This window comes from Misgurnus anguillicaudatus, chromosome 7 (assembly GCF_027580225.2).
Source record: "Misgurnus anguillicaudatus chromosome 7, ASM2758022v2, whole genome shotgun sequence".
Taxonomy (NCBI): Eukaryota; Metazoa; Chordata; class Actinopteri; order Cypriniformes; family Cobitidae; genus Misgurnus; species Misgurnus anguillicaudatus.
The window spans coordinates 3,982,543-4,122,500 of record NC_073343.2 but is presented as its reverse complement, the minus strand read 5'-3'; the positions used below and the strand labels follow the sequence as shown (position 1 = coordinate 4,122,500).

General features: G+C 38.2%; 3 protein-coding genes and 1 non-coding gene across 4 annotated transcripts; 2 read left to right on the top strand and 2 right to left on the bottom strand.

Moving 5' to 3' along the window:
- Positions 1 to 18,841: 18,841 nt before the first annotated feature.
- setd3 (SET domain containing 3, actin histidine methyltransferase) lies at positions 18,842 to 50,121 on the bottom strand. Its single transcript, XM_055172555.2, has 13 exons — positions 49,974 to 50,121; positions 48,547 to 48,674; positions 44,696 to 44,788; positions 41,827 to 41,975; positions 40,219 to 40,291; positions 37,214 to 37,470; positions 32,176 to 32,234; positions 31,190 to 31,304; positions 27,619 to 27,693; positions 26,672 to 26,838; positions 25,180 to 25,265; positions 24,024 to 24,184; positions 18,842 to 20,594 (listed from the first exon to the last, which is right to left on the bottom strand). Exons 2-13 carry the CDS (start codon positions 48,647 to 48,649, stop codon positions 20,139 to 20,141), a joined length of 1,794 nt encoding a protein of 597 aa, XP_055028530.2. The 5' UTR covers positions 48,650 to 48,674; positions 49,974 to 50,121; the 3' UTR covers positions 18,842 to 20,138.
- Positions 50,122 to 51,704: 1,583 nt separating this feature from the next.
- ccdc85ca (coiled-coil domain containing 85C, a) lies at positions 51,705 to 105,406 on the bottom strand. Its single transcript, XM_055172554.2, has 6 exons — positions 102,827 to 105,406; positions 74,807 to 74,886; positions 67,077 to 67,181; positions 62,063 to 62,158; positions 58,790 to 58,888; positions 51,705 to 54,397 (listed from the first exon to the last, which is right to left on the bottom strand). The coding sequence occupies exons 1-6, from the start codon at positions 103,530 to 103,532 to the stop codon at positions 54,308 to 54,310; spliced, it is 1,176 nt and encodes a 391-aa protein (XP_055028529.2). The 5' UTR covers positions 103,533 to 105,406; the 3' UTR covers positions 51,705 to 54,307.
- Positions 105,407 to 105,434: 28 nt separating this feature from the next.
- hhipl1 (HHIP-like 1) lies at positions 105,435 to 116,383 on the top strand. The gene is made up of 9 exons (XM_055172553.2): positions 105,435 to 106,012; positions 107,925 to 108,571; positions 108,720 to 108,863; positions 109,187 to 109,515; positions 110,659 to 110,785; positions 110,886 to 111,031; positions 114,945 to 115,026; positions 115,377 to 115,459; positions 115,586 to 116,383. The coding sequence occupies exons 1-9, from the start codon at positions 105,722 to 105,724 to the stop codon at positions 116,131 to 116,133; spliced, it is 2,397 nt and encodes a 798-aa protein (XP_055028528.2). The 5' UTR covers positions 105,435 to 105,721; the 3' UTR covers positions 116,134 to 116,383.
- A 426-nt stretch (positions 116,384 to 116,809) lies between these two features.
- trnat-ugu (transfer RNA threonine (anticodon UGU)) lies at positions 116,810 to 116,882 on the top strand. Its single transcript has one exon. It is a non-coding gene; the product is annotated as a tRNA-Thr (tRNA).
- Positions 116,883 to 139,958: the final 23,076 nt, after the last annotated feature.

Here is a 139,958-nt window from a genome sequence, read left to right as displayed (position 1 = left end):
TGTCTGTCTGTCTGTCTGTCTACAGTATCTGTCTGTCTGTCTACAGTATCTGTCTTGTCTGTCTATTTGTCTACAGTATCTGACTCTCTCTCTCTTCTCTCTCTCTGTCTCTCTCTCTCTCTCTCTCCAGTATCTGTCTGTCTGTCTGTCTGTCTGTCTTTCTACAGTGCTTGTTTGTCTTTCTGTTCATGGTGTCTGTCTGTCTGTCTGTCTGTCTGTCTGTCTCTCTGTATGTCTACAGTATATGTCTGTCTATAGTATAGTATAGTATATAGTATCTCTGTGTATGTGTGTGTGTGTGTGTCTGTCTGTCTGTCTGTCTGTCTGTCTGTCTGTCAATCTTTCTGTCTGTCTATATTTCTGTCAGTCTGTCTGTCTATCCATCAGGTTGGCATTTGTACCCTGATCTCCCGTCATGATAGAGATCAACTATACCATGTTTTATTTCCCCCTCTGGATATATCGTATTTGACTTTCCTGTGTCAAATTTATTTAGTACAATGAAGAGGATATACACAACCTTTTTTTCTGCCTTTGCAAATAAGTTGAGCTGGACGACAGAAATGGGAGTTATATGACAGTAAATTACTAAAGATTTAACTCATTAACTACCCACTACTGCCCTCCGCTGGTTAAATGCTCCACAGAAAATTCAAAGCAACTGTACTCTAACTCTATCCAATATTAAAAAATACAAAAGATGTACAAATCTAAACCCATCACATTGATATAAAATACTCGAACATGCAAACAAATGTATTTTAAGTCATTCAAAACCTATTGCACAGCCAATAACCAAAAATACTAAAGGTGTTGACCTATCGGTACATTACTGCAGAGCTTAACAAGCCCATTGTATGATTTCGGCAGACCAGGCTCTGTTCATAACTCCTGCTGGTGTGTGTGCTTAGCAGCACTCACTTTAATTAACAACAGTCGAGGTAGCACAGTCACATTTAAAAGGTTGCCATTCCACCAATATGAAAGCACAATTAAATATTAATTGCCTACTGAATAATAGATGAAGAGTATCTGTGTACAGTTCAGGAGCCTAATTCCTGTTAAAGTACAAGTCTTTAATCAAGCGGTAATGAGCACTGCTATGTCAACAGGCGTTGTGCCCTATCAGCAAAGAATAGAGAGAATTACCATCGAAGGCTCGCGCCGCCGAGAGCCTGTATCAATTTTAATGTAATTATGCTTTACTAATAACAATTCAACTCATTATAGCGAGCGCTCGCAGAAATTGATTCTGTAAACACCAGACACGCACGATTCTATTGCGATTACTCTCCAGAGGTTTCTTCCTGCTGTGTGGTAGGCCAACTTCACTGTGAGAACTTCGGAGAAGACACTAACTAGAGATCTCTCCAGTTTTCTTAAGTTTGATTGAACTGTTAAGCCCATTTCACACTACCACCACCAAATGACAAAATTCTGTTCATTTTTAGGTGACCTAATTCTTTACAGTAAGTCTTATTGTGAAATGATGAAACCTTGTGTTCTACCCCACTTCTTTTCTTTGAACAAGAGAGACAGATAAAGACAAGACGAGAAGAAAGTAGAGATGAGCTGATGCCACATTCACCTCTGATCAAGTAAGATTTTTCACACCGTACCAGAGAACTGCACTTTTCACAGCCAGCCAATGAAAAAACACTTTAGTGTCCGACCATATCTGCATCAGAGCCACTTCGTCGCCCTGACCTAGAAACAGAAGACCCGGTGAGCCGGCTGGCCGGCAAAGGGGGCGAGGGGACTTCGGCAGACAGGAGCTGGACGCTCAGGTGGACGCACCGAGCAAAGGAAGACGAGATGGCTTGTGGCACTCTGGCTTTCCAGCTGGCCAACTCGTTCCACTGTCAGGACGAATGTCTGTGGAGGACAAGAGCGAATATAAAAGAGGAGAGAGAGTTCATTGTACAGGCAGGACTGATGAGGAGAGGCCGAGTCACATCTCTCCTCTACAGGGTCAAAGTATTTGAGTATGGAGGGTCTTGAAAAGGTGAAGGAGAGTTTAATATTCCAGCTGTAGTCTCATATAGCTATGTTTTTAGGTATCAGTATCAAGTCTGGTCCACATTGCATCAAGCATTTAATCATTTAGCAGAGGCTTTTATCCAAAGCGATGTACAACATTCAGGAAACAATAAAGCGATTTGTCGTATGGGAGCAATAATGCAAAAAGTGCTACCAAGTTTTCCCTATTCCCAAACCTGTTGAGAGAGAAAGAGAGTTAGTAAATTTTTTAAAGATAGAAGATATGTCTGCAGTCAACATCAATTTGTCAAGTATTTTAGGAAAAGATGAGTTTTGGTTGCACTTTATTTTACAGTACGTGTACTTACCTTGTACATATATGGTAAATAAATTGTACTTAACGACAAATGTGTGGTACTTACTTTTAGGTATCTACATGGTAATTAATCAGTATCATTACTGTTCTTACCAGTAGTGCATACTTGGTAGTTATTATGTAACTCTAGGTAAGTACTGGGTAATAACAGATACATACTTATAGTGTAGGTATACTGTAACTAACGAGAAACATTACTGTACTTACAAATAAATGTACAATTTAAGTATTTAGTATTTACAGGCAAGTTAGGGTAAATGACAGGTATTTATAGTGTACATATATGATAACTAATATCAAACACTACTGTACTTACAAATTGTATATACATGATAAGTGTGTCGTACCTGTAGGCCAGTGTAAGTTAATGACCGGCACATATGGTGTATGAATACTGTAACTAATAAGAAACACTAGTGTACTTACAAATTGTATATACACAATAAGTGTGTGGTACCTGCAGGCAAGTGTAAGTTATACTTATACCATACGTATATGATAACTAAGAACAAACATTACTGATGTGCCATTTTGGTACTCAGACTCAGTATCTTTGTCCTTTAAACCAAGCATTAAATAACCGTATGCATTAACTAGTGGGTACATTCCCTAGTACGTCCATGGTAACTGTATGGAAACAGGACTGTAAAATAAAGTGATGCTTTATACACAGTTATTACATAGGACCTACCACCTAAGATATAGCATAATTTACATGTCACTGTCCGGAAAACCCAACCATTGACTATCATTCGCATTAACTACTGGGTACATTCACTAGTACACACTTATTGTGTATATACAATTTGTAAGTACAGAAGTGTTTGATATTAGTTATCATATATGTACACTATAAATACCTGTCATTTACCCTAACTTGCCTGTAAATACTAAATACTTAAATTGTACATTTATTTGTAAGTACAGTAATGTTTCTCGTTGGTTACAGTATACCTACACTATAAGTATGTATCTGTTATTACCCAGTACTTATCTAGAGTTACATAATAACTACCAAGTATGTACCACTGGTAAGTACAGTAATGATACCAATTAATTACCATGTAGATACTTAAAAGTAAGTACAACACATTTGTCGGTAAGTACAACTTATTTACCATATATGTACAAGGTAAGTACACGTACTGTAAAATAAAGTGCAACCAAAACTCATCTTTTCCTAAAATACGCATGAGATTATACGAGTATCTGGCAAAAGCAAGCGTCTCTTTTGTCATAAACCTTTGGACGCGTCTGCAGCAGGCACTTGTTTTGACGGGACACGTGATGCACATAGGATCTCTCGATGCGCAGAACACATATTTTGAAATTACGAACCACACACATGACGGACTAGATACATGTTGTGATGAAAAAATCACTGGCCATCACTGCCATTGGTGCAACCTATATGCACAGCTATAGAAAAGTGTGAAACAAAGGAGAAAGGAAGTGCTGTCAAGACAAAGAGTGAGCACTTGACCCATTTTAAAAGGAAATAACCAGCCCTAAATGGTGTAACACAACATCTCACCTCTCTGTCTATACAATTTCTACAGACTGTGACATGGGTCTCTTGAGGTTCTTTAACTGGACTGTATGTTGTTAGGTCTCAAAGGGCATGCTGGTCTAGCTGTTCCTGTAAGGTTCAATGGAAAAAAGGTTTGGTATGTGTATAGAGATCCAGTAAAGAACCAGAGTTTGTAAGACAATTGAAGCTCTTCAAAGCCACACTCGTTGCTTCTGTCGCTTTTCTTTATGTTATTTTCCGCAGCTATGTATTATCGATCCCACAACAGACAAAATTTGTTTTCCCCAGTACAGTACAAGTGAAGAAATTGCAATTCTTTCATTACAAAAACATACAGAGTAAAAACACAACACGCTCTCTATCACTTTCCGTGCGACACAAGTCTGAATTCTATTACGGGAAAGCGGCGGCAGATACAATGAAATATTTTCAAGGGATCTCGAGGCAACAAAGTATATAAAATGCCATAAATAAATTATGAAAGACAATTTTAAGAGCATTAAAAGTTTGATCTCCTTCAGGAGAGGCCGCCGGGGACTTTTTGAAGCAGTAATTATTCATAAAAATGAAATGTCATATTAGTTTGTCCCAGCTTAATTTGATTTCACGTTGATGAATTTTTTCCCCTTCGACAGGATTCGGTTGGACAAATGTGGTGCTCTCCTCACATCATTCTCTCTAATAAAGACACATTTGTTTGAATATACAGACAGGGAGTTCCTGATAATGATAGTAATGATAGTAATCAGATGTTTAATGATTATGTCTGTTACTGTATCTGATATCAAAGTGATATACTGATAAAACACGTATACCTTGAATGCATTTTAAACTTTATCAACTTACATTTTTCACTTAAAGATTTTTGGATTCAAGATTTTTTTAGGTTTTATTAATTGAAGTCATTTTTTAAATTAATCTAACTTTCACTTTTACAGTGTATTCTTAGCGTAATCTTCAGTGTTAAAGCTAAACCTGTGGCGAACAGCAACTTATTTTTCGAGGGGTATGAATTCAAAATATGTGTTTAGCCCGTCATGTCTGTGGCTCGTCATATCAAAATATGTGTTCGGTGCGTCATGTTAATCTATGTGCATCTCGCGTCATGTCAAAATACGTGCCTGCTGCAGAAGCATTGAAAGGGTTTATGATAAAAGAGACGCTCAGGTTCACAAAATACTCGCAAGACACTAACACTAAATTGTGATTACACATGAGATCAAGCAAGTATCTGACAAACGCGAGCATCTCTTTTATTATAAACCCCTTCGAAGTGTCTGCAGCATGCACATATTTTGACATGACGCGTGATGCCCATTGGTTCACATGACGCGCAAACACATATTTTGACGAGGCACACACATGACGGGCTAAATAAATGTTTTGAAGAGCTTCACATCGTGCCCCCTTAAAAGTCACCGGACGCCTCTGGGTTAAGAATATTATGATTCAAATATACTATGAAAAGGATTGCTTTGTGAAACGTTGATACAGAGTAATTGGGATTCTAATCCTCATTTAATATAACTTACTGACACCCAAATTTAACACTTGAGGGTTGTTCAAATTCAATACCCTTTCGGGTTTGTTCGTGTACAAAAAAGCAACTAAATTAAATGGCAGTAAAATGTATCAAATAATTTTTTTGTATAAATCTGTTAATCACCCTCAGTACTGATCAAAACTACCAAATGTTTACACAAATTCCGTGATTTTAACTCTTTAATTCGCAAGTTCGTAAGTGATGTCACTGATTTGGGAAAAAACACAAAATGACTGATTTTCAATACAAATTGTGATTGTGGTCTTGGGCACGTCAAAGATTAGTAAAAACATTGGCTTTGATGCATTTTAAGTTTTTGTGCAGCATCAGATTTTTTTTTCTCCCTAATTAGTTTGTGGCTTTTTTGCCCCATTGACTTCCATTATAACGACAATTTTTGATTGCAAAGCAATGACATCTAATAAACATGCATTCTTGATTGTTGGTGGTTTTCCTTTTGCTAAGAGGTAACATTTTTCATGTTTACTGTTGATCACCATGTTAACCCTTTAGTATCCCTGTGCAAAAAACAGAGCTTAATTTCTGGCTTGTACATTGAGTTATATGGAGTATAACAGCGCGCGCGCGCGCGCGTGTGTGTGTGTGTGTGTAGGGTTAGTATTGAGGAGCACCTCCCTTGTGCACCAGTTGCTGCTGCATTGAGAACTAATCAGGGAGAAAAAAATTAATCAGATGCTGCACAAAAACTTAAAATGAATCAAATCCAATCTTTTTACTAATCTTTGACAAGCCCAAGACTGTGAAAAAGGTAACAACTCAGTCCACATCCACAATCACTTTTTATAATGAAAATCTGTCATTTTGTGTTTTTTCCCCCAAGTGAGTGACATCACTTATGAACTTGGCAATTAAAGAGTTAAAACATGGAAATTGTGTAAACATTTGGTAGTTTTGATTAGTACTGAGAGTGATTAACAGATTTATACCAAAAAATTGGTAGCACTTTATTTTTCAGTACATGTACTTACCTTGTGCCTATATGGTAAATAAGTTGTACTTATCGACAAATGTGTGGTACTTACTTTTAAGTATCTACATGGTAATTAATTGGTATCATTACTGTCCTTACCAGTAGTACATACTTGGTAGTTATTATGTAACTCTAGATAAGTACTGGGTAATAACAGATACATACTTATAGTGTAGGTATACTGTAACTAACGAGAAACATTACTGTACTAAAAAATAAATGTAAAATATAAGTATTTAGTATTTACAGGCAAGTCGGGGTAAATTACAGGTATTTATAGTGTACATATATGATAACTAATATCAAACACTAGTGTACTTACAAATTGTATATACACAATAAGTGTGTACTAGTGAATGTACCCAGTAGTTAATGCATATGATAGTCAATGGTTGGGTTTGCCTCACAGTGACATGTATATGATGCTATATCCTACGTGGTAGGTCCTGTATAATAACTGTGTAAAAAGCAACACTTTATTTTACAGTCCTGTTTCCATGCAGTCATCACAGACGTACTAGTGAATGTACCCAGTAGTTAATGCATACGGTTATTTAATGCTTGGTTTAAAGGACAAAGATACTGAGTACCAAAATAGCACATCAGTAATGTTTGTTCTTAGTTATCATATACGTATGGTTTAAGTATAACTTATAGTTACAGTATACATACACCATATGTGCCTTTCATTAACTTACACTGGCCTATAGGTACCACACACTTATCGTGTATATACAATTTGTAAGTACAGTAGTGTTTCTTGTTACAGTATACATACACCATATGTGCCGGTCATTAACTGTATCTGTTATCTGTTATTACCCAGTACTTACCTAGAGTTACATAATAACTACCAAGTATGTACCACTGGTAAGTACAGTAATGATACCAATTAATTACCATGTAGATACCTAAAAGTAAGTACCACACATTTGTCTGTAAGGACAACTTATTTACCATATATGTACAAGGTAAGTACATGTACTGTAAAATAAAGTGATTTTTTTTTTATTTGATAAATTTTTACAGCCTTTAATTTAGTGGCTTTTTTGTACACAAACAACCCTAAAGGGTAGTAAATTTGTCCCCGGTATATTGTTGAGTTTTTGAAAAATGTCAAAGCATTTTCTCAAAATATGTGTCAATATAAGATTTATGACCAAAAATTTGCTAAAACACAGAGAAAGTTGTGGTTAAATTAAGACCAAAAAAAGGCCCTTAACAATCCATAAGTGTTAAAGTGCACACCCCAAGTTTGGATAGTGCTCACCTAACATCAGCATTATCCAAAGCAGATAACCAGGTGAACATATATGCTCACTTCTGTGAAAGGACACAAAGAGATATTGTAGTGGGCTGACATGTCCTTTGAATCCCAGACACACCTTGTTAAGGGTATTAGGATCAACACTGTGATTGATCTACATGTCAGATTGGTAAGTGAAGGCGTGGATTCAGCTGTCCACAGCTCATTTTCCACCTGGAGGTCAATTAAGACACGAAGAGGTTAGAAATCCTAGGACAAGCGCCTTGCAGATCAGACGCACAAAGCTAGCCTCATTTGACTGTCCAATGTCAATGTTTGGTCATCTATATGCATGGGGGATGGTTTTGACATGATATACAGAGTGCTGAGCCCCAGACTCTTTAATATGAAGGTATAGCGAGAGAAAATGGAGGTGTGGTTGGTGATAGACAGAATAGAGATTCATCTTTGACTGTGCTGAACTCTGTAGTTATTTAACACTGCCTTATTTCATTGTAACGCACAGGCCTTATCTTTTTCATTAGCAAAGCTCGGAGTCAACCGTGTGGATCTTCTGACGCCCATACGACACTCCATTTAGCTTAGCTCCTCAGCCATGTATCAAGGGGAACGTCTTTCTGGCATTAAATATAGATGCAGTCGGATTAACATATCAGGTGAAAGCATGATTAATGTAAGATTACACTGGATAGCACCGCAGCATTTCCATCACTGTTAGGGTAATGGACTTGATTTGATTCAAATCATCCTATCAACGTAAGCAGCAGTGCTTTAGAGAGACATGCAGTTGCTTTGACTGAAGTGCATGCAATGCAACTAACAAACAAAAGAGAAATTGAATTAAAGATGCTGCTGTTTCTTTTCTAAATATTTAAAGGAAAACACCACCATTTTTTAATATTTTACTATGTTCTTACCTCAACTTAGACAAATAAATACATACCCATCTTTTTTCAATGCGTACACTTAATCTTTGTACAGCATGTCATGTTAGCATTTAGCCTAGCCCCATTCATTCCTTAGGATCCAAACAGGGATAAATTTAGAAGCCACCAAACACTTCCATGTTTTCCCTATTTAAAGACTGTTACATTAGTAGTTACATGAGTAAGTATGGTGGCACAAAATAAAACGTGTCGATTTTTTAAGCGGATAAAAAATGAACTATATTGTGGTGTTTTCCTTTAAAGTTTCTAAATGATCAAGGTCAATTTCACCTAGAGCAAAACTACAAAAATGACACACCTAGGGACCAGAATTTCGTTAAGAACTGAGCTTGCATGCAACCACCCAACAATGAAACATCATAGCAGCGAGGTTACTCCAAAGACTTTTTTACACTAATGCAACAATGGAGTTTTGGTTCATTGCCATGGTCATGTCGCTTGCTTTCATAATATTGCTATGAATACAGACTATGGGGCCCTATATTAACGATCTGAAACGCAAGTGTGAAGCGCAAAGCGCAAGTGACTTTGTGGGCGGATCTTGGGCGCTGTTGCTATTTTCCTGGCGGGAGAAATAACTCTTGCGCCAGGCGCGTTGGTCTGAAGTAGGTTCATTATTCATAGGTGTGGTTTGGGCGTAACATCAAATAAACCAATCACAACGTCATCCAACATTCCCTTTAAACGCAAGTGCGCATGTTCCATTGCGGGTTGCTATTATATGATGGATTTACCAGGCGCACGCCAGGAGCGGTTCACAGCTGAGGAGACCGACGTTCTTGTAAGAGCAGTCAAAGACAGAGAAGTTGTTTTGTATGGGGATAGGAGAAACCCGCCCAAATCAGCGTCGGTTAAACAGGAGTGGGAAGAAATAGCCACAATTGTCTCATCAGCTGGCATCCCCAGGACGTTGCGCCGCAAGTGCTACAATGATGTCAGGAGATGGGGGAATCCCAAGCTTTACAGCATAAATCGGGCACGTCGTGTAACGGGATGTGGATCTGCCTCTACACAGGACCTGACGCCAGCAGAGGACATCGCTGCGTCCACCCTCACTGCTGAAAGCCAAGAAACGCAAGCAGTCCAACCCCAAAGTACACTTACAAATCAAGTTCACATACATTACGATTTCTTATGAAAACATTTTAATTATTATTTACATAAAATAAACGTAATACAGCCACACAACAAACTTGCAAAATGAACAACGCGCCACTGACTTTAGACTAGTTTTTTCTAGTCAGTGGCGCAATTGTTTTTTGACACTGCGAAATAGCATCAGGGATGGTTTGCGCCGGAACATGCCTCCTTTTTTGCGCTGAACCGCCCAGGGAGCGCAAGTTCATTCCCTAGTTTGCCGACGTGCGTCTGTGGAGGGAAAACCCCGCTGTGCGCCGGTGCAAAATACGAATGATTCATGCGTCACTTACAAAGTCAATTGTGCTAAGTGCAAGATAGGGCCCTATAACTGTTAGTTTATAAATAAACCTATATTGGGTTGTTTCAACCCATAGGGGCGGTTCACCTTTCGCATCTAGAGCCACGCGGAAAATGTGATCGCACCGCTTTCCTCCATCTTTAAGACGTTCTTTCGACGAGGAATTTTGAAAAGTTTAAGTATTTTAAACTTGCTGCGAAATTTTTTTTATTTTATTTTTTTAGCGCGATTGCAGCACATCTACATTAGAAATAAAGTATTGTTTATACTCTGCGTCCGCATGAGCGCTTTGGTGTGCACGGCAAAAAGGACGTCAACGCGGGGTGGGCGGTCGTGCGCGTTGTGTGCGTGACACCTCATTTGTGCACAGCCAATTTTTGTAAACGTACGCGCGGCTCTGCAGCCAAACCTTTAAACACAAATTCTTTTACATATGATTGAGAATTACTGGCTTATATTTGTATTGAATGTACCACTGGATGAGCAATATAATAAAACCTTGAGATTTCTGTATTGTTTGTTTAGTAAAAACGTTGATGAAATTATGATTTTTAATGAAGACATATTTAAGAGATTGTTGTTTTATTCATATTCTCATTTTTATATCAAGCCTTGATGTGTCCAGTAAACAACTTCTTTTTTTTACTTTATGTTGGTTTTGGACTCGTTTGCCCCCGTGTCGTTTAAAAGAATAGTACAAACGCGTCAACTATAACCGCTATGTGAATCAGCGGATTCGCGAGCGCAATAGCGCGAAATGTGAACCGTCCCATAGTTGGGTAACAACTATGAGTGTAGGCGTCTTGTAAACATCTCATTTATTTCACTCCCTCTCTCTCTTTTTTTACAGTCCATATTCTACACCCTCAATGAATCGTCGGGCGGACATATTGATATTTTTGGCCCGGTCATGTTTTGCCTCCTTTCTCCTTGAGAAAGTGACCGGCAAAGGGTTAAACCCTCCCCCTGTTCTGCCCCGTGCCACTGCGTTTCTCTCGCTCTCTCACTGTGTCTCCCTGCATCCATTTGCAAATGATCTCGCTTGTCTGCATATTGTCACTTGCAGCCTGCCCACACATTCATCAACTGTCGGCCGGCTCGCCGCGCGCTCCCCGCGCCCTCTACACTTAATTGTTCCCACTCTGACCTGGGAGAATAGAGAATGATGTTTCTCTCATTCGTGCTGGTGCACGGCGTGAAGAATTAACAGCTCTGTGGGGATGGCCGGGCTGCGGCGAGGTCGGTCAGGCTCTCCCCTCTCCCCCTTCTGGGTTTCTGGGCCACAGTCCTTCCTTATTACCACATGCAGGTGAGGATTCACTGAGAGACACAGGATAGATTGGTGTACACCTTATATGGTCCGCAAATTGGGGATCTAGCACAGAAATGTATCTAGGTAGCCAATAAAGGACGTTACTTTCCTACATAAAGATTTTAGGTTAATCTTTATGAAGTTTATCTTAGAAGTTTTAGACACTTTCATCCAGTGGGGCTATGCACTTTATCAATACGTGATTTTTACTTTTGGGCTGCTAAGTTGAGGTACAGGAACATCTGCCCACCTATACAGTACATGACCATCTCCCCGCAAGCTCCCACAATATGTGAGGTTTGGCCACATCTCCGTGTGATCAGCTGGCGGGCGAGAGGTCAGCCTACGAATGCGTGTGTCACAGTCGAGCGCTCCAGCAATGCAGAAATGCAGGGAACGTCACATACAATGGATTTATGGCTTCTTATCAGCATGTCATTTGCATTTGTGAGCAGACCCGGAGCAAAGGCCCATTTTCCCTGTCTGGATAAGGGGCCGTCCTCCGAAGGTGCCCAGGGGCTTCACCATGCATCACTCGCTCCCGCCCTCCGTTGCTAAACATTCCCACTGCATTAGCTAAGACAAGACATCAATTATACATGCCGTGGTTTCACTGTTGCAAAATACTATTTCCAGTTGGCTTAAATAGGATTAAAAATTTAATATTGCTTGCTGAAAAGGAATATAAAATCAAGTTGAACTTCCGCTATACTTTTAAGCAGGACTTTTGGGGCCGGCGCAGAGCAAAGGGCTTGATGCCGTCCATGTGATCGTAGAAAGGGAAACATTTTTAATTGGATGTTTTTTGGTGTACATCTAGCAAATATTTACCCAAGCTTCTCACAAACAAGTGCTTTCAAAAGTTAGATTTAAAGCGGCACTAGCAGATGGTGAAGCAGGCGCTGGCGCATAACTCAAGTTTCAGCTTGACTTGTGTGTGACCGCAGGGTACCATTTCATATTTTAACTCGGAGGAAGAGAGACTGATATTGCTATCAATTCAGCTATTTAAATGTTACACAGCAACTCCAAATATGCTGTTTAAGGTTTTAAAACAACTTCACATTAATGTAAAAAAAAGTGCATATACACGCCATCTTTGGTGAAATCATGAATCTTTTTGCCCCATTTTCTATTCTATTTTCAGTGTTGGTTCCATAAAATGCAAAAGTGGTCCGGTCAAGCTAGTCCAGGCCTGATCACTTAACTTAAAACCTTTGGTCCTGCATCGTATATAATAAATAGCAATCTCCATTATAAGAGCCACATCTTTTTTATAGGAACACTCCACTTTTTTTGAAAATATGCTTATTTTCCAGCTCCCCTAGAGTTAAAAATGTGATTCTTACCATTTTGGAATCCATTCAGCTGATCTTCGGTTCTGGTGGTACTTTAGCATAGCTTAGCACAATCCATTGAATCTGATTAGACCATTAGCATCGCGCTCAAAAATAGCCAAAGAGTTTCGATATTTTTCCTATTTAAAACTCGACTATTATGTAATTACATTGTGTACTAAGACCGACTGAAAATTGGAGGTTGCGATTTTCTGGGCGGATGTGGCTGTGAACTATACTCTCATTCTTGCATAATAGTCAGGGACTTTGCTGCTGTGGCATGGCTGCAGGAGGCGCAGTGATGTTGCGCAGTGCCCAAAAATAGTCCCCTGCCATTGAAAGATACTAAGGGGACTATTTTCTTTGCTCCAGGTCTGCTCACAAATGCAAATGACATGCTGGTAAGAAACCATAAATCCATTGAATGTGACGTTTCCTGTATTTCTGCATTGTTGGAGCGCTCGGCTGTGACACGTGCATTCGCAGGCTGACCTGTAGTAATGATATTACGCAGCGCCCGAAAATAGTCCCTTTAGTATCTTTCAATAGCAGGGGACTATTTTCAGGCACTACGTGATGGCAGCCATGTTACGGCAGCAAAGTCCTTGATTATTACGCATTTTTATTAAGTATAGTCCTAACCATATCGGCCTAGAAAATCGCAACTTTTTATTTTCCATCGCTCTTAGTACACGATGTAACTACAGAAGAGTCAAGTTTTAAATAGGAAAAATATCAAAACTCTTTGGTTATTTTTTTTAAGCGCGATGCTAATGGTCTAATCAGATTCAATGGATTATGCTAAGCAATGCTAAAAGTGTTACCGCCAGACCCGGAGATCAGCTGAATGGATTCCAAAACGGTAAGGGGTTTTGCACACCAAAACTTTTAAACGCGGCTGAAAACGCCTGGAGGACACCGATTGCCAGCTGTTTTTTTTTCCAGCTGAGCGCCAGCTTTCCTCAGCCGAGTGCTTTGGTAGTTGTGATAGTTGAGCTGTGAGCGGTTGGTTGTTGTGATACTTGTCCCGCCCCTCCTCCACTGTGATTGGACAGCTGTGTGAGATCTGACATTGACGAGCAGAGCTTTACACCCAAATTTGAATCTCTTTCAACTCTCGACGCTCAGCGCAGAGCGCGGAAAAAACGCAGAGCGTGGGTTTTCAGCGCGAAAAAAAACGCTAGCTGCTGGCTTATTTGAAAACACAGAGCTACCATTGGAAAAAATTGAAAACATGCACCGGCCGTAGGCGTAAAAGCTTTGGTGTGCACGCCCCCTAAGAATCAAATGTTTAACTCTAGGGGAGCTGCAAATGAGCATATTTTCAAAAAAAAGTGGAGTGTCCCTTTAAGAACATTGAGGAGCGCTTTAATAGTCCTCTCAAACATTCAAGTCTTTTTCAGCAATGCTTGCTAAGGAAAGACTCACTTTGAATAAGAAAATAAAATTTTAAGGATTAAAGTGACTGTAAATGTAATACTACGGTAAGGGACTTAACCACAGTATTAAACGTTTTTTAACACATACAAGAATAATGACTTAAAGGGCACATATTGTTCAAAATACACTTTTACAAGGTGTTTAAACATAAATGTGTGTTGGCAGTGTGTGAACAGAACAACCAAATGAAAAAAAAACCCACTTCTTTTTTAAAACGCTTTAAACCAGAGCACACTCTAAAATGGCTGGGTTTTTTAACCCATAATGGGTAAATATTGGACAAAACATATGCTGGGTTAAAATTACTCCATGTTGGGTTGTTGTTATGCAACCATATACTAACCCAGCAGTTGGATTAAAACAACCCAGCATTGGGACAATTTTAACCCAGGTGTGTGTTTGGTCCAATATTTACCCAACATGGCTTAAAAATAACCCAGCCATTTTAGAATGCAGTCTCATTAGTCATGCTGTTTTAATTCTCTTGTTAATGTGATGTCACACTAACAAAGCCCCGCCTACAGCCACTGACAGACTGGTTATTAAAATTCATTATATGATTTTGGACATGCTATTATAAATGATCCGTGGGGTATTTTTGAGCTGAAACTTCACGGACACATTCTAGGCACACCTGAGATATATATTTCATCTTGTAAAAATGAGCATATATGTGCCCTTTAAATCCCGTAACTAAAAAGCAGATGCAATATAGATTTTTCAGTTAACATTTTTGGGGTGAAAATCTCCTTACCTTACCCTGATTCACAGCAGTAAACTTAAATAATGATTTATAATTTCAGCTGTCGGGTCTTATTTCACAGGTAATGTCAGTTTAATGTCATTTGACTTTACAGTCTACAAATAGTTTTGTATTGGGTTCAATGACCTACACAAGGGTGAAGACTTCACAGCCTTCAAGGTCTTGGTTTACTTACTGTATGTCATAATGTCCTTTCAGCTATTTTAATATGTAGCTGTATCTATTAGAATTACTTCTAAATGTAAACGGCACACTCATGAAAGCATCTTTCATACTGGGTTAACATTCAAGGGTGCTGTGGTCAGAAACAGCCACAGCTATTACATAATAAAGTCACACTTCATCTCACAGGACGAAGAAAGTAAACGTAGCGGTAACCACTTCAAAGGGCTGGAGAAGACAATGCAGTTTCCCTGTGATTGTTCAAGGGCTCTTTCTAAATATGACCGTTAACATTTCCAGCCGTCTGTCATGCTGAATGGCCACATTAACTAAGCCAGCGCTAAAAACCACACAGAAGCCATGCTGAAGTATTCTCACACAAATTACCATGCTTTCATGTGTGCGGTGTGAGAATAGCCTCAACTGGAGACTTGTTTCCAACCACCTAGTGTCTCGTGTACCAAACTGTTCAGCCTTATGCTCAAAATACAAGTAAAGACGTTTCCCACAGGTAAAGATGTACAAGATAATCCTCTATTCAAGGAAAGCGGTACATGAAGTAACTGTAGAGATGCTCTTTGCGAGAAACGCTGTAGCTGACAAACATTTGGCAGGTGCTTGTATCCAAGCTATACATTTGATCAGTATGCGTGTTCCCTGAGAATCAAACACACAAACTTTGCGCTGCTAATGCAATGCTATACCAGTCAAGCTACAGGAACACTTATAGGATAACTTAAGTCAGTAGTTCAGCATTGGGGAACTGTAATAATATAAGAGATAGATAACATTGGATGCTGGAATTTAATGATTTTTTTAAGCTTTTTCCATACTCCCTCAATGTTCTTACCTCAATTTAGACAAATGAATACATCCCTATCTGTTTTCAATGCGTGCACTTAACCTTTGTACAGTGTTACAAGTGTTAGCATTTAGCCTAGCCCCATTCATTCCTTAGGATCCATACAGGGATGAATTTAGAAGCCACCAAACACTTCCATGTTTTTCCTATTTAAAGACTGTTACATGAGTAGTTACATGAGTAAGTATGGTGGCACAAAATAAAAGTGGCGATTTTTAAGCGGATAAAAAAAATGAGAACTATATTGTATGGCAGAAGAGCACTTCGTTTGTAGCGTTTCGACCTCGGGTGCAGTAATATTGACGGAGTTTGAGCGAAAGGGAGAGTATTCAGGAGTGATGATGCTACTACACGCCGAAGTCAAAGTGCTGCCAACTAAGTGCTCTTCCGCCACACAATTTCTCATTTTTATCCGCTTAAAAAATCACCACGCTTTATTTTGTGCTACCATACTTACTTGTGTAACTATGTAACAGTCTTTAAATAGGGAAAACATGAAAGTGTTTGGTGGCTTTTAAATTAATCCCTATTTGGATCCTAAGGAATGAATAGGGCTAGGCTAAATGCTAACACATTCACGACGCACTGAAAAAAGATACAGATGTATTAATTTGTCTAAGTTGAGGTAAGAACATAGTGAAATATTGAAAAACTGTGGTGTTTTTATTACGTTTCATCAAAACATCACATTTTATTATCTATTTGTGAACTTGCAAAGAAACTTTTGTAGCACCTTTATATTTAAGAGTGCAAAAGTCTAAACAAAAAAATACTAAATTCCTAAACTCGTGAAAATTATATTCATACTCATAATTGTATACTTGTATAGTACACAATGGGGTGGTTTCCCGGACAGCGATTAGACAAGTCCTAGATTAAAATAAATATAAGAGGTTTCCAAACTGCAGACAACTTGCACTGATCTTAAAATACATCATTGCCCTTTTTTTTGCCTCAAAATGCACACCAGTAATGTTTTTAGTAAGGCATGTTTGTTAAAACTAGTTGGGTGATTCTCGCGAAATTAGACTTATGAGGTGTCATGAAACATTTTGATAAAAAAGTAAATGCAAAGTAAGAGTATCAAAATAAGAAGCATACGGTTACAAACATCTTTTCATGTAGCATTTTGCACATGATTTCAAATGACATCATACAAACCAATTTTGTTGTTTTTTCCATATTTTCCCACAATTTTCATTACCGCAACGTGTCCATGACTGGATTTGGGTTGTTTGACATGAAAATATTTATAATAAAAAAATCTAAAAAATAAAAAGCTTCAGTGCATGTTATACTATAAACATTAACCATAAAGAAACATGTGGTATTTGGTGATCATTGATAAATGTAGATACAATAATAAGGAATATAAATTTGTCCAAGAAAAATGTTCTCATCCTCCGCAACAATTTTTAATCATTGTTTAAGCCAGTGGTTCCCAAACTTTTTCAGCATGTGGCCCCCCTCGTGTACGGTGCATTCCTTTGCTGCCCCTAAAAGAAAATTTGTGACAAAAAACTTCTAAAACTCAATATTTTAATAAAAAAAACTATTAACAAAAAAGTAGTGCTTTTGGTTATTGTTTTAGGTTTAATTACACAGAATTCATGATAAATCAATGTATTTCATAAAATGTCATAAAACTGGGGCCGCCCTGGCACCATCTCGCGGCCCCCAGTTTGAAAACTACTGACTTAAACCATAATGAACTAACATTTTCAAAAAAAAAATTGTTGGAAGGGACATAATTGACTGTGACACTCAAGATGGCTACCAGGTAAGCAGTTCTTATTTTTTCTCTCCAAATAAAAGTTGAAATTTTGTTTGTCATAGTACCCAGAAAACTTTTTAGTTCTCATTACCGAAAAACATGAGTTTGTAAATGCATATATTTAATGTAATATCATGTTGCGGTAATGATATATTTTTATAATGATCTAAAAATGTAAATAATTCTATAGGAAATATTTTTTAAATCCTCTAAAAATAATGGTTATAGTAAGTTCAGACCTTAATCTTATACGTGCAAAAAAAAATTGGCTTCAAGTTTTTTTTTAATCAGTCTGAATTTTGTGAGAATCACCCAGTTATATTTTCTAATTAAACAAGGCCTAGTCCTGGCTTAAGATAATCCCTGTCCAGGAAGCCACCCCTAGTAGTCTCAAACATCACTGAAAATCCTTTTTTATAGAACCATATTAAAATGGTTATTTTATGGCATCATGCCGTATAATCCTTTAGAAACATTTATTTATGAAAGTGCATTCTTCAACTTACAACGTCAACCATACACATCTAAAACAGACAGTGCTGGTTAAGACCTCACAACTTAACATACGGACACCTGAACTCCCCACCTTATACCCACCTCGTCTATTTGGCACAAGTGGCAAATATTTGTATATAGTTGCATGACAATGGGCCCTCCGTTCAAAGCTTGGCAACATTCTATATTAATAGAAGCTGTGTGTATTATTCATAAGCAGAATTACTTTGGTGCCATGGTCCCAGGCCAAAGGGAGCTCGGTGCACTCCTGCTCTCAGCCCTGACAAGAAGAATACTAACAATACCGGACATGTGCGGGGCTGCCCGAGTTTACCACTGCCCACACTATCGCCATTATAATAATCTATTCAAGGATTAAAGGAGTTTTATCTTTGAGCCCATGAATAATGAAAGTGGAATTTCAAAATTTAATTGCCCCGAATTAAATGATTCAAGATAATGTTTCTTTTATAAATTTGTAATGGGGCTTGGGGGGCAAAGAATGAAAAAATACATGAAATAAAACCTTTCTTTCCCCCTCCAAGCGAAACCACAAGGAAAGGACAATGGGCCGATACCCTACATCTCTTAATGGGAAGTAAAATAAAGACTTCCCAAAATGACAGGTGAAAATGCACAGAACTTTAATCTTGGACTTTGTCAGTTTTGACAGATTCGAAGAAGTCTATACAGTTTTCTGGCATATACAGTTTCAGTGCAATCCACTGTAGGTCTCATGGCTAGACCACTTTTAAAAGGTTTGAGAATACGCGTATTAAAGCTGTAAGACTTTCAAGCTATAAATCTATATACAGAAGCAGCAAGAACAAATCTTAAATCTACTTTGAACAGTAACAGTTTAGCCAAAATACCATAACAGAAATACAGGCATTAACAACAAACTGTATTACTTTTTCAATGCCTCATACTGAAGACAGCTCATGTGACTGAATAAAGCTACACAGTGCTTTATATAGAGGCAAACTCATTGCGTAAAAGATCAAATCTTAATCCCGTATCAGTGTTTCACATCTAGAGAACAATAAAAATAACTTCTTTAAGGCTTTAAAGACGATTGGAATATAGATTTTGGTGTTGCGATGAATAATGACATCAAAATTGGCAAATATCTCTATATTTACTGCAAAGTTATCTTAAATGTATTAAAACTAGTGTATATAAAGGACAAGAGTTGAATCCTTTACATCGAATGGCAACCGTATCTGTATGGTCACCAGCAGCTTCTTATCCTCTGGATTTGCGTTACAACATCAATGTTCAAATACGAAACGAAAATATAACAAAAACTGAAAAAAAAAATTAGATTCTTCGAAATGCACAAAAAATAAGATCGTTCGGGGGGTTAAATTTGTTCAGAAACGTTACTTTTTATCTGGGTAACCGTAAGCAAGCAGCGTTAATGGCATTGATGATCTTTCAGATCAATGTCAAAACATAAAGAATGATTGTCTAGCGACACGACAATGTTACTGGAATGATCTACAGTAACGGCTGGTTAGAGAAGTAAACTCCCTACGTCAGCATTTTAGATGACTAAACAGAAACATCCTTGGCAGCGTCACCACAGCGAAGTCCTTCAATATATATACATTTACTTTCATTATGCGAGGTCCATGCAAGCTTTCGTTTCGACAGGAGTCCGGTCATTTCCACCTTTTCTGGTACTCGTATAAAACGCAAATGAAACAAAATAAAACAGGCTTCTTAGTTTAAGCGAGCTCATACTCCAACTGTAAGCTGCATTTATTAAAAAAACAAAACTGTGACTTATTAAACTGAAATGCACTGCCTTTTTGCTTAAAAAGCTTTGCTCCTATTTGTGCAAGTCTCTCTAAAGAAAATAAATAAATATCAAGAACTATGATTGCCACCATGCTCCGGTCAAAATGATTCACTGCCTTATGGTTCGTCTTCAGTTCGTTTGGTGCATGGGGCATCTTGGTGTTCGGGTGTCTTCTCAACCTCATCTCCTATCTCCTTAACCTCTGGATCTTCTTCAGTACCGTCAAGATCTTTACATCGCCCATTAAGAACAGTTTTCTTGTATGCGTCCAGACTGGCTTCATCCGGCTTCATTTCGACTAAGCTCATCTCCTCCTCAAGACGCTCGTCTTCCTCCTCTAGCTTGCGTAGGATAATGGGAAGTTTGGCGTCTGCGTTCTCCAAAAGAGCGATGTCGCTTTCTTCATAGAGTGGCAGGGGGGTTCCCTCATCAAGCTGTTTTTGGAAGTGCTGGCGTTTGGTGCGACCGCTGGACACGGCACGCTCCAGAATCTCTTTCTCGGCCAGGCGCAGTTTTATAGCTATGCGGGAATGCAGAGACAGGTCGGGCTTTTCTAGCATGGACCGATCCTCCTGAACAAAAAAAAAATCACAGACATTTCAGATCAATGACTATTTGGCTACTGTTAAAATTATATTTTACTACGTTCTTACGTCAACTTAGACGAATTAATACATACCTATCTTTTTTAATGTGTACACTTAATCTTTGTACAGCGTGTTGTGAAAGTGTTAGCATTTAGCCTAGCCCCATTCATTCATTAGGATATAAACAGGGATGAATTTAGAAGCCACCAAACACTTCCATGTTTTCCTATTTAAAGATGGTTACATGAGTAGTTACACGAGTAAGTATGGTGGCACAAAATATTACGTGGCGATTTTTAAGCGGATTTAAAATGAGAACTATATTGTATGGCGGAAGAGCACTTAGTTTGCAGCACTTCGAACTCGGGCGCAGTAACATCACCACTCATGTGGGGTTACTCCCCCTCTCAAACTCAGTGAGAGGGGAGTAACGCCACGTTTTATTTTGTGCCACCATACTTACTCGTGTAACTTCTCATGTAACAGTCTTTAAATAGGAAAAACATGGAAGTGTTTGGTGGCTTCTAAATTCATCCCTGTTTGGATCCTAAGGAAAGAATGGGGCTAGGCTAAATGCTAACACATTCACAACACGCTGTACAAAGATTAAGTGTACGCATTAAAAAAGACAGATATGTATGAATTTGTCTAAGTTTAAAGGAATAGTCTACTCATTTTCAATATTAAAATATGTTATTACCTTAACTAAGAATTGTTGATACATCCCTCTTTCATCTGTGTGCGTCATTTAGAGATAAAGTTAGAAGTGACCAAACACATCAACGTTTCTCCCACCCAAGACGAGCAGCCACACGAGCAAGTTTGGTGGCACCAAATAAAACGTAGCGCTTTTCTAAGCGGATTCAAAAGAGGAACTATATTTTATGGCGTAATAGCACTTTTGGGAGGACTTCGACTCGCCTGAAAAGTCCGCTCCCCCTCTCACTCTCATAATGGGAGAGGGAGGGTGTAACTGCGCCGAGTCGAAGCACTCCCAAAAGTGCTATTACGCCATACAATATAGTTCCTCTTTTAAATCCGCTTAGAAAAGCGCTACGTTTTATTTTGTACCACCAAACTTGCTCGTATAACTACTCGTCTTAAATAGGAAAAACGTTGATGTGTTTGGTCACTTCTAACTTTATCTCTAAATGGTACCATTGAATGAATGGGGCTAAGCTAAATGCTATCGAAGTGTCGCAGCGTGCTCCAGCGCTTACGTGCACGCACACAGATGATAGAGGGATGTATCAACAATTCCTAGTTAAGGTAATAACATATCCCAATACCGAAAATGAGTAGACCATTCCCTTAAAGTTTTTTTTTCAAACATGAAAGATTCATACATAACAATCTTGCTTTATTTCTCTTATGAAAAATTTCAGTGCAGGAAGTACAGTGGAAGTCCTTATATGGGCACTTTAACCAGAATAACGTACGCACACCAACCAAGAGCTGAGACAAAATAAATGTCACTGAATAAGTGTGTTGTTGTTTGTGAATGATATATTAGCTTGTTCAGCTTCCCAAAGATTCCAGCCTTATGGAAACAATGGATATAGTAGCGGCGGAGTTGTGCGTGCGTTTGTTTAACATTGGATTTTGTGTTTTGTTGGCAATTGGCACATAAGTGCATATAATGTAAACAACACAAAACATGTAGTGAAGCATAAGTTATCCAAAGATAATGTTTTGTGCGTGTTGCTTGCTCGTGACTCACTCCGCCTGCGGTATGCCTCGAGGGGGGCGGGTTTATTCGGAAAGAATCGGTAAAGCTGATCTGTCTTTTATAAATCTGATAAAACTAAAGACTCTTTGGATACATATAGGATGTAATACTACTCTATAGGTACTCAAGATTAACATGAGATAAGCCAAAACAACATGTGTTATGTGAGCTTTAACTCTTTTCCCACCAACATTTTTTTTTAGTTGCCAGCCAGCGCCAGCATTTTTCATGATTTTCACAAAAAAGTTTAATGCCTTCAAGAAAATGTTCTTCTCAAAATATATAAACATACAATATATCATATGAAAGAACAGACCTTCTGCTTTCAAACAAACAAAAAATTTGTTCTCTTTATATGACCTCTCAAATATGGGTAGGTTTCTTCAGAAACACAAATTTTTGAGCAAAAAGGACTTTTGACAGAGATCAGATGCAGAGCGATCCTCAAACTTACACAGACATACAGCTGTTTTTCCTAGGGGGATACTTCCAGGGTTTATAAGTTGCGAAAAAGTGCCTAGTGGATAATAGTGGTAGTGCGGAAAGCCGGAAATGCTCGTCATTGGCAGGGAAGCATTTTTTCTTAATTGACGAGTTGTCAATGGCGGAGAAAGAGTTAAATAAAAAACAATAAAACATATCAGTCATACAAAGTTCAGCTGGTCAAAAGTAATTGGTTTGGATGTAACATCTCACGCTAAATGAGCACTATGCATCAAATGTTGACGACTTCGATATTGTTGTTGCCACCATTTTAATCCATTATTAAAGGACAATTTTGGTATTTTACACTTAAAGCCCTCTTTTCAGATTGTTTATGATGAAATAGAATGGTTTTGACTGAAATTTGGACATATGATGCTGGCCCGAGAATTTTCGGGTGTTTCTTGTATCAGCCTCCACCTCTATAATGGCTGTATAGGTGCACAGGAACAATCCTTCCTAAAATGCATTAAACTTTCGTTTACAAAGACGTGAAACTCACCGAGTGGTCAGGGGTGTTCACTGATATGCTCACACAAAAATCGCAGCAAAAGATGCATTCCAACAGGTGTTTTATGGTTGTTTTTGTCCAACTCCATTGACTTGTAGTAGATGTGCTGTGAGGTACAGTATTACTCCGCGCCGGGAACATTGTTTGTATTCTTGCAATTGGCAAAGGTGGATTATCGCCACCAACTGGGCTGGAGTGTTTATTATTCATGTTCTCAACGGAATAATATATGGGTGTGAGGCGTTTGGGGAAAAAAAGGTCCACAAGTTTACAACGAATGCTAAAACACCTGTTGAAAAGCATCTTTTGCAGCGATTTTTGTGTGAGCATATCAGTGAACACCCCTGACCACTCGTTGAGTTTCACGTCTTTGTAAACAAAAGTTTAATGCATTTTAGGAAGGATTGTTCCTGTGCACCTATACACCCATTATAGAGGTGGGGGCCGATACAACAGAAACTGAAAATTCTCGGGCCAGCATTATATGTCCAAATTTCAGTCAAAACCGTTCTATTTCATCATAAACAATCTGAAAACAGGGCTTTAAGTGTAAAATACCGAACTTGTCCTTTAAGGTTTAGGGCACACCTTACATGGTAAAATCATGGGACAATGGCTATTACGTTGCACTATTTCACAATCTTTATAACATTTGGGGAAGATTGCCTTTCCCAAGGTTAAGCTCCAGCACCTCTGAGGTCGTCTTGTACGTCTTGAGAAGCAGCGCAGCCCGCGTCTCCAGGAACGTCCACAGCTTGATCTCATTTTCCCAGCTGACGGGGAATTCAGTGTTGCCCAGGGTGAAGATCTTGTTGATGGCGTGATCGCCCACCAGGTAGTCCTTGAGTTCCTCTGCAATCAGAAACGAACACCTCTCTGGTTAAGCGTGTAATTTCTCGCGCTATTGCGCCGGCAGGTCTGATTCGCCGTGATTACGTAAGGTACGATTACACGGCTACTAATGAGATGAAAGGGCTTGGCAAGCGAATGCTTCGTCCGTGCACGGCACCGATTCATGTCAGACCGGTAAAACAGAAGCCCCCAGCACAGGGGCTTGGCTTCGTTTAAAAATTAACATAAAAATTCTGAATAATGTATAGACTCAGACTTTAAGAGGTCTTGCCAGAGGACACGGCCTGGCTTTATGGGATTTATGACAAAAACTTCTCCTACATAGATGCTTATAAATATTTCACTGTGACTGTGAATCAGTGCTTGCACAAATCTGCTGGACTGTCTTAATTACTTAAACACCTGAAGGGCACTTGTTCACGAATATATACCAAATATGCATACTTTCCTTCTTTATATAATGCATAAAGTAATATATCAAATGAGTACTATGTCCGAATATACAGTATCATCTACTGCCCGTGCCAAGATTGTGAAAAGCACAGCCATCCACTGTACCAAAATGGTTGTTATGTTTAAACTAAACTTGAGTAAAAAACATCCAGTACATTAAATTACGGTAACACGGTTGTATTTGTTAACATTAAAAAGGGTTAATAGATTTTCAGCATTTACTTAAGGGAAAGTACTCCCGAAAATAAAAAAATTGTCATCGTTTGCTCACCCTCATGTTGTTTTAAACCTGTATGAGTTTAAACACAAATAGAGGTTTGAATAATGAAGGTTGATGGAACCTCCATAGTAGGAAAAACGAAAACTATGGAAGTCAATGGGTACCGTCAACTGTGTGCATACCATCATTTTAATCAAGCAAATGCAGGTAGGCAAATTCAGAAACAGCTCATTTCTTTTGTCTAGATTTGTGTAGGGCCGTGATGCCTCTCACTTGCCGTTTCATATGCCTCAGGTGAGACCCTGCCAGTGGATTCTCTTACCTTCAGTCATGCAGAAGACACGCAAGAAGGCCAAAAGCTGAGCGGAAATGGGCGGCTCGTTGCAGTGCAGGGCAAAAATACTGGACCTGTGGAAGCAAAAGATCAGAGAAGGTTCAAAGCAGGGTATTCCACTAACAGACTTCCTCCCGTCCCTCGAATTAAACCCCAATTAACTCCATCAGAACGGGCAGGTGCTAATGGAAGCCTCCCGCTTGCACGAGACCGTGGCGATGCTCCCCGTCGCATGACAACTGATTGATCTGAAGCGATGAGAGGCCACTGAACTTGATGCATTTTTAAAAACACGCTCAATCATTTATAATTTACTGTTTAATTACTGAAGCAAATCTATGGCCTCTTCCTGTCTGACTTACACTGGGATGAAAAGGAGCATTTAGGCTCTGACCTGAACCTTACATGGGCTTGTGTAGATTATTTATGCGAGACCCTGGTCCACAAAACCAATTATAATGGTCAATATTTTGAAATTGAGATTTATACATCATCTGAAAGTTGAATATAAGCTTTCTATGGATGTATGGTTTGTTAGGAGAAGACAATATTTGGCCGAGATACAACAAATCTGGAATCTGAGGGTGCAAAAAAATCAAAATAAGGAGAAAATCGCCTTTAAAGGGACACTCCACCGTTTTTGAAAATAGGCTAATTTTCCAGCTCCCCTAGAGTTAAACATTTGATTTTTACTGTTTTGGAATCCATTCAGCTGATTTCTGGGTCTGGCTGTACCACTTTTAGCATAGCTTAGCACAATCTATTGAATCCGATTAGACCATTAGCATCATGCTAAAGAATGACCATAGTTCCTAGCCATATCAGCCTAGAAAATCGCAACTTTTAATTTTCTGTCAGTCTTAGTACACGATGTAACTACAGAAGAGTTAAGTTTTAAATAGGAAAAAAATCGAAACTCTTTGGTTATTTTTGAGCGCGATGCTAATGGTCTAATCAGATTCAATGGATTATGCTAAGCTATGCTAAAAGTGGTACAGCCAGACACGGAGTTCTGCTGAATGGATTCCAAAACGGTAAAAATCAAATGTTTAACTCTAGAGGAGCTGGAAAATGAAATTAGAGGAGATGGAAAATGAAATTAGCATATTTTAAAAAAAAAGGTGGAGTGTCCCTTTAAAGTTGTTCAAATGAAGTCCTTAGCAACACATATTACTAATGACAAATAAAGTTTTGATATATTTAGCACAGGAAATTTACAAAATATCTTAATGAAACATGATCTTTACTTAATATCATCATAACTTTTGGCATAAAAACAATAATTTTGACCCATACAATGTATTGTTGGCTATTGCTACAAATATACCCAACTTATTACTGGATTTGTGGTCCAGGGTCACATATATATCTTTACCAAAAATGCTAATAATTCTAAAGTATACTACTTTATAAAGTATACTACTTAATCTTCCTAAGGAAAATTATAATAATTATAACAAGTGTGAATTGCAATACTCACGCAGGTATGCCTGCACGTGCCAGAACCTCGGCCTTCATCGCATACAAACGCTCACTCTTGCTCACACCAAGCTTAATCTTCACACGGTCGTGTGCGTTACCCTCGAAGAAGAAACCGTTGTGGATGACAAACTCTGCATTGGATCTTGTACCGTAGAATATATAGATCTAGGGAGGAAAAAACAAGAATGACCCCTTTGGGCACATTTATGACAACAAACCAACTATGGGATCACATGCAATACTATTCCCCACTGACGATTTAGCCCCAAAAACATATTTTTACTCTCTACACAAACATGCCTTTACACACCTCTCACGTTTCCCCTACTACAGTACATCCGCAATATTTACAGATAGCACAGAGAGAGTGTGAAGAAGAGAGATAAAGCACAATGCAATAGAAAAAGAGAGAGAGGACGGGCAAGCGAAGCACAGTTCAATCTTGTCTTCGGTCTCTTCACATCGAGTTCCGGCCCGGTGCGAAATCAGCAGTACAAATCAGGGATCAAATGGCTCTGTACGGAGAGACGAGCCCCAACCCTCGCCCGAGTCCCATGCGCCGGCCCCTGCACTTGCCTTCTTTCGCTAGCTGTCTTTCTGAATCTTATCAAATAATTCACATTCTGGGGTGCGGGGGATGTATACCTGCCCTGTCACTGTGGGCCGTGTGCATCTGCTCTTCCCATGGCTGAATCTGAATGCCTCTGCTCTGATATTACCCTCAAGCTTCCATAATGGCCACTGGCTGATAAATGCATCACAAAGTCGCACAGGTGAGAATGAAAATCGAAAACATACAAGCGAATTAGGCGGCTTACAGCGCGAAATTCGCTCTGCCCCATCATTTGGAGAGATGGGAGATACTGGGAGAAATTTTGGCTGTAGAGATGATTGGTCATTGTGACCTTACAATGGTGAAGCTGTTGTACGGGTTACACTACTCACCTGTTCACCCTCTTTGTAATCTCTGAGAGCTACGCATTCACATCGGTCATCCTCTAGATTGTAGCCGGTCGTAATCTAAAACAGAACACAAAGAACGGCTTTTTCACTTTGGAGAAACCTCATATACTTCTGAAGCACATTTTACAAGATACAGCAGACCAATTACAGAGTAAAGTGATTTTTCATTATTTTCAACAGATTTACAGAGATAAATGTGTGTAAAATATTATGTGTAATTAAAGGGACACTTTTTTCAAAAATATGCTTATTTTCCAGCTCCCCTAGAGATAAACATTTGATTTTTACCGTTCCATTCAGACGATCTCTGGGTCTGATGGTACCACTTTTAGCATAGTTTAGTATAATTCATTGAATCTGATTAGACCATTAGCATCGCACTCAAAAATGACCAAAGAGTTTCAATATTTTGCCTATTTAAAACTTGACTCTTCTGTAGTTACATTGTGTACTAAGACCAACGAAAAATTTAAAGTTGCGATTTTCTACATAAAATCATCCTACATAATATTAAGAAAATTTTGTGAATATGGATTGCCTTAAAAACTCGTCATTGGCAGGGAAATGTTTTTTCTTAATTGACGAGACAACTCGTCAATGGCGGGGAAATAGTTATATACGGCACGGTATGTTTGATTGGAGGACAAGACAGAAGAGGTGTGGTCAACTTCATGTGCCATCACAAGAATCGGCAAGTGCATGACATTAAAATACAACATCAAAATATTCGGGGGTCAACTGCTCGGGGGTATATGCTTCCATTCCAAGTAGCTCTCACTGTATTTTAATATTATCAGCATGTCAGTCTGCATGAAACCGTATGTAGTCAAACACACCTGGCGCCATGGATTTACAGTAGGAATTACTTATGGTGAGACAACAAAATTATGTTTTTGTCGCATTATATCGCTTAATGTAAACACGGTCATTTTGCAATAGTTTTTTTTGTCGACATTTAATAAATAACGCTAAAGTTTTTCACAAATCTTTAATGGAAACGCACCTACTGACGTGATCACATTAATTTTATTTGCATTATCAAATTAAATTTTGCTAATCATTTGCAAATCAAATAAAAAATGTAATTTTATCAGCTATAAATGTACTGCTGACAAATAGGGCTGTAAATCGGACAGTTCATTACGATTCGATACAAAACCGTTTTTCTCTGCCAGCGATCCGATTTTTGCCGATACATCAAACTCTTCTACGATTCTATTAATTTATCGATATTTTTATATTATGTGCCTAGTTAAGCAGTTCCATTTTTACTTACAAATGCAACCAAATAACACGAACATTTAATTAAACTCTTTGAAAATGGCACAATCTCTGTCCCAATTGGAACATTTACAACAACAAACTAACAAAAATACACCTTTTTAAATACAGAAAAATGAATAATGAGGGGAAAAATGTCACATAAAATCAAGCTTATGATGGCAGTCAAAGTCAGTCTTTCAGTATTTTGTGCCAAAATGTGCAATAGTGACAATCACTGAGGTAGTTTAAAAAATAAATAAATTGAAAAATAAATTAATATAATAAATATTAAAATAATTAATAAAATAAAACTGTTAAACTTAAGCATTTGATCTGTCCCACATCATCAGATCTAACAGTCAAAAAAGTGCTGCAGTGGTCTCTTTTGAGAGATTTTTCTTAAAAACAAAATCAACTGATCATGTCAGGAGAGAGGACACTGCGTCTTCTGTCTCTTTCGCTGTGTTTTCGCTGCTACAACTGCTTTGTTGCTGCATCGCATTCACTTGCTGATGCTAGCAGATAAAAATAAATAGAAATGCGCCATTTTGCGTAGATGAACGTTACGTCAAGGAATAAAGACGTGGAGAGTGTCAAAATAAAGGTACCTCAAATCGATTTTCTATGTGTAGCATCAATGCATCAGATCGTTAGAAATAAAATCGATGTATCAATCCATATCGATGTATTGTTACACCCCTACTGACAAAATACACTTGTAGCATATACAGCACACTCAAAATAGAAAGTCCCTCTGATTAGTAATGACAAGAAACAATAAAGTGAGTGAACAAAGTTCTTTACTTTTCTGCTTATTGTTTCTTAAATGTGTATAATAGCTTTATAACGTTGGCTTTAAAGCTCACGTAACACATGCTGTTGTTAATCTGGAGTACCTATAGAGTAGTATGACATCCTTTATATCTCTGAAGAGTCTTTAGTTTAATCAGATTTATAAAAGAAAGATTAGCTTTACCGAATCTTTCCGATAACGTACGAAAAAATGAAGGAGGAGTTATACCGCGGGAGGAGCGAGTACGAGTCGTGCAACACTATACAACACAGTTTTAACTTATGATTCACTACATGATCATGTCATTTATATAATATGCACGCGACTATTTCCAACATAAGACAGAAGTCTTACTTACCGCGTGTAACTCGTCATGACCCGGTTGGAAAATCCAGCGCATCAAACACGCATGCCAAACTCCGCTGCTACCCCGGATAATAAACTATATCCATTGTTTTCATAAGGCTGGATGTCTTCTCCTTACATCCAAAAACACACTTCTTCTTTCGTGCCATTGTTGACTTTTGAAATTAAACAAAGCTGAGTGGCGTGATAAGCTGTTAGCAAGCTCTAGCGGCTCCCGCTGATTGACGGGTGGGCGGGGTTTTCCGGGGGAAGTTTTCTGGGGGAAGCCCATATAAAGAAGTGATACGTATCAAAAACCCCTGAAACGTCAGTTAGAACTGTAATCGAAAAAAACTTGCCGAAACTTGTACGAACCATGGCGAAGTGCATTCGGCACAGAAATACTCTGTAACACGTCCAACTGCTGTTTTGTCACTTTGCCTACGTTAAGCATGAGGAAACAACTCTATAACTGTGTTAATAAGTCAGAATGCTTGAAATACCATTGAACCACCCCTTTAAAACATTTAATTTGATAACTTAGAAGCAGCAAAACAACAGGTCAAGACAATTAAATAAGTGATGATTATAGAGCTAACCCATTAAAAAAACACACAAACTAACAAAATCTTTTGCTATTAAACCTGTGAACATATTTGGAGTGCAACTAAATCAAATAAACACAGTAAATTGTAAGAAAAACACTGCTAAGACTAAAATATGGTTTTATTAAACATTAAACCAGAGAAATACACATTTTAATGACTGTGATTTTCAATGCATATCATAAGTTGAAAAAAAACTTCATTTTAGTACATAAGCGCATTACAGTTACATAAACACAAGCGCTATATTGCTCTGTGGCAAAAGCCACCGAGCGCAATCAAAGACAAATTATCCAAATAAATATAAAAGATCCCCCGAGATCAAAGCATAATCTGCCGAATCGCATTGCGTTCTGCATCTCTTTGAAAGTAAATGATTTGTGCAAGATTGCAAAACAATTGAAAGCACTGTAAACATTCATAACATGCATGAATATGTTCATATGGCAGAATTTCTCATTTTAAAGTCTTTCCAAAACAACGGCCATATATGATTTTGGATGTGAAATGTTTGTTGTGTGCGGTGGAGACAATGTTGCAGACTCACCAGGCCGTTTGTGTGGTTGCACATATCCCACAGTGGGATGAGGGCCAGTGTGACACGACTACCGTCTGCTGTGGGAATCTGGTTCTGTCGGGTCATCACAGAGGACACTGCCCACCTGAGACACACACAACATTACATCACTATAGATACCAAACTAGGTTATATGATAGTAATTATACCATAGTATAAATATTGTAATAATGGTTACAACAGCTGTGTGCTTACCATTATTTATCAAAATATATTTTTGTGTAAAAAAAAAAAGAAATGCATACAATGCATATAAGGATGAGGAAATGTATGGTGGCACAAAATAAAACTTTTGTTTGGAGCCATAGGAATGAATGGGGCTAGGCTAAATGCTAACACATTCAAGAAACGCTGCACAAAGATTAAAAGTGCACGCATTGAATAAAGATGGGTATGTATTAATTCATCTAAGTTGAGGTAAGAACATAGTAAAATATTAAAAACGGTGGTGTTTGCCTTTAAAGGTACAATAGCAGAAATAATGTGGGTTTAAATCAAAAGACCAGGAAGAGGTTAAAAGTTGTCACGTATACTAAATTATTACTGTTTTGGTGAAACTAAAATTTTAAGTGGACTACACAAAATGCTTTAAAACTACAGAATATGCCTCCTATAGTCTTTAACTAATCTGGACATAATTTATTTAAAGGAACTCCATGAAATCATGAGTCCACTGAAGACAACATTAACAGTGACAAGATGCTATTTCATTCCCTTCACATAGCGCCCAACGGGAACATAGACTTGCATCATACCCAACAATCTAAAGATGAAAGGGGACCAATGATAAATTATTCCTTCACAGATAATTTGGTGCTAATGAAAGAACAATGAGAACAACCACCTTGTTTTTAGAGGCCAAGCTTAGACCTAAACCAACCTAGACTCCATGTTTTTTAATCTCAGCAGGGACGAGAAGTTCCACTTTTTTAACATAGTAGGACATTTCAACCAACCTGTAGTCGTCAAAGCTAAAGGCGTCCTTCAAGGGCAGCTTACTGGCATTCGGATGAGTCTGGGAATTGAAGAACAGAAACAGTGGAGGGAAGGACAAGGAGAAGAGAGAAAATATAGAGGTAGAGGAGGAAAGAAAGAAAGAAGAGGGGAAGAAAAAAGAAAAACACAAATCAGTCAGTTGAATTTCATTATGTGGCTGCCTAACAGATCCTAACAAGAGTGTAGCCAGGCAGAGAGCGTCCAGTGGTGCTATGCAAGGATCATGGTGGCATTAGCCCGCCATACATCACTGTCAACTTAATTTGTTGTGCCCAGCAGCCGTCATAAATCTGCTTCATCAATTTGGGTGACAGAGAGCCACTGGTGCCACAGAAATCTACATTTAAAGCCACAGACTCGCTCCCTCCAAGGGCTCATTTGCAGCGGGTGTCATGGAGAGGAAAAAAGCTACGATCCTGTAAAAAAGGAAAAAACACGGAGGGAGAAAAGAATGCCGGGGTCTAATTCAGCCGGCCCGTGGCACCCTCCTGAACATGCAAAATGAGCCATAAAAATAGACGTAGGTATGAAGCTGAGAGTGAAGGATATTCTTCTTTTCCCCCCACAGGTACTCTCGTGGCTACGTGTGTGGCGCTTGTCCTGCGAAATGAAGCACGGTGCTCCACAATGAGGTACTGCGCAAACCGTAATGGCGTTGATATGTATATAACGCAATACATCAGAGAGCTTGCGCTCGAAAATAGTAATCACGACTTGGGTGATCAGTCCATCATGGAGAACGAGTGATAAAACTGCCCTGCAGACAACAGAACGAAACCAAAGGACTGAAAGAAAAGTAAACTTTCAAAATGACGAATTATTTGCGGACCTGTATAAAAAAATAACAAGTATGGCGCAGAAATTTACTTAACGTGAAAACATTCCAATTTTTGTATATAATTCTGCTAATTACAAGAAGTTTGCGCATAAATACAATGAAGACCAGACAATAAATTACAGAATATTTATTTTGGGTGAACGATTCCCTTAAGTGTTCTCCAGATAATCCGCTCTTGCAGATACACAATCCCAAGACATACATGCACTTATTAAAAGAGAGCGCAAACTCCTGTGAATCAAACTGCATCATTAGGCGCTCAAACTGAGAAATAGAAGCATAAAATGGACGTACTCTGAAGTAGTAGCTAACTTTTGCCTTCCTTGTCTCTCCCCATTAATCAATTTCCTTAACACTAATTGAGCCCTGTATTCCCCCTTGCTTGGGAAACCCACAGACACTTAGCGAAGACTGTGATACCAAAAGGAAAGTGTGTGATCACATATATTTGCAGGTTTGTTTAAAGGAAAAAGGGTTTTTATCACATTCAGCTCTACAGCTGAGAAAAAGATCTCTGGTACAATTGACACAGCCGCAAGCTCAGGCAAAGGTGTAGCGCACGCAGGTAGATGAAGGTCGAAGAGGAAGCTGTAAATTCTGAAAGCAGGTTATAATAACAGAGCTAAAGCTGTCCACTCCACTCATTTAAGCCTGAATTTGGTGAGCGGCTTGACTCGGAAGCGGCGCTCGCGTACGATGACGGACAACCATTAAAAGATAAGCCTCCTGTAAAGCCAGCGAGTCAGAATTCAGTGTCTTGGGTTTGAGCCTTGGGTTTGCAGCTGAAGGTAAGGATGAAAATACACATTACGGGTTTGACGGAAGTAATAGCGCAAATCTCCAGAGAGTGTCGAGCGATGTTCTCCGCAGATTTCCTTAAGCGAAGTAGTGCTGAATACGGCTAAATAAAAAAGGAAAAACATTTAGGAGAGCATCTGTATCCATTATAGGCCACCTGAAAAGAGTTAAAGTGCCATTAATGATATTTTTAGCCCTTTGAGAGACGAATACTCAGATTGCCCGAGTACCATAATAGATTCAATTAAGGCAATAATTAGTTGAACCGAGTGATAAACCTCTAGGGGGTGCAAGCCTGGTGCCAGGAAGGCCATGGAGAGGTCTGTCCGGCACTTGGGGTAAGGCCACTTGTCCGTAAAAAAAGAAATTGTGCACATGTAAAACACTAGGGTAAGATGAAACAGAGGGAGTTTTAGACGGCACGTTTGATGAGGTGTAGTTTTCAGAGATAAAGGGCAGCTGCACTGCTGCAGGTTCAGCTTGTGATACATTAGCATCACCAGAGAGAGGTAATTCATCATGTGGCACAATGGCACGGTGGCTCAGAGACGTAAGGGGGGGACAGCCCTGTAAATCAATTAGAAAACAAAAGCTCCCACCACGAGCGCCTGCTCCGCTTAACAAGGACGACGGGAAACGCGGCTAATTGGCCGGTGGCCTCCAGGAGGTCTTTCTGGTTCCGAGATCCCCGAGCACCCCGAGTCTCTTCCGCCGCACCGGTCGGCATTAGCGAGCTCTTCATTCCGGTGCATGCTGAGGATCAAACGGAATTGATTTTACCTTCTCCTACGTTGACCGTTCCAGCCGTCTTTTGGGTTCGGCTGAGCATTGATCTTTTGCGAATAACATACATGCACCTCGTCATTCGGTGCCACAAAACTCCCGTTTTCCGAGCTGCATCGGGAAGGTCAGACAGATATCTTCCCAGGTGCAAGGAGGGAGGGGGCTGCGACTGTACCATTGGGACGCGGTTCATTTCTCATCAACAGCAGCAGATGCATCGCACCAAGGTTCTTTTGCATTCGCTGCATACCGGGGTCACCTTATGAGGTTCACCTCCCCCACACACGCATCCGGCTCCGGCGAGGAAGGCGCAGCTATCATTGGTCCCCCGCAGACACGGGAGGCGCACAGATACTCCTCAGAGGGAGCATGGCGCTGACAACAGCCTATCCCTCTTCACACAGACAAATATATATATAAAAAGCTCCACAATTCCTGCAGATGAAGGGCCTGGCTATCCTAGTTCTTCTCCGAGAGATGCCGGGAGGGGGGTGAGCAGGAACCAGATAAAGCGGCGGGGAGAGGAGGCAGAAGAAGGGGGCTGGGGTTGTCAGTCATGTGTGGAAGGTACAATCAGGTCAATTCAATTCAAAGCCAATGCGACAAGCTAATTTTCCAGCCCGGTCATCTGCGGACGCTTCAGAAGAGAGGCTGACATTGACAGTAGTCATTACAGTGACACTGGCTTCCAACCTGAAGAGCCGAGAGGAGAGGAGCCGCAAAAGGGACAGGACACTCACCGAAGGGCCGGCAAGACAACCCTCCCCCTTAACCCAATCTCTGTGCACATAAAAAAACACAGCAAGGAGTTCGTTTCAATGCGAACTCCTACTTGAATACACACAGAGTAAATCTTGTCGTTATCGAAAAAGTTTACATGATCAGTATGTAATTTTACTACGTCGCGAGGTTCCCCAAGCTTTGTTTTACTGTACTGCTACATGGTTTTTACCAACATGCAACATGAAAAAGTCTTCCAATTCATATAGACCGGATCATTGGAAAATTCACTTCTGCCACCTAATGGACACAAACATCTTGACAAAATTTAAATATAAGAATTTATTAACTTTTTGATGCCAAAGGCCTAAGGAAGCAAATGCATACATTTCAGCTTATTGTGTTTCCTGTTATTTGTCACAATCACTGTACAGAAAACAGCATAAATACATTTTTAATTTAAACAGTTATTAACAGAGTATGAAAAACAATAATATTGTTTCTAATTACCCACCCACCTCCTTTTATGAACTAGAAAACATTTAATAAGGAGAATGTCAACGGACTTACAGACAAAGTGACAAATACATTATCAATTTGCATGAATATTTGATGCCTTATCTTGACAATGTGAAATATTACTTTCTTTTCTCTAATTGACAGTCATCTAATGAAAGAAACTAAACCAGCGGATATTTTGAATGGAAATTGGGAGAAACACAGCACATTATTGCTTCCTTAATAGCTCAAGAACCAGAATGAAATGTATTTGTTTAATCAAAAGCCAATTTGAATTAATTGATCTTACTTTAACTCCCACTTAATAATTGTGCATTACATATTATTGAAATGGCATTTTATTGTTATATCACGTAACTACAGTGAAAAAAGCCTAAGATGCCCATTGAGACGAGAGCTGACCAGGTTAGGTTTCCAAGGCAATCCAATATCTTTATATCTGAATTTAAAATCAATCAGCAAGTCCCAAACATCTATCAAGTAGTTTCATACCCCCAAAATGTAAAACTGCAATGGACATTCAATCACATTTGCATAACAACTGTGTTGTGTTTGGTTTGTATCAGACCGGATAAATAAAATGCTTGAAGGCTTCTTCAAAACACTTAAATAAGAGGTCAAAAAACTAAAAGCGCATCTGTCCGTTCATGACTCGAAAAGCATTTTGAGGGGTAAACATCTCCCCCTGTTGGCCAAAGAACACCACTGCAGCGCCATCTCTGAGCCATGTCAATGGCAGCTTATCAGGGGCCCTGAAATTGGGTGCAAGAGGGCATTATAAAGCTCCTTTTACCCATCTCCAATGTGCCTCCAATGGCAGGGATCCTTTTAAAACTGGATTTCCTCACCTTCGCAGACAGCAGAGTAAAGGACAGCTATTCATGTGGCAACAGAGTCTGAATAACTTCAGGTGTGATTGCTTAAAAAGCCCAGTACTCGGATGGCTAGCAGTCCATGTATGAGGCACAGATAGGGCTATCAGTCACCTCGCTCTGCAGGACTGCCATACCTAGGGGACAACTCTATAGACTTGCTGAAGAAAGTAAAAAAGGTTTATTTATTGTGAATTCGGTGACATCGATGGCTAAAATTTGTGATGGTGCTTTCAGATTAATCTGTATTAACCACTGCTGAGATTTTCCTCTCCAGAAAAATAAATGGCAATTCTTCAATGGGTATAATGTTATTAGTCACAAGACAAAGCATGTAAAAAGCAAATACAACATCTTGATTTATAATTTATAATTGAATATAAATATAATCGTAGCCATAAGAATCTGCAAATACAAAAGTGATTTGCAATATATGCACACAACTCAAAGGAAAGATGTGTAACTTACATGGATCACTTTGTAGAAGTAGGCGTACTGTCGCGCTGTGTTTTTGTATTGACTGAGCACATCCTGTATGGCTTGTGTGGACAGCAGGTTGCCCACCTCCTCGTCTTCAAAATACATGGGCGTGTCATACTCAGCAGGCAGGGTCTTGATATAGGGCAGCCAGTTTGAGCTGGGATTGGCCCGTTCACACAGCAAGTGTAGCGCTAGAGTCACATTGCCCATGGCCTGGAGGATCCGGTCTTGGTTGTACAGAGGGCCTGATAATAAAAATCAAGTTAGGGATTATATGCAAATATCTGTTTACTAGATGTTAAAATCACATCTCTTTCATTGAAACCATCAAAAGGTCACTTTAGGGTTGCTTTCACACCAAGTTTTCATTTAAATGACCAAAAGCCTGGTTTGACCTTCTTTGTACATACAACACAAAATCTGAGACCAACCATGACAACTATGTGTGACCTAGACCACAAAACCAGTCATATGGGTCAATTTAGAAATTGAGATTTATACGTATTCTGAAAGCTAAATCTAAGCTATCTATTGATGTATGGTTTGTTAGGATATGACAATATTTGGCATAGATACAACTTATTTGAAAATCTGGAATCTGAAGGTGAATACAGTTGAATATAGCACCTTTCAAAACTTTATAAACACTAAACCTTTAAAACACAATGGGGTGGTTTCCCGGACAGGGATTAGCTTATGAAAGGACTAGGCCTTAGTTTAAAGGTAGGGTGCATGATTTTTGAAAAACATTTTGGAAAAGGGAGTCGGGCAGAGTATCAAAACACACTTGTAGCCAATCAGCAGTATGTGCTAAAAAACTTTTAGAATGGGAAACTTGTGGCAGTGATACAAAGGTATTTCCTTGCCTTTTTTAGAATCAATATTGTCGCGTAGTCAATCTCACAATCGCCACCAAGATTTTCTGCAGTGGAGCTTATTTTTTCTCTTTTTTTATGTCAAAATTGCCGCTCCAAATCCACAAAGTAAACCGACTATGTGTTTAGGTCTGCCGCCTTGTTACACATCACGTGAGTGACAGCGGAGCACCGCAAATGAGGAAGAGAAAAAAACGATCAGGTCTGATTGGTCAATGAATGGGGTTTGGTTTTACACTTTGTGAGTGTAACCAAGTTTGACTGATATAGCATCTATTGGCGCTTTTCCATTGCATAGTACCCCACGGGTTAGGTCGAGTCAGCTTACTTTTGGGGGCTTTTCCACTGGGTGCAGTACGTAGTACACCTAGGTTGGGGTTCCAAGCGACCCGAGCTGATAGCAAAACTTGACGCGTAAAAACTGTAGATCACTGTTTGGTCTGAGAATATCGTCATTACCAGCGTCATCACTATAATGTCAAAGATTAGCTTTACCTTCATGCTACCTTGTGCTGTTTTGATTAAACCTGTTGTCATCTGAGCTTTGCTGTAAGTTCTCAAACTTCCTTTTAGCGATGAAAAACATGCACAGGTTGAGAATCAGGAACACCAGACTTACAGTTTATGGCGGCACATTCGCCACGCGCACGTCTGTATATCCTTAAATGCAACTTAAATGAGGCTCAGCAGAGCGTGTTCACTGACGCCACTGGTGTTTGTACAGAAACTGTCATGTGAGACAGAGGTAGTGATAAATGCAAACATCTATTTGTGGTGGCCAATTGAAATTGTGTGGCGGACTGAAAAATAAATGAATGTATGGGAATGTACAACGACGCTCTTACTTGTATGATGTCACAGCAGTAGGCAGTGCAAATATAACGACACGCCTATAATCCCTCCCACTCTGAAGTGTTACTTAAAGGAATAGTCTACTCATTTTCAATATTAAACTATGTTATTACCTTAACTAAGAATTGTTGATACATCCCTCTATCATCTGTGTGCGTGCACGTAAGCGCTGGAGCGCTCTGCGACACTTCGATAGCATTTAGCTTAGCCCCATTCATTCAATGGTACCAATCAGAGATAAAGTTAGAAGTGACCAAACACATCAACGTTTTTCCTATTTAAGACGAGTAGTTATACGAGCAAGTTTGGTGGTACAAAATAAAACGTAGCGCTTTTCTAAGCGGATTTAAAAGAGGAACTATATTTTATGGCGTAATAGCACTTTTGGGAGTACTTCGACTCGCCTGAAAAGTCCGCTCCCCTTCTCCCTCTCATAATGGGAGAGGGAGGGTGTAACTGCGCCGAGTCAAAGTACTCCCAAAAGTTCTATTAAGCCATAAAATATAGTTCCTCTTTTGAATCTGCTTAGAGAAGTGTTACGTTTTGTTTTGTGCCACCAAACTTGCTCGTGTGGCTACTCGTCTTGGATAGGAAAAACATTGTTTGGTCGCTTCTAACTTTGTCTCTGATTGGTACCATTGAATGAATGGGGCTAAGCTAAATGCTATCGAAGTGTCGCAGCGCGTTCCAGCGCTTACGTGCATGCACACAGATGATAGAGGGATGTATCAACAATTCTTCTTAGTTAAGGTAATAACAGAGTTTAATTTTGAAAATGAGTAGACTATTCCTTTAACTCAAGGGAAAAGTTAACCAAGCCAAAGTGAGGTGAGCTGACCCAACCTGATCCAAACCAAACTGTGGGGTACTATGCAATAGAAAAGCGACATATGATTGTTGTTTAATATATACGTAAATGCGTGAATGCAGCATCTGAATACAAGGAATACTGTACATGTAAATAAATCCACGTCATTTAGAAAGATCGCATTTATGTATGAATCGAGATTGTGATTCTTTTTTTCGATTAATCTTGCTTCCATTGAAACACACAAGAAAGTCTTTGTGATATTCTCAGATTGTGCTAACAATCTTGTGTATTATTGTGGACAACATGGATCATCAGGTTTTGCTTGAATTTGTGAAGTCTATGCTAGCTCAAATGCATATTGTCATAATTTTATGCATATTTTTCATCATCAAAATTATTTTTTTAACTTTCTGTAGTATTTAGTGGTGGTGGGAAAATGCTATGAGTGAACTCACCGAGAACAGAGTTCTTTGCAGACTCCACAGTCATGAGCATTTTTCTGGGGATCCACAGGAACAGTTCCTCTGCCTGAAACAGACAAAAACCCATAGAAAAACTGAAACGGCACATAAAATTAAAAATTTAATTAAATCACCAATATACAAATATATCATGACCCCCCCTTCAGCTTCCATTGCTTAAATACAAATCTTTGAAAATATTTGTGTCAAAACTGCATTTTCTATACTTTTTATCATTTAAGCTAACAAAATCAATCACCTACAACGTCAATAGGAACAACTGTAGCAGACCATTCAAATACTGACTGCAATCGAGTGAGAAGTAAAATGCAACCTGTCGGGATCAATAACCTCGAAAATCAATCAGCGCTTCAATACCCATGAGACAAGGCAATAACAAACCCATGAAAACTACATACAGTCATGTAATTAACGCTCATTTGCTGACCATTGTAAGCAAGAATTATACTGATTTCATCTACCGCCAATATACATCACAACAGCATGATATGTAGGTGGTGGAGCAACCTGCCAACATACCACACATGTAATTTCCATTTGCAGTGGATTGAATCTTATTACCGTGTGTGCACCTGGAAACATGTGATGTCAGGATGATACTGCATTATGGCGCTTTTCCATTGCATAGTACCCCACGGTTTGGTTTAGTTTGGGTCGGGTCAGATTACTTTTGGGAGCTTTTCCATTAGGTGCAGTACGTGGTACCCGATACTTTTTTTCGTACCACCTCGGTTGGGGTTCCAAGCGACCCGAGCTGATACCAAACGTGACACGAAAACACTGTAGATCACTGATTGGTCTGAAAGAAACGTCACTAACAGCGTCATCGCTAGCTTTACCTGTGCTAGCCTAGGCTAGCTTGCGCTGTCTCGAGCAAACATGTTGTCATCTGTGCTCTGCTATAAGTTCCCAAACACCCTTTTAGCGACGAAAAACATCCACATGTTGAGAATCAGGGACACCATAACAGTTTTTTCCAGGGGTGCAGTTTGTGGCGGAGCATTCGCGACGAGCACGTCAGCATTAACGTTATATGCTTATTTAAATGCAACTTCAGTGAGGCTCAGCGGAGCGCCGTCGGCTGACGCCGCGGGTGTTTGAAACTGTCATGTGATAAACGCGATGTGCAAACATCTATTTGTGGTGGCCAATTTTAATTTTGTAGCGGACTGAGAAATAAATAAATGTATGGGAATGTACAACAAGGCTCTCCTCTCACTTGTATGATGTCACAGCTGTGGGCAGCGCAAATATAACGACACGCCTAAATCCCTCCCACTGCGAAGTGATACTAAACTCGATGGAAAAGCTAACTACGCCAAAGTGAGGTGAGCTGACCCGACCCAAACTAAACTAAACCGTGGGGTACTATGCAATGGAAAAGCGCCATTAGTCTCGCAAGCCAGGCTTTTGACAAAATATTGTTGTTTTTTATTCAGGCTAAGAGCAACCAAATTAAATGTTAAAATTATAAGTGTTGCCTGACCAACTACAGCTCGCTCAAATCGACGACCGATAAGCCAGTCAGGATTCGACCAGCTCATAGCCATCATAGCCATCCTGGAGGAGAAATATACCAACCTTGATATCTTTGGTGGCCTTCAGGCCATATCCTTCATCAGCAAAGCTAGAGATCTCGAAACCATCGCACGAAGCTCCACACTCTGCAGCCCATCCCATCAGTTCGGAGAAATAGTCCTCTCTGCACCCCTCGAACATGACCGACATCCCTTAGGAAATAATACAATCATTTCCATTACTCTACGGCATTATGTTGCTCTAACTCGCATTAGTGAAACTACTATAAGTGGTTCTACCTATTACTTATGCATTTCACTGCTTATGTTGTTAAATGTGCATGGATATTTATATGCTTCCCTTGTGCATCTCTTGAGACTCTATTATATGATAGGATTTCTTAAAGTCTTGCAGCAGTGCTTTATTAAAACACAAGTTATTCTAAATGAAGCTAATACTTTATATCTGTGTCCATTACATCAATTTACTTCATGTGTGTAGTACAGTACATTAAGACAACCAATCAGACTACCAAATAATGTACATATAACTACATACCACTGCTTATGAAAGTGAGACTCTATTATGGGTCTTAAAGCCGCTCTATGCAATTCGGCGTTTTTGTCAAACAGCGACCCCTAGAGTTGCTGGAGAATACTTGCAACTGTCGTAATTTCCCACTCTAGTACTCCGAAGATAATGACCAGGTAATGTTTCACAATTTCATACAAATATTAGGCTACTGCATAGTCTACTAAACTACAGATGATGGTAATACGATAATAAGAAGTTTATTCCAAGTGTAGAGTGCATATAATAATAAAGTACCGCGTTTGCTAGCTTATAATGTTTTTGCATGATTGCAGCTAAATCACAAGTAAACATTACAAAATGCCATGACAAAGTTAATTGTGTACGTTGCATTATCTCATAACATTGTTCGTTATAATGTCACTATACATGATTATTGCTATTTATCATAATAGTTAGCAAATTGTGCATGTTTACACTATTTACAACCTCTAGGCTTATTTATGTCCTGATAATTATGTGAGATATTGACAACTGTTGTCATGATAATCGCACGACATACTACAAGCAAGCGCAACAACATACAACATAGACCGCAAACAAGTTTACAAATGAGAGATTTACTTACTAGTTTATCAACAAGATCGCCAGATCAGCATCCTTCAAGTGCTGTCTTTTAGTTCAAGCCAACGAGTAAAAACCTGACAGAGTGGGACTCTTGTCCGGTTCCTAACGCGGTCAGATTCTCTTTTCCTACTCTCTTCCGAATGCGCTTTCTTAACTTTTAAATCGTTTAGTTTCACGTCTCAAATTCGCGCGTGCAGTTGTTGTTATAGGCTTGATCGACTACATGCAGCGCTGCAAGAACCGACAGCCGGACGACGCCAAAGCGCCGTCTCGGATCATTCTCGCGGCACCTTGACGTCATCCGGCGGTCGGCTCCCGCAGCGCCACACGAAGTCGAACAAGCCCATCGTGTGTGACGTCGTTGCCGTAAAGCAAGTCGTGATTCTCGCGAGATTTGTCAGGGGCGGTTCTCTCAAGCTTGCATTGCTGGTTTTGGTAGCGGCGTCCTCCCCGAGCTTCAACAGGAGGATGATTCGCCTTACTATGACTTTGTTTACAACCGAAATAACTTTGAAGCTGTTATATTAAGGTAAAATAACTGCATAGTGTGTCTTTAAAGAAGTTTTTCACCCAAAAAATTATATTCATATTCTGTCATCATTTACAAATCCTCATGTATTCAATAGCGCACAAATGGCACTAGATGCCAAGTGAAAGATATTTTTTTCTAAATCCATTTAATAGCTTTGCATCCATATTTGAATATAAAGAGAGCATGAACGCAGTGATAAAGATACTTTCAACAAATTAAATTGTTCCTCCCAGATATGTTTGGCTTTAGTGTTTACACATTATAGGTGTGATTAGTAATATCAAACATTTAAGATGCATTTGAGTTCATCTGTCCCTGTTCACTTTCATTGTTAGGACACATAGGAAATTCCCTACAGCGGAAAGTAATATGTTTTGAAATGACATGAGTAAATGTGATTAAATCCATTATTGCAAAATCACATTCATGTAATTTATAATCATATTGAAGTCTTCTTGTAGCTCAACTGGTGGAGCATTTCGTTAGCAGCACAAAATGTCATGGGTTCGCTCCAAGGGAACACACATACTATATCCGTGCATTTATTACTACACGCCTTGCTTATTGCAATTCACTCTATTATGGAGCAAATCAATCACTGATATGACGTCTTCAAATGGTAAAAAATCCTGCAGCCAGACTCTTTAACTGGAAATTGAAAATTTTATCATATTTCTCCAATTTTAATTTGGTTACCAGTGAAACTGCAAATAGAATTTAAAATTCTAGTCTTTGTCTTTAAAGCTTTACATGGCTCTGCACCAATGTCTCTTTCTGATATTTTACATTGCCATAATCCTCTTAGGTCCCTTAGATCAGGCACTCTTGAATTGCTCTCTGTTCGTAGGTAGAGGTTAAAGCATTGTGGAGACCAATAGTTTTGCAATAGTAGGCCCTAAACTTTGGAATAGCCTCCCAGTATCGATACGAATGGTGTCATCACTCTCTTCTTTTAAATCAAAACTTAAAACAGGTTTTCTTAGTCTGAGTTCTTAACTTAATATTTTACTGTTTAATCTGTAATGTTTGTAATGTTCCTTTTTTCTTGATCATACGAATTTGTACAGCACTCTGGTCAAACCTGTTTTTTTGTAAATGTGCTTTTATAAATAAATGAATGAATAAAAATGAATATATAAATACTGATAAAAGGTGTACCTTGTAATATCTGCCAAATTGCATACATGAAAATGTCCCTTTTCAGTATTAAAAACCCTATTTGTGTGAACTGAACTACAGTACCTTTCTGTTTCTTACGGATCTTCTCTACCAGACCTCGGATCTGAATGTATTCCTCCCACTCCTTCCCAGGAGAGGGAGCTGTACTGCTACACTCTAAACAAGAGAAAAGAAAACGTTTTAGTAAGTTTATTTGTAACAGACATTTATGCTTGGATCAGCAGAACCCAAGCAAAACGAGCAAAGGTTTAGTACAGTAAGCAGAAATCCTGAAGTAACCAAAACATTTATATTTTACAAAGAATTACTATTGCTGCATCCCAGTGTCCTTAACTCCATCAACCCGTACCTTGCAAAAGAGCTCAAAAGTACACTGTCCAAGTAACATTAATAAGTGACTAGTACCTTATTATGCCAATTTAAGGGTGTTTAAGCCACACAATTCAAGCCACACAATAATCCTGCAAAGCTGCCGTCTGACAATTCTGACAGACAACTTTAAAAGGGAACATATCATGAAAATCTGACTTTTTCCATGTTTAAGTTCTATAATTGGGTCCCTGATGCTTCTATCAACCTAGACAATGTGAAAAACAATGACCCAGTAACTTAGTTTTGGTAAACCATTCTCTAAAAAGCATGTGGAAAAAATAGGTCATTGAAATTTGGCTCCCCCTGTGATGTCAGAAGGGGATGATACCGCCCCTTAATCTGCACCATCCAACCACAGCACTGCCATTTAGTGCAGAGATCAACTCATTTGCACTTTAAAGGACACACCCAAAAACGGCACATTTTGCTCACACTTACAAACTGTCAATTTTAACATGCTATAACAAATTATCGATATGGTATTTTGAGCTAAAACATCACATACGTACTCTGGGGACACCAAAGACTTATTTGACATCTTAAAAAAGTCTTGTGAAATGTCCCCTTAAAGCAAATTCACGAGAAAAAAAAAACAGATGCACTCTGACCAATTAAATTAGAGTTTACTCGCACGTGACTTATATTAATAAAGTCTGGGTCGTTTGGAAATATTGCCTTTTCAATGCAAACCGAACCATTAGGAAATTGCAACATTGTAGCCATTTAACCCCTGGCTTTGGAACAAAGCAATCGATCTACAGGTCTGAAAACATCCTAAGAGGGACAGTTTGAAGCAACAATTAAAGATGTGGGATTTTAAATGAAAGGTTGCAGGTTCAAAGCTCACACTGGGATTTAAGAGCTACCACTATTGTAATCCTTAGCAATGAAAAGGGGTGGGATAGTTTGGCCAAAAATAAAAATTCTGTCACTTAACCCCCATGACTTTCTTTAAATGGACACAAAAGCCTAGAAATAGATTGACAGCCTCAGGCACTACTCACTTCTATTGCTTCATTCCCTATAGACCCCTTCAAGGTTTGTAAACATTGAATGACTATCGGGTGCGCGCGCAGCACGGGGTCGAACTGTTCATACCATTTAGGCTTTATAATTTAATCTAACAGTGCTGAAAAATGATGACTTACCTCAAATGAAGTGAGCACTACAAACACAAGCCTCTTTGATCTTTGCATTGTCCCAGTCTGCACGTTAATTGCTTGCAGACGCAGATGTTGTATTTTTTTGTTTTTGGGATTCTGCATGACTCGCGAAAACTTAACGGAAGACCTGGTGCGATTTTCACAGCCCACGACGTAAGTAGGCATTTTTGACGATACCGAATAATACGCAACTGAATCTGCTGTAATGACTTTTCTGACCCCGACATGCGCAGTGGGAACAGCCTGTGACGTGAACCGTGAAGGGGTCTATAGAAAGTGAATGGTGACTAAAGTCCAAATTATAGTCGTGCGTAAGGTCTACGCTAGGGATGCACCGATATGGAAATTTTGGCCGATACTGATAACCGATAACTCTTTATATCTGGGGGCCGATAACCGATATGTATATATATATAGGCCGATAAATATTCATATTATTTTCATAATGAAAAACTCCCAGACCGCGGACATCTTGTCTTTGCACTAGACTAGCATACTCTTCTTAAGCCCGCAACACGTGTCATCTTCGTGCTATTTCACAGAAAGCACCAATCAAAACTCCACATGGCCAACAATGAGCAAGTGAAGTGGTTCAACAAACCAAAATAATCCATTTATCGGCTTTCATTTATCGGCCTAATTTTGCTACCAGACCGATAACCGATAATATTAAAAATAAGCAGTTATCGGCCGATAACTATATGTCGGCCGATATATCGTGCATCCCTAGTCTACGCCATAGGTTATCCGTAGCTTTGGAGTAGCCTGACGTGCACCTCGTCAAATTTTTAACAGCGCGTCAGTTCTACGTGGACCGCAAGCACTGCGATTGGTCCACTAGAACCCCTCCCGTAAGGTAAAAAAAATGTGTCATAGGCATTTCTGTTTGCGACGGTGAGGAGAAATTTACCTGAAGCTGCAACAAAAGTCTCTGTTTATTTACTTCCATCACTGCTGGTCTTCTCAAATCATACACAACAAGCTGCGGTTTCTTCTTCATTTGTGGGTTAAACTGACAAAGCTGCTTCTTCATTCACGGTCGCGCTGCTACTGTGGTTACACGCGTGAATACTGCCTAAGGGCGCAGTCACACCAAAAGTGCACAAACACGCAGGAGAGAGTGAGCGAGTGGAGTCCGGTTCTTCAAAGCAACTGTAAACTTCCCTCACCACAACGTAAGGCCCGCCTCTCCCCTCATTCGATTGGACAATGGAAGACGCGAATGACGTCAGGCGCTTCTCCGCTCTCAGCGCTCCTTCAAAAACGCGTGCGCGGCATCCAAAAAGGGCAGATTGTCTCCGTTTCATCTACCACAGTGGTCATTTCTGAAGCACGATGCTTTTCAGAAAGTTTTGCTTTTGCGTCGTCTTTCTCCGTTTGTGCAAAAAGAGAGATGTTTATGGACAGGGTCAGAGGCCATCAGCGAACGTCTGTCCGGATGTGCGTGAGACGGACCGCGTCATCTTGCGCGGACACGCGCGCGTCTCCGTTCAGCTTCCAAACACGCATACAAATGATTTCTCATACAAATGATTACTTTATCAGACCATCAGGGCAGCAATAATTTGTGTCATTTACAGGAGATTCACAAATTAAAGATAGAAAAAGTGGCGAAATGTCTGTCGGCTCATGACGACACGCACCATGTATTAACACATTTTTTTTATTTTAACTGATAATGTTAATCGGTCATAAATTCTTACCTTGGGTTAACAGTTAAACGGTCAATGTGAGCATCCCTACGTAGGATGTACGCACAACTATAATGACCCCTTAAGGCTGTCGTTGTGTCTAAGCATCAATGTTACAAAAGTCATGTTTTTTAACAACACAAGGGTAAATAAATAATGACAGAGTTTCTCTGTACCAACTGTGGGTTTACACCAAACGCGAAGCGTGCAATCGCATCGCGTTGCTCGCTCTAGATTACTCACGGGATTTAACTTCGTGTCATGCTAATTTTTCCCTCGAGTTGAATATTTTCAACTTGGGCGAAAACGCGTTTGAGGCGAATAGTGGTGTTTTCACGGCAAACGCACCACCCATATCGCGTCATTCGCATCGCCCCACGCGAGGACGCGTCTGATCGCGTCTTTGCATTGACTTTGTATGTAATCTACTCGCGCAAATCGTTGAACTCGCATCTGGTGTAAACCCACAGTAAGTGCTCCTTTCCGTTAAATCATTTACCTTAACAATTCTAGAAAATGTCTTACTCAAGGGATTTTTTTAAGGATCCATCTGGATTTTTTTCATTAGAAAATCATTATAACTATCATGTAAAGTTATACGCACATGTTATAACATGCTAAAAATGGGAGTAATTCATTGTAACATTATTTCAGAGCAAGAATGCAGCTATGAATGGTTTATACTCACTCTGCAGCAGTTCAGAGATTAAATTCATCATCTCTTTTGGAGAAACCACAGCTGTGGCCCCGGTCCCCGATTTCTGGGTCTTCACTCGACTCTTTTTGCCCATCTTGCTGTTGTAGGAGAGGGGATAGCTGGCAAAAAATAGGGGCAAAATTAAAAGAAAACGAGCTTGTATATAATAATATAAAATAACTTAAAAGTAACAATACAACTAAGCCGTGTTTCCACCACCCTGAAAGGCTTCAAAAGAGCAAAAGCAAGAAAAGTACTTGGCTCTGCACTCTTTATACTGTAAACATAGCCGAACCTCCACAGGTAAACAATAACCATAAGTGGTAAATAGCAGAAACGTGAATGTTTTACATCCAAATCAATCTTGGACCTGCCAAAAAAGGTTCATGGTCTCTGTGAGGAATTACAAACACTACCCATAGACACGAAAACGAGTACCTTTGTATACCTGCCAAAGGCTCATACTGTAAACATTCAGTATACAGTATAGTTTACATGAAACTAGAATTTATTGTGTATTTTACATATAACTTCCCTGCACGCCAGTTAAATTCAATAAATGGCTTCTGCTGACAACACATGTCTACAGTTAAGCTGAAAGTGCACTTTTTGTGACTTATCCTAGAGATGCCACCATTTGGATAAAGCTAACAAATGTTACTGAACCCATGATGTCTACTATTTACAAAATAATGACAGGCCCAATTATATTACTGACACTAAACCACCAAGGACCCAGCAACACTGCAAACAGTAGTTGACAGTAGACAGCAGATACATTCAGTTAAGTTTATTTTAGTTAACAAGATCAAACATCACACATGATCTCAACAGAGAGTATACAAAAACATTCACACAACAAAAGAAACACGGGAGATAATCTCAACAGCCAGATGCCTTAAAATAACTCCGCCTGGCCCAGTGAATCCATTCAAACCCACAAGCAGCTGATTATTTACTTGACACTACTGCACTGCTTTTCAGTCTTTTCTTCAAACGGCGATTCGTCAATTGAATGCATGAATTAAACTCTCCACAAATCAAAGATTAAGTTACATAAATAAATACTACACCTATTACTCAATGGGCGTGTTAAAATTAAACAGACAAATGACTGCCCAGGCAACATTCATGGGTATCAAATGTTTAGCAGCATATTTGGACATCACATACGCATCTTATTAATCGGCGCTTTTGATGTGAAAAATAACTCTTTTGTTTAGATAACGTTAGCTCTTTTGGTTTTAAGACACAACCAGCAAGCTTCTGTTTCGCAACACTTTTTGCATTAGACACTTTCTACATCGTATTTTTGCGAAGCAATTTCAGACATGAGGCTTATTATGTGTTTGTAGTTACAATAACTCATCCACGTACGACTGCAAACATCATTTAAAGCATATTTACACTAAAACTACCTTCCAATTGATTGCAAGGGCTGCTCCTGTCAACCTGGAACTCAATCCTCTTCAGAGCGGTCTGCTGGCACAACCAAACATTCGTGTGAACGGCAAACGTCACGCCCCCGATTCAATTTTCTAATTGTTGATTGGGTCGCGAAGGTGTTTGCCCCGCCTATGTGTCTACCATACGCAATTTTGATTAGTTGAGGAAATATACGGACCATCATGGTCGTTACATAATTGGTTGGAATCGTACATATTTTTAATCGAGTCAAATTGTAAGCAATGATTGGTTTAATCCAAGGCGGTACCTTTTGCAGTTGTTTTATTGGTGGAGAAATGAGAGGATTGGTGCGGTCACATATACAAGGTTGGTTTGACTACACAAACAGACATGGCTTGCGTGTCTTGTGATTGGTAGTTTACTTTAGAACTATAAATTGACCATAAAAGGATACAGTTCGAGCAACGTGATTCGCGGAGGGAAACGTCAATCAGAGCTACAAAACACTGTAAAAGCATTGCAAAATGTATTTATTATTCCAGTGAGATAATAATAACTTTTATTATGTTTTCTTGTACAACTTTTAAGAATTTTGTAAAAATTCGACATAATTTTTTTATTAATTTTCTTCCGGAAAATAAAGACTACTGCACCAGTTTAGAGAACCTAATATTTTTCAAGATTATACGGTTTATGGTTTATACATTTTTGACATGTTTTTGTATTATTTGTGTAATATTGCATACTTATTGGTTAATAATAAACTGTCTGAATTGTTTACTAAATAGTACTATTTATGATCAAATAAATCAATTTAATCAATACACTATTTGCTACAGTTTTGTAATAAGCTTTCAAATAAATTGAAACAAAAACAATTACTTTACTTCATTAAAACCACATGTGCTAAAATTGTTAATGCTTTTAGAAATGTCATATTGAAGAAACCTGGCACATTTTTTATGAATTTACCATTTTTGGTTTGTTCACTCTTAACATGTTTTGTGTAGGCCTACATGATTTGTTTATTTGTTGTGTACTTATTTTGGTTAATAGAACATGTAAATGTCTATATTATTTACTATATATAGTACCATTTATGATCATGTAAATCAATATATTATTTGCAACAGTTTTGCAACAAGCTTTCAAATAAATTGAAAAATAAATAAAATGTTAATTTTTTATTTTCATTTGTAAGCATGTGAGATAACCCTTTAAATTTTTAACAATATGTATATTGTATGTAAAAATAAAACTTGGCTTTGCAGAAATTAAATGTGAGGGTTAGGTTTGCATATATATATACAATTTTTAATATATATATTAAAAAAAACATTTAAGGAAAATGCATGCCCAAGCAATTTTTGCTATCACTGTAAAAAAACGCATCATGAAGTTAATTAAATTAAATTGGCTTTTAAACTAACTATTTTAGGTTTTCGCTTGTGACAAGTTGACATAATTTATAAAATCAAGTTGAAATTGTTTAACTTTATTTTTAATTTAAAGTAACATAAAATATATGTTGATTTGGCAAAAATGCTGCATTTTTAATCCTTAAATCCGTGATTCATAAAAGAATAAAGTGTAAACATGCATGTTGCATAATTATGTTAGATTTGTTCATGGTGATGTTTGCAGGATTGGCATCTATTGCAGTAAAAATCCAGTAGATGGCAGACTTGCCTCTTTTTCTGCTATGCACTACAAACCCAAAGTACAAATTTAAAACACACAGATTTTCTTTTGAACCTACAAGAGGGTTATTGCAATTTATTTATCTGCTAAAATACATGTCCATTCTCGGCTACATACAGCTTATTAAAATATATAAACATGCTAGTTACAGGTATTCTACAGTAAGTTATTTACATAGCACTGAATTGTATGTCCTAGAATACAGTTTTATATTTAACATACAGACAAGCTAAACCGAACATTGAATTTAAAAACAATTTAAACATATCAAATCCTTTTTCACAAAAGAAGCAGTGCATTTGAAAAAAAAAGAAAATAACAGCATTTCAGATTCTTTTGTGCTTTAAAATGAACAAATAAAATAAAAAATCAGTAGATGTGTAGACAATATCTGTTTATAAATGACACTTAAAAAACAAAATCAAAAATAAAATAGTTTTTAGAAATGGGTGTACCTATTTTTTTAGGTACTGTTGAGACAATTTATACTGTTTTGATCACACATCTTAATTATCAAAAAACCTCCATACGCAAATACATAATTATAAAAGGTCTATACGTAAATGCGTAATAATATTCTTTCCTTTTTTTAAATGTTTGCTGCTCATTTTGTCCACTTAAATGTAGAACAAACAAGTTAACGCACTGCCAAAAGCCACCTGCTGCATCTAAGGTGAACAAAACCATCCAATACGAATGTTAATTCAATTTAGCACTGTGAAAGTGCTCTTATAAATATACAAATGAATGAAACTTTCAAACAATCGCAGATTTAATACAAAAATAACTTGATCGTTTGACGGATTTCTGCAAAGCTCAAAATAGCTTTGATTTAAACGAACAATACAAAATTATGGCTTATTGGGTCACTGGTTTTCAAAAAAAGATCATTTGTGTGAATGCAGCAAGTATCTTTTGAGGCAGATCTCATTTACAAACTCAAAATCATTTACTGCATCCCTTATTTAACTAAAATCGTCCATTCATAAGATTTCTATAGAGATCAAATACACACAAAACTGTGCTATCTCATATACATATTGCGTGGTGGTCTCATGAACTAAGTCTATGGAACAGAAATAAAACTCAGCGAAACCTTATTATTAACAATAAAACCGCATAGCGTGTTTTTAACACCTAGGGCTCGATTGTATAATGTTTTTACTATGTGCAGAAATGTTAAGCTATGTGTAAGGGACAGTGTGATTGGCTGAGGTATTTTACATGCTCCAATCACAACCTACTGTACTTCATTAAAACCGCACGTGCTAAAGTTTCATCATACGACTGCTTTTAAAGATATTGTATTGAAGATACCCAGAACTGTAAACTTGAATCAGTTACGCTATTCCAGACTGAAATGAAAGCACATAATACTCCCACAGCCAATACAGTATCTTCTCGGTTTGACTATTGCACCTATTAAGTATCTAGAAGTTAAAATTGTACAAAAAGGACAACAGTAATCTGTAGACCTCATATAGATTGAATAGTACTTTAAAGGAAGGGGTGTATACATGTCACCACAAAGCCATAAAGTCTCATATGCATCGTTTAGAGGGCTCGGCCATATTTGCTTTCATTTGACAACAAAACTGAAAGCAGCTTCAATGAATCATGATTGTCAATACATTACATATTCCTTGCAACTTTGTGACTTCAATTTGTTTAGCTTTATAACATTTATTACAAAATTAATTTAATAGTAACTGAAATTTAAAGGTCCACTGTGTAGATTATTAGCGGCATCTAGTGGTGAGACTGTGAATTGCAACCAACAGCTCAGTCCACAGCTCACCCCTCCCTTTCGAAACGCATAGAGAAGCTACGTTAGCCGCCACAGAACAAACGTCATCGTCTGTGACAAAACGTAGCATCCTAATGAACAGTTTGTCCATATAGGGCTACTGTAGAAACATGGCAGCGACTTCCATGTAAGGGGACCCGCAGTGTATGTAGATAAAAACGGCTCATTCTAAGGTAATAAAAACAATACAGTTTATTTTGTAAGGTCTTTATACACCACTGATAATATAGTTATGTGGATTATATTGCATTTCTGTAAAGAGATCCTTCTAAAATGTACACAATGCACCTTTAAGTTTTTAGAATTAAGTTTTTACTGACTTATTAAATGTAAAGTATTATGGGAACCTGAGCTAATAGGTTGCAAATGAACTTCCAGTGGCTTTGGTGATTCAATATATTTTTTTTCAAGGAAGAAACTGGAATTTTATTGCCTGCCATAACCATGAATAATATGTAGTGGTCAAAATCTAGGAGTTTTTAGGAGTGAAATAGTTAAATTATGTTGGAGTGGTTTTAAGAGATGTAATCTAAGCCCTGTGCTTTTTTCTATAGCTGGAATAAAACACGAATATATTAAGCTGCCTTTTCTGAATACTGGTATGGTATGCAGATAAATCTATCTATTATTTTGCTTGTGCTTGTAGTGAAACCTTTAAATATTACTGTATATTCTACCAGCTGCAATAGGACTGAAATGTCAGCTGAATGCAATGGGCAGAGAGAAGAGAAGCTGGCAGTAGATGCAAAGTTGCCTAGTTTTGAGACTGTCTGTTCCTCTTGTCATATTCACAGATTTATTTGTTTGTTCAAAGCTCTGCTGGTCATTGACACGGAGCTACAAAGGGCCTTTGAACTGATTCCCAGAGAGATGTTGGCGGATGGAGGGTTTCGATCCCGTCGCGTCACCGAGCTTACGCCACACCACCTAAACACACAGAGAAAGACACACAGTTATGCAACGACTTATCACACAGATCTACCAAGAGAGAGGTAAGGGGGTGGTATTAGGGAATAACTTTGATGTAAAAAGAAAGAAGCCCTTGTTTTATTAGAGGTTCTTCTTGGATGCTGTTAAGAGAGAGACGGATCTGGAAGCTATAGCTCGCGATAACAATGAATCAAATTCCTAAAATTATAAAACTTGCAGGACTTCAGCCACTTTGGTTGAATTTGTCTGTCTAAAATTAAAATATACCATATCATTTACAAATATGTAGGTGTAAACTGATTGCTATGATTTTTTTCGCTATAAATTTGATCTGTTTCCCCGCCTTTTCACAAAAGTGTAATGCTTTCCAGAAAATGTTATTCTATAAATATATAAACATACAATATAAAGTTTCATCCCACCTTCATTTGTTCTCTTTTTATAACCTCTTAAATATGGGTAAGTTTCTTTAAAAATAAAAACATTTGTGCAAAAAGCGGAGATACTTGCATTTTTGTAAAGAACTTTTGTTAAAGGCAAATCATCAAAACATTCACAGAGTTTTTACTGTTGATATTTTGGATTTGTGAATGTTTCAGTGTCTTGTAAGTTGTGTAAAAGCGGCATCTAGTGCATAATAGTGGAAATATGGATTGCCATAAAAACTCCCCATTGGCAGGTAAGCGTTTTCTCTTAATTGACGAGATAACTCATCAATGGCAAGGAAAGAGTTAAAGGGACATTCCACTTTTTTAAAAAAGAGGCTGATTTTCCAGTTCCCCAAGAGTTAAACATTTTTTTAAATTGTTTTGAAATCCATTTAGCCGATCTCTGCAATGATATTATGCAGTGCCCGAAAATAGTCCCCTTGGAAACTTTCAATAGCTGGGGACTATTTTCGGGTGCTGTGTAATATCATTGCGCTTCCTGCAGCCATGTTACGGCAGCAAAGTCCTTGATTATTGCGCCAGAATGAGAGTATAGTTCTAGCCATATCTGCCTAGAAAATCGCAACTTTTAATTTTCGGTTGGTCTTAGTACACGATGTAACTACAGAAGAGTCAAGTTTTAAATAGGAAAAATATTGAAACTCTTTGATTATTTTTTAGCACGATGCTAATGGTCTAATCAGATTCAATGGATTATGCTAAGCTATGCTAAAAGTGGAGACAAGGAGATCAGCTGAATGAATTCAAAAATGGTAAAAATCAAATGTTTTACTATAGGGAAGCTAAACAAAAAAGTGGAGTGTCCCGTCTACCTTTCAGGGTACGGTTAACTGTTTTGTACCCCTAACATTAAATTGGTACAAAAATTTTCCTTATGATATACAATAGGCCCTTAGGGTACAGTTGTGTTCAAAATTATTCAACCCCAACTGAAATTGATTGTTTTGGCCGGTTTGACATTGATTTTGATCATTCAGTCATCCTGCTTACAATTACATCAAAGAGGCATGTGTAGGTCAGACAAATATAACATAACATTTATAATGAAATAACCACAAATGTCTTTTCTGTGCTCACATCATTATCAGTTTTATTCAACCCCCAAGTGACATTCAATCTTAGTACTTAGTACAACATCCTTTTACAGTTAAAACAGCTTTTAAACGTGAAGCATAGCTTGACACAAGTGTCTTGCAGCGATCTACGGGTATCTTCGCCCATTCATCATGGGCAAAAGCCTCCAGTTCAGTCACATTCTTAGGCTTGCGCACTGCAACTGCTTTCTTTAAGTCCCACCAGAGGTTCTCAATTGGATTTAAGTCTGGTGACTGCGATGGCCACTTCAAAATGTTCCAGCCTTTTTTCTGCAACCATGCTCTAGTGGATTTGGAGGTATGCTTGGGATCATTGTCCTGTTGAAAGGTCCAACGTCTCCCAAGCCTCAGGTTTGTGACAGACTGCAACACATTGTCATCCAATATCTCCTGGTACTGAAGAGAATTCATGGTACCTTGCACACGCTGAAGTTTCCCTGTACCTGCAGAAGCAAAATAGCCCCAAAGCATGATTGACCCCCCACCATGCTTCACAGTAGGCAAGGTGTTCTTTTCTTCATAGGCCTTGTTTTTCCTCCTCCAAACATAGCGTTGATCCATGGGCCCAAACAGTTCTAATTTTGTTTCATCAGTCCACAGAACACTATCCCAAAACTTCTGTGGTTTGTCCACATGACTTTTGGCATACTGCAGTCGACTCTTCTTATTCTTTGGAGACAGCAAGGGGGTGCGCCTGGGAGTTCTGGCATGGAGGCCTTCAGTACGCAGGGTGCGCCGTATTGTCTGAGCAGAAACTTCAGTACCCACATATGACAAATCTTTTCTCAGTTCCTCAGCAGTCACACGGGGACTTTTTTCCACTCTACGCTTCAGATAGCGCACAGCAGTCGCAGTTAGCATCTTTTTTCTGCCACGACCAGGAAGCGTTTCAACAGTGCCCTTTGCCTTGAATTTGCGAATGATGCTTCCTATGGTGTCTCTTGGTATGTTTAACATCTTTGCAATCTTCTTATAGCCATTGCCCTTCCTGTGAAGATTAATCACCTCTTCTCTTGTCTTCCTGGACCATTCTTTTGACTTCACCATGTTTGTAACCACACCAGTAAATGTTTAGAAGGAGTTGAGTATCACAGTCATTTTAAAGCTGCCTAATTGGTGCTTATTAGGCTTTATTGCTGTTCCCTGACATCCACAGGTGTTTTCAATACCTGATTGAAAACACTTCAACGAACCTCTGTTCTTCAGAGTGGTAGTTCTTTAAGGGGTTGAATAATTGTGTCAATGAAGAATTCACAAAAGAAACATTTACTACTATTTTACAAAACCAATTGATGTCATTTTAGTTGCATATGGTTCTTTAAGAAGTCATTGTAGGATTTCATTCTGAATACAATTACAAATGTACACTAAATTCCCTAAAACCCTTAACAGCATTGGGGGGTTGAATAATTTTGAACACAACTGTAAGTGTAGTTGTGGGTAAAAAACATTAATTCATACTCCAGACAGTGCAGCTTACAAAGCAAACATTTATATAAAGTACACAAAGTACAGTACACCTAATACAAAATGTACACAATTCAAATACAGAATTGTATAATACAGTATATAGAAAAATCATACCAATATACACACGATACAAGATGTACACCAAGCCTGACACTAGCTGCCATTTCTAAAACACTGATAAACAGTAGGGGACTGTACTTTTATGCTCTCTTCCTTTGTGTTTGTTTGCTTGTCAATTTGTGTAATTAACATGGCTTTGATGGAGGACAGCGTTTTATTGTTTCACAACAGAGACCCACTTTCAGACCATTTTAATGAGAGGCCTTGGCGAAAGACCTGAACATGTTTACCGCACACTTGTCTATGCAATTAAAATAACTATCAGTGAATACAGTGCAGGTCCTTGAATGGCCCCCAGAAATGGGGACCTGTGCTCTGTTCCCGCACGTACTCCCCTTTTCAACAAAATGCTACTGGCTGTAAGCAACTTGGGAGGTTGAGGTTACCAACAATGTTATGACATTGTCTTGCAAGGTTTGAAAACATCCAAAGTCATTTAATTCAGCATTTAGATATAACTAGCACAGCTCTTGGTACAACTGTTAAAAGTGAGGATGCACCGATGTATCGGCCTATTCAGTTTTGGCAACATTTTGTATTTCAATCATTTGAAACAAGGAGTAAAAAGCAAAACTTTCAGTATCTATCGGTACACTGCCAGAAAAAAATTACAAAAAAGTTACAAAACTCTACTTTTTTGTTGGTTGGGTTCATTTTTTTTTTACCTTTATGGGAATACAACACATTGAAATTAAACCTTTCTGGCTACAATATTATACTGTAGGTGTTTTAGTAATGTGACAGTAAAGGAGATTACCTTTGCTAACTGCCTGCATATTGTATAGAATGCGAGCTGGCAAGCTGTACTTTGATTGGTTGACTTCAAGCAACTTAAGAGTACACAAAAATATACAAAAAGAATATACAAAACTAAATATGATATTTAATTACTTACAATGACATCTATCAATACTGATAAATACTGAAAGATTTGCTTTTTACTCTGCATTTCAAATTATTATGTCATAAAATCCTAGTAGTATAAAAACTGCAATTGTTGTCAATGTCACCCAATTCAAAATAACCACACAGCATAACTTCTGATGCATCTTTTGATTTCCAGAATACAAGAAAATCTGCCCTGATCATAAGCTGTTAAAAAACAAATTTTAATATGCCGATACAGATTATAGATGATATACTGGTGCATCCCTACTGAAATGATACAGGTCAGTCAGAGGACTCATCCTGTTTAAGTATGGGTTGAGGGAGGAAAGAACCAGATGGAAGATGTTACTAAGGTCGACTCGACTTACATTACACATCTGTCTAACAATTGCTTTCTCTTTCTCACTAAGGTCCTCCTCATAGTCCTCTGAGATTTTCCTATCCAGGTTTTCATGCACCTCCAATACCTGAAAAAAAAAACACACAAACAGAAAGCTTAGTGATATTCGGGTAGTGAACAGTTCACCCTGCTCCCCCCTATTTACATTTTTGTCTGATTTCAAAGAATAGAGGTGGTCACACAACTAAAAAGTAGGGCTGTCATGCAATGAATTCATCATTAATGAATTAAAGTTCCCAGCAGGGGCGCCGTAAGGGGGGTTGGGTTAGGACGATTCTAAGGGCCCATACATTTTTTGGGGCCCCATCCAAGGACAGTGCCGCACACGCAACCTCCTTAAGCTGAGCCCTCTTTGCTCCGCCCCGTCTTTACTCTGCGTTAGCGATTTCTTTAATCCACGGTCTCACAGTGCGTAGTGAACTTCACAAGAGAGCCAGGTGTGAGTATTTATTGCTATTTGCTATGATATCTGCATATGTGCGCTTCCTTACTATAAATGCAGTTTACACAATGTGACGCTGGAGCAATACAATGCAGTTTTCTTTCCACTGTAAAGTCTTCGCATTGTTCACCCCAGTTTAAAAAAACACAATGCGATTTACTTTCCCTGTTTTATGTTATGATTCTAACAAGAAGTCAGCCTTTATAAGCTGTTTTAAATAACATAGCCCGTATAAGCTAATTAATGTAAACTAGAAATGCGATCGATTACACACTCTTATGTTTTGTAACGCATTATGCCGGATTTTTATGCAGTCGTGAATCGAGTTGGTTGTGATAAAACAGAAATGCAACGAAGGCTAAACTAGTCCAGTTATGTATATTAAAGCTTCTCACCATGCAACAGCTTTAAGAAATCAATAGAAATCTGTCGTAATCTGCTATAGTTGTCATTCATTTCATTTTAGAGTCCCGTTGATTAATAAACAGTCTGAAGAATCATTTAAGAGTATAGCTGTTTTCTCGAGTTCACGGTTTCAAGGATCTGTCATTATTTTTGCTTTAGTGTAGCTGCTCGTGTGTGAAACCTGTTACTCACCTTATAAATAATGCTAATAATTTTAATACAAGCTTTGGTCAAGCATTTTTGACCCAGCCTAATTTTAGGCATAAGGTAACTGTATAGAAAAGATGCATTGTTGTTGTTCGCCATTTTAAAATGTTACAATGTCATTGGTGTGTGTAACAGCTCAAGTATACAGTATGTCACTGTGACTGACCTCTGAAAATCCTACCCAGTCTCCTGAGGATGCGCACAAACAGCACGAAGTGCAAAACTCGCGCAACACATACGCCAAATTCCACCCCGGCGCGCACACGATACGCAAGTCCCTCCCATTCACCCAAATCTTTTTTTGTCATTTTATTTATTGGTTTCTAATTTTTCTCTGTTTTTAAACCATTTTCGCTTGGGTTTAGGGTTAGATTTTAGATTTGCTTAATGAGGTTATTTAATATGCAGGTTTCTCCATGTTTCTGCCCATATTTAAGCCATGATCGCTTGGAGTGGGGGTTAGAGTTGGGGTTTGGGTTAGTATGTCATTTTTATATAACAAAAAGTTGTTCTAACCCTAAACCCAAGCGAAAATGGTAAAAAAAAGCAAAAAAACTGAGAAACCAATAAACAAAACGACAAAAAAAGATGCCCCGTTCAAGTGAATGGGAAGGACTTGCCTATCATATGCACGCCAAAGTGGAATTTGGCGTATGTATTGCACGAGTTTTACACTTCGTGCTATTTATACGCATTTTCAGGAGACTGGGCTGGAAAATCAGACTAAAGCCTCAAATCTTATTATGAGATAAAAAGCATCACAGTTTGATTTCAAGCATTAATTTCACTATGATTTCAATCGCTGACATGACATTACTCGGTCAACATTAAAGATATTAAGTTTATATATTCACAAAATGTTCTTTACATTATCTAGTATGATTTTATGTGGAAAACAGTAAATCACAAATAAATACTTCATCTGGGTTTACAGGCATGGTCACAATTATCTTTAATCTATGTTTAATAATGTTGCATTTTCTCTGATTATTTGATTACTGTACTGTATTTTTCAATTAAATTTACATTGCACAATAAATTATCTTAGCTGCAGACATTGTAAGTCTCTATAAATACTGTTAATTGTGATCAAAACAATAGCAAAAGAAATAGTTCTGTATTATTAAATTGCATGTTGTATGTTTGGTGCGAAATGGGTGTGGTGAGGGGCCCGGCCTCCTATTCTTTCATAGGGCCCAAAATTGCTAGCGACGCCCCTGGTTCCCAGTAGTGAAAATCTATTTTTTATTGTTGTTTTTATGTCTATGTGGTGTTTGTAATATGCTTTAAGACCAACCATTCATCATTCAACACCATTGCTGAGTATTTTCTCCAAAAAAATCTGGAGTCTCATTGATATCTGTATTAAATGTCCCCAGTAATCTTTCTATAAAAATTAAACTGCTTTGACCAATGGTGAATCTCATGTACTGTTATGTGCTGTGGCTTGTGTGCTTTATTTTCACCATTCATATGCAACTTATAAAGCACAGAATTTGCAAAAACATAAAAAGTGGCTTATTTTTACTTTCAAAATGCAACACATTGATGTATTTACCGACAAATACACTTGTAGCCAATTAGCAGTAGTAAGGTGCGTGTCTACTAAACTACATCGTTGCCTGGGTTGTGTATGTGGGGGCGGGTCTATAAAAAAAAGATCCAGATTCTATTGGGGTAGGGGCGTGTTTGTTAAGGTGATTTCAAATGTCAACATTGGCTTTTAGAGATCATGGACCCTGCCTTTAAGTCTGATGGTTTACATTGTGGCATATAGTAAATGATGACAAAATAATGGTATATTCTTAATTTTCATGATAAGCATGCGATTAATCACAAGTAATCACACAAAAGGGTGTGATTCATAAAATAAAAATTTTGTATAGATGACAGCCTTACTAAAAAGTTAACCATATGCAGGTCACAAAGAATCCTCTAGGTGGCAGTCTTATTATCATCCGTACATAAATTCCTAAACACATATGATTGTGAGTCAGAAACTAAATAGAAATATTGGTAAAGTATGTTTAACCATCAAATGTTCAGTGTAATGTTGATGACTTGAAGTATTAAAGGGTTGGTTAAAGTTATAGAAAGTTACAACTTTAAACTATTTAAGAATCTAAAGCCTAATTTAAAGTACTGCCTTCTGTAAATGCAAACATTACACATGCATCAGAATCTTACTTTCATGGCATGTACTACAGCTTCAGGTTTCTGTGCTGCTGGTAAGTATCCTGTGACAGGGGATGGCAGATCCCCTCCAGACATCCGTGTAGAACCCTGTAGACAAAGACATACAAACTTTAAGTGAGAAGGAAGCATTTATACACAGCTTAACTCATAGTTTTTGTATAAATTGTATAGATTTATACAAAGTTTAATGTAACTTAACTGTAATATATCTGTAATATATCTTAAAGGGGACATTTCACAAGACTTAATTTAAATCTTTGGTGTCCCCAGAGTACGTATGTGAAGTTTTAGTTTAAAAAAAAAACGATAATTTATTATAGCATGTTAAAATGTCCACTTTGTGGGTGTGAGTAAAAATGTGCTATTTTGGGTGTGTCCTTTAAAATGCAAATGAGCTGATCTCTTCACTAAATGGGAATGTCGTGGTTGGATAGTACAGATTAAGGGGCGGTAATATCCCCTTCTGACATCACAGGGGGAGCTAAATTTTAATGAGCTATTTTTCACTTGCTTGCAGAGAATGGTTTACAAAAACTAAGTTACTGGGTTGATCTTTTTCACATTTTCTGGGTTGATAGAAGCACTAGGGACCCAATTATAGCACTTAAACATGAAAAAAGTACGTATTACGTAATCACGTAGAAAGGTCAGGCATCAAACTGCATTAAATATGTAAACCGCACACTTGCTTACCATTTTAAACAATAAACTGACAGAAAGACGTTATTTCGTGTCATACCACATACAACAATGTTGGAACGGTCCGTTTTCTCCACACTTGTAAACACTGGAGTGGTCGTTTCGCATACATCATGCGTGACCTTTCAATGTGATTACGTAATAATCATGCTGGCGCATCACACGATTAGTGCAAGACGAGAAGTTGTGGTTAAAAAGTACTTTTCTTTATTTTTTGCCGAAAACGGTGTTCGTTTTGCTAGATACGACCCTTATGCCTCGTTTGGGATCGTTAAGAGCGCTTTAAAGCTGCATTGAAACTGCAAACCACTGATGTCCACTAAAGTATATATGGAAAAAAATCTAAGAATGTTTTCCTAAAAAAAAACTTAATTTCTTTTAGACTGAACAAAGACAGACATAAACATTTTGTATGACATTGGGGTGAGTAAATTATCCAACAAAAATTTATAAAAAGTTTTTAATAAGATGTGAAGAGCAGAACATTCAAAACATTTATCAGTACTACAAAGATTTCAAATTTCCTGAAAAAATTGAGAGTGTGAGTGATACACACACAACCACAAAGCCATTCGTCACAAAGATTAACATTGCTCATGCCACTATCTCAGATTTCAGAACAGATCTGAATGCTGGGAAAAAACATGAGTCAACCCAGGCTCAAAATGGGTTAAAGCATCTCATTATAACTCATCTCTGCTGGTACCCCTTCATGGGTACACATCAACAAAGAGCTTTTTCAGTGCACAGGGTCTCCCGAGCCCCCTGTTTAGAAACAGCCTTTTGAGTCCCGCTCTACCGTTAAATCCACAACAATTGAGCCGGCATTTCAACACTGGGGTTGGTAGAAGACCCCTGGTTAGAAGCTACAGCTCGCTTTTGGCCTGGGAGAACAGGACTACGATGTCCACTTGCAGTTGCCAGCAAGCTTATTGAGCACTGGAGCTGTGGGGACTTCACCCAGGACTGACCCGAGTACACACTGGCTGGTCATGCATTTGCCTGGAAACTGTTTTGAGGAGGCCAAGAGTCCCATAACATTTTTTCTGCGTGGTCTATTGTGCCATTTTATGAAGCTAATATAGGTTTTGATGCCAATATCTAGAGAGGAAAGAAGCAGGTGGTCCATACAATGCTGTTTACATTTATGCTTTTGGCAGATGCTTGTATCCAGACTTTCAGTGCATTTAAGCTATACCAAAAGTAGTCTGATTTAGTAAAAGGTCATTGGTTTGATCCCACACTGTCAAAAAATGGTTGACAGAAATTTAAAAGTTGCGATTTTCTAGGCCGATATGGCTAGGAACTATTCTCTCATTCTGGCGTAATAATCAAGGGCTTTGCTGCCGTAAAATGGTTACAGCAGGCGTAGTTATATTACGCACTGCCCGAAAATAGTCCCCTGCCATTGAAAGTAACCAAGGGGACTACTTTCAGGCAGTGCGTAATATCACTACGCCTGCTGCAGCCATGTTACATCAGCAAAGTCACTGATTACTACGCCAGTTTGAGAGTTTAGTTCCTAGCCATATCTGCTTAGAAAATCCCAACTTTAAATTTTACGTTGGTCTTAGTACACAATGTAACTACAGAAGAGTCAAGTTTTAAAAAGGAAACATATCCAAACTCTTTGGTTATATTTTAGTGTGATGCTAATGGTCTAATCAGATTCAATGGATTGTGCTAAGCTATGCTAAAAGTGCTAGCGCCAGACCCGGAGATCAGCTGAATAGATTCCAAAACGGTAAAAATCAAATGTTTAACTCTAGGGGAGCTGGAAAATGAACATATATTTTAAAAAATAAAGTGGAATGTCCCTTTAAGGGAGACAAAAAGGCCCTCAGCCCTAATCCATTGAGACCGTTTGAGCTGACTGTGGTGATAAATAAAACCAATGTCACACACAATCCGTTGCAGTCAACAAACAGAGAAAAGAGATCTTTGCAGTGTTAATCTGCACTGCTACAAACCAATGCAGCCAAGTTTCCTTAAAAATCCCTAAAATTCCAGGATCAATAAGGGATTTTCTGAATAGGCTTACTAATGCCTTTCTAAACCTCTTTTGTAAATCTAACATCTGTTATAAATGCACATTGATCACTTTTTAAAACGCATGAGAATCAGAATTGTGTAGATGCCCGAGATGAAAAAATCTTATGATCAGGCTTCCTGCCACACAAAACTAAAACGTCTGCAATGCTATTAATGCTATTTCTGCAATGCACCCAATAAAAATAAATTGATGTTAGTGCAAAATGCTGTTCTTTTTAGTAGTATTAAGCAACAATTGCAAAACTATTTTGATTACCTCTACCTTTCCTTCCAGGATTCGAACCCACAATCCTTGATGCAATGCCCTACCAACTGAGCTACAATAACTTCTCCTCAGGTAACAACTGCCAACCGATGCGTCCAATCTATTCTATTGCCTCTACGAACCCCATTATTGTTTCAGATGCTCACTGATGCATTATTTAGCGCCACGGTGAAAGTTCAAAGCCATGCTAATGAGCTCGAACCTTCTTTCTTACAAGCCTTTCTGTCTCACAATATGAGGAGAGTTAAAATAAGCCCTGCATAGCCTCTGAGGAAGAGACCCGTGCCACTCTCTAATTGATTTCTCTTTCCTGTGGAGGCTCCTTCTCATATTAAGTGGAACAGCCGTGCTGTTTTCACTGTCGTGGCTGATGAGAGCACCGATTAGCTAAAACGGAACGCTGCCAACTGCCAGGTTGCAGATGACCTTTCCTGAGGAGATGTGGTGGATGATGATGATGATGATGGAGATGATGATGTTAGAAGAAAAGAAAATAGAGAAGAAAGGAAGCTCACAGATAATGATGCACACTTTGAATATATTTAAAAGATAACTTAAGGGGAACATTCACACAAAAATTCGGTCATCATTTATTCACCCTCATCTCATTCAAAATCTGCATACGACTCATTCTTCTGTGGATTCTTCTGTTCAGGTTTTGTGACTGTATAGTGGAAATCAATGAGGGTGAATGTTGTTTGATCACCAACATCACAGGCAGAGTTTCGTCCCTTCTGCTTGGGGGTGGCATGTACCAGCAAACAAGGGTACTGCATGCTTTGAGATTAGCGAATGAGAGTGCTTTATAGTTTTAAAATATGGTTTACTCAGTCTACCAATTAAAATATTAAAGGGCACATATTATGCAAAATCCACTTTTACAAGGTGTTTGGACATAATGTGTGTTGGCAGTGTGTGAACACAACCACCATCTGATGAAAACAATCCACCTGTTCCTTGATTTTTAATCCCCATTAAATCAAAGCAGTCTAAGCCCCGCCCACTTACAGTCCTGCATTACTATAGTTTCCACCCTCAGCAAGTTGTACTCTGTTCACTAGATACTATTGTCTCAGACTGTATTAATCTATTTTAACTGAAAGTGCTCACTGTCTGTTTGTTAGGAAGTGAGGAGCTATAGCTCATTTGCATTTAAAGGTACAGACGTTGCTCCCACCCAAATAGGGGCATTTTGGACATGCCATAATAAATGACCTGTGGGGTATTTTGAGCTGAAACCTCACAGACACATTCTGGGCACACCTGAGACTTATATTACATCTTGTAAAAAGGCCATAATATGTGCCCTTTAAGATTAGACCAATAAAATTTGTATTTCATTAATAGCTTAGACATTTGTACCCCCCCAGACTCCACCTATGACCAACATCCTTAAGAATCGGGGGGAACAATTCTATTGTGTTCTGCAGAAGAAAGTCATATGATCGGTAAGGTATAAGGGTAAGTATAGGATTAAAGACATTTTTTGGGGGGTGAATTTCATTTTTTTAAGGATTTGAAAGAGCAGGTAAACTGAGAGAAAGATTGCCAAATCAATGACAAATAGACAAACTGAGAGACAAACACAGAAAAACACAGTGGATTGATTGGATTTTGGGGTACATGATATTTATTTGATGATTTATATTTGCTAAATATGTGCATGTGTCGTTGTTACCAATTCTCTAAAACACAAGTCACTATCCCTAACCAGATTTAAACCTGGTTATTGGAGCTGTTGGTGTATTAAGCTTTTTGGCTCTGGTTTGCTCTAGTAGTCAAATCTCATTTGGCAGCGGTTTGAACACACACCAGTTTAGCAAAGCTGGAACTGCAATGGCTAATTGTTGTTCAATTGAAATCCCCCCAAATCTGCTTAATCTAAAAAAAATCTTTGCTTAATCTGGAAAAGCTCAGTCGTGATTTTGGGCTTCACAGCAAAATAAAGAGGTCGGGTCAGGCCAGGAACAGAAGGCATGGGATACGTACGTTCGGTAATGTGTCCTGATACTGAGAAAGCGAGGTGAGCTGGGACTCTGAGTGATACAGGGACAACCCTTTCCGAAGCGTCTTCAGATCTCCAACGTTCCCCTGCTGTGAAGGAAAGCATAAATTCAGTCAAACATAAATTGGACTAAAAGTTTATGGCACGTTTTGTCCAACAAGATAATCTTCACAGATGAAGGTGACTTTTATGAAGTCTAAATTTGTTTTTGTTTAATTTCTAGTAAACGCATTTAGACTTCAAAAATCATAAAAGTTGTGTTCATCTGTGAATATTAAACTGTTCAACAAAACCAGACTGATCTCATGGAAAGTCGTGTTATAGTCACGCAGAATTTGATTAATTTATTCGTGTCCATGGCACGAAATTCAGCTTTTTTCATGCCTTAAGCACAAATGTCTTTTTTGTGACACTCTTCTATAAATAGTTTCTAAATCTCTATAAATAGCTTCCCGTGCCCGCGGCACAACCCCCTATCGTGTCATTCTATGTAATGTTTTTTTCCTATTTTCTTACCATTGTCGCTTGGGGTTGGGGTTACAATCACTTTTTTTTTAGTTATCCTAACCCCAACTCCAGGCAAGAATAGTTTTAAAAGCAGAAGAAAAACATGTAGAAACCAATACATAAAAATACATCCTAACCCAAACCCCAAGCAACAATGATTTAAAAATAGGAAAAAACAATGAGAAAACAATAAAATGACATGAAAAATAGAGTTGTGCCACGGACACGAGAAACTATTTATAGAAATTTGTGCGAGTGTCACGAAAAAAAAACTGCATTTTGTGACATGGACACAAATAAATTGATCAAATTTTGCATGACTATAACACGACTTTCTGTGAGATAAAAACATGTAAGTGTCATAAACTTTTGTTAAACACATAGCTTAGTTTTTGTGTTAATCCAAAAGTCTATGGGAAAAATGAATGGGCCTTCTGTCGAGGGAACCAGTATCCCAACTTCCGGGTTGGCCTACACTGAAAAAAAAATATTCATTCAATTTACTCAATTTTTTAACCTCTTGAAAAGCACCCCCACTCTGGCCCGAACCATCAAAAGATCTACTTTCACTAAAAGGGTTGTTTTTACTAAACCATTTACAGTATAAGCATAACTGTGGTATCATTAAAGAAAGAAGACACTTTGAGCTTCATTTTCCAGGTTTCAAAATTATTTTAAGATAAAAATTAAAAAAGTTAGAGAGGCTAAAGTACATTGTAATAAAAAAATTAATATACTTTTTAATACTAAAAATCTTAATGATAAATATGTGTGTGAAACCTAGAAATGCAATGATGTCAAAGCCACAAGTCTGAAGAAGTTATATTTCACGTTTGATGTCAATTGGCACAAAAATGAGATTCTTGTAAGACTACTGCCTTTTCTAAGTGCCAGTCAGACCCAAAATAAAAGTCTATTGTTTACATGCATACACGTTCGTTCTTATTATTATTTATCCTTATGTAAGCGTATAAAATGCCGTTTCCACACCAGGAAATAAAACGTCACACAAAGATCGTTGGATTCATTATCTAACTGGCTACACGTTCTGTCTATCAATATTTTCCATGAAGTCATTGGAGGTACGGGCGAGCCAGATGACGTCACGATATTTGACAGCGCTGTGTGGATATTATGTATTATACTCCCGCCTACTTTTAGAAACAATGTTTGACCGCGGGTTAGAACGTGAGTGTAATCTCATATACAAGTGTTACGACGTACATAATCCTCAGATTCTATATTATATTCTATTACAAGACGTTCATGTGAAATCTGATGTAAACAATGGACAATATATCTATATTTCACGGATTATACGCATTTGTGGACAAAAATGGTCATTGGATGTATTTTATGGGTTATTCACACATCTGAAAAAGGTAAGGAGTCCCGTTTATATTTTGCATGTTGTCATCTGGACTTCTGTAACAAAATACTATATTTATCATGCTAGAGCATCTGTATCACAAAACAAAGACCATATACTGATGCTAAACCCTTAGACCTTTTAAACGATGTATAGTGAATGTTAATATTATTATTGTTTGTAGACAGTAAAAACTGACGTCTTTCCGCCCCCGAGCTAGTGTGCGTCGAGAGGTTAAGGTAAGTTGTGGCAATCAATTTATTTAAGCTACATTTAAACAAAAGTTTTTTATTTTATTTCATTTTATTTTACTATTTCTTTTTGTTTAAATGTAGCTTAAATAAATTGATTGCAACCACTTACCTTAAAAAATTGAGTAAATTGAATGAATCATTTTTTCAGTGTACAAACATATGTCATGACCCCTCTGGCACTTTATTGACGGTTGCATTGTTCCTTTATTCAAATTAATAGCAGTGCTCAATCTTGTTCCAGTATAACCAATATCTTTATGCATGTTGCCGACTTTAAAAGTACTAGCACAGTTCTAGTTTACCCAAAAACTCTGTCATCATTTACTCACCCTCATCTTGTTACATACAATTCTTTGTTCTGCTGAACACAAGGGAAGCTATTTTGAGCAATGTTTGTAACCAAACCATTTTGGGCACCTTTGACTTCCAATCTAGTATTTTTCCTACTATGGAAGTCAATGGTGCTCCTTTTTCCTGCTTTATTAAAAATATATTCCAGCAGAACATAGAAACGTATACATGTTGTTACAACAGGAGGGTGAGTAAATGAAGAGTTTGGTTCCAAAACGCAATAAATGCCATTTTTGAAAAAAATGAGTTACTGCCAAAATCAGTATTATATCAGGTCAGTATTTAACAGTAAATTCTTAATTTTACACGAAATCCAATATCCGCCGTGTTATTCTGTCATCTTTTGTTTCTTTTTTCCCAAAACGCAATAAATGCAAATAATCCTTTTTTACAGAATGCAATAAATACGCTCCACAAATTACAGAGCACCATTCCACGCAATGTAAACAAACAATTGCGGCGAGTTGAGTACACAGAGTCCTAGTTTTTCTCATCTACTTTGTACTTCGTGATCAACAAACAAACAAAAACAACCTGTGGTTTTCTGTGACGAGAAAGAAACGTAAGCCACCAACATCTAATAATTTACGTGAGAGGCACTCAGAGCCAGTTGCTTGTTCTCCCGACAGCATCAAGCTTCTCTCGTGCTAACACATTGACCCCAAGGGATCTTATAAAAAACTTTCCATTATTTTACTCAAAGTCAATGAGAATCGAGCAGGACCAAAACATTTTACAGCTGATCGCTGTGAAAAATGTTAAGCGACAACCTCAAGTATAACCGCAGCAATGACAGTGTTCTTAATATGACAAAGTAAGTGTTTTGATTAATGCCATTAATGTTTATTTTTTTATCAGTGTGTACAACTGTTCAACTAAATGAATATTAAAAGGCAAAGATTAATGCACATTTATACGGATCCAATAGATTTATAGAATTTTGAAAAAAAAACTTGTCATGGATTTACTGCATTTTGTGGAAAAAATAATCAGTTTTTACAATAAATCTTTGAAAATCAAGTTATGGATTTGAATTTTTAATGTTATTATAACCTAAAGATGCCATGTGAAAGTTTGTAACAGAAAATAGTGGTTTTCATCTTGTCACCTTCTTGGTATAGAAAACACGTTTTTACCGAAATTTGTCAAAATGGATTTATTGCGCTTTGGAACCAAACTCTTCCAATGATGACGGAACATTGATTTTTGGGTAAACTATCCCTTTAACACAGCTTGAGTTAATAAAGATGCCTCCCTTAGCAAACAGCACCAATAAAAATGTAATACAAGGCTGATCCTGTGGCAAATCCCTTTTTATCCGAAGAACATAAACCAGCGAAAATAAAAGTTCTCCAGACTTTGATAATGTTACTCAGCAGACACTAAACAAATGACCTGAGAGATCCTGAAACCTTATAGGCACAAACCTGAAAAACAACTGTAATACAGATCTGGCTCCAGCAGAATATGCCGCATTCAACATATCTGACATGCAGACAAAAAACCTTGCAAAAACAGAGAGAGACGGCACAAAAATAACTAGATCATTTCCTGACTGCCGATTAGAGAGAGGGCAAAGGTAAAAGAAAGCAAAGGTAATATCAGATACGCTTCATAAATAATGACCTTAGAAATTCAGCCAAACAGCACCTGTTCTCAAAACTCGAACTGCTATGTGTTTAAGTGTGACGAAATACCATCAAAACCTCACAAAAGGTCACAATCTTCCCTATTTGTATTCCATAACAGACATGAGGTTGAATACATTTCCTCCATATTTACAGCATGTGTTTGTGATTATGGTAAAATTCTCCTTTTCTCCAATACAGCTCATTGCTATTGTGTGTTGTTGTTGTTTTTATTCAGGGATTGCTGAGCTAAGTGAGGTTATGACCCTTTTTCGGGAAAATAGGAATTGCTACACAAGTTTAAGTGCTGTGTCTGTAAGTTACGCAACAGTCCTTCATGTAGTGAATGGAAATAAATCACTATAGCGCACCTGACTTTCCACCCGCAGCTTCCTATGAGAATTGTAAAGTTTGTTAGGCGATGAAAGATGCTTGATGAGCTGTTCTGGGTGGTTTCTATGTGCTTGTTTACCGTCCCAGATCATAAGATACCATCAGTACTGTAAGTCTCAATGATATTTTGATCTCTAGAGATGGTTGAGTGCAAGTCTATTGGATTTAATCGTCTCCCAGATGAAAATCATAAAAGTAATAGCTTATGCTTGCCTTGGTGAAAGCTGGTATGAAAAAAGTCTTTATTACAGAACAAAACAATTTGATCAAAAGACACATATGCAATTTTAATGAAATGCATTCCCTTTTGCTCCCCTCTGTGTTTTACTAAGCACGCAAAACTGAACACGGGTTTGACCCCAAAAGTAAAATCTTTGGCATGGTTTACTGTCCCTGCAGGTAATAACATTCCTTTCCTTTTAAGACTAAAGGCACATTATGCTTAACACACAAATGCAAGATTTTACTACCTGTGTGAGAAATAAGTGACAGTGTTATTGCTAAATGACTTTATCGCATTGTCATGTAGTCCAACCGCCAAAAATCCATGCAATAAATAAAACTAGACATTGCCTGTAGTGGAAAGAATGGCCTTTGATCAGCCATCAGTCATTAGTCACATTATAATACCCTTTATAACCAAAATGGGTGCATAATCTGGGATATCTTTGCTAAAAGATTTCTGTCATGCTCATCTTTGGAGGCAATAAAAAGAAAGTGAGATTCAATCCATCATCAGTGAAAGAAAATATGATGAAATAATATTAAAATATCACAAACGGACATATCCAATTAAATGTATATCACCACTGCTATAAATGACAGCTTTTGCAAGTTTTATCACTGTCTATATAGCTGAACGCAGAGAAATGGGAAATGAAAGCCGTCTGAGCCAGAAAATTATTAGTGACGGAGATGAGTCTTTGTCTCATATAACTGTCTGAGCTCCAGGGCCTTTCTTTAAAGCTATGACAGTGTCATAATACAAAAATCAGAGGCTCGTTTTAGCATTAAGCTTTGAGATTCAGTTTGCAAGCATCTGTGCATTTAATTTCCAGTCTATACTTCTATTATTGACTGATGAACGTTGTGTGTGACTTGAAATTCAAAGCTTTGTAGTCAGGTTTGAAAATTCAGCCCCCATCTGGAGCCAAAGCCCAATCCCACATGTCCACTTTCATTTTTAATTCGCAATATTGCTGATGGTGTGCTGTGTAAGGTGCTTTAAAAATCAGCACTTTATAAAAATCCACTGGCACACTAATAAATTGCCACATTGCAACAAATGGTCAAGAAACACGTCCAAAGAAGAAAATACTGGGGATGGTTGCATAAAAAGCATTACAAGGCAAAATCACATTTAAAGTGGAGCAGATCAATGCAGCGCTTTTAAAGCATTTGTTAGTGAGAAAAATCATGGTTTTTTTACATTACACTGTAAAACATTTTAAGCTGGTTAAACATAGTAATGAAAGTTTACCCGCTGCCAAAAATATCAGGGTTTCCCGCAGCACTTTGCAGTTCGGGAGGCCTGCCTAACCCTACAGTCACATTAGCTACAAAAGTGAGCGACACCGAGCGACACGCACTCGCTTGATGGGCGTTCCTTGGCTTGTATCAAAAGTCACTTGAGAGGTATTGTTAAGTTGCAAGAATGGTGTTTATGGATTTAAAAGTATTTATTTCTCGATAAAAGTAACAAAATATATGAGATAAAATGCCAAACTTATCAGATGTATACAGAAATACATCTTGAATTATTTTCTCCGACTCGGCCACAGACCTACGTCACGCTGCCCCTTTACTCTGATTGGCAGTCGCTTTGTCGCATCGCTCAGTATTTGCATAAAATAGCCTGCTTGTCTATTTTGGCCCCACCTTACTCGCGCAGCGGCGAGCTCGTCGCTTGTTGCTGGCAAACGACCACTCCCATTGAAAATGAATGGTAGCCTGTCGCTCCGTCTCTTATAGCTAATGTGACTGGGGGATAAGCTGGGAAACACTACCGCCTTAACTAGGTCATCCAAAAAAAAGGCCATCAAGTGCATCTCGGAGAATAGCGGGTACGCACTTCACACAGCGAGCGGGCACGCACGCCACACGGCCAAATGAAAGAAAGACGTGGTCCGTCACTGTCTGGAGGATAACTAGTAGCCAGTTGATAAAACATCTCGGAGATTAGCAAAGACACACTTCACACTGCTAGCGTGCACGCGCTCCACAAGGCCAAGATGGTCCGTCAACTGTCTGGAGGATAGCCAGTTGATAAAACTCGTGTCTAACTGTAGTGGACTTATATTTTGGGTTTATTTAAAGCAACACTAAAGACTTATTGCTCTTTGCTCCCCCTACAGGTTAGAAGCGTAATTGTTCATTACCACTGTCGTAAATACTGCAGCATAACTTGCTCTGATTGGATTGTAGGTCTGCCGTAAAGCAAGTTTTTGTAGTTTTCACTCGAACTACAGGACCACTACCCGACGGTTGGAAACTTCTTTAGTGTGGTTTTGGCCAATAGACGGCTGCAAAGCGAATGTGAAAGTGCCATTCACCCTGTTTTGAGTGGATGAACCACTGAAACTTTTTTGGAAACGTTATTTTAAGGTAAAAAAAAACTCTTTGGTGTTGCTTTAAGCCTGTTATTGTATTAGCCTATAGTTCTTGCAAATTTAAAGTAAGTTGTGATTTTTGTTGTTTGAGCAACCTGCTAGCTAGGTGCCTGTTGATTCAATATAATTGTTGAGCGCTCTTGCTCACGTTATTTATGTGCATTATTTACATGCTGCAGTAGTTACACTCCTTTAAGATAATGTAATTAATAGTGGGAAATAATCGTTTTTTACAATCTATCATCGTTCGCCAGATGTTCTATAAATCTGCTTCAGTTTGTGTTTATTAACCCTTTAGTTTCAGTATGTTTCTAGTATGTGTTCATTTTCTGTCATAGTTTCTTCAAAATTAAGTTTTATTTGAGTGTTTTAAATAAAAAATATTTAGATTTTCATTATGAAAGATTGGAATAGCTAGGAAAAATCTGAATGTGTGTTCATATTGTTCATATTGGACATATGTAACTCGGATGGCTTGAGAGTGAGTAAATCTTGGGGTAATTTTCATTTTCTGACGAATTATCCCTTTAATGAGGCTATCATGTTTTACAGTGTGCCTTTTATATTACAAAAGGACTACAACGTTACACCCTCGACTCTCACCTGAGATAACAGCTGTTTGTTGTCATCCTCTAAAATCCGGACTTTAGTCTCTAGTTGGTGAATGTAGTTTGAAGAAGAATCTGTGTCAAAGAAAAAATACAGAAATTAGTTATAAGGTTAAAAGCAGTTTGCATTAGACCTATCAGGTATATTTACACATTATCAACAAACTTAATATATTTGAATTTGTTTATATAATAAAAACATCCATAGTTTTGTGTTGTTGCTTTTCCTTGACTTATAATCTATAACATTTTTATTGCCTTGTACTATAAAACTTTCTCCAAGCTTTTTTATGCTATCAAGTGATTTTTGCTGTGCATTTATTTGCTGATCCTGGTATTCCGAGTCATTTTTAAATCAAGATGTTTTCTATTAAGCACTGACACACAATACCATATCCCAGAGTGCATTGCAAGTACATTGAGTTAAATAAAAGACATCTGTCAAAGCATAAGTATTCTCTAGTAAAGGAGGAGCAGTTGGCACAGTTCTCCTACACGACCACACAAAAGAATCTATAATACTCTTGAAAACCTCTTTTAAACAACAAAGAATTTTTTTAAAGCTGCTTGTACTTAAACCAACGGACGTCATAGAAACTACACACACAGCACGACTAAACAAACTGATTTCAAGTCTGTAAAGTGAAAGGTAATGGATCAGATTGCGGAGACATTACTAAAGTAACCCCCCGTATGTGTGATGATAGGCTGCATTCCCAGCATACCTTTCATAACCTCTGGGTGATGGTGAGTGTGCTATCCTGAAGGCATACAAGTGTTTCCCAGTGGTTCTCAAACTGGGGGCCGTGGTCCCCGGGGGGTGCGAGATGGTGCCGGGGGGCTCCAGTTAAGACATTTTATAAAAAACATTAATTTATCATGTATTTTGTGTAATTCAACCTCAGAAACAAAGGCTACTAACAAACAGCACTATGTTGTATAATTTATTATTTTTTGTTTAATTAAAATTTTAAGTTTTAGTATGTTTTATGTTATACATTTTTTTGGATGGGCGTAAAGGGAACCACAGGTCTATGCAATTTTACAAATTACAAGCCAAACTCTAAATATCTCTTACATACGCAAAACCCCAAATTAAAGAGGGCATAACATACTTATTTAATCATAACAAATATAGAGTAAATGTATTAACCGAGAAAATAAAGGTGCTTCATGATGCCATATGTAGCAATATGAAGACATTGCTAAAAAACAACTTATTTGGTGTATTTGGTGTAATACAATGTGTTTGCCTGGTTTATGGTTAAAAAGACATTATTTTCCATATACTGTACATTTTTGTAGCTCTAGATTTCACTCTCTTCCTGAAACGCACAGATTTGAAAAGCTCTGTGTCCCTGACTGGCCAGCTAATCTGTACATTGTGATTGGTCTGAATGCCTCTGACGTCAGCTGGAAATGTGACGGTCCTTACCATGTTTGAAAAATTCGCTCACAATGCAAAGCTAACAGGAGTTAACTTACAGGCTATGAGTCCAAAGCAGGAGGAATTATGATAATGCCGGTCTTGTCTACATCACCATCATCCGTGTGTTAGTTGAAGTCAAAGAAAAGAGATTTACGTTGGAGATTATAACTAGCGTCATCGTTTACTTTGGGGTTTGTACCTTTTGCATATCATTAACATGTACTAATACCACTGATCTATATAAATGACTGGATTGCGCATGACGTCACAACTGTGAAGCCACCGCGCCGCCATGTTGGTATACCCAAACATTCCATAAAATCAATGGACGCGATCAGATTTTAATGATAAAACATCACTTTACAAGTCTTCGTTTTTATATCTGAAGTTACTCTGTACATTATTACAACACAAACGTCCTAAGCATGTACATAGTTATTTACTGAAAGTTGTACATTTTAGTTTTTAATCAGTTATTATACATTCATCTTCATTACAGTATCAGATCAGCAGACAGACCGCAGCATTTAGTATTAATGACAAACGTGCTCATTCTGAAATCTATATAAATAATCATACTTTGTACTGTATTTTCATGCAATAATTTGCTGGTTTTATGTTATCTAAACTTACAAGTTACCTAAACTTATTTAGAGAAATAACTCTGACCGTGTAGCTGAATGTCAAAAAAACTTTATTTATACCCGTGTCATTAACAGAACGCAGCAGACACACTCACCTTAACGGTTTTTTATAAATCCATTTTCCTGCCCGATTAAAACATAAACATTGAAAATAACACCAGAATTAAGAGTTAATTTACGTACACATATCCTAAAAATAATCTTGCGTGACTGATACGCTGTAAAGCGGGTGAATTTAAAACATGACTTTGAATGGAAGTCAATGACACCCTCTGCCGGTTGGGTATACCAAGATGGCGGCTCGAACTCTGCGCTGGCATCATCTCACGCTGTTACGTTAAGCGTTCTATGCGCAATCCAGTCATTTATATAGATCAGTGACTAATACACACTTACACACCAAAGGAAATGTAAAATCGTGAATAATCAGACCATTGGTGCTCTTTAAAAGAGTTTTTTTTTGCAATGAAAGAAATGGTACTTATACAAACCTTTGACTGAATAAAAAAAGTTATTTTGGTGTTGCTGCTTTAAGGGGGTCGCACACCAGACGCGCAGCTCAGCGACGTTCTAAAAAAAATGTAACACATTGTTTTCGTTGAGTATACGCACACCGGCGCCAACAGGTGGCGCCTGTCCGCAACGCCCAGCTTTGACTCAGGAAGTTGCTCAAATCCCTGTCGCACCACAGAGCGCCACTCACATAGTTTAACATTAAATAACATCATATTTGTCACAAATCATTAACATTGGCTGCTAACGTATATTTTGCATTTTGAAGTAGACGCTATCTGACTAAGCTCGTGCTATGTAATGTGCACTTCCGGTTTACGATACCTCAGAGTTGTCCTAGACACAACTCAACGTGGTGCGACGCTAAGCTGCGCGTCCGGTGTGCGACCCCCTTTAGAGTGCACGGTAATCTTGTACCACCCTAACACAGTTTATCTGGGGATGACTGGTATGTAGCAAAGAAACAAACAAACAAATAAAAAAATTGAGAGATGAAAGATGCAGTGCAGCAATATGAAGATACAACCATTTTGGGAATTAGTTGCCTGGGACACATTTACAGTCAACTGCACAGAAATTGTTAAAGTCCCCATGAAATCAAAACTGATAAGTCTTATTTTTTAATGGAATATTGAAGTGTTCATTATAAACAATTTATCCATGTTTAATTATGTGTATAATTTTTAATCAAAATCTGAAAATGTATTGAAAATGCGATCCTTCTCTGATGACGTCAGCTAGATGGCTTGGGGGGAACCAAAGTCCTTATAAGGAAGTCGCGTCAATCTGCCGCCATATTTGCAACGCCTCCCAGGTCTTGTTAGAATGAGACAAACAAGACCTGTAGATTCTGCGCATGTGCAAAATCCCTCTCCCAGCGGATTCCGGTTGACGATTGGCTCTTTTTACTGGGAGGCAATCTACCCTATTTATATCAATACCACTGACGCATCTTGTTAATATTAAATATCTTTGGTGGAACATCCGTTAACCCCGTCCCCTCTAGCTGTCAGTCTGCTGCGAGTTCCATTTCTGAATGAAACATTTCATATCCAATCAACACACAGCGGAAAACACAAGTCACACCTACTATTTTCTTCATGTGATATTTCATTTCACTCAGAAATACATCACAATACGGAAGTAAAGTCAATCGCGACTTCCTGTTCACAGGGACTTTAAACCATAATAAATGCCAAGATTGGCCAATAAAGATCAAGGCCAGATAGATTTGTAGTAAATCATATTCCCTGCATCTTTTTTATACTTGTGAAAAACTAAATTAAATAATGTCATTTGTCATTACCAGTAAATGAGTATAATATAAATTCTGAAAGACAGACGATGACGATATGGGTTCGATTAAGGAGGAATGACTAAAGAAATTTGTTTTTTGGAAGCATGCGTACACTCACGTACGCACAGTGTGTGACATAACAACGGTGTGAGGAATCTGTGATGGGTGGAGGAGACAGATAAGAGCCGTTTGATGACATCAACATTTCTTGCTTTCATTTCCTCTCAACAGCAGTTAACATCACATTTGTCACGGCTGTTTCTACCCAAACTATTCCGGTCAGATCTTTAGAAGGAGAGAATAACATGCGTGAGACGTCCGGCTGAGAGCATCAGTGAAGGATGGGCCGCCTGACCCTTTGAAACAAAAAATCAAAGGTTCCTCTTCAGTATCCTTTGACCCTAAAACCAACAAACCATGTAGGGTGAACCGATCCTCATTGTTCACCCAATCACCCAGCTTATAAAATGTTCAAATTTTTAAAAATTATGATCGCCAATTTTTTTTTACCACCAGGTGTCACTGCAGTCTCCTGCTTGCTTAAAGTAAAAGTCTGATAAACCATATGACAACAAACAAATGGCCACTCTAGTATCTTTCATTTCACTTTTTTGAATACAATACAGTACATGCACAGAGTGATGTAATCGCAACTCCAAAATAACTTGAATGGCACGGATACAAGAATGTGGACACAGCTGATCCATAATGGGCCAGAGCAGTAGGGAGAGGTCCTGCTTAGTAAATGCTCTTTACATTTCCTGTGACCCTTTAATCTAACTACAGTAAATCTGATCACCTGACACACAGCCAAGCTGATTAGCTAAGCTGTCTGCAAAGCCTGGCCGGTTTTGCCATGTATCCCCCTCTCCTGATCTTGCCTCCCTCGTCCCACCTCCGACATTCCCATGAGTCCCATCCACAGACAGGAGAACGAAAGAGCGGAACGTTACACTCCCTCCACCAGCCCCATTCACAGTCGGAGACCATCTTTTATCTCCGCAGGACTGCAATGCAGCGGGAACTCTTTGTTAGTGTGAGAGAAAATACTTTTCTACACCCCTTACTGGGGTTTTGTTGGCTATCCCACAGGAATGAAGGTATACGCCCCGATACGAATACAACCGTTATCAATGTCAAGGATTAACCGCAAACTGTACAAATGTATTACCATTTGATCTCGGGAAAACAAGGGGATTATAAAAGGAACAAGCTTCTTTTAACCCACATGTACATGCTTTCAAACACAAAAAGGTGTACAACAGGATAAAATACACTCCAGCAGGTTATAAGACAGATATGAAAGGCCAAGACAATAAATTGAGGCAAGCCACCGCCCTTGCCCACCTCTAGCGGACCATGCTACATATCTCAGCTCAATCGGATATTCTCAGCAGGTTTTTAGGAACGTTGTGGGCTTACCAACAGAGCACAGAAACTTTTTTCAACTTTAACAAGCTGTCCTACTGTGTCATTTTAGAAACGGAGAGAAACACGTGTTAGAGTCGACCCCAGATCTGTTCTGGCACGGCCGTTCTCGTCTTAGGGTGCGCTTGATTTAATTGTAGAGACACTGTAATGTTGGATAGCCTAAGAGAAATTCTCCCTGTCTTATTTTATCTTGTCATGACAGTGACACTTGCACTTGCACTGCACTGTCGTTTTTCCCCTTTTTAAAATAAACGAGCCAGCTTGCAACATTCTCATTTTTGTTCCATCTTTTCCGGTAGTGATGATTTTTTATGGCTGATTCGATTGCCTATTTTTTACAAGCAAATGGGCCAAGTCAAATACCAATTTCCAATTTTTTATGTAAAGGCCCAATGAAATCGAATTTAAATATTTTTCGTTTTAGTAATAATAAGTTAGGCATAAGGATATATATAAATTGGTAAGGCCCAAAATGTTGACAAAATTCACATACAGAAGATAAGCATTCAAAACAGTTTGACACGTGTGCTAAAAAGTCTAGATTTTTTTTTATAAAATGTTCTATTTAAATCAAATTCTTTCTAGACGCTGAAGTGTCCCGCCCCCTACATTGCACAGAACCTCTGCCTGAAATCACAATGATGGCTGAGATGACACACTTTTTAATACATTTACTAGTACTTAGTGGACTATGTAAGGGATAAGAGATGCTGCACGTTCCAAGGAACTTTCTGGGGTCTTTAACAGCAGCTATGCAGCGGATACCATTGGTCCGCACAAACTTACAAATGCGCTGTATTGGGCATACAAAGAAATAGGACGACAAAGAAATGCCATCGAGACTTTTCTCGAGACAGTTTCCTTCAGAGGCACATTCATTTAACAGCTTTTTGTCCATAACATCCGGATCAACCAAAATAAAAAAAGCATCTGGATCCGATTTATGGTCGATTGATGCATCTCTAATTTTCGCCGTTATTCGTATCCTATCTTGTTTCAAAGTTTCAAAACAGAAACACCCGCAACAGGTCCCATCCATTGACCAATCGGCTATCCTAACCTTAACCACGCTGTGATGACCTCGCGTGATGACCAAAAAGCTTTTATTGTTTTTGTGAAGCAGATTGCAGTAGGTTTTTGAAACTCCCGTTTATGGGAAGTTGAGACCCCCCCAAAAAAACAAAAACTCTTCGGATCTACATGATTCACGTGGATGACCTTTTTCAATTCAAAACGTCGATTTTCACAGAAAAGCGACAAGTTTGCAGGTATGAATAAAATACAGTAACTTTCATTAAAAGTTTATTAGGCCAAAAAAAATTATTACAATGATTTACAAATCATTTGTAAATTTAATTGAAAAGGTTACAATCTAGCCATTACAGACAAAGAGAAAAACAAAACAATGCCTGAGTTAAATATAAGTGGACATCAAAGATGGATTACTCTGCAAGGACTTTGATCTCCAGCACACATTGGTTACATAAGGTATGTAACTTTTGTGATTGCTGGCAACAATAAAGCTATTACGGTAACTCTACCAGGCATAGATGAGGCGTTTTTGCTATCATAATCCTTGATTTTGACATGCCACCCAGGCAGGTTAACTTCTGGAATTCATAAAAAGCTCATTAGCTTTTCCAGTTGACCTCACATTCAATTTATACATAACGTAACTCTATAATAACATCTCTACACCCCCTCCTTCCATGGGTTCATAGTCCCCGAGCAGCATAGGGAAATAAGCTTTGGTAAGACTGAGGCCCAGAACTGATTTCAATTACTGCAAGATGTGAAAGTGGAGCTGGGCAAACAGTGCAGTATTGTTCCTCACCACTTTGCTCCATATTGCTGGTGTTAAGCATTTCTCTATGAAACCTGATGATGGTTTACATTCGGGGGCCTGGATACAGTTCACCCCGCAACTAGAGCATTGATTCCCTGCAGCTCTATTCCTGGACTACAATGGATTGTTAGATTAAAAGTAAGTTTACTTCCGCGGCGAGTTGATGTGGACTGAGTGCATTCTGCCCACTTCTGACAAACGCAGACATGGTTTTATGTTTTAGTATTCTTACCAAACCGGTTACATATTGTACTTATACATACTTATTGTAAAAATAAGGAATATATGAGGAGCTTAGATGCAAAAGCCGCTAAACGCCACCTCCGTCAAAAATTAGATAATGATAACAATCTCCTGAACTCCAAACTGAATGTCAGAATGGGAAAGAAAGGTGATTTAAGCAATTTTAAGCGTGGCATGGTTGTTGTTGCCAGATGGGCCGGTCTGAGTATTTCACAATCTGCTCAGTTACTGGGATTTTCACGCACAACCATTTCTAGAGTTTACAAAGAATGGTATGAAAAGGGAAAAATGCCTTGTTGATGCTAGAGGTCAGAGGAGAATGGGCCGACTGATTCAAGCTGATAGAAGAGCAACTTTGACTGAAATAACCCCTTGTTACAACCGAGGTATGCAGCAAAGCATTTGTGAAGCCACAACACGCACAACCTTGAGGTGGATGGGCTACAACAGCAGAAGACCGCGCCGGGTACCACTCATCTCTACTACAAATAGGAAAAAGAGGCTACAATTTGCACAAGCTCACCAAAATTGGACAGTTGAAGACCGTTCCCTGGATGTGCATCCCACAAATCTCCATCAACTGCAAGATGCTATCCTATCAATATGGGCCACATTTCTAAAGAATGCTTTCAGCACCTTGTTGAATCAATGCCACGTAGAATTAAGGCAGTTTTGAAGGCAAAAGGGGGCGCTTACAGCTGTGGTTTCTTTAAATGTCACTTCAAAATGTCATTCAAACATTTTTAAATACGTCTTGGGCTTCTATCTGCGCTGCCATTTGGCAATATGACATTTACAGAAATCTCATAATCAGTGACATCACATGACCTCAGGATCACATGTCCTATTATGGCCATATAAGAATTTTTTCAAAAGATACAGTGTTCTGTTGGTCTAATAAACTACACTCTTAACCATAAATGAGACAAGATTCTGAGAAAATACTCCCTATCTCTGTTTGAAAAGTATGAGTAGAATAAAAATGTAATCTCAACAATGAATCCGAGCAAACCTAAGCAAAGTACAGAGCGACTCCGTCTATAAAGCAATCATTAATGACAAAGCCTACAATAAAACAGTCTGCTTCCTGTAAAACAACCTTGGCACTAGGAGACAGAGTCAGGAAGCTTTGGAGCAGGTATCCAGTTCAGATTGCACAAGCTCAACAATAACACGAGATGTGCTGATTTTACTCATTAACTGTTATGAAAGAGGCTCATGTCCTGGGCCTGTGGGTACGTCTGCAGCACTGCTGTCACACAGAAGTGCCTGACGTGAGATGCAATGACAGCATGAGACTACAAGTAAAGCACAGTAAAGCAAGACAAATACTAATGTCAGAGCATATTACTTTAATCCAACGGTTGGGTTTGTCCATATTTTAAACATGGTTTGAACCATCCCAGCATTTACTACGTGCATTTTAGTGTGGATGCTACAGAAAAATCAAGATGCAGATCACAAGCTTTTGAAACACACCCTTGGTGATCTCCCTAGTAATACAACATATTATTTCAGCTATGACATATCATGTTCAAGGAAACACCGGGATGCATTGTGTACATGTGTCAGTGACAGAGTGTGTGCTTACATGACATGCCCCACGGGTGCATCTGAATGTCAACAAATGCTTTTCCTGTAACCTCAACGGGGTCCGCGGCCTAAACCACCAAACGCAGACAGAAGAGGGAGGCGTGAGGTGCAGAAAGCAAAAAAACAGAGTGAAAAATCAGAAAAATACAAAACAGCAGGGAGGGAAAGGGAGAACGAGCATGCATGTGTCCTTCTGCACGTGGCTTTGGGTGGAAACGCCACTGTCACTGTTAATCTGTGCTTGCGGTGCAGAGAAAAGGGGGGGGCGTCATCTGGCAACAGGGACATGAGTCAGTGCCCCCCATCGCTTGTACAAACATCATGCACGCTGTCTTGGAAACCACGGCCATTGTGAACAACATATATCTTTTGATCCTTAGCGGTGCTACACGATGGTCCATGCATTCTTAACCACAGAGGAAATCAAATTTGGATTAGTTATTGAGAAGAAATGTATTATTATTAATAAGGTAATAATAAACCATTCCATTCTGGGGACAAATCCTAAGGTTGTAAATGGACAAGTAAAACAAATAAAGTCACATACCTTCTATGTAGGTATCAGAGAACACCAGCAAACCAGCACCAAAACACAACATATGCTGGTCTTGCTGGTATGCTGGTTTTTCCACTATAAAACTATAAAAAATGCTGGGTTATTTTCAACCCAGTGTTGTGTCAAAAAGGAATGAACCCAGCCCGTTGGATTGCAATTTAACTTATGCTGGGTTGTTTCAACCTAAAAAGCTGGGTTGTTTTAATCCATGTTTGGGTCAAATTTAAACATGTCCTGGGTTAATTTAACCCAGTTGGGCTTATCTTTTTTTAACCGCATGCAGGGTTTGCATAAGAAGGAGGAAACAGTTGTGTTTGAGGCTCACAATACTTCGTTACCATGGAAAAAACTCGTATTATTCATCTATGCTAAATACAGTTTTACATTCTACCGTACCTTTAAAGCCTCTTTACACCAAAATGATAAGTTTAAAAGGGATACTACACTTTTTTTTTAAAAAAAATGCTAATTTTCCAGCTTCCCTAGAGTTTAACATTTGAATTTTACCGTTTTGGAATCCATTTTAGCCACTTTTAGCATAGCTTAGCATAATCCATTGAATCTGATTGGACCATTGGCATCGCGCTAAAAAAATAACCAAAGAGTTTTGATATTTTTCTTATTTAAAACTTGACTCTTTTGTAGTTACATCGTGTGATAAGACCAACGGAAAATTAAACGATGCGATTTTCTAGGCAGATATGGCTAGGAACTATACTCTCATTCTGGCGTAATAATCAAGGACTTTGCTGCTGTACCATGGCTGCACCAGGTGTAGTGATATTACGAAAATAGTCCCCTTGGTTACTTTCAAAAGCACTTTAACGTCCACATCAATGGACAATAACATTATCTTTATTTTAAACTTGCGCGTGGCAGTTTTATATTTTAAATGAACAAGGTCTTTAAATTCAAATGGATTTTTATTCGCCTTGGAATGTTTAACGTTTGTCAGTCATATTTTTCCGTTGCATCATTTCCGCTATAATTGCGGACTTCGCTATTCTTTTACATTTCAAACTATTTCTAATACTTTATAACTATCATAAAAAGGCCAATATAAAATTTTATCTGTGACTCAACCCAGGTCTTCCTTTTTGATCAAACACAAAACTAGCAAAGATAAAATACTGAGCAAAAAAATCTCACACATATAAGACAAATACCCTATTTTTAGTGCCATTATCATGTATAATAATGAAATTATGAATCTCTTTATTTAAAAGGCACATTTCTATGTCTACTGTATGTCACAAATTTATTTTTAAAATAATCTATATGTTGCACTGGTAGAAAGCGCAAAACTCCATTAGAAAGCAACTAAACACCAGCAGGCAATAAAATTAACATAAAAACAACATAAAATCCCGCAGAACAGCTTTTTACAGATTTCTCTGCTTGTTGACCTTGTAGTGCAGAACAGCTCATGCTGAGCGTCTAATAAATGAGTTTTACACTGTCGCAGGACAGAAGTCACTTTAAATGCACAGTTACTAATACTTTTCAGATGGACTATAGCCATTGTGCCCACTGTGTTTTTTTCTAGCAGGCTCTGAATGCTGTAATCATCTTATATCTGAAATCTGTAGATTAGCAGAGGAGCATATGTTCTCTCTCCTATTGAATTTATCTCTGTCTCTCTCTCTCTCTCTCTCTCTCTCTCTCTCTCTCTCTCTCTCTCTCTCTCTCTCTCTCTCTTCTGGACCCATCTTGTTGTTTTGCTCTTTTCCCATCTCCAACTCAATATTTGCCTTTTAAAGAGGTGTAAATTGTCCGGAGGTCATCTGTTTTGTTAAACAAACTCATAACAGTGAATCAAGCTGTGTGCTCTCTGTAAAGACTGTCTGTTTACTGCCAGCTAATTGTCACTACAAGTTTTGCGATCGAAAAATACACAACCTAAACGTGCCTATGAATGGGCCATTGGTCATTTATCTTAAGGCTACACAGAGGAGGAAAGCTCTTAATGGTGGTGAAGTAAAGCAGGGCATGTCTCCAGACGGCACTCCGGGGAGGAGCCAACACAATATCTGCTGACACCTCATTTCCCATGACTATGAATGGAGAAGATGCTCAGAATGGAGTACTAAGACCATGCTTACTGCATACTGCCTACCATATTTCGTAAAAACAGTGTGAAACCGTTTAAAGTGACTTCCCATCAGTTAACATCAATATTTTTACTTGATAAGTCGAATTTCCATACTGTTGGCAGTTCAATCAAATCCTGTAGTATAGATTGTGGTTTGATTTTGCTTCAGATTATTTTCGCTCTATAAAAAATCTCAGGTTCAGCACAGTGCTACTGCACATTTTGGCCAATGCAGGAAATCATCTAGGGTTTCAATGCATTCAGAAAATCTGCAAACTGTGCACATTATACATACCGCATACTGCAATCCTGCAGGAATAGTATGTTAAAACCAGCTGCTTACATTAAAGATGCAATGTGGGACTTTCCCTTGACAGAAATGCAATATAATATATTATCAGTGGTGTATAAAAACCCTACAAAATGAACTGTATTTTTTATTACCCGAGAATGAGCCGTATTTGTCACGGTCTTGTCAGACATCTGTGCTAGATGTAGGTCTGGGTGCATCTGACAGGACCGTGACAGTATTATGTTCTGTGTGGGGACATGTGGAATCACATTGTGTGTGTGGCTTCCACATGTTCCCAGTGTTGTGTGGCTGTCATGGTCTTGCCTGACCTTGGTTATGATCCAGGTTGGATGTTAGAGGGCAAGACCAGGGCAGCATTGTGTGTATGTGGGAACACGTGTGTTTCACATTATGTCTGTGTGACACGTGTTCCCAGTGTGGTGTGGCTGTCATGGTCTTGCCTGACCTTGGTTATGATCCAGAGGGTAAGACCAGGGCAGCATTGTGTTTATGTGGGAACACGTGTGGTTTCACATCATGTATGTGACACGTGTTCCCAGTGTCTTGTCACTTTTACCCTACTCCCTTATGTACTCGTGTCTTACGTAATTAATTATGTTCACCTGTTCCCATTGATGTGCTGTCTATATGATGCCCTCGTGTTCTTTGTGTGGTGTGCGTGCGTTGTTGTAGTTTTCAGTATTGATGTTTCCAGTTACCTGTCCGAGTTATTCTCGTGTTCTGTTTCTTTTGTGTTTTATCACAGTGTTTTTGTTCCTTTCTGTTTTACCCCCTCGTGGGTATTTTATGTTCCAGTTGTAAATAAATCACAGTTATATTTTTATACATCTCTTGCGTTTGGGTTCTCCTTTTGTTTTCACTATCCGGTGTTAAACCGAACGTGACAGTATTTATCTACATACATACACCGTAAATAATTGGCAAGTTACTACAGTAGCCTTAAACGGACAAACTGTTCTACAAAGCACGTTTCGTCCTTATGTTGTCTCGGACGACAATGTGTTTGTCCTGTAGCAGCTACCGTAGCTTCTCTACGTGTTTCGAAATTGAGGTTGGTTGCATTTCCCAATCTCCCCGCTAGATACCGCTAAAAACCCTAGAATGAACCTTTAAAGCCACAGTTCACACAAATATGAAGTTTATCTCATAATTTACCTACCCTAATGCCATCCTAGATGTTTATGACTTTGTTTTTTCAGTTGAATGCTATCTTTTAAGCGGTCAACATGGTGACATTTAGAAAAGCACATCCATCCATCATTAAAGGAATAGTCTACTCATTTTCAATATTAAAATATGTTATTACCTTAACTAAGAATTGTTGATACATCCCTCTATCATCTGTGTGCGTGCACGTAAGCGCTGGAGCGCGCTGCGATGCTTCGATAGCATTTAGCTTAGCCCCATTCATTCAATGGTATCATTTAGAGATAAAGTTAGAAGTGACCAAACACATCAACGTTTTTTCTATTTAAGACGAGTAGTTATACGAGCAAGTTTGGTGGTACAAAATAAAATGTAGCACTTTTCTAAGCGGATTTAAAAGAGGAGCTACATTTTATGGCGTAATAGCACTTTTGGGAGTACTTCGACTCGGCGCAGTAACACCCTCCCTCTCCCATTATGAGAGTGAGAAGGGGAGCGGACTTTTCAGGCGAGTTGAAGTACTCCCAAAAGTGCTATTACGCCATAAAATAAAGTTCCTCTTTTAAATCCGCTTAGAAAAGCGCTACGTTTTATTTTGTACCACAAACTTGCTCTTATAACTACTCGTCTTAAATAAGAAAAACGTTGATGTGTTTGGTCACTTCTAACTTTATCTCTAAATGGTACCATTTTTTTTTTTATTGTTTATTTATTTACCAGGACAGTGCATATTAACAACAGTACACCTGTAACATGCCAGATTTAGCCAATGGCTAATTTCTGTAGTCCTGATTGCCAGTTGTACATTGGCACCCTAGAAAAAGTACATATTTAAAAATATTTGCACTGTTAATGTAACAAACTTAAAATAAAGAGATAAAACCATTAAATATTAAACTAGTCTAAAAATAAGTTGTAAGCTCATTTACAAATCATTACAGTAATTTCAATTTACATCACACAAAACATTTCACAAGTCACGACAGTAACACAAACGAGCAACAGCAGAACTTTTAGTGTTGACAGGACTGATTACAAATAAGCCAACGTTTCAGATGTAATCGAAAGAGACCATATGTATTTATATCTCTGATACTTGACGGAATGGTGTTCCACTCCTGAGAAGCCCTGACAGAAAAGGCAGATTGACTAAAAGCACTTTTTCTGTGTGGAATAATACAGTCACCTCTTGAAGTTCCTCTAGTAATTCTGTGATTAGTTGTTCTAAGATTAATTAGATTACGAAGGGGTGGCGGGGCCATATCATGTAAGATTTTGTAGACCTGGCAGCAATTAAAAAACTTTATTAGATTTTCCCAACTTAAAATATCATATTTTGATAAAATGCCGCAATGGTGAAAGGCTTTTGGTTTCTTATCTAATACTTTGAGTGTTTGTTTGTATAAAGATTGTAGTGGTTTCATGGTAGTAGAATTTGACTGGGACCAACTCGTTAAACAATAGGTAAAATGGGATAAAATCATTGAATGCATAAATGTTTTGGCCGCTTTAATAGACATTGAATTGCGAATAAAACGAAAATTTGCTAAGTTACATTTGACTTTTTTACAAGTTTGCTTTACATGTGATCTAAAATTTAATTTATTGTCTATGTAAATGCCGAGATATTTATATTCTTGGACAATTTGTATTTTTTCTCCTAACACCATGATATCTGCATCATTTATTGCCTTGTATGATTTAGTGAATCATATGATTTGAATGAATGGGGCTAAGCTAAATGCTATCAAAGCGTCGCAGCGCGCTCCAGCGCTTACGTGCACGCACACAGATGATAGAGGGATGTATCAACAATTCTTAGTTAAGGTAATAACATATTTTAATATTGAAAATGAGTAGACTATTCCTTTAAAGTAATCCAAATGACTCCAGTGGCGTAATAAATGTCTTCTGAAGTGAAACGATACGTTTCCAAGATTTCGATACGTGGCATATTTATGAAAACATACAGATCAGCACAGTAAATTCATGTATGGTGGCATGTTGATAACATAGAATCTCATTGGTTTTCGTGACTACTTGTCATATGCTTGTATATCGTCGATTTGCACACAAAAAATTTTTGTATTTGTGTAAATTATTTCTTTAATTTACTTTAAAATGTGCAATTGGGGACTTTTAGGGATCTCTTGACAGAAATGCAATACATAACTTTTATCAGTGGTTTATAAAGACATTACATAATTAACTGTTGTTTTTTTACCTTAGAATGAACCGTTTTTATCTAAACACACAGCTGGTGCCCCTACATGTTTCTACAGTAGCCCTAAAAGGACAAACTGTTCCAAAGAGTTTGTTTCGTCCCTACGTTGTCTCAGACGACAACATGTTTGTCCTGTGGCAGCTACCGTAGCTTCTCAATGCGTTTCTAAATTGAGGGATGAGCAATGGCGGTTCGTGAATGCTCATCCGAGGGGTGCAAATTCAAAATATGTGTTCGGAGTGTAATGTGTGTTGCTTGTTTTTTTCAAAATATGTGTTTGTTGCGTCATGTGAACCATGTGCATCACATGTTTTGTCAAAATAAGTGCCTGCTGCACACGCGTCAAACAGTAAACTTAACAGTAAACTTTGATTACGCATGAGATTATGCGAGTATCTGGCAAACGCGAGCATCTCTTTTATCATAAACCCTTTGGACGCATCTGCAGCAGGCACTTATTTTGACAGGACACGTGATACACATAGGATCGCTCAACACGCAGAACACATATTTTGAAATTGCGAAACACACACATGACGGGCTTCATACAAGATGTGACGAACTTCGCATCGAGTGCCCTCGAAAAAAGAAGTCACCGGCCGCCACTGGGGATGAGCTGTGGACTGAACTGTTGGTTGCAATTCGCGATCTCCCTGCTAAATGCCGCTAAAAAGCCCACACTGGACCTTTAATTCATTGCTCTCTTTTGTCATGTCCATTATCACATAACAAAAAGCCAAAGGAATTAATCATTTTGTAACATGTGATCCAGGCTTTTACTATTTGTCCTGTTCCCATTGTTTGCTTTTCTGGAAGCATTTACTTTCATTGACGTACATGCTAATATCCCTCATTCATGTTTTACATGTAAAACTGTGTCTGGATATATCATACTAAACATGACAACCTGTCAAACACGCCCTATGAAAATATGCACGCACGACCAAAGTTCAGTCCTGTTATATGTCTGCGAGACCGAACAGCATTTTAAATCATCTGTTTTCATTAATTTATGGAGTTAAAATAAACTTTGGTAACATGTTAAAAGACTAATAATTCAGTCATCAACTTTAATGCTGATAATAAGACACCTTTTACATCCCAAATAGAGTCAAAAGAGGGCTTTCGGGGTCTCCCAGCCGGCTGCAGGCAAAATTCGTCTTGATTCAAAAATAGAGCAGTAAATAAGCGGGTGACGGTGTGCGGATCCCAGAAACGCGTGGGGAAGATAGACTGCATACCAAGGTATTGATAAGAATGTATCCTAGCAACAAGCCCCAGTGTTTGACTAAAGGGTCTGACACTGCTTTAGTTATTGCACCTCCAGCCTCTGCCAAATGAGCTTTCTCTTTTCTCTTTCGGTTTTTCAATAGCTCTCGTCTTTTCACTCGAAGTCTTTCGCACACATACTTAGAAAACACACTCTACCGACTGCAGTTCAATTTGGACTATGAGAAAAATCAACATTATTTTAATAAACTGCATAGTATATCTATACTATTATTGTAATCTCTGGTCTGTGCAGGATTTATATGCTGTATCCGTGACCCACCGTGACCCATCTTTTCCTAAATAAATAATCACATGATTATTGGGCAAATGGGTCACACCCATATTTAAGGTGCAATATTACATAGTATACTGTAAACAACAACTAAATAAAAGCTTCCTGTGTGACAAACATTTCCGAAGATGTTAAAAACAACAATTTAATATAATAGCAGACAACAAAGTGTTCACCCTGATATGTTCACACTCATAGATATGAAGGAGATTCGTGGTTTGAAAGTTTTTAAATGTTGGTCAATGAGAGACAGAAGGGTTGAGGTTGCCAAACGCATGTAGTGTGAAACAAATTGGAGTTAGAATGTTATGACTCGATGCTTAGCAATGGACAACCAATCAGAAACTGAAGTGCATGTACATCATATCACCATCTGTGTAATGAAAACACCTGAATTGAAGTAAAAATGGCATTCCTGGAGACTTAAAACAGGCAAGAGAGATTTATGTTGAGACCTGTACTGTCACTGCATAAGCGGTAGGGCTGTCAAAATTGCTCAAAAATGATGTCAAATATTCTCCCTAAAAAAAACACGAATATTCGAACTATTCGAATATCTGGTTGCCCATTTTTTTAACGACGTTTAACGACACATTACGTCAATAACAGGACAAATTAATATAAAGAGACATAACTACTTCTATAGGTAGTCTATTTAAGTTTAAACATATTTTACAATGTATATTACATACACAAAACAAGTAAATCAAGACTGAGACATCAAAGTGATATGGTACCTCGGTTACATTGCTTGACAAAACTCCCTGAAGCCTGCTCCATCCACGACACTGATCGGTCTCATGTCCTTACAAATGAACAAAATTAATTTCTCCGTTATGACCTCTTGTCGTGTTGCAGACAAATAGCTTGTGGCGGGCGATGCAAAGTAAGTGTTAAGACGTGACTGTTTAGCTGGAGTTCCACATTGTGGTCTCGTACACACTGCAAACTTTCAGGAGTGACAACCGCATTTAAATGTGAAAATGTGAAGATTGACACGGAGATAACCATAGCAACGGTCTGCCGTCTCACGTGCTTATCACTCACAGTTTTGATGAAAATAATTTAACAGCATTATGTTTTGCAATAAACCTCCGTCATGTCGTTTTTTGTACTCACATACCATTTTAGCGCTTAACCGTTTATGGCTTTTGGCTCATGAAGCGATCAAGTTTTTGGTGTTGTTAAAATGTGAAGGTGCCCGTCCCAATATTTTGATCTTTGAGGTAAAGCGTTTGGATTTATTTTGGTTTATTATTGGATTTTTCTTGTTCGCTGTTTTTTTTTAGTGCAAGATCTGGCAACACTGAGCAGCAAACGCTTGTGCCTCTGTCATTCTCTGTATCGTGCATACAGAAGACTTTTCCCCCTTGTAATAATTTATTTCTTCAGAAGAGAGACCTGTCATGTCCATGATGCACGTTTAAACACTTTATTAACTACTAGTGTTCAGTTCGATTATGTAGGCTACACACTATGCAAAGTTTCTGTAAACGCAGTTGTCACTGCAGTTTGCAATGCGGGAGTTAATGCGGTTGTAGAATGCGATTGTCAGTCCCGTAAATTACTGAAGTGTGTGTGTACAGAACAGGATTAAGCATTAAAAGTTGAAGTGACAAACAAATTAATATGCAGTGTGTACAAGATGCCATGCTCATTTGGGTGCACATTTTCGAGATGTGACATCATGTTGCTAGTGGTCGAATGGTATGCTAACAACTTTATCTCGCGGCTCAACAATTTTACCTCCTACCGACCAAAATCCGAAAGTCGACTTTCTGCCCTCTTCCATGCAAGACGCGTCAACGTTTAACCGTGACAGACAATGTGACTACTGTGACCTGTCCCTGAACCAGGCGCACTAGTGCGCCCACTCACAAAGCAGACAGCCACGCCTCTACTACCGCGGGCTTTAAAAAAATAATAATTTATTCGAATATTAATTTTCATATTCAAAATTGTTTTTTTCCCACTATTCGAATATATATTCGAATTTAGAATATTCGTTGACAGCCCTAATAAGCGGAAGCGTGAGACAAGCTGATGCGAAAGCGCACTATTTTAATTCAGTTAGTTTGACATCGCTTTTTATCCAATCATGACTGTTGACACAGCAAATATGCAAATTATAACGTTAATCTAGGGTTTAGGAATGCCCAGTGTGAAACGTCAGATTATTAATACCCAGGTTTATCTCTTAACCCCTGGTTAGCTCTTTCCCCGCCAGTGTTTTTTTAAGTTGCCAACCAGCGCCAGCATTTTTCATGATTTTCACAAAAGTTTAATGCCTTCCAGAAAATGTTTTTCTTAAATATATAAACAGATGACATATATAAAGAAAGAACAGACCAACAAAAATAAAATTTGCATCCTACCAAACATACAGCTCTCTGCCCTAGGGCGATACTTCCGGGTTTTATAAGTTATCCACCTGTTGGATGATAGCGGTATTGCTGAAAGCCAGAAATACTCGTCATTGGCAGGGAAGCGTTTCATCTTAATCGATGAGTTAACTCGAGTTAACTCGTCAATGGCGGGGAAAGAGTTAAGTATGAACAGTGTGACACATGAAGCACAAAGCATAGGATTCTATTAACCTGTTGTTTAGAATAACCCAGAGATAACTATTTCAAGTGTGAAAAGCCCAAATCTGGAGCATCTTTGTCATTGAATATGGCGGCTCCAAAAAAACAGTCATGAAACATTGTTCAACAGAGAAGGTCTCAACAATGGTTACGTATACTAAGAACTTCAGCAACAAAGAAGATAATGGCATACAGCCATCATATACATGTACTATTTCCCCTCAAGGTTATGATTTGTAATTTAAACTGGCATGTAAGACATCTCAGTTGGCCCCCACCCTTGGGTAAATCCTTTAATACACTATTTTAACTTGTTCATTTAAAACAGTGGTTCTCAAATCATAGATGTTTCCCCTCTGTGCATCCCTTCACTGCCCCTCCAAAGACAATTCATGACATAAAACAATCTCAAACTTGTAATTTGAATTAAAGAAAAGATTAAATAACACAATGTTGTGGTGTTGGTTAGTCGCTATATTTTTCTGAGATTTAAAATAAAATGTATTTTATAAAATGTCATAAAACTGGGGTCCCCTGGCACCATCTCGCGCCACCCCTAAGGGGGGCCCGCCCCAGTATGAGAACCACTGGATTATAGCATCACTGTTTATTCTCAGGTTCCAAAGATGTGCAGACGTCTGTCATTTTCAATGACTTTACCTGGCTAATTACAAAGTTATACTGTATGATATAGTAAGAACCACCTGACAGTTTATGTGCACAAAAAACAATACTTGAGTGAAATAGAATCTAAAATAAAACAGGAATGAAACATGAATTAAAAAACAGGATCAGAGATGCTCTATGCCATGTAACTCGAAGCTCAATAGCCCTAGCAGAGAGACGTTATGACTCTATTCAAAAAGTGGACTTTGAAGGACTCTTGCCCCTTTGTGCTTTGAACAATACCGTTGGACAGATGGCTCAAGCACATACAAGGGCACACAACCTCAAACCCCCTCTAGAAAAGCAAAAGAGTCTGACAGTCCTGCTCCCCCCAATGTCTAGAGTAAAGTGCAGACACAAAAAGATAAAAATCAGAAAAATCAGACTCCAGTTCTAACCTGGATTTATGGATATGGTCTGAATATCAATAAATTGTGAAAACAGGATGTGACATTCAAGCAAAGAAGTAAAATGTTTAAAAAAATTATATTAAAACAACACCAAAGAAATTTTCTTTCCACATTTCTGATACGCGCTACAAGTAACAAGCAGAGATTGAGGGTTTGCTTGCCAGAAAATGCATTAACTTTGTTATAATGTGCACTTTAAATTGCAATATAAGTCACTTGCATAAAACATTATTATAGTGCTTGAAAAGTAGATTAAATAAATACTGTTAGAAGAATTCAAGCTTGGATCATTTCCTCCAGGCTTAACATGCCAAAACAGGGAAACTGAGTCAACAAGATCAGTTGAACAGGGCTGAAAGCTGAGCTTACTACTGAAATCAATGAGTACAGGCGGCTCCCTGGACAACACTGACCTATTTCATAGCTGGCATGGAAAAGTGGCTCCATTAGAGAAACATAAGCATTCTGAGCTATAAAAGAGAAAGTTTTGAATGCAAGTTCTGTCATCATTTACCCTCGGGTGTCTCTAATCACAAAAAATGTTTTGTTTCATGGTGCACCAAATGAGTGTCACCGCAAAACCAATGAAGTTACTTAAATATTCTACTTGAATATAAGTTACATCTTGTGTGTTTTTAACAACAGGGGTAAATAGTAGAGATTCACCACCGGGTATACCGTTATAGGCCTTGTCCTGTAGGCCATCATTGTTGTTTTGGTTACACTCTGATATTCTCCTTTAGTGGTCCGGAAGCCCAAACACATCTCACCCCGGGTGCCCTCGGCTCTACTGACCCAATATCTCTGAATAAACACAGCGCCAGCCCCCTCCATCTCTACAGGATCAATCAACCAGCTTATAATTACTGTTGCTATGGCGTTCCACACCCACCCCTGAGCTTTGAGCAAAACCAGTGCTGCCACCCACCCTGTGACCCCCTTTCCATCCACTGCCTTCATATTTTCAACAGAGTAACCGAGAGAATGGACAAGAAAGAGAGAGGGGGTGGGGTGTACAATAAAAAGGAAAGATAGGAATACAAATCTAGATAGGCAAAGAACTATTTGAAGTAACACCTTAAGGTATATACTTTTATATATATATGGCTGTTTAATTATTTATTCTGGACAGACAGGCTTCAGTGGCCTGAAATTCCAGGCTGATGTAGGCATGCATAAAGAAACTTCATTACTTTACATCTGTTCAGTCGTCTGACAGGGTTAACCAGTTCACCAGCAACAGCTGATAACATTACTTGTTTCTATGCATCCAAAATACAGCACAATTTAACAGGTAATCCCTGACCCGACTGGACCTTCAACAGTATTCACTTAGGCCTACTACTATCTTCCACTATTGTTGTCCAGGAATGTAGAAACTCCTGACAGCCAACTGTTAAAAAATACACAATTGTCAATTTGTCACACTTGTGAGGCTGAATGTAAAAAATAGTCTATATTTACATATGTAAAATTTTATTTATTTTTATTTATATATTATTGAGTATCTGGATAAAATTTAAATTGCTAGTTTTCTTCACTCTGAAATCTCATACACACACATTGTTTCACGAGATGCTTAAAGCAAAGTTTGACGTCAATGACATCAAAGACCATTGTTGTGTGTCTCATAAGACTGATCTGCTCTATATTTGAGACTATTCAATAAACAATGTAAAATACAATTCAGCCTAGACATGGTTCAACTCAGTCAAATATTTTTTTTAGAGCCAATTATATTAACCAAAACTTCTTTGTAATCGCTAACCCCCTATAGTTTAGTACAGATGAGACTGCCTGTCTTTCTAGGCGGGAGATCCTTTTCTTACTTAGTCACTCAGCTCTGGAATAATTTACCCAACAATGTTCGGGAATCAGACACAGTCAATCAATTTAGATCTAAACTAAAGACATTTCTCTATAACACAGCATTCACCTTTTTTTCTAGTAAATATACTTATGCCGAAATAGTTAGCTTGTCCGGAACAAAGCATTCACATAATTCGTCTGGGAAATATACTTATGCCGCAATACTTAGCTTGTCCGGAGCCGACCAGATATTCAACCATTATACTGTATGAAACTTGTATGACTTGAAGGTCATCACACCACTGATCTACTGGCATTCCTTCAACGTGATGCCCAGCCGATGTCTGCCCAGGGACAATTTTTATATTCCCATAAAATTTTATAAAATAGTATCTAATATATAGTATATCCTCTATAGAATCAGCTATGTCTGGTTCTCTTAAAATAGTTTTTTTTCTACCTAGGACTTTTCCCACAGGGTTTTTTTCCTAAAAGTTTTTTCAACCCATAGGGAGTCAGCTGACATTGGCCTAACTCTCTTCTATAGACAGTTTCAGCAGTAACAACATAAACAAGCGGCTTTCATGGTCCACTCGTAACCTCCGGTAACTCTGCTATGAATAAATAACAACAAAGTACTTTAAACGTAGTTTATTTATATAACAAGCAAAATAAACAACACGTAGATTATAGGAAACCAAAACATTTGTTATTTTTCGACGAGGTATTTGTTCAAGAGTTCAGTTTAGCAACTAGTCAGACCATTAAAAAACCTGAAACCAAAAGTAAAGTTCGGACCAGACGCGTATCGCGTCACTGCACATTACCTTATTACTACGCTCACTGGTACGGTTTAATCTAAGCCACTTTACTCTGCTTCTTATGTTGTCCACCATTTATTTTGTGTTTTTTCCTGCTTTTTTAATGCAGACATCCCAAGTCTCCCGGAAGTTCCGGGAGTCTCCCGCATTTTGATAGCGGCTCCCTGATGCCCGCAAATTAGTTAAAATCTCCCGGAATCTAGAGCGAGCAAGAAAGAGTAGCACGCGCACGGCAGAGAGGGAGGGGGAGACCTTGCTTGTGTGTGCTAGTGTGCCTCATTCAGCGCATGTAAGACAGAGAGCATCCTGATTGGCCTGCTTCGGTAAATCAACCAATCAATTGTCAGTGTGGGCGGGCTTTTATCTCTTCTCCGGACATAGATATATACAGTTCTCCCGAAGGTGAGTTCAACAAGTTTAATATCATGTGCATATTTTTCAGGCTGGCTACTAGTTGCCAAGGCTACATGAAAACAAACTCCTTAGACCTGCTTAAAGTTGCAATAGAATATAAATAAAACAGTTTATATAAATATTATAAGCAGCTTATATAAATAGTAAAAGTGATCTACATATTGTAAAATAATTAACAAATAATTGGGTAACACTTTACAATAAGGTTCATTAGCTAACATTAGTTTACTACATTAGTTAACATATAATAATGAACTGCATTTATAAAGCATTTTTTTATCTTTGTTAATGTTAATTTAAACATTTACTAATACATTATTCAAATCTTGTTAACATTAGTTAATGCACTGTGAACTAACACGAACAAACCATGAACAGCTGTATTTTTATTAACTAACGTTAACAAAGATTAGCAAATACAGTAACAAATGTACTGCTCATGGTTAGCTTGTTAGTTAATACATTAACTAATGTTAACAAATGAGACCTAGTAAAGTGTTACCAATAATTGCATAGGCCTCTAGAAATTAATATTATGCTTTTATATCTTGAAATGTCATATCCTTGTCCTCCTTAATTTTTTTTTTTTTTTTTTTTTTGGGGGGGGGCTTCGGGATACCTCCCTGAAATGACTTTTTGCAAGTTGGGATGTCTGTTAATGTAAAGCTGCGTTGAAACAATTAAACAATTGTAAAGCGCTATATACATAAAATTGAATTGAATTAACAAGAATGTCCTGGTCTGCTTTAACCATTAGCCAGCATTGTGCTAAAGACTGTAGTGACACATGAAAGTGAGGTGTAATTACTTTCATTAATCTAAGAATCTGATTAGGGAGTTTATTGAAAGGATTCTCTGTAAAGTAAACATCATCCGTGATGTTGTGAAAGAGGGAAGGAAGCTTTTTTTCCATAGAATTTGTCAATGATGCTCAGTCGGAAAATTTTGTCAGTAATTACTTACAGTACCCTCATGACGTTCCTCACCCGTAAAACCTTCGTTCATCTTCGGAATACAAATGAAGATATTTTTACTGAAATTCGAGAGCTTTCTGAGCCCCCATAGACAGCAATGCAACTCACAACTTTCAAGGCCCAGAAGACAACTCAGCATAGGTTAAATTACAATCCAGCAGGTTGGGTTTATCCATTTTTAACCCAAAGTTGTGTTGAAAATATTCCAGCATTTTTTAGAGTGTACCTGGCTTAAAACACCACTAAACACCATTATTCTCTCATTCCTAATGTTCACTATAGCACTTCTGACTTGCTGGTCCCAGGAGACCATTTTGTTAATGTCAGAGGACTGAAGTGGGGCAGCCCAATTACAAGCCCAATTTAAAACTTGCTCTGATAAAACCACCTCCAATGCCTTGCATGCTTTGTGAGATTATTATTGTCTTTTAGAAGCAAAGGCTAGCAGGAGGGAACAAGCAACAACAAGGCAAACATCCGATTCAGCAGAACCTTAAGACCCCCTCCTACAAGCAGTCAGCTGTTTGTTTTAGAAAGAACAATGCTTTGCTCCAACAGCTCAAGACGGCCAGACCAGAACACAGTCACTTAACCTGCGTCTGGCTCTGACGAAAAATGCTGTCTTATGTGTAATGCTTTAATCTTTGCTACTTGGTTACCATTTGAAAGCTTGACGAACAAGAACTGACATTGGGAATTAAAAGGAACGTCTGCATTAGGCACGGTCAGGAAATTCCCATGAGATCAATTCAATTACTATTATCTCACAGACAACTCAGTCTAACAAGAAACATGGTCAGGTGGGAATTCATGCATTTCCCATCATCAATATAAAACATCTCCATCAGAGGGGTGACCTCCACATTGAAAGCTTTGCTTGTAAATTGTGATCCACTTTATGACAAGCCAGACATCTTTAGCTTTGACTGGAGCAGAGGGACTATAAGACCTGATGGAGGGTTTGAATAGGTCGACTAAAGCTCTTTTCACTCAAGCCGTGGGAAGAGACAGGGTGGAGCGTTATCTGAACTCTGTAACAAAATCTCGACCCCAGCCTCTAAACCTTCAGTCTGCTGGTGGCTTGCTGTGGTGGGGGCCTTTCAAAAGAGACACTTTTACCCCTCAAAGGAACAGATATGTGACCTTAAAGAGATAGTTTGGCCAAAAATTATATTAAACCCATGATTTACTCACCCCCAAGCTGTTACGGGGGCCACGTCCTTCAAGTCCAGAAAATGTGCATCCATCCTTCGCAAAATAAATCCAAACGGCTCCACGATGATAAACAAACACCTTCTGAGGGTAATCCGCGCCATTTTGTTGTAAAAATATCCACATTTAAATTTTTATAAACAACTAGCTTCCAGTAACGCCGCCATCTTAGACTCCTCTGTATTCAGGAGAGAGTATAAGGACTTTTCTTAACGTATGACAAATTCGGAGGGCGGGGGCACAGGGCAGCAGCACACAACCTCCATAAACTGCGTACGCGCTTATCTTGAATGCGGATGCGACTAAGATGGCGGCATTACCGGAAGCTAGTTATTTTCATTTATAAAGATTTAAAATTCGGATATTTCTACAAGTCCAAAACACCAACAACACCACACGGATTACCCTCAGAAGGCCTTTGTTTATCATTGTGGAGCCATTTGGTTTTATTTTGTGAAGGATGGATGCACATTTTTTGGACTTGAAGGACGTGGACCCCATAACTTTACATTTAATTAACTGAAAGATCTAAAACATTTTCTAAAATAACTGAAAATGTGTTTGTCCAAAAAAATGCATCTCTCGGACAGCTTGGGGGTGAGTAAATCGTGGGATTAATATCATTTTTGGCCGAACTATCCTTTTAAGTCAGGTCTAATTTTTTTAGGATAAATAAAAAAAGATATTGCACTACACTGAAAAAAAGGTACAAAAGTTATCACTGGGACAGTCCCTTTCAAAAAGGTCCTAATATGTACCATTTTGGTATAGATATGTACCTTTGAGGGACAGTACCAATATTATATGCACCTTTTAGGTACAAAAGTGTACTTTTTGAAAAGGCACTGTAGTGCCAGTGACAACTTTTGTACTTTGTGCCTTTATTTCTGAGAGTGTGGGAAAGCAAAACGCATGCATCATCACAGTTTTCCATTGGCAATGTATATACTGTAATTAAAAATTTTCTGGAAAAAGCATGCTTGCCCATACAAAACTACAGTAGCTGAAATAATGCTAGGATTTTAATGTGTTTGCTTAAATTCACATTAGAGCCACATCGCCAAGTCTCTCAACATATGGGACTGTTTTGGCAATTTTATCATAAAACCATAAATTTGATCGCTTAGAAAAGTAACAGCGCAAGTTGCACAGTTTTAGGTATCATTTATCCCCATAACATAAACAGTGTGAGATGAGTTATGCATTGTGTTTTGTATGAATCCCTGACAAAACAATTATTAGGAAACTGTGAGATTCATATGAAAACTGTCAAAAACTTGTAATGTTGGACTTGTGTTATTATGACTCAGTTATCTTTATTTAACTATCATCTATGCAACTTTCAGATATGAGTAAAGGACAATAAATGTATCAAGCCTTACCCTTTTTTACCAAGACCAAAGATTCATCAATCTTATATCTGATAAGAAGACCTCTAAATCTCAGGTCCACAACAAATAAAACAATAACAATAAAATGCTATACTTTCCTCCTTAAAAACCTTGTGCTCCATACATGTGACGTGACAGAGAGTGATATTTTGACGTCTCGTGACTAGAGAAAGAATAAGGGTGGAGTTGTGGTTTGGCAGATCAACTAAAAGTTGGTGAACAAATGACAAAATAAAAGAGGTCTGGCAGGTGTTGGCCAAATGCCACAAGTCTGCGTGCGTAGTCAATGAGGGGCATCTGAAGACAAGGGGAAGCACTGATTTCTGATCAGTAACATGTCAATATTCACATCCCAAAAAAACTAAAACAAAAATGTAATGACATCATAAATGCATCACATTTAAATACTTGTATCACTATCCTCACTTCTAAGAAATTCTAACCCATCAATGAGCTTTAAAGTCATGAAGATTGATAAGTTATAAGAGACATTTTTATGCTCAAGATGTGAGGTTGTTATTAATCACCTGCTATTCTGCGGGATGGATACAAAATCTGTAGAAAGACAGCTTGGTTAAATCCTTATTAAACCTGACTTGAGGCTCTGGCAAATAGTGCAAGGTATCTGGATAAGTTGTTTACTGGCCAAGTATATAAAGTAAACCTGAGGACAACCTGAGCATAAACTGTAATTCCCTGAAAACCAAACATGACTGCATGTTACTCAACTGTATAACATGGTGTCCATGCATTTGCCATTGTGCACTTATAAATGTTTTTTTTTTCAGAATATACTGAATGAATGAAACTATTTTAGACACATCATAGATATTCTGACTTACCATTATGTCCATTGGGTATGGTCCTAAGCAGATGGTTTGTGGACAGATCATCCATAGACCTTCGTATTGACACCATCTTGCCCTCTGAAGGCTTAAGCAGATGACTGTGATGGTGATCTGGACTTCCAGCACTACCAGTACTGGATGTGCTGCTCCCATCTCCAACATCTCTCACTGTACCAGAGCCACCATTCAGGTTATTCAAACTAGACTGGCTGTCTATGGAGCTCCTAGATCCAGCCCCATTCCTCTCATCATCCAACATTACAATAATCTCCTTCAACTCTGTATTTTCTTTCATGAGACTCTCCTGTCCAGCTTCCAGATCTTTCAGTTTTTGCTGAAACACGCTAACCTCCTTCCACATAACGCTGGCGGTGTACCTGCCAAATCTCTGCCATTCCCTTGAAAGCTTTTTCCCTTTCTGCCGATCGTCATCCAAAAAGCAGCACAGTTCCCTAAGCTCCTGGTTGTCCTCTTGCAGTTTCTGGTTGACCTCCTTCAAACTCCGTATCTCGTGGAGATGCACTTGCAGTCTGCGGTTAACGTCCTTCATCATGTTCCCATGCTCCGCCATCAAGTTCATCTTCTCGTTATCCGCTTTTCGGAGTCTCCTGAGAAGCTCTTCTTTGCTACATTTAAGTAGCTCTTCATCCGATATCTTACTTAAATTATCCCTCGGGACGTCTGTAATATTTTTTGCCATATTCGTTTCGTTGACAGTAAAGTAACTGAAGCGATCCGGTCACGGGTTCCTAATCATTTCTTGGCGAAAACGTGAGGAGAAATGTTACTCATAATGCGAAATTAATCCAGTTATTTGACAGATAACAGAAAAATTCGCAATAAGATAACAAAAACTTAAGCAAGAATATACGAAAATCAAAAAAATAAATCCTCTTTTGTCGTTATTAGTCGTTTATTTAACCAGGAATCGTCCCATCTTAACAAGTGTAGAGAAAAGATTCCGCACCCGCATCGAACCTCAACCGCAGTTGAATGAAGCGCAATTGCGCGCAGCAGTCTGGGTACTTGCGCGTCAAGCTCAGCGTTCAGTGACGTCAGATCCGCGTTCTGTGAGGAGCGCTTCAAACGCCGAATACATTTGAGCCCTTTCGACTTTTTGGCCTTAAAAATATTCCTAAACTAAAACCAAATTAACCACGTTCATGTTTTACCAAGAAATGATCTGACAAAGAAAGGAAAGTGTGGCAGTAAACACAAAAGATTCTGATTGGTCCATCCCGGCCAGCGCTGAGAAAACTTCCAGAAAATGACATTAATATTTTTCCAGCTTCTCCGAATTTGACTCTAATTTCTACCTAAATAATAACACCGAAAACTTTACCAGCCAATTAAAATGTATTATTAGTTAAAATATGGAAATTAGTATCCTTCGTAGGCTACATTAGAGATAACATTAACTAATGCCCGCCCAGCTATTCTCAGTGGGTCAGTTGTGTGAATACAACGCCATCTTTCGCTTGAACTGTGGTGTAGCTCCCCTGTCGCTCCCTTTTACAATTGTTGGTTGGCGTCAGCATGGCAACAGACAAAAATAAACTGGAATCACGTAAGAACTGCTGAGACAGTGATAAAACAAACAATTATTAGAATTGACCCAGACCCTTAAAATTATCCATCATAATAGAATAGAATAGAATAGAATAGAATAGAATAGAATAGAATAGAATAGAATAGAATAGAATAGAATAGAATAGAATAGAATAGAATAGAATAGAATTTTGACTAAAATAGGTTATAAAGTCTGATTCCATAATGGTATCACAAAAACAAACTATAAACCCAAAACACCGCATATTAATAGCCATAATAACCTATATGCTGTTACATAGTACATATTTGTTATCAAAAATCAGAAGAATATTATGCTGGCTGAGCAACCAGGCTGGTAGTTAGGGCCCTTTTCTCACAATACAGGAACTCAAGATTTTATCTTAAAATAAATTCCCAAACTCCATTAAAACAGGATTCGTTTAATGTGTCATAGAGGCCAAGTATAAAAACATGTGTAAATAAATATGTTTATAAAGATTTTCTAAATTTGTGTATATGCTAAATATGGATACTACAATATCTGTTTTAATTGGGCAATGGGGAAGAATAAATCTAATTTTGAAATATAATTTTTGCACATAAACCAATGTAATCTTTCAGAGACTATGACGTCCATTTCAACAGAACGTGGAAAAACACAGGTTAGGATATTTGTAGTGATGAGTAGGTCTATTGCACAAATCAAAAAATGGATGAAATTAAGAATACTTTTCGGTTTCCATGGTTTATAGCCTATTATTGATTGAAATTACCTTTTATTATCGTTGCTTTTATTTGTAGTCTCCCAGACCCAAAACAGGCATAGGCTATGCTAAAATTTTGGATGGAAAACTTTAGAAACATGTCACCCAGGTCAAATATTACTTATATTATTCAATTTTTATTCAAAATTATTAACCTCTTACCTAAATGTTTTAAATAGGGGCTTTGGATTAAGATCCCAAACAGGACACAAGGGTTAAACTTAGTTTGTGGAAATAATGGCTAACTGCAGAGTTACGTTTGCTGAAAGACTTTAGCTACAGTGGGAGAGTTGTGGTTTGGATCCGACTGTGTCACATCTGCTCGAGATGTAAGGCGCGTCTCGTAACTCAGACATGCAGATGAGGTTGATACAAACCCAGCAACCCATTTGCGATTTCTCTATAGTCATAGCAGGGTAAATTAGACGTGAATTTGTTTGGAAATGGTTGATGATTAAAATCAGGGCAAAGTGCATAACAGCTTAAGCCAGTGAGGACATACAAAGAGTATCTTCGCCATTGCATAACTTGCTTCCATGTATCAGGAGGAGTTGGTCACTGGAATATAAGCGATATGTCCTATTTTTGCGATATTTTTGGACGCATCTGGCAATCGCCTTTTCTTCTGTTTTATTTGTTGGGGTTTTGGATAACACCTGCGTTACTGCATCCGCAATGCTTGGATTTTAAACCTCCTTTTCAGCCTCAACAGGAGCTGCAGTTCTGTCAGATGTATAAATACTTCGGCTGCTGTGACTATGCCAGGGACCAGGAACTGATGGCGAAATATTATCAAATACTGGACAACTTCGATTACATCGGGTTCTCGAACTGTGCCGCGTACGTGCAAGATATGCTGTGCCAGGTACATCTGTTTTGTGAGTGTATACATTAAAAACAATCCAGACGATGTTTTTTAAATGTGTTCGAACAAGATAGGCTACAGTAGAGTACATGTATATCAACGTTACCGCAAAAATAAATAAATAAATACAATTATTAATTTAAGGTAAATTAAATATCTAACAGTCCGGATCGAAACGTAGTTGTTGGGGCGTGGCCAAATGACGTCCCAGCAATTGCGATGATCTCTTTGATCGATTTTATTGTATTCAATTTTATTAGGCTACAGAAACATGGAAATATGTCAAGTTGACTGCAGTTTTTAGTAGTTTTAGTGTTTTTATTCACTTAAACTAGATAAGTGTATTGCAACACTTAGGCCTACAGCAAATAAATAAAAAGTAAGAGTAAAATAAAGTAAAATGTAAACTGTCGACAATATCTAACTAGTGAATATGCAGATTTTGGGGCGTGGTCAAACGTACTGACTATTTATTTATTTTGCTTTTCTAACTTTAAAAATACAAAGAAAATCTAACGGAAGTAAATACACATATACAGCAAAAATATATATTTTAAAATATATTGTATATTTCATATATATATATATATATATATATATATATATATATATATATATATATATATATATATATATATATATATATATAATTTTAACCTTTTTAAAACGTTTATGTTTACAGGTTCGTAACAAAAACATAGTTTTTCATTCAATGCAACGTGAATAAATTTTCTTGTATTGAAATATATGGAGGGCTAAATATATGGCTAAATATATTTTTAACTCTTTAAAATGTATTTATTTTAAAAATATATTTCAAAATATAAAATAAAATTGTCAAAAAATATATGGGTGAATATTATATTTTTGTAAACATATTCCAAAATATATTTCATCAAATTTATATATTTTTGGCCATTTGTTGTATATTTTGAAATATATTTTTTAAATAAATACATTTTAAAATAAATGTATATAAATGTAACAAATAAACAAAAATCCAAGGAAATATATTCACGTTGCATTGAAAGAAAAACTTTTTTGTTACAAACCTGTAAACATAACAGTTTTAAAAAGGTTAAAATTAAATATAGTTTCAACTTCAAAAATATACTTTATAAAATTAACTTGTATTTTGGATATATTTAAATATTTTTAAATTTAAAATAATAAATTTTTGCCATATGGGATGTAAACTTAAAATACATTTTGAAATATGTGTTGATATGAAGATTAAAACTAAATATATTTCCAAATTCAAAAATATATTTAATTAAGCATTACTTTATACAAAATGTATTTAGCATATATTTATAATATATTTTTTGCCAGAGAAATGTATTTTTTGCCATATGGGCATATACCAGATTTCTACATTGTTGGCTGATATTTACAAACATTTAAACACTCAGTAGCTGTATACATAATCAATTACAACAACAAACAATTATTCAAACTTAATTAAAAATAAACACTATGGGGAGGTTTCCCAGACAGGGATTAGACTAGTCCTAGACTAAAAGAAATGTATAGCTGTCCAAACTGAAAACCACTTGCACTGACATATCTTAAAATACATAAATACCCTTTGTTTTGCCTCAAAATGCACAAGTAATGTTTTTAGTAAGGCATGTAAAACTAGTTATATTTCCTAATTAAACTACGGCCTAGGCCTGGCTTAAGCTAATCCCTGTCTGGGAAACCACCCCCATAAGACTCCCAAATATATAAACAAATAACATAAGAAAATCAGTCGGCATATGGGGTCACATGGGGCTTCGGGATTGCTTAAAAGCATGACTTTATTGAGCTTTCGCAGTGTTTAATGTGCACGTGCAGAAATGACTAGGCACATATATTCTCGAGGCTTGCAAGATCCAATTCCCTAACTTTTTCCAATTTTCCTCTTCAGGAATGTTCTCCATATGCTGCTCACCTGTTTGATGCTGAAGACCCCAGCAAACCCTTGAGGACCATCCCTGGACTCTGCCCAGACTACTGCTCTGAATTTAATTCCAAGTGCAATTCCTTACTTCCACTGCTGTCTGACGATCCACGGCTTCATGATCTTCAGCATGACCAGCGCAGGCTTTGTCAGTACCTGGAATTGGATGACCCAGATTACTGTTACCCCCATCTACTAAGCAATGAATTGTTGACCAAAAATCTGGGCCGCACTGCAGCTGACTCAGAGGGCTGTTTGCAGCTGTGTTTAGAGGAGGTAGCCAATGGACTTAAAAACCCTCTTGCTATGGTTCACGCAAATGATGGCACACACAGGTTTTTCATTGCTGAGCAAGTCGGCTTGGTCTGGGTCTACCTTCCAGATCGATCAAAGCTTGAACAGCCGTTTCTAAACATCACAAAAGCTGTGTTGACATCCCCATGGGAAGGCGACGAAAGAGGTTTTCTGGGACTTACCTTTCATCCTAAATTTAAATACAATGGAAAGCTGTATGTGTACTACTCTGTGGAGGTGGGGATTGATGAAAGAATCCGCATCAGTGAGTTTCGAATTTCCTCCTCGGATATGAATGTGGTTGACCACAGTTCAGAGAGGTGAGCACTCACTTTACCTGCTTAAACCCATTTGAACTGAACTAATTCTTAGCAGGAATAGAAACAGTAGACTTGGTTAACTGATTTAACATATGACAAATAGGTTCGCTAATTCTCCATGTGTTTTTGTTTCGCATTGTCTTCTCAGAATTATTTTAGAGATTGATGAACCTGCTTCTAATCACAATGGTGGCCAGATTCTCTTTGCTGATGATGGGTTCTTGTACATCTTCACTGGGGATGGTGGAATGGCAGGGGATCCATTTGGGAAATTTGGAAATGCACAAAACAAGTAAGTTTCACGAGGTTGCATTAACATTTAAGTATGATAATAACGCATATTTGGCATTTGACTACAAACTGAGAATTTAAGAGTACGCCCCCTTAATTGGGATAGATTCCAGCTAAAAAGACTGAGGTAATGGGGTCACAGGAAAGGTAAGGGGCGGCTATATATAGACCCTTTTTTGTGCTGATTGGTTGGATTGCATGACCATGGTCCTCCTGAACTTAGTAAACTTAATTTAGACGATGCAAACTCAATAGAATTTAATTTTAAAAAGTTTGGCCATTTTATTTTCTAATTTCCTATCTCTTATTTGATATTACTGCTAGATCTGCTCTACTGGGAAAGGTTCTTCGCATTGATGTGGATGACAACGAAAGGGGGCCACTGTATAGAATTCCACGAGACAATCCATTTGTACACGAACCCGGCGCCAGACCGGAAGTGTATGCCTATGGGGTGCGCAACATGTGGAGATGCTCAGTAGACAGAGGGGATCCTGAAACCAAAGAAGGAAAAGGACGGATCTTTTGTGGGGACGTGGGCCAGAATAAATATGAGGAAATAGACATTGTGGAGAAAGGACGGAATTATGGCTGGAGAGCCAAAGAGGGTTTTTCTTGTTACGACAAGAAACTCTGTGCTAACAGTTCTTTAGGTGGGTGTACAGAAGATACTGTAGTTAGACAGATCCATTACTATAGATTGCAGCTGGGATGACGTATAGAGGGTATGCACGTGATGTCACCTTTGGCGAACGTGCCTGCGGTTACGCCCAATGAGTGGCAAAAAGTCTAAGCGACATCATTAGCATAGTGTGAAAAACGTGTCTAAAATGGGAAAAGTAGTTTTGTGGTCAATTGTGCTAATAGATTCAACAAAATATGGAGCAGTCTTTTTCCAGACTGCAAAAAAACACTCAAAGGAGAAACAAATCAGTAGCAGTAGCCAAATGTCAGGTATGTACATTTTTTGGGGGGAAATCCTATAAAAATATAACAATGAATACTCTTATTCTGTGTAATTGCAAAGTTTTGTCAGTGAGCTGTCATTAAAAACATCCATTATGATGAGCCTTGTGTTCTACAAGGTGGGATGGTTTAATAATGTTAGGCAAGACAAACATAAATGTCAGGAAAAGCAATGTCTCCCCATATGCCAATGTCCACGGACTGCTGGTTGTGTGGCAAGTTGTTAGGGTCACTGTTAAGGCCAACTAAATTTAATTTAAGCTAATTACCATTTTGTTGAATGTTTTGCTACTCAACAGGGCGAGCTCCGGCATGGTCACATGGAAAGTAACGTTGTTGCATATCCTCTATTTTTGAAGGCCAACCAGGAGGTGAACGAGACACTGGGTTCCCTCGCCAGAAAGCCCATTCATTTTTCCCATAAACTTTTGGATTATCGCATTTACATAACTTATATTACTTACATGTTTTGTCCAAGAAGTAAGTCTTCACAAATGAACACAACTCTTATGAATTTTGAATTGTAAAGTTGTTTACTAGAAACTAGTTTTGACTTCAATATCCATAAGTTGTGTTCCATCTTCCTTCGCAAAAGTTCCATCTGTGAAGATTATCTTGTTGGACAAAACTTGTAAGTGTCATTAACTTTTGTTAAACACAGAGCTATTTTTTGCAATTAACTGTCTATGGGAAAAATGAATAGACTTTCTAGTTAGAGAACCCAGTGTCCCGCTAACTTCCGGGTTGGCCTAAAAAATATGTCATCCCTGCCACTTCATTGTCTCTGTTTTCAATCCATAATGTTTCACTTTGTATCTTTGTATTTTTAGATGATGTTCTTCCAATTTATGCATATCCACACAAAATTGGTAAATCTGTCACCGGTGGATATGTTTACAGAGGCTGTGAATATCCAAACTTAAATGGCATGTACATATTTGGAGACTTTATGAGTGGGTGAGTGTGACATTTTTTAACAAATTTATCGCTGTATTTGACCACAAGCAACCTGGGAGCATATGGTGATACTCATTTTGGACCGTATGAATTTTCACAGACGCCTGATGAGTTTGAAAGAGAACAAAAACACACGCAGGTGGGATTACAATGAAATTTGCATGGGAATGGGTCTGACTTGTTCATTTCCAGGGCTGATCAACAATTATTATATGTACATCATTTCATTTGCAGAAGATGAAGCAGGTATGTATGCACCTTTACACATTTAACAATAGACAATTTATATTTATGGCATATTATTACATTTAGTAGCATTTTCATTGTTTTGATTCCCAAGAATGCTATAAATTGCTTACTAGTGCCTCTCTGTGGACAAAACTTATTGCCAGTGTTCCATATAAAAGGGATGGTTCATCCAAAAATGAAAATAATGTCATTAATGACTTCGTTCCAAGCTTGTTGGACGTCCGGTCATCTTCGGAGCACGGTTTGGGATGTTTTGGATTGGGTCTGGGAGCTTGTTGACCCTTCATTGAAAATCTATGTACGGTGTGCTGTTCATGTCCAGAAGGGTGAGCATCATCAGGGTGGTCCATGTGAAGTCAGTGGGTTCGTTAGAATGTGGTGAAGCATCAAAAATACATTTTGGTCCAAAAATAACAAAAATTACAACTTTATTCAGCATTGTCTTCTCTTCCGCGTATTTGTGAAGCGCGAGACTAAAGACACGGGACTGCAGTAACGTATATGACGTACGACAAGGCTGACGTGTTATCTGGTGTGCTCCAGCTGTTTTTTTGTTTGTTTTGTTTTTATGTGCACCCGGGCTTCGTTTACAGTCTGAGGGAGACGCACGCTGTAAGTTTGAAAAAAAAATTTGCGAACATGTTGTAATGGTTTTGTTCTGTGTTTTCTTGTATTCTGTGTATTTTTGTATTTTGGACTTTTATTTTGACATCCTGTTCTGTTCTGGCTTTTATTTTGATATACATCCTGCCATGTTTCACTTCACACTTCCTGTCTGTTTGTATAAAGCCACTTCCTGTACTCCAGTTCAATGCTGATTATTACATCGCCACATTCTGTTTATCTGCCTGTATTCTGTTTATCCTGTTTTGACCTGTGCCTGTTTCTGGATTTTGATTGTTACTCTGCCTGCCCTGAACCCTAGCCTGTATTTGGATTACGTTTTGTGGATTACCCTGTTTGGATTTGTTTGCTGGCCCTTATTGGGATTTTACATAATAAACACCTTTTGCACATGGATTCACATCTTCATCGCTTTCTTTAAAGCACCCGTTACAGAATAATCAGCCTAACCCGGAATCCAGCAAAGGTTTGTAACTTCCCACCAGCACCATGACTCCAGCAGATCAACTTGTTTGTCTCCGCCAGAACCACCGCTCCATTGAGGAATTTGTTGAGGATTTCTGTGAACTATCATGTCAGGTAAACTTCCAGGATTCATTTCTTAAGGACATATTTTACTGTGGATTAGATCGAGACATTGCCCGTACTATGCCACTCCATACACCACACTGGACTTTAGAACAGTACATTGACCATGCTCTGTGTTTGTGTGGCTCTCCCTTCACTGTGGGTGTTGTGGATAACAAACCAGAGGCTATTCACAACACGCCAACCCATAGCATGCCTGTTCTGTCTGATTCTAATAAATCTTTGTCTGTTCCTAAAATGGCCGCCACCATGCCTGTTCCTAAAATGGCCGCCACCATGACTGATCATAAAATGGCTGCCATCCTGCCTGTCCCTAAAATGGCCGCCATCCTGCCTGTCTCTGCACCTGCACCTGTTTACGTGCGAGCAACAACCATTCCTGCACCTGAGCTTCAGAGGGCCATCGTCACCACCACACCTGTACTTATGAGGGCTGTCGTTCACCCTGCACCTGCCGTCAAGAAGGCCGTCTTGCCTGAACCGACTACCACAGAGGTATGTCTCATTGACTCTGAACTTACTGAATTTGCCATAGCCCTGTGGTGCGTTTTGTCTGCCTTCTGCTCTGTTGTTCCCGAGGTTCCTCAAAGCCCTGAATCTGAACCATCCGATTCATCTGTCCCGTCTAACTCATCTGATCTGCCCGTCTCATCTGATCTGCCCGTCTCATCTGATCTGCCCGTCTCATCTGATCTGCCCGTCTCATCTGATCTGCCCGTCTCATCTGATCTGCCCGTCTCATCTGATCTGCCCGTCTCATCTGATCTGCCCGTCTCATCTGATCTGCCCGTCTCATCTGATCTGCCCGTCTCATCTGATCTGCCCGTCTCATCTGATCTGCCCGTCTCATCTGATCTGCCCGTCTCATCTGATCTGCCCGTCTCATCTGATCGGCCCGACTCGCCTGATCTGCCTGATTCGCCTGATCTGCCTGATTCGCCTGATCTGCCTGATTCGCCTGATTCACCTGATCTGCCTGATTCACCTAATCCGCCCGACTCCTCTGATTCTTCTGATTCATCTGATTCGTCTGTCCTGCCTGATTCACCTGTCCCATCTGATTCGTCTGTCTCACCTGATTCACATGATTCGTCTGGCTCACCTGGCTCACCTGTCCCGTCTGATTCACCTGGCTCAACTGACTCATCTGATTCTTCTGGTCCACCATCTGGAATATCATCACCCTGGTCCACGGAAGCTTTCCCAAGTTTTTTTTGGGGGGGGGTAGTACCCGGACACAGGAAGGAGGCAGAGGACACCAAGGCGGAGGCCGAAGTGTGCTCGGACCCTTCCTTTCCTTGTGTTCCAGGTCTATTCCTGCCTCATGATCTAGCTCCATGTCTGCCCCATGACCCAGGTCCAAGCCTGCCCCATGACCCAGGTCCAAGCCTGCCCCATGACCCAGGTCCAAGCCTGCCCCATGACCCAGGTCCAAGCCTGCCCCATGACCCAGGTCCAAGCCTGCCCCATGACCCAGGTCCAAGCCTGCCCCATGACCCAGGTCCAAGCCTGCCCCATGACCCAGGTCCAAGCCTGCCCCATGACCCAGGTCCAAGCCTGCCCCATGACCCAGGCCCGCATCTGCCCCATGACCCAGGCCCGCATCTGCCCCATGACCCAGGCCCGCATCTGCCCCATGACCCAGGCCCGCATCTGCCCCATGACCCAGGACCATGCTGGCCCCACGACCCTGGACCATCCTGGCCATATGACCCAGGACCTCTCCTGAACTGCCCTGCCTTCGCCAAGAGGTCCTGGCCCGCCCGCCCACCCTCTATTGGACTGTATGTTTTGTTTGTTGGGCTCCGGGAGTCGCCCTTTAGAGGGGGGGTTCTGTAATGGTTTTGTTCTGTGTTTTCTTGTATTCTGTGTATTTTTGTATTTTGGACTTTTATTTTGACATCCTGTTCTGTTCTGGCTTTTATTTTGATATACATCCTGCCATGTTTCACTTCACACTTCCTGTCTGTTTGTATAAAGCCACTTCCTGTACTCCAGTTCAATGCTGATTATTACATCGCCACATTCTGTTTATCTGCCTGTATTCTGTTTGATCTGTTATCTGTATCTGTTCCTGTTTTGACCTGTGCCTGTTTCTTGGATTTTGATTGTTACTCTGCCTGCCCTGAACCCTAGCCTGTATTTGGATTACGTTTTGTGGATTACCCTGTTTGGATTTGTTTGCTGGCCCTTATTGGGATTTTACATAATAAACACCTTTTGCACATGGATTCACATCTTCATCGCTTTCTTTAAAGCACCCGTTACACATGTCTGAGGATAACACGTCATCCGCTTCACTGCAGTCACGTGACTTTAGTCTCGCGCATGGGCTTCACAACAGACGCGGAAGAGAAGACAATGCTGAATAAAGTCGTAATTTTTGTTATTTTTGGACCAAAATGTATTTTTGATGTTTCAACACATTCTGGCTGGCCGACTGGTGTCGCGTGGTCTACTTTGATGATGTTTTTATTGCCTTTCCGGACATGGACGGTGGACCGTGCATGGATTTTCAATGAATGGTCAACAAGCTCTGGGACTAAATATAAAACATCTTAAACTGTGTTCTGAGGATGAGCGGAGGTCTTTCGAGTTTGGAATGACATGAGGGTCATTTATGACATTATTTTCATTTTTGGGTGAACTATCCCTTTGACCATATGTCATCTAACCTGTGTTATTTCTGACCAACTAGGTGAACTGTATTTCATGTCCACCGAAATACCAAGTGCAACATCCCCTACAGGTGTTGTGTACAAGATTGTTGACCCCTCAAGGTATTAATTTGTTATCACTTATAAGACAGTGTGGCGTGCGAAGTCCAGCTTATGTTGTCTCATAACCACTTTGTTCTTCGAAGTGGAAAAGCCTGTGTTGGCAGTAGTATGTTCTTTTGTAATCTATCTCTCTTTCTGACATAGATTAAAATCAGCAGTGGCCAAGTACTCCATTAGCTTAGTCTCCAAGTCTTATAGTCATGCAACTTTAAGTTTGTATCATACTGTTTTCCATTAATTGATTAGGTAACCAAAATGTTCATATTTGTAATGTGTGTAATCACTTTCACTTCACTGTAGGCAAGATCTCTTCTAAAAAAGGTTATAATGCATTGTCTGATTTATTGCAGACGTGCACCACCAGGAAAATGTCATTATGAACCACTCTCAGTTCGTGTTAAGAGCAACCTAATACCATTCGATCCCAAGGAAAGTAAGTGCGTGGTCTCTAAGTATTGATGTTACTTATGTTAGCCCCACCTTATCTTTACTTAAAGGTGTTTTAAACCATGTTTTATGGGGCTGATGGTTGGCATGTGTGTAATTGCTCTTCTCACAGCACTGACAGGAGTCAGCGTTCCAACACAGCTTCCAAATCCCTCAGATCTGGAAAAAACTCCTGAACCTGATTCAAAAGACTGGCTTCAAGAGCTGCTGGACATGTATAAGGAGCGAGACGTACAGATCAACCCGACTCCATTCACCCCAACTACAACTAAACCTATCAGGACATCCAGACAGCGGAAGGGTAGACGCAAGAAGGGCAAACAAAAGAATGGAGCCGTGAGGTTGGTTGGGGATGCAGACGGTCGGAGGGATCGGGGAAGAGTGGAAGTATATGCGAATGGGGAATGGGGAACCGTTTGCGATGACCTCTGGAACACCAAGAACGCCGTGGTGGTCTGTCGACAGCTGGGATTCCAACACGCAGTCAAGGCAGCCAAGCATGCCGAGTTTGGGGAGGGGGGTACCCTGAAGATTATTTTAGATGATGTGCAGTGTGAGGGAACAGAAGAAACTCTCCTTGATTGTCAACATGCCGGTGTGGGGAAACATAATTGTGGTCACTATGAAGATGCAGGAGTTATATGTGGAAATTTAGAATAGTCAAAAGAGTTTCTGGATCAGACACCTTGTTGTTATTAGCCGTAGCACGTAGGTCTACCTCATTTATTTCTAGGCTATACCTTAGAGGACATGCATGGACTATAACAAAATGTGATAGTTCAGTAACTAAACAAGTTCATCCTGATTTGCTGCTCAGTACATAGACCTATGTGAATGTTTATCTTTTTTCTAAAACACGATTTTCGTAAAATAAATGACGTCAATACAAATAAAATTTGGAACGATTGCGTATTTGTGTGGTTACTTCAGATTAAACATGTTTTGATACATTGTATCAAGTGAAACAACTGAGGCATTTTCGCGAAAACCTCTAGGTGGTGCTTTGATACCATAATGTGGTTAAAAGTTGGTTTTCGCATATAACCATTCCTAAACACGGTTAGCAAACAATCTATTTTAGAAACAACCCGTGAGCAATGACACATCATTTGTTTTAGAGCTGTATTAGGTCAAAGCTTGACGATTACAAAAAATGTTCACGTTTGGGTTATTTATTCAGCAGAGTTTTGTATGTCGCTCCCTCAGCTTCATTCGAAGAAGGCAGATTTAAATACCAAAATAAAACTACTATTAAAACAAAAGTTTAATCTATATGGCGTATTATATACCGAATGCTAGCTTTATTAGCAATTAGCCGGATTTATGCAAACAGTCCGGCTCCATAGCTCAGTGGTTAGAGCACTGGTCTTGTAAACCAGGGGTCGCGAGTTCGATCCTCGCTGGGGCCTGCCGAAGGTTTATCTTTAACCTCAGTAAGTTTTACTTTTGTGTATTATATTTTCCCATTTAACAAAAAAACTATACAACATAAACAATTACATGATTATTGCTTATACAGTCGTTTTAAATGCAGTTGTTCAACCTACCTTTTATTTGCTCATTGCAAATGAAATAATAATAAGTGGTTACATATATAATTCTTTATTATTAACTATCAATTTATTATATGTGCAATGTTTTCATAAGCATTATTTTTAGATACACTTTTTACTACCAATATGTAGATGTTCTTCACAAACACACATTTAGCATACGTTGATATTTGTACATTCAGGTAAATGTCTATATGTATCTAAATCACCTAAAGAGAGCTGAATAAGCCTCCCTGTTTTCCCAATGCGGGCAGATGACATTGTTCTAGTTTTAGTAATGATGTCTTCGTGTGCTTTGAACAGGGTCATTGATATTCTAAGCATTCAATCAAGTAGGTAGTGCCAAACCATCTCTGCCAGCTTCCTTTCAAAAGTTGGCATCCCTTTGAAAAGTAATTTAGCTCTGTGCCTCCAGCAGCCCATGATTGACTTAATAATAGAGGCTTTTTTGTTTAGCAATGGATGAACATCAGTTTAAGCTGATTCCTCTGAACGTCTGCACTCATGTGTGATGATCATGAATCTTTATTAATTTAATACTTATTGAACTTCAACTTCTAACAACTACTAATAGCTGGCAAAATGTGTTTTCATTACAAAAGGTTTAGGTTAAAATAGAATTTCCACTTTCACAATACAAATTTTTTATTGTTTTGTGTTAGTATAAGTATGCAATGGAACAGATGGTTGTCATGTATTTAATATATGGATTTATTCATCTTTTCATTCATTTTTTTTTGCTTTTAAGATGGTTGTGAAACATTTTGGGACGCGTTGCTTTTCCCCACTTTTACCAGCAGAGGTCCTTGTAGAACTCTAAATTGAAAAACGTTGAGTAATGAATCTTTATGCAATTGTTCAAAAAAATTCTGGCTCACTATCACTACTTTAAATTATCACATGGTATTTAATGTCAGGTCTGCAATTCAAGTTCTTTGCTATTATTAGAAATAAGACTGTACTATAATGATTAAAGTGTATAGCTCACATGATGTGAAATAATGCAAACTTACTGTAAGGAGAGGGTCATTTAAGAAATAAAATGTTATTTTGGAGAATTTTTGGTTGTTAGTACGGTCTTGTTCTGTAGTAAAAGTTGTTAATTTATGAAAAGTTTGTTCATTTGATGCATTATGGGTGTTGGGTATAGGGTGGGGTTAATGTTGTTTTTGCACACCTCCCTACAAATGGATTGTTGCTCTGCTGAAAATTTCTTAATTTTTTATATTTATAAAATTATACTTTTTTTCTTAATGTATAAAACTCCACCTGCATGAATAGAAGGGTCTGCTATACCTTTAGGAAGGTCACTTATCAGAAGAAATACTCTTAACCAAGTAAGCACAAAAAATATTTATTATTATTAAACAACTTTATACAGAAATATTTACAAAAAAAATGAAATGCACAAAAGAGATTAGTCTAAGTAAATTCTAAATTCTAAGTAAAGAGGAGGTCTCTTTACCAAGTCAGTAAATGCACAAAAAGTATTTGTTATTGAACAGGAAAACAACTATATACAGAAATATTTACTAAAAATTAAATGCACAAAAGAGATAAGTACATTCTAAGTAAAGAGGAGGTCTAGAAAACTTAATACTGTTCTCCTACTCGGGTCCTTCATTTAAAACAAAAGACAATTCTTAGGGACTGTCTCATCCGAGACAGGAAGTTGCGGCACTTTTCTTTCACCGTCAGGTTTGGATGAACTGGGATGGCGAAATCTTCCGTTTGGTCAGTCTTCTGATTCCACCCACCAAGCACCGTGTAGTCAAGAATGACTGCAGACACAACCGTTGTGAGATAGTTTACTGACATCTCATGATCCTGCCATGCTGCCCTCAAGTAGCCCTTATCTTTCACAATGGCATGAGCTTCATTTACAATCCGAAGAACGATCTCATCTTCATTGTGAAACAGCTGTTGGATGTTTTTAACAACATGAACTCTTGCCAGATTTCCCAGTTCTTGAACCAGTTTGTTGAAAATAACACCATAAAGGTGGATCCCAGGAACACTGATGTTATATGTGCTTTGAAGTTTGGTAAGCAGGCCATCGATCACACTCTCCAAAAAGTGTTGTGGCAAAATGAAACCTTGGGGGTTGGTAGATGGCCGTTCGGCAGCTCTGGTTTCTTCCTGATGGCGTTTTTCTCTCCGACCTTGGCCTTTACGTTTGGTCTTTAACTTCCGACGGCGTTTACCAGTGGGAGCTCGAGACTGGTGAAGTGAATCCTCAAGCTGTGGTGGTGAATCAGTGGGAGCGGGATTTGTATGCTCAACCTCTATGTCCACTCTTGATTGAGGGGATTCTGCGTGTATTTTATCATCGAGCAGTAAATCAGCCGGAGATGAAGATTCACCAGGTAAATCCACAACTATTTTAGGCTCTGGAGTACCAAGCTTAGTTGAACATCCCAAACATTCTAATTCATCCAGCTCCTGATCAAGCAAATCAACAAGGTCGAGCAGTTTCCTAGTGGGAGCTGAAGATTTCCCAGGTAAACTCTTAGGCTCTGAGACTTTGTATGATTTAAGGGGCTCCTGTTGTATTTGAGCACTTGAGCTGAAGACGTTTGTAGGCTCTGGAGTAGCTGGTGAACATCTTAAAAGTTCTTCCAGCTCCTCATCAAGATCCAACAGTGCATCCATAGAAGATGAAGATCTGCCATGTATCTCCTTAAGCTGTACATCCTGTACAGCTGTCTCAAGGGATTCTGCCTGAATTTCGGGACTTGGGTTGAACACTTTCTCGGGCTCCGGTGTAGCAGGTCTAGGTGAACTTCCCAAAACTTCTGGTCGCTCAGGCTCCTCATGGCGGCTGGTAGCAACATCAAAATACAGGTGTAAAGCTTTTTGAGCTTGGACCTGAGCAGACAATGACAAAAATCTGAATTAAAATACAAGCATGTGGAAATATAATTACTACAGGTATATGCAGTGTTCGAATTAAGGAGGGACTGGGGTGGTCCCGGACCTCCTATAAGCATTGAGGGACCACCTATAAACACAAAATTCTACATTTGGGGGGTCCTGTGGTTTTTATTAAAATTAAAAAACTACAATACTGTCCATTATTTGTCCCAATTTTTGTATAAACTAATCCAAAAGATTTCTGTCTGAAATAAATGTAAACTTGCAAGTGCGCCACACGTTGTTTTCCGGAAGAATTGACAGATTTAGGATTGGGTTTTTAAAAAAACTTCTCAAACTATTTTTTCACACTAATTGTAAGTATTAAATATATGCTAAATACATTTTGCAAAAAGAAAAGTTTAATTAAATTTATTTCTTAATTTGACAACATATTTTAGTCTAACCTTCATATATTAACATATTTTTCAAGATGTATTTCAGGGCAAAAAATACATTTCTAATTTTACAACCCATATGGCAAAAAAAAAAAATTCCTGGTCAAAATATAAAAGTATATTTTTACAGTTGAATATAGTTTTAACCTTTTCAAACCTTATGGGGGCAATTACAAAAACACATTGCTGCTGTGCTGTGTATAACAAAACAGTGGCACTGATATATTTAAAAATAGGGTTTGTAACATTGGAAAGTTTTTCTTCCACTATGATGTGAATATAAATGCTTTGAAATGTATTTATTTTTGAAATATATTTAAAAATATACAAAAACTGGTTAAAAATACATTTTTAACAACACATTTCTAAAAATTTCTACAAATTTTGATAAAATACAATCACGAAAAACTTTATTTCGCGGGGGAAAATAGTCCCTGACCGAACAGCAACAAAATATTCAAGATAATTTATGTTGTTGACGTTTCTAAGGGTGGTTGCTAAGGGCGCTCAGTGCACAGTGCGGATTTTATCTTGAATAAAATCACTGAAACAAACAGTTTTTAAAAAATATGGCATATTTTTATCTCTTTCTAAACTACTAAACATAATTTCTGTATAATAAATTTAAATAAATTAAAATTTGTTCTTACCTTGGCTTTAATGGCTTTAATTGGTGGAAGCGGAGTTCTTTCCAATCCAAAAACGCTCAGGTCAGCATGAAAAAGATGTTCGACCTGGCCGATTGGTTGGAGAAAATAAGGCTTTAAAGAATATTTTTCCATTTTCTGTCTGCAAGATGCAACTAAGCACGAGCTGAGCAAAAGTAGAAATAGAATTGTGGGTGCGTCATCGGTTTTTATAAGCGAGATGACGTCAGAGATATCCCTAATGTAATGTAATTTAAAGTTCACTTATGATCTATAGCTCAAGACAAACTAAAAATGTGATATTAAAAATTCACAATAAGAAAGAACCTTATTTTTTTTACATCATGTAGATTAAATTACCTTCTGGTGTTTTGTTTGATAAATCTTTCAACAAATCCGTGTTTAACACAGTTTTGACGTACACTGTCTTCAATATAGGGTAATTGTATCATTTACCATAGTGCCATCTATAGGCTTTACATGATAACAGGCTCAATTAGAGAATATTTTCTACATTTGCCAAAAGCAAATTAAACGGACTTGCTGTATGGAAACAACAAAGGGAGGAAATAAATATTTAGTTGCTACCTGTTTACGATTTTTTTCATTAAATAATTAGAAACAACTGTTTTTGCTAACAAAGATTGTAAATCATTGTAATCGGTTGAGAAATGTAAAAAATATTGTTTATCCAGAAAAGGCGCAGCTCCCTCGTTCACTTGTATGAGTGCAGTATTGACAGGACTCATATGGCAGCGCCGTTGACGAATCACAGCAACGGACCAAAGAGCTCAATGCGTGATTTATGCTTTATTATGTCTATGTATTGTGCGTTTTATATTTATAATAATATCATTGTTTTATTTTATTGTCTTTCAACGTCCAATAACTTAAAATAAGACTTGAATTGCAATGATTTTTATGACTGCCATGTATAATGATGCTGATAGGAATAAAGGGAAAATAAAATATTTATTTTATTTACAATATTATATTATATTATATTATATTATATTATATTATATTATATTATATTATATTATATTATATTATATTATATTATATTATATTATATTATATTATATATTTTTTAAAGATAATTGAACTTGAATTGTAATGCACCAACCCCCTCCTCACCACAGGACCATCTTATACCATCAGGTACATTATTAGTGCGAACTCTATTATGGATGATGTCAGACAAAAGGATAATAAAATAATAAAATATTTATGTTTGTTTTTTGATCCAGGTTTCGGAAAAACTAAAAAAGATGATTGAAGATGAGATGTACGAAGAAGGCTTCTAGAGAGCCACTTTTAAATAAAATGAGAAATACATTTTTCAACTTAATAAACAAACATATTAATGTAATACCTGACGTGTTCAAACTCGATTAGTTTGTTTAGAGTTTTTTCATGCTGAGGTTAACTATATACGGTAGTTAGTGAAAAATGATGTCTCCTTGACACCAACAAATGGCATTTTCTTTTGTTTTTATATACTGAATTTTCATTGTAATACACATATAGACGACACATAAAGGTCAAATGTGTTGTAAATGAATGTTAAATTTAAGGCCAACTATAGATTATACCAATGCACATATTGACAAAAATTGCCAGAATACGGCCCAAAATTTCTAACCAATCCTCTCCCCTAAAAAAAAAAAAACATGATCTGCAGTTCACTGACAAATATCAAAATTATTGTTGTTATTGACTATTTAAACTGATGTTAACATGACACAGGGAACGCGTCCTTGTGGGTTAAGGTTTATTATTGTGACCAATGCATATCACTCCATCAAGTGGCCTATACTGGGACGTCCCATTCATACCGGTTCACTGCCGTGCGCAAGATAAAAGCGCACCAATCAGCAGTCATGTCATATTTCATATTTAGTTTTTTTTTTTGATAGTAGTGTAATAAGCTGAAAAATAAATAAGATGTGTGTGACATTGTGTGCCTGCACCTGCATTTGTTTACATCCTCTATTTGTGTGTTTGATTTCTAAGAGATGTATTTTATGCCAAAAAGTTTAAACTTTTAAAGCATTTGTCATATTAGTTTAAACTATTGAGATTAATACGCTTGTCTTGTTATAAGCATCATGTCAATCGCCATAAATATAGGCTAGTTTAATTCGAAACAGAGGTCCTAGCTGTTTAGTCTAAAATAAATGAAATGTGGGGTTAGAGAGACACCTACCGAGAATTTAAGTGCAATTATTTGAAAGGGATTTGTGTATGACCATAACCAACCAATAGGGGGCAATGTTCACTGCAGTATCACATTTAATAGTCAGTAAACTATAGAAACTACATAAATGACTACTTAAGTATTTTTACTTTCTACATAAAAGTAAATTTTCAAGTATTCGTATTTTAGCAGCGTTTTTCTTTGGAAAGCATCATAATTTTTACTACATTTCATAATTTCAAGTTTTTGGTTTATATTTAATATTTAAGTACACATATAGTAATTTTTTTATTTTTACTCAGAGCGTTATGTTCACAAACATTCATGTGATTTGATAACTAGGCTACAAAGATTAAAAATTTGTATACGCCCCCCCCTCCCCTTGTCAGATGAAATTAAAAGTATGCATTTCACAAATCATGACATCATGTTTGAAAACAGTATTTGTTTTCCTGACAAAATACGCAGGATTAAACTGCTTCAAACTTTATGGGGCGGTTTCCCAGACAGGGATTATCCTATTCCCAGACTAAAGTGCATGTTTGAGCTGCTTTAATTTCAAAACACCTTGTACTGACAAATTTTGTCCCAAGATGCACACCAGTATAGTTTTATGCTTGTTTGTAAAAACGACTTAAATGTCCTAAAATAAAAAATGGTCTAGTCCTGGATTAATCTAAATCCGTGGAAACCGTCCCTGATACTAAAAACTGAGCCTCTCTCTATGTGAGTATATTTCCCTGAGAATGAGCATCTAGAGTGATTATTGATTCATCAAATATTGAAAACTAGGACTACTACCTCCTATAAAGCAGATGGACCATGTGATTGTAGAAACAGCCACGTCACCCCAACGTGAACCCATTTCATATCTCCTCCTGGTAATTATGGTCCATTAATGGGACACTAGTGAGTGCTCTCCTTTAGGAAGCTATAAGTGGTGCGCTGAAGCAGAATAAATCTCATTTCCTGTCATGTTTCCTTCTCTGTTCTTAAGAGGCATTGGGTTCTTACTCATATCTGTCACTGCTCATCTCGGTAGACATTTCATCAACACATTTTCCCACATTGACAAAAGAATTTAGGGCAGACACAGGACCTCTAAGGATGCAGAATGTAAAACTGCAGACAGACACTAACCAGTTTTGTCCAAATGAATGCTCACTGGCTCCCAAAAGTAATTTGGACAATTTGTAGGCCTGGTTCTTACTGTACAGACAAAGCTTAGCTAAAGCAGGACTAGGTCGTAAGTAAATAAAGCATCTTTTATAAACATTCCTGAGACAAATCAATGGCATTGGCATATTTTAAGATCTGTCAATGCAAGTTATTTTCTGATGAGACAGCTCAAGCGGGTTTTAGGCTAGGACTAGACTTAAGCTTTGTCTGTGAAACCATGGGAGAATGTGTCAATGAATGTCAGTAAAAAATGGTCCCTAGCTGTCACTGTTACAGGTTTTTGGCCAACTGAATGTTCTTTTTGCTGATCTCTTTATGTAATCAGAGATTTATCAGACCATGAAACACAGATACGTTGCCATGCCCAACGTTTTCCATTCAGAAGTGTGCGTATGTCTGCAGTTCTTGTCTATTATTAGTTAGGTGACAGACATGAAACGGGTCAGTGAATGGGGGGGTCTGTGCATGGCTCCAGACCGCCAGGCGATCCTACATACAGCTGTTTACTCACAGCTTGGGGTCTTCCTGTGGACCTGCCCCCTCCAGAGGCCCTGAGTGCAAGGGTTTGGCCTTTAACTCAACGACTAACCCCCTCCTTCATAGTAGGTTAGGATAATCGTCCACAAAACAATTAATGTTTTATAATAAGTCTGCTATGTCTCCTTAAGCCATGGTACTAGACCTCAGAAACCACCCGACACATCTTCACAACTACTCAGAAGACTTAGTAACTACATAAAAATGCCCTGGTAAACAACACCCTGAACACCTAAGCACATTGGTGTTCAAAATACACCCAAAATCTATTTGTAACTCCTATTCAGACTTCCTGCAGTTTACACCTATTCTGCTGTAACTCACAAAATCTTAAAAGATTAGTCAATTTTCTTAAAAAATCCAGATAATTTACTCACCACCATGTCATCCAAAATGTTGATGTCTTTCTTTGTTCAGTCAAGAAGAAATTATGTTTTTTGAGGAAAACATTCCAGGATTTTTCTCATTTTAATGGACTTTAATGGACCCCAATACTTAACAGTTTTAATGCAGTTTAAAATTGCAGTTTTAAAGGACTCTAAATGATCTTATACGAGGTATAAAGGTCTTATCTAGCAAAACGATTGTCATTTTTGGCAAGAAAAATACAAAATTTGCACTTTTAAACCACAACTTCTCGTCTTCCTCCAGTCCTGTGAGGCGCGAGCGCGACCTCACGCAATACGTCATCACGTGAAGAGGTCACGGATGACGTATTGAAACTACGCCCCAGTGTTTACAAGTGTAGAGAAAGAGGACCGTTCCGACATTGTTGTATGTGGAATGTGCATGTGCATGTGCAAATGTGCGTTTCATATATGTAACACTTGACCTTTCGACGTCATTACGCAATTACGTGAGGTTGCGCTGGCTCGTCACACAGCCGGAGGGAAAAGATAAGTTGTGGTTTAAAGTGCATATTTTTTATGTTTCTTGCCAAAAATGACAATAAATTCGCTAGATAAGATCCCGATACCTCGTTTGGGATCGTTTAGAGTCCTTTGAAGCTGCGTTGAAACTGCAATTTTAAACTGGATTAAGTGTTGGGGTCCATTAAAATAAAAAAAAATCCTCTAATGATTTCCTCAAAAAACATCATCTCTTCTCGACTGAACAAAAAAAGACATCAACATTTTGGATGACATGGTGGTGAGTAAATTATATGGATTTTTTTTAAAGAAAATTGACTAATCCTTTAAAAAATTTATCCATGGTACTACTTAAAAAAAACACCAGAAACCTTAACAACTATAAATTAATGCACTTGGGATATGCTTATATATCCAAAGCAACTTACAGTGCATACATTTTTTCCCCTATGACTGGTATTGAACCCATGACCTTTGTGCTATTAATGCAATGCTCTATCAATTGAGCTGGGAACAATGAACAACATGGCACTGCCCTGGCAACCATCCTGAATACCTCAGCATCATGGCGTGCCAAATCCATCGCTTATAAAGCCTTCAGTTTACACACTTCTACTGCATATATCACATTTTTCATTGTAGTATACCACAGATCAAGAATTGCCCGTTGGTGGCCCAAAATCTAACAAAACACAGGGATGGATAGCATCCATAAAGAAAATAAACATTACTGAGGACCCTCAAGCTCAGCAGATGTGGCGCCATGCATAGAGAGCCGGCAGCAAACATTTGGTTAACTCTTCTTTCGGACAATGAAAGATCAGTCTTTACGACGGACGGCCCGTCTGCGTGGTGAGGCGAGTTATCTTCAGCTATTGTGCTCCTTTGAATAGAAATAGGCAAGATTCCCTCCCCAAGTCAATGATAACATCTCTTGAGTATAGGTTTTTATGACAAAATGTGCATCAAACAATAGGTTGACCCCAAAATGTTTAGTCACTCATAGATTTTTGTGCACTCTCTACAAAACCTCAGGCTCTGTGCTAAAAACAACAGACTGCTCAGCAGTTATTGTGGTTTTATGAAGATAAAGCCCTGTAATTTAAGGCTGTTTTGTGGATAAGGGAATGGCATTGATTTTGGTAAGTTGATTGAAGTGGTGAAATGTGTATGGCTCAGAAACTGATAACACATTACAATAAGCTTGTGTTTGTTAACATTTGTCAAACACTCCTACAAAAGTCTTCAGGATTATTTGGAAATGGCATTCAAATTAAATTGCCTATATTAATAATAATTATAGACATCTCAGCAGCTTAAATAACACTTGTTTGTGCAGGAGAATTAACAAAATTGCTTTATTAAAAAACAAACTTATGAAAAAATTCACATAAGTAGTTTAAACGTACACTCTCTCTCTGATACGAATCAGTGATTGTTATGACATTACTCAGCACTTCAGGGGTTTTGGCTAGATGAAATACAGCTAAATCCCCCGAAATGTTGTGTTTAGAGTTAGGTTTGGAGGTAGGATACGGATGAAAACAGAAGTCCTGGCTAGATGAGATACAGCTATGGCCTAAATCCCATGAAATATTGGCTTTAGAGTTAGGTTTTGGTTAGGATAAAAGCAAGATTTCACGAGATTGTGGCCGTTGCTGTATCCCTTCTACCCACAACCCACTTCAGCTTCTCATCAGATTCCAGGCAATGCGATGGAGACATATATGTGTGTGTGTGTGTGGGGGGGGTAGTTCACTCAAAAATGACTCACCCTCATGTCATTCCAAACTCGGAAGACCGCCATTCATCTTCGGAACACAGTTTAAGATGTTTTAGATTTAGTCCGAGAGCTTTCTGACCTCCATTAAAAATGTATGTGGGGTATACTGACATCAGTGGGACAGTTGGAATGTGTTGAAGCATCGAAAATACATTTTGGTCCAAAAATAACAAAAATTACGACTTTCATTCAGCATTGTCTTCTCTTCCGCGTCTGTTGTGAACCACATGCACGAGACTGAAGTCACGTGACTGCAGTGACGCGGCTGACGTAGGCTACAACACGGCTGACGTGTTATCTGGTGCGTCCCAGCTGTTTTTTATGCACCCTAGCTTTGTTTACAGTCTGAGGGAGATGCACGCTAAAGGTTTAAAAAAAAACTTTGCAAACATGTCTGAGGATAACACGACAGCTGCGTCACTGCAGTCACATGCCTTCAGTCTCATGCACAACAGAACCGGAAGAAAGACAATGCTGAATAAACTCGTAATTTTTTATTTTTGGACCAAAATGTATTTTCGATGCTTCAACACATTCTAACTGACCTACTGATGTCACATGGACTACTTTGATGATGTTTTTATTACCTTTCCGGACATGGACGATATACTGTACTGTACATACATTTTCTAATGAGGGTCAGGAAGCTCTCGGACTTAATCTAAATTAATCATTAATTACATTATTTTTGGATGAACTAACCCATTAGAGCTATTTCCCGCATTCTGATTTATTAACACTGTTTAAGAGTTGGATTCCTCATGTAAAACATAGTCAAAGTGTCCAAAATGTAGTTCTAAATGTATGTTTGGGAGGAGCCTACACATTCAGGCCTGTCAATCATCATTATGAACATATATACGAAAGCCTCTGCATCCAGCTGCAATTCTTCCGGCATCCCTCCTCCTCCCCATCTCTTCCTTCACTGCTTGGTTTCTTCCTTTGTGCAGTTCTATTGCAGAGGGTTGAACTTGGGGCTCGAGCCCCAGCCTCAGGTTCAGTCTTGAATGCATTTTGCCAGGGTTCGTACAAGTTTTGAACATAAAATGTTCATAGGTAACGATCTTGCTTCATTTCTTTTATGGGCAATTTCACAATTTCAAGTACAGTGGATGTCCTTATATGGGCACTTTAACCGGAATAGCTCACACACACCAACGAAAAGACACCAAATTCACATCACCAAATAATTGTGTTGTTGTTTGTGAGGGAAATTTAAGCTGGTTTAGCTTCCCAATAAACCCAGCTATATGGAAACAATTGATATAGTTTGTTTATCTGGGGTTGTAGCGGTGTGTGTGTGTGTTTGTTAACGTTGAATGGGGCGGTCCCAACTGGGTCATGATTCGTGGCGCTAAGTAAAACCATCAAAACGTAAGTGCATATAGTGTAAACAACACGAACATATGAAGAGTTTGGTTTCAAAACGTGATAAACGCCATTTAAAAAAAAATGTTACCGCCAAAATCAGTATTGTATCAGGTCAGTATTAAAAAGTAAATTCTTAATTTTACACAAAATCCAATATTATGTCATCTTTTCTCCCTTTTTTCCCAAAACGCAATAAACGCCAGCCCTCCTTTTCTGCAGAATGCAATAAATCCACTCAACAAATCACAGTGCACCATTCCACGCATTGTAAACAATAACGGCGGCGTGCTGAATACACATAGAATCCTAGTTTTCCTCATCTACTTTGTACTTCGTGATCAACAAACAAACAAAAACAAATTAATACATTTGTTAGCATTAATGAACATGTGGTGGTTTTCTGTGACGGGGGAAGAAACGTAAGCCATCAAAATCGAATAATTTACATAAGAGGCACTCGGGAGACGGAAAATGCCGGCTGTTGCTTGTTCTCCTGACAGCATCAAGCTTCTGTCATGCTAACACATTGACCAACAGGGGATCTTATGAAAAACTTTCCATTATTTTACTCAAAGTCAACGAAAATCGAGCAAGACCAAAACATTTTACAGCTGATCGCTGTCAAAAATGTTCAGTGATGACGTCCCAAGGATGACAGCAGCAATGACAGCATTCTAACTTCTTAATATGACAAAGTAAGTGTTTTGATTAATGCTGTTAATGTTTATTTTTTTAATCAGCGTATACCATATTAGTCAACTAAATGAATATAACATGGCAAAGAGGAATGCACATTTATATATGGATTCAATAGATTTATAGCATTTTGAAAAAAAACTTGTCATGGATTTATTGCATTTTGTGGAAAAAAATAATCAGTTTTTATAATAAATCTTTGAAAATCAAATTATGGATTTGAATTTTTAATGTTTTATAACCTAAAGATGCTATGGGAAAGTTTGTAACAGAAAATTGTGGTTTTCATAACTTTCTAAGAAAACACATTTTTACCAAAATTAGTCAAAATGATTTTATTGCATTTTGGAACCAAACTCTTCATATAGTGAATCATAAGTTATCCAGAGATAGTGGGATAACGTGTTGCGTGTGTTGCTTGATCGTGACACGCTCCACCCGCGGTACGCCTCCAGGAGCTCGAGTTTATTTAGAAAGATTCGGTACACCTGACCTGTCTTTTATAAATCTGTTAAAACTATAAAGACTCTTTGAATATATAAAGGATGTAATACTACTCAATAGGTACTCAAGATGAACATTATGTGAGCTTTAAACACTCTGAAACTATTTACACCATTGCCACATACACACCACATTTATAGTATTTATTAAATTTCCATGTATGTGTGTATACATTTAAACAATTTAGTATATCATTAAACATTTATAGTATATTCAAATTTTGATACAATGTCTAGTAGTTTGAAATGCACAAATTCTGCTTAATGTTATTGTACACATTTACTAAAAATGTTACTATTGAGTGTTAGGTTACCATGGGATGAGTAGGAGTATGACTGTTGTTGACCCTGGCAGATGTTTCCTATTGTTACATTCTTAAACATTCAAGGTGCTAAAACCAGTTCTTGACATGGATCCCGTAAAATAAATAACTTCTTTCTTACCTTTTTATAAGCTCCAGTACCTTTATTTTTAATAGCGTACTGTACAGAACATTCATACTTACGCTATTGAGGTTTACATTGAAATAACATCCTCTGTTTTTATATGACTAGTGTAAAAGAACAATTGAGACTGACATCATTAGACTGTCTGTTATTTGTTTCATGTGTGCCTTGTGTAAGCAAAGTCCCCAATTCCCAACAGATAAAACCCAAATCAATCTCAGCTGTGAATTTGGCCCACCAGGGTCACGGCTAAAATTCAACATCTCATTCTACACATACTGTACTGTATATAAAACACTCTCACACACGGTGTACAGCTTTTCTGCTGGTGTAGCTAAAACTCTCCATATATCATTCAGCGTCTTGTTTCAATCAAATAATTTCCCTTTGGGAGCTTGAAGGGGGTTATATACTATATCAGCCTGGCTGTACAAGGACTTTTAAACATGCAAACAGAAATATACACAAATAATGTTCTTTTTGTAAAGCACAGAAATCAGGAGGGCTGGTAGACAACATTGACAGACGTTTGTGGATCTTCTGTAGGAAGTATTTGGGAAATAGGGTATTGCTTTTGGTCTGGAAGAGCAAACATGGTGTTAACCACCAAACACTGGCAGCTAGAGGACCTGTGCCTGTGCAGTCTGTACACGTACAGTAGCTCCTTTTTCATAAGCTGTCTGGTTTATGAACAACTAATCTTTTAGTATAACAGCTCAAGAGAGGAGAACGGGTATTTCTCCAAGCTGGGAGGCCAAATTATGGAAGTCAGAATTCTGAAAGGTCAACACATGAGTTTAAAAGCTATTAGTTACAGTTATGCAAGATCATTCCAAAGTGTATTAATCATACAGTTCCTCTGTAAGGTTTCCAGAGATTTTATCAAAAGCATTATTTAAGTCCATGGTTATATAAACAACAAAAAGATCTGTTTTGATATGCTCTCAGACAGCAGGGAAACACAATGCTAACCAACCATATAATCATAGAATAGAATATGAATAAAAAAAATAGGAAAGGAAAAGACAAACATTTCTGTTATTGCTTTTGCATTTATAGAAATATGTTAAAGATGCAATTTAAGGTCACCCTAAAATCAAGTTTTTAACTCATTCTCCACAAGACTTTTTTAAAATAGTTTCCTCCAGCATTTTTTGTGATTTTCACAAAGTTGAAAAGCCTTTGAAATTTGCCTTCCAGGAAAATTTTCTTCTATAAATATATAAACATACAATATATTTAAAATCAAAAGAACAGACCCTCTGCTTTTAAACAAACAAATAAAACTCTTTCATTTGTTATCTTTTTTATTACCTCTCAAATATGGGTAGGTTTCTTCAAAAATACAAAATTTTGAGCAAAAAGCTAAAATAATTGCATTTTTGTTCAGTACATCAGTACGGAAGCCAAGAGAGGCCATGCACTATTATTATTTTTGCTTGCTTGTTTTCTCGTGATCACAACTTAATTTCTCGTGATCTCGAGATAACAAAAGTTGTTTTCTTGTGATCTCAACATAACAAAAGTTGTATTCTTGAGATGTGATTAAAGCTTGCGTGTAGGCTACTCAATAGAACGTGTTGAAGCATATTTTGCTAAATTAGCATGGATGAACAAATGAGATTTTACTTGGATCAGAGATCGCTCAAGCTGAAATAGATTTGTCAATATTTACAATTTTACAGTGGTGAATTTAGGAACCGTCTTTAAGTTACTCAATACACGTTTCTACTTTTAACAGCATTTAAATGGAATGACTGAAAGTCAACAAACAGTCACAAAACCTAAATTCACGAACATGAACGTCCAACTTTATTTATATATTAAGTCTATCTACACATTAGTGTGGTAACGGCGAAGACCCCAACTCATATACATTAGCAGTCCATTTCAAAATAGAATAAATATTATGAACAGGAAATTACATTATGACATTTGGCTTATCATGTCAGGATAACGAGATTGTTTTCTCGAGATCATGAGAAAATTAAGTCGTGGTCACGAGAAAACAACTTTCGTTATCTCGAGATAACGAGAAATTAAGTCATGATCACGAGAAAACAAGCAAGCAAAAATAATAATAGTGCATGTCCTCTCTCGGCTTCCGTAGATCAGGGGTGCATTTCCCAAACAATGACGTAACTCGTTGCTGAACGACCATAGTACGATGCATCGTTGGAGAAACAAACTACCTTGTCACGACTGTTTCCCGAAAGCATAGTAACTTTGTCGCACATTCGTCGTTTAAACCATGTTGGTTTAACAACATTGATGATGTCTTGTGGGAGGTGAAGTACTAATTAATCTGTGCAAATTGATTTAATGGCAGATTATTGCTGTAAATAACATATATTGCATCGGAAGACTGATTTTGTTAACGTGATTTAGTTATCTGTTGTTTATTTTCAAGATATTTAATTCACGCGCAAGGTCCCTCTTATGTCACTCCTCCAAGGGATTCCCCAGGGTCTTATGCTGCGTTTCAGAGCCCATCCAAACCAGTGGGACGTGGGACTTATCCTTCTTGAAGTGTCCTAGCTCCTACTTCAAAGCGGTTAGGGTACAGACTACATAACTTTAAATGTCGGTCCGAACTGTGCAGTTCACAGTACAGTAAAACATCAAGTTAAACATCTTTACAAAGTGTTCTGGAGCCATTATATAAAAGCGCTGCATGTTGCTAAGTAACTTGGTATATTTTTACCGTAGTTTCATGATAACAGATAATAACGACATAAAGTCACCCATAATATAAAAAAACAAGTTGTGTTAAAATTACAGTGTCTAAAACAACCCTACAAGCAGAGAAGTACAATTTATAGTCTATTCCTTGAAGATTTCCTCTCACGACGACGCGATCTATGGGCGCCGCCATTGTCCTCCGACTTATTTTTCTGAAGTCGGGGTAGGTCGAACTCCCCCGAGTTCGCCGGTAGGAGGTTCCACTTCGAGAGGCATTCCAGTGCACTTTTCCTAGTTGGAGGTAGGATAAGTCCTACATCCCACTGGTTTGGATGGGCTCTGGAACGCAGCATTAAAGCTAGTAGCTGCGCACATGTTGTTTTAAAATGCAGCACTTTCATTCTGTTTACAAATTTAAAGACGTAAAATAAAATTGTAATATATTTAGAACGAGGGATATATACTGTACTACATGTTTTTTGCTTATTTTGTTCAAAAGCATGATCAACGTAAGTCTACATATGATAATAACAAGGAACGATGCTTCTAACGACAGGTGCAGAGCTGTCGTTCTAACGACACAAGTTAGCGATGCAGTTTGCGAATGTTCGTTTGAACGATGCTTTCGGGAAACACTAAATCGTTGAATGATGTGAGTAACGATGGAACTTACGATGTTCGTTGGCTAACGATGCTTTTGGGAAACGCACTCCTGATTCAGAACGAATATCAAAATTTTAAGGTGGAGGAAAAAACTTTTACTATGTTTAAAACATGTCATTTAGATGATCAAAGATGTGTTGTAAAGGATACAAATTTTATTCCCAGGGGGACTTTAAATGTGTTTGGAAGGATGTTTGTTTTGTTTTGAACAATGAATAATTTTGGTCCTGTGTTGGGTGAAGTCCAATGAAAAATCCTTTGAGAACCACAGATCTTAGCTTTGCTTGCAATTATATTGATAGGCTATACATTATTGGATGTGCATCATTTCTGAATCTTGGCTTGGTGTCATTAACTCTATTGCTCACAAGAATTTTTCTCTTTACTCACTTTCCTTGTACGGTCTACTCATCTCCTGATGATTTGTCATCCTTTTCAAGAATCTTTTAAATATGGTCTACATATGTTTGGAATGGTTTTCTCATCCAAGTTCCTTTCTGAATTAGTAATGTGCTAAATAAGTAATGTCTTCATGCCACCATCATGAAGTTCTTTCTTTCAAATTACATTCGGATCAACCCTTCTGAAAGCCAACTGGCGATGAATTAGCTCAGACTGTCTTTACAGCAAATTGAAATGTGGCTTCCTGTCTTTTTGGCACATGTCAATCATTTCATCTGCAGTTCTCCTGGAATCTTCCCAGCTTTCCAGGGAATAAATTATATTAGTTCTGGGAAGTGGCTTTAAAGCAAACAAACAGCAATGTGCTAATGACTGGAACATTTCACACCCAGCAAACCAGTCCAGTTTTGATTAATAGTGTCTTTTTTTGCCAGACAAAAGGTTTTTGTTGTGTCAAACTATATTAAAACTAAATTTTTAGAAGAAATGTTGAGCGACCAGTATATTTGGATGTTGCTATGGGGCATTGGTTTGTCATTGTTAATATGTTCTGAGTGGTTATTGGCACAAAAAATGGGGACACAATGATAACTTTGAATTGTGACATCTTCATCACATATGAGGGAATTAAATTAGGTAAACTATTCTGTTAACAAACTGTACAAACTGAATCGCTTCATTCATCATGTCTGTAGTATAGCAAAACCAAACACTAAAGCTTAAGTGTTTGTTCAAATCCCCAAACCTATGTTTGAGATTCAGGTATCATGATGTTTGCCTTAAAGGTGCCAGAATGTATTTACCTTGGCATAGATGAATAATAAGAGTTATGTACATAACTTTATGTACTTTTTAATGTAAACATCATGCTTGCAAAAGACGCTGGAAAACAGGTCAGTCTCAACACAGATTGTGATGTTACAGTTGAGATATACGCCCCCAACATTAAATTACACGTTATAACAGTGTTGTTACAATGCTAAAAAGAAAGTTTTGACTGCTGAGTTAGCGCTATATACTAGTTAATGCTATGCTAGGGTTTAGGCTAAAGTTTAACCGTTAAAGTTACAGTTACGTTTAGCAGGTTTTACCACTTAGACACCGCACTTCCTCGCAACTCCACACTCTTAAAATGAATGTGTTAAATTAACACATCTTGTGTCTAGTTAAGGACAACACATCTAGTGTGTTGTCCTTAATTTAACACATCTCTGTGTTATTTTTGGAACAACACACTTTGTGTTGTTTTAACACATCTTGTGTTGTCCCTTTTATTTTTTTATGAACTTAAATGACACTTAATGTGTTAAAAACAACACATAATGTGTTAAATAGTTTAACACAAAGCAATGTGTTAAAATTAACACATCCAGGGTGTGTTAATTTTAACACATTGCTTTGTGTTAAACTATTTAACACATTATGTGTTAATTTTAACACATTATGTGTCATTTCGTGCTGATTTAGAGTTCATATAAATAAAAGGGACAACACAAGATGTGTTAAAACAACACAAAGTGTGTTGTTCTAAAAATAACACAGAGATGTGTTAAATTAAGGACAACACACTAGGTGTGTTGTCCTTAACTAGACACAAGATGTGTTAATTTAACACATTCGTTTTAAGAGTGCAGGTATGTACACGACCTATCATTGTGGCAATTTTGCTAATAGAAAGGTGTTTCTCAATGTCAAACACACTTCTTTGGCAGGACTGGTCCTTCCAAGTAATTTCTAGGTGAGGCTCCTCTTTAGCATTCGGAGAACACTTAAATGGAACAGGCTAGCAAGTGCATGTCATTGCGTCATTACGTCAGTGAGAAGTTGTGCTTTTGGCACTGTGCACATAGGATTGTGGGTGATTTCAGAGCGTGAAGGCTACAATATGCATCCTTTCCTGTATATAGAATATTTCTCGAACGCAGTGAAATGATTTCGTTGACGCACCTTTTTTTATGACGCTAACGCGACGATGACTAGCTAAAAATGGCTCTAGGGGTGACGAAAACGTGACGAGACGCTTTCGAGTTTTCGTTGACAAGACGAGATGGAACGACAATGATTATAAGTCTGACGTTCACAGTGCATGTCATTTCTGCCTATTTTGCGTGAAATCTGTCTGTTTTTAGCTAAAAGGTATCATCAACGCTGCCACTTCCTATCCTTGTTTTGGGTACGCCCACCACCCAGCTGCCGCCATGCCGCACACGCGCACCAGATTTCACACAACAACAACACACCTGCGGCTGTGGCGAGTTTGAAGAACCGTGGCGGTGACGCCAATAAACGGAAACGACGAGATGATTTATGGACATACTTTCAGTATAATCCATCTAGAAAGAAAAACGGAATGCATATTGGGAGACGACGGTAAATTTGGCCACAAACTAGGTGGGAAGAAGACCACCAACCTCAAGCGGCACCTGAAGGCTCATCACGCTAATTTTTTTTAAAGGTAACTAACAAGTCACGCTGTTAACATATCATATACATTCAATTTTACTCGACAATCGGCTTGTGACACATTTCATGGCAAGCTTAAGGTTTTACATGTATCTACTTGTCAAACCTAAGCCCATTTCCAATACTTTTTGTGGTATTTAAAGAACAAGGCAAGGCACACATTTCTCTACTTTATAAGCGAGGTTTTAGCGTAATACACAAACTCAACACAGCGCAGAAGGCACACCGACTAAAACAACGGTAAGCCCTGAGGGACAACCTTAATGCACATTTTAAATACACTACACTTTTTAACCTAAATTAATTTGTTAAAGACTACTTTTTTAAACTAAAATTGAATTAAACTTGAATAAAACCTTTTTGCGTTTTCATCGACTAAAACTTGACTAAAACTTTTTTGCGTTTTCATCAACTAAAACTTAACTAAAACCTTTTTGTGTTTTCGTCGACTAAAACTTGACTAAAACTATCTAGTTTATAAGTGACTAAAATGTGACTAAAAAGCATTTTCGTCCAAAAGACTAAGACTAAAACTAAAAGGGCTGCCAAAAACAACAATGCTCGAACGAAGAACTCAGGTTGAAATTCCGAGGATCCTCAACATTGGAACAGTCCTTCGACGGATGTCGATGACGTAGCATCCTCGAAATTCTGGCTTTCGAGGATCCTTCCTTGACATTGAGAAACACCTACTGTCAACAAACACTTCCTCATCCCATAATGCACAGCGCAGCTGGTTTAGTCCAGAAATACGCAGTACTTTTGCAGTTAGGTTGGTTAAATCTCGGATTGTGTTCTCACCACAAACGAACCGCTCCAGAGTTCGCTTGAAAGCATACCGAGACCACCTCTTCAAGAAGGTCTCAGCCCGCTTGTTTGGTCCGCTTTGGTGCGCACCCAAATTCAATTGCTGGATTCTCACCTCCCCAAAAGAACTGCACCAAGTGAGCTATCAAACTCTAGTACGATTTAACTGAACTAAACAAGGCAGGTGAAAAGGCACCCTTAAAGTCACAATAAAACGGAAGTAGTGATTGTCTTATTTTCCCAGCTGTAACATATATCTGAGTGAAAAGGCTTCTGCAATGATAAAAGGAAGGGCTGAACTTGAATTTTTCCATCGAAAAATAACTGGATCGCTAGATCCTGTTGCTATGCTAATCGCTGCAATCTTTGTCCAGACCTCCCCTCATGCCATACCTCATGACCGGAAGTACAGAGAGATCGGAGATTTGTGTTTTTGATTAAAGATTATGAGGGCACATGAATTTTTATTTCACAGATAAATCATTTGTAAAAAAAATATTCCAATTTCATTGTAACTTTCATTGTGACTTTAACAAGCACCACTAAACATTATGCAACAGCAATATTGAATTCGCATGTCAAGAAATTACAGTTTCTGTTCACCACTGACACTCCGAAGTGAACATATTTAAAGTAACTCCTTTAAAATGAAGTGCGAAAAGATTGAACAATAGCAGAACACAGAATTCACTGTTTGGTTAAATGCAGGATACATTATAAAATCAGAATAGTGCAGTATAGAGTTTGCTCTGGGAGCTGTAGCCAGTCAGAACTGCAAGCTTTGATCATGGCTCATCACAGGCCGTTCCATCAGCGCCCATATGGAGTCACTTTTCTCAGGTCTGTTTTGGATCTCTCTCTCTCTTATTTATTGCCCCGAGTGTGGTTGTAAAACAAGTCCCTCTCAAATGTTGCTCGCATTCGCCAGCTCTCGTATTGATGGAGCGATGTTACTTTTGTCCATCCATTCAGCAGGATTTACGGCGGATTTTAAGCACGAACATTGTGGCAAAACGGAAGTGTCTGCCTAATTTTCCTGCGTTTATTACAAACATATACAAACTACAGATCTATAGCCCTGCAAGGGATATAAACTCACTCCGATGGATCTGTTTCACAAACCCCCAAACCATATCCCATTGTGCGCTCAACGGTAATTATAGCTCCTAATGCATTAATGGTTTGCAGTACATCGAAAAGATGTATGCTTCAGAATCGACCTTCTAATCATTCATAATGTATGGGAGAGAGCAAAGGCCATAGTCGTACACGAAATAACCCAATTTGCTTGTCTGTCTTTGGGGCCGAGTCTTTATGTTTGAGCAGCGTCCTGTGACCATTCACTACTCTATTTATTTTTGTTTCCTCTCGTTGTGAGAGACAAAGAGCAGGCGTCCCCCCGGCCTCCTGGGGGTCCCTAGGAGGGGGGTGTTTTCTGTGCAAACAGCCCCAAATACAGGTACAGTTATCTTTGCATGACTCCCCGCATCCGGATCCAAGCCGGCGAGCTTTAACTCCGCCGTGGGAGCCGTGAAGGTCTGCCCTCTAATAAATATTCTGTTTTAACTCTCCGGCATGTGTAATTTCTGCTTGTTTTTGTTTTTTGTCCAACGATAGAAAAGAAACATTACGATGAACGCTGTGGGGGATCCAGAGACGGCCGGTTCACTTCAAAGGGCTCCAAAAGCCTTTTTAGTATTTAGATAAAAAATATGTTTCAATAAAACGGCGACTGTCTACACTAATAGCACAATGGTTTATTGCTTTTTCTAATGGTTTTAATGCACTTTTTTTGTTTTCACAAGCAACCCAAGAATAAACTAGAAATGGGATTTTTCATACAAAACCTCCAAACACAATTATAGGGGTACAATTCTTATCTTAGTAGATTGGTTCGGTCATTCAGTGTAAAGGGCTCATTATAGTTCAGTATATTTGTCCTATGGCATAGCCCTGATGACGTAGGCTACACATCAGTTTTCATATATACTTCTGCTTCTTTGTCCGCGTCGACGTGCAATTACACATGCAGACCACTAGTAGGCAGTATCCATGCTTGTAACCCACAGTAGCAGTGCAACAGCCAAAGAAAAAGCAGCTTGGCCAGTAACATAGATATATACATTAGGGCTGCGTTTCACTCCAGTTTTAGACACGCACTCGCAAACTTCCCTAAACACTTCCCCTCGGGGAATCCCTGTCGCCATTTTGAAGTGTGTTCCACTTCGTCAAGTGAACAAGGGAAGTTTATATGGACAGACCCTTGTTCCCTGGGTCAAAATCGAGGGTCTACTTCATATGTACATTTTAGGCAGCACCATATACCACAATGCAACATGATTGTGACGTCACTTCAGCAGCTCGTGCTTTGC

Bases quoted from the DNA above. Each gene is read 5' to 3' on its own strand.
- setd3 (XM_055172555.2), bottom strand. From the start codon at position 48,649: ATGGGCAAAAAGAGTCGAGTGAAGACCCAGAAATCGGGGACCGGGGCC. The intron at 44,789-48,546 runs GTGAGTATAAAC...TCTCTTGTTTAG, and splicing joins AATCTCTGAACTGCTGCAGA to AGTGTAGCAGTACAGCTCCC. The intron at 40,292-41,826 runs GTTGGTATATTT...TGTCTGTTTCAG, and splicing joins AGGCCACCAAAGATATCAAG to GCAGAGGAACTGTTCCTGTG.
- ccdc85ca (XM_055172554.2), bottom strand. From the start codon at position 103,532: ATGGCAAAAAATATTACAGACGTCCCGAGGGATAATTTAAGTAAGATA. The intron at 74,887-102,826 runs GTAAGTCAGAAT...TCTTTGACACAG, and splicing joins CATACCCAATGGACATAATG to ATTCTTCTTCAAACTACATT. The intron at 62,159-67,076 runs GTACGTATCCCA...CTTTGTCTACAG, and splicing joins ATCAGGACACATTACCGAAC to GGTTCTACACGGATGTCTGG.
- hhipl1 (XM_055172553.2), top strand. From the start codon at position 105,722: ATGTCCTATTTTTGCGATATTTTTGGACGCATCTGGCAATCGCCTTTT. The intron at 106,013-107,924 runs GTACATCTGTTT...TTTCCTCTTCAG, and splicing joins TGCAAGATATGCTGTGCCAG to GAATGTTCTCCATATGCTGC. The intron at 108,864-109,186 runs GTAAGTTTCACG...TATTACTGCTAG, and splicing joins TTTGGAAATGCACAAAACAA to ATCTGCTCTACTGGGAAAGG.